Source organism: Cololabis saira, chromosome 11, assembly GCF_033807715.1.
Source record: "Cololabis saira isolate AMF1-May2022 chromosome 11, fColSai1.1, whole genome shotgun sequence".
NCBI lineage: Eukaryota > Metazoa > Chordata > Actinopteri > Beloniformes > Belonidae > Cololabis > Cololabis saira.
The window spans coordinates 19909636-20035916 of NC_084597.1; the positions used below are offsets into that span (position 1 = coordinate 19909636).

At 41.3% G+C, this 126281-nt stretch overlaps 1 protein-coding gene and 1 long non-coding RNA gene across 8 annotated transcripts; both read left to right on the forward strand.

The window, feature by feature from the left end:
- Positions 1–23217: 23217 nt before the first annotated feature.
- On the forward strand, positions 23218–84781 carry LOC133455086 (tenascin-like). 7 transcript variants are annotated; one of them, XM_061733927.1, is made up of 29 exons: positions 23218–23495; positions 36929–37483; positions 37833–39143; positions 39501–39764; positions 39843–39958; positions 45163–45316; positions 47783–48052; positions 51770–51955; positions 52065–52154; positions 52365–52628; positions 56714–57112; positions 57951–58385; positions 61163–61441; positions 64175–64447; positions 64622–64897; positions 64981–65253; positions 67938–68249; positions 70068–70340; positions 70624–70746; positions 72475–72618; positions 72712–72831; positions 72916–73059; positions 73148–73278; positions 73629–73761; positions 75063–75214; positions 76256–76352; positions 76444–76605; positions 80238–80401; positions 84122–84781. In XM_061733927.1, exons 2-29 carry the CDS (start codon positions 37003–37005, stop codon positions 84230–84232), a joined length of 7137 nt encoding a protein of 2378 aa, XP_061589911.1. In that variant the 5' UTR covers positions 23218–23495; positions 36929–37002; the 3' UTR covers positions 84233–84781. The 7 variants fall into 7 exon arrangements, with proteins under 7 accessions (XP_061589911.1, XP_061589912.1, XP_061589913.1 ...); XM_061733928.1 differs by having other exon boundaries at positions 61166–61441; XM_061733929.1 differs by lacking the exon at positions 56714–57112.
- Positions 84782–85069: 288 nt separating this feature from the next.
- LOC133454615 (uncharacterized) lies at positions 85070–95129 on the forward strand. The gene is made up of 3 exons (XR_009783399.1): positions 85070–85124; positions 85234–85293; positions 94264–95129. It is a non-coding gene; the product is annotated as an uncharacterized LOC133454615 (long non-coding RNA).
- The last annotated feature ends 31152 nt before the right edge of the window (positions 95130–126281 follow it).

Here is a 126281-nt window from a genome sequence, read left to right on the forward strand (position 1 = left end):
TAGCGTTCCTTCTTCCAACGAGTGGAGCAGTCTTTGGCTGAAGGAGCTGCTGATGCTCCCACAGTGTCATGTAGGGGGTGAGAGGGGTTGTCCATGATGGAGTTCAGCTTGACCAGCATCCTCCTCTCACCCACCTCCTCAGCAGAGTCCAGAGCACAACAAAGAACCGAGCCAGCCCTCCTGACCAGTCGGTTCAGTCTCTTCCTCTCTCTCTCTCCGAGCTCCCGCAGCTCCAGCAGACCACTGCATAAGATGGCAGACGCTACCACAGAGTCGTAAAAAGTCCTTAACAGCTCTCTGCACACGCCGAAGGACCTCAGTCTCAGCAGGTGGAGTCGACTCTCATCTCATCTCATTATCCCCCAGTTTTACTAATAATTTTGAAAGTTGATCCTACGATCTGTTTTATCCAACAATGGTCCAAACACTGCAGACTCTTAAAGGCCAGGGACAACTTAAAAACTATATAAGGAGGACTTTGCTGCAGTGAAAGTAAAATAGTAGTAGACGGCAGTAAAACAACTGAACACCTCAATAAACTCATCATTAAAGGAGCATGAGGCAAGAATAAGAAATGAGACTCATTAGCGCCACGACGACCGTCGGGGTTCCTGCAGCCAACAGCGAAGCCGGCACTGGAGTGCCGTTCAAATCAAGCTCTAAATATGACAATATTACAATGTCTTACCTGGTCAGTAGGAAATGAGCCATGTCAGCATCTGTTTTAAGTCCCAATTCAAGTTGAAGCTGCCTCCATGACTCAAACGCGTATCCAATGTTTACTCGTGCGCCGCTGAGAACGTGCATGCAGCGTCATTTGACGTCACATCCGCAGGACAGCGCGGGAAATTCCGGTCCGGAATTGCAGCACATTTTGCAGCACACAGCCTGTTCAAGGCAACGGAGAGATACACTAGAGGGCTCATTCTTTTTGGTTTGGAACGCTTCATCTGACATAATGACTAGAAAACTTAAAACGCATACACATTTTTTTCATAAATCCTGCCTCAATCCTGCCTCATGCTCCTTTAAATGTGAACTTTAGTTCCCACATTATCGTAAATTATAACCCACCTGAGTCATGTTAAATTCTACTCTTCTTTGAGTCTGCAGTGGTGTGGGAGGAGAGAATCAGAATCAGCTTTATTGGCCAGGTTCGAACATTGTCCAACAAGGAGGAAACAAGGAGGAAACTGTCTGTCACGATCCAATCAGATATTTTTAGGATGACATTTACAAGATGACACTTGATTTATAAGTACAAGCTTTGAAATGCTTTGCATAGATTTTACTTGTGTGGGCTGCTCAGGTATAGCAGGTGCTTAAATTCATTTGATGATCTGTTTTTGTTTTTCTCTGAATTGTCCTATAAAATGAGAACAATTGTCCTCGTGGTGTCTTAAAGTCTTCCTGAGGTGAGGTGGAAGCTGGTGGATTAAAGTTTCTCTGGTGAAATGGTTGGGCTGTCTCTCTTTGTCTTAGCAGACACTTTATAAAATGAATCAGGAATCTTTCAGGCAGTTCTGGATCAGATTCATGGACGGATGATGGGGAACCATCGATAACAGGTTTTCTGGGATCATGGTTGTTATTGGTCAGTTGTGAGAAGTCTGCAGATCCTAAATGCTTAACAATTTTCTGATAAATTAGCATTCTTATGGAAATGTGTGCTTCCTCAGATTTGTGAACCTTCATTTGACACACATATTTTCTACAGTCTTCTAAGGGCTCAAATGTGATTATTGATCCAAGGGCTGATATTAAATTTTTTGTTTCCTGATTTTAAGTGGGATGATTTGGTCCATGATGATGAAACGATTATCATTATACAATTGCTGTAGTGCCTCTGATCCAAGCAGTCGTTCAAATGGGTTTAGGGGTATATAATTAAAGGTACTGTATGTATTTATTAATTTAAAGCAATAATATCTCTTGGTGCACACAGCAGAGAGATGGACTGAATTAAGTAATATGATCAACCAGTGAATGATGGAGGCTGCAGGCTGGTGTAATAGCTGTATTTTTAACCTCTCAGCCTTTTGGTTTCATTGAAGTGGGCATGCTCTGCAGGGTGGCGCTCTTCTAAATGTTTAAGTTTGTTGTTCATCCACTGGTTGTTTTTATTTGACTGTCTGTAAAAGCTGCTATCTTTGGCCCAACCTGCCCAACCATCCGTGTTGCTACCCAAACAAGGAGGAGTCCGACTGAGCCGCACCAGAGCTATAATGGCCATTGGTTACTGGATGCATGGCTGAGGCTGACCATGGCTCGGCTAGGTGAATGATGCTGCTGGCTTTAGCAGGTCTGGAACTGGATGTGGTCTGTTGGTAGGCCTACCATTAATGGCACAACAAGCTATATCATTTGAAAAAGCAAGAGTAATAATATTCCTTGGCTTTTAATTCACAGCTTAGAGGTCATGTTCATTGAAAAGACTAAAGTTATGTACTGTAGTGTTGAAATTCCTCTTCCCTGATTTATGCATCAATCTGTCATTTTACTCGACAATATCATATCAACAATGCCATAAAGTACAAAATAATGTTCTTTGAGTAATTAGAAAGTTGGAGTGCTAAACATAAAACTAAAATACAGGAAACAAAAATGAATGTTTATTTATCTGCAGTTCAAGTTTGTTTGTTTTTATTTTTTATTTCAGTTAACAGTAATTTTTTCTGTCAGTTTTAGTCTTAGTTTTCGTTAGCTGTAAAGTTATTATAGAGTTATTATAGCTATGAATACCAAAACTTTTTTGGGGAAAAGAAAGCAAGTAAATATGTTTGTTTCTTTAAAGTTGGACACTTTAACTTTGGGCTCGTTGGAGACAGTGGTAATCTGAGGAGCTTCACGTATTACATGACTTACTCATATACTTGTCTTCAGATGACCCCTGAGATGGGATGGTATCCAACATTTGTGGTCCAGCAGGGAAAGTCTTGTTTTGGTCCTGGAAATTACACGAGTGTTATCCCTGGCATGCATGTGTAGTGGAAGCCCCAGTGTTGTTTGTACGTGAGCCCGGAAACAGTTTTCCAAGAATCTTCTCAGCACTTTCTTCTCAGAAATGGATCATCAGGAGAGCATCCTTGTCAGACCTCACCTCTGACCTGTTGATGTGAACAAGAAGACATTTTTTTACTGACCTGAGGGACTGTCATACAAGTATTTTCAGTGCTTTCTTTAGTAACACGCGTACGGCTTGTTTTTAGTTACACTCGTGATGTTAACTGGTGTGTAAAATCTATTTTTCTCTTGGGGTATAATCCTCCTATCCTGCTGGACATAAATCCACTATTGGCCAGTTTATAACTTGTTTTCATGAGTGCGAAGTTATCAATTATTGCCAGCAGCAGTAGTATTTGGCTTTTAGAGGCGTAGCTGCTACTGTTTTAATGGCATGATCTCATCTGTCATGAATCCAAGTTTGGTTAGAGAGAAGAATAACAGGGATTAAAACCATTGTTTTGTTCACAGCAAAGAAATCCTGGTTAAAGTTGTTAAAGGATTTATATTCTATAACTTCATACGTAGCCACTGCTGGAGGTTTCTCTCCAGGGTGGCTGGAGTCTCCTTCACAGAGAAGGTGAGAAGGCTCTGCCCCTTTTGGGAAGGACTCGGAGTAGAGCAGCTGCTGCTTCACTTCAGGAAGAGCAATTTGAGGTGGTTTGGGCATCTGGTTAGGATACCTCTCTGACGTCTCTCAAAGGAGCAAGATTCTGGCATGTTCAACCGGGTGGAGGCCCTGTCACAGACCTAGGCAAAGCTGGAGAGATGACATCTCTTAGTCAACTGGGAAAGCCTCTGTTTCTCCCCAGAAGAGCTGGAAGAGGTGGTCCGGCAGAGGGAGGCCTCTGCCTTTTTGCTTAAGATGCAAATTTAATACACTTTTTAAAAAAATGCAGTGACCATGAATCATTTCCTGCAAGTTTTTAAAAAGTGGCTAATTGGCCATGTTGCATCTATTCCTGGACTAATAACCCCTGATCGACGGACAGATGGACGGATATAAATGTAATCCATAAGAGTTTACCAAAAAAAGGAATAAACTAGCACCATACATACATGCAAGAAATGGCTAATCCAGGGATATGTAGACTCTTCAAATTGCAATAATAAAAGAATGGAGAGCAGTTTCCATATTCAACATGAGTGTGTAATGGCAAATAAAGAACCATCAGTTGTACTTAGAAGTATAAAATCATCTTGGCAACTTCATGAACATGCCAGATTTAGCTCTGTATCAGGATCGCTTTGTCATTTCAGCATGGGTGCAAACTTCAAACGGTGCAAGATCAATAGAAGCTAATAGACATCAATAAAAGCTAATAAATGCATAGAGTGATATTCACATTCTGCTAGAAAAATTCCTCATTACATCCAGTAAATGGAGAAACGCTCCAAGTAAAACTTTCATCCAAGCGTAGGATGTCTGCGTCTGGACCGATGCACGCAGACGAGCACGCCTCTAATCCCTCGCTGTCTGGAGGCGTTGACCTCCTTTGTTCAGTTGATGGCTTATTACCAGTATTGATTTTGGCTTCTTTTTATTGCAGACTTCCTGCAGGGAGGCAGATGACCCGTGCACATATCTGCTCCAGTCTGCCACAGAGAACACCAACAGAAATCACTGCTTTGGATGTTCATGATAAAGTCACTGTTGATGTACGTTTTCTTTAATGGCGTCAAGAAAAGCGTTCAGTTGATGGCAGAGCTGGATTAAATTTATCTTGCGTCATTTGTGGATCGTGTGCTTTTGGATTTTTTTTGCTCATCTTGCTGTCAGAAGCTTCTTGGACTACAGTCGCTGCAGTTTTGAGCTGGCTTTTGTTGTAAGTTCTAAATCTTACCTTTTATACAAGTTACAAGTAAATTAATTAGATTCTACACTTTTTTTTAAACCCTTCTTCTTGATGTGATGGTCTTCTGATGGTTAGATTCTCCAAAAGTCTTGCTACATCAGCCCTTTTCACTCGGCGCATTTAAGATTAGTCTGATGTGGCTTTCATCAGTGTCCATGTATGTACTGTAGGTGCAAAAGTGAAATGTGTTGCTGATATTCCCCTGAACTGGCAACGGAGGCAGTGGTGCAGCTCAGTTAGTGTCTGTTTATGAGTGAGATGACACTGTGGAATCCACTAACTGGAAACTTGGAAAACATGAATGAAGTGCTTTCTCAGAAGTACTTGCAGATACACTGAGGTGGAAAATACATGTGATCCTTGCTGCAAAGTCATAAGCTTCTTCTTTTAAAACCACTGCTGGTGCTCCTCATCATGTGGATGTGTGCAGCTTGGAGAAAATGAACCTGCAAGGAAATCAGCCCTCTGTGATGTTATAGAGAGCTGATGGTAGAAAAAAACGATGTATTTTAAATGTCATCATAACAATGCTGTATATTGGTCAGAACATGGAGGAGGATTGAACGTAGTGCAAACTCAACGCTCTGAATAGTTAAAAATGACAGCTGGCTGAGTTGTCAGTATGTGTTGCTGAGAGTGCTGACATCCTCCATTAAAACTCTCTGGTATCCCTGAACTTTCCCAGATTTCTTTCACTGTTAGAGATGTTTGTGTTTTCCTCACCATGGTTTTTGTGATGGGAGACAGTCTCCTGGAGATGGGTGTCAGTTTGAGATAAACAGAAGCTGATTGGATCAGTGAGGGATTCTCTAAAAAGCGGTCTCCACTACGTCATCAGGAATTTCTTCCCAAGGAGAGAGTGTGTGTGTGTGTGTGTGTGTGTGTGTGTGTGTGTGTGTGTCCTTTTGTAACAGCTGTTCAACCATTTATAGCCTGTCTTATACTAATAAAAGTATACTACATTAGTACAATTAGCCTGGAGGCCACACATTTGAGCTCAAAGCACAAGACTATTGAAGCCACACATTTGAGCCCACGGACAATATAAAGTCAAGTAAGTTTTGATAATATTATGGGGTAAATATATTTGATCTATAATGGTATTAATGTTTAACTTGCAAATATTAAATAAAAATGTATTAACACAGTAGCTAGCTAGCTGGTAAGTTAGGTGCTAATGTTTGGATATGATACAGTTTGTTTAAATTACCCCCAATTTCCAGTTAATTCCCATAAATTCCCATAAATTCCCATAATTCCCATGGAAAGTTTCCAATTTGGAATATTTCCAAAATTCCCCAGCTTAACTTTCCATGGAAAGTTTCCGGAAAGTTTCCGGAAATTTACCGGAAATTTTCCACCCCTTTGCAACCCTAGTTACACCTGGTATTCCTAATGAAGTGGTGTGTATTGGGTGTACCAGGTGTCTAAATAATAAAGTGGCCAGTTCTGATTGTACTCATTCTCCTGGCCGATACAGCTCGAGTGGGTCATGGGTAAAGAAAATTCTTCCACATGGTTTCAGAATCACCAAAGATGTGACTTCACACTTGATGTGAGCTGCACCGGTGTGCATCGGGAGGATGGCCTGTTCTCTGCCTGCCACAGTTTCTGGCATGTTCACTGAGTGTGGCTGACTGTTTTTCCTTTCTTGCAGCCAGGCTTGATTTGGCCTTGACAGTTGCCTAAACTGGAACATCAAGGTTCTGATTCACACCATCTTTTCCAAAACAAAATTCAGGTGTACTATAAAACAACTGGTTGCTGCTGAGCAATGTTTACTTCTCATCAACGATAATAATACTACATTTTAGGTGTGTTAACCATATTCTCCATTTTTATAGCTCATCTCCTGTGGAGTCTCTATTGCTTTTCCTCCCGAAGTAGACACATGTTTAACAAATGTCACGCCAGTCAACTTTATACCAGTATTAAGGGAAAAGTCAGGTGCTCACAAGTGGACCTTGAGGTATTTCATGGGTGTTTTGAAAACTTTGACCTAAAAGATGAAAAATGAGGGGATTACCAAAGTTTTAGGATTTTATACTTTGGGGTACTGGTTATCCAAGTTATTATACAACATTTATCCTGATTCCTCACTATAGAGACACTGTATTCACTATCCCTACTCCTCAGTGTCACCCACCACCACAGCTGTTTGGTGTCGCCCTTCATTAAAAATGGAGCCATAATGAAAACATCCAGAAACATCTACAAGTCCCTTCCTTGTCTTCAGTCCCTCAGCGTGGGGGTTGATGTTTACTTGGCTGATTGGATATGCTGTAGGCAGGAGATGATGTGGTTGCCTTGGGGTACGAGTCGTGTCTTCTCATTCATCACCGCCCCTTCAGTGCAGTCACAGCAAATGGAAATGCAGGAACCATCTAAGCTCCCTTCATGTCAATCATTTTTCATCCATCATCTATAGCATCATTATCTATGCATCTACTGCTGAGTTTTGTTGAAAGACAGGTGTACACCCTGGACACCCTGCCGGTCCGTTACAGGGTCACATATAGACCCCTTTGTTGTTGGTAAACAGTGATGTGTTTGGATGGGCGGTGCAGAGCTGGAGGCGAAACAACTTTAGCAGCTTTAATGGCCTTAAATTCAAAAGTTTCAAAATACTGCTTGTGAAAACTCGCACTGGTGACCTAATGTGAGCGCCTGAGTTTATTTAATCAGACCGTGAGTCTTTTGTGGCTGTCTGTTTAACGGTGGATATGAAGAACCTTCTGACTAAATCACTGAGTTGCGAAGAGGAAAAGTTTGTTTCGCCTGTAACTAAAGTTGTTTCCTTTTTTGTTGATGGGGGGGTTGCGGCCAGTATGCCACAAAATGTTAATTTGGCGCCATTAATGATATTTCAACCATTCTGTCACCCAACAACACAAGAAAACATCTTAAAACTTTTATGTAACAGCTCTAAATGTTGGTATTTTCATTCAGGCTTCCTCTGTTTTGCCTCCAGCTAGTTGCGTTATGTCATCCTGACGTAGTCTATAGATAGAGACGTTTACTCTTACTGGTAGTTGAGAATGATTATTTAGGCTGATTTTTTTTTACTCTGGGAGGAAGCTGGAGTACTTGGAGCAAACCCACACTAGAACAGGGAGAATGTGAGAACTAATGAAACAGAGTGGAGTGGTGGAGAGAGTTACCCCCCCAACCCAGGTAAATTCATATGAAACTGAGCATACTTCAAACAAAAATCAACTGCAACAGTTAGAAAATAAATTGTAAACCATTTTCCAGTTACAGCGATGTGCTTTGATTACATTCCTCTGGCTCTCCACTAATGAATCTTGTTCATGGGCGCTTGCTACTGTGAAGTTTACTTTAACAGTAGCTTGAGCTGAACAAATATTTTCCAAAGCCTATTGAGTATGACATCACTCTGCTCCCAGCTGCGAGGCAGCTGCTCTTTGATGAGATGAGGACAACCCCGCGCTTGAAACAACTTGTCACCATCAGAGGTGGACAGAGAACTCGACCCGAGTACTTGAGTAAGAGTACAAATACTACTGGTCAAAATGTACTCCGTTACAAGTAAAAGTAGCTCAGTCAAAATATTACTCGAGTAAGAGTAGAAAAGTACTTGCTTTTAAAGGTACTTAAGTATCCAAAAGTAAATGCTTTTTAATTTACTTTAAGTAAAAGTAAGAGTAAGAGTAAATTTTTTATTTTCCACATCAGTAAATTACTATATTTTTTCTAAATTAATTTAATGATCTTTTAACTCTTGTTTCTGAGAATTAACTCTTTGAAACCAGCTGCACTGATGTGCTGCTTTTAGAACCACAATGTTATATAAAACCTGCAGAAACACCAAAAACAAATCAAATGAATGGGATCATAAGAGGACAGCAGATGATGCAGAGTTTATTAACAATCATGAACTGAAACCAAATGAACCTGCACCATCCAACTAAGTCTGGATCCCCCTCAAAGACCACTGCTTTACAAACAACTACATCTCTGCTTTCAATAACTCAATGTTGAAGTCACTTAACTTTACAGGAAGGACATGTACCAGTACAATATAGCAATATAAAGCATAACAAACTGTCTCCCCATGTCTGTCTTGGCTGTCTCCCAATATCCGTCTAAAAATAGGATTTTAGGGAAGAGGAAAAAAGAGCAGACCTGAAAGTAACGAGTACTTTTCAGCCTTCCTAGAAATTTACTCGAGTAAAAGTAAAAATATTTGTCTTGGAAATGTATTCAAGTAAGAGTAATAAGTACCAAATAAATCTAATACTCAAGTAAAGTACAAATCCTCTGGATATGTACTTAAGTACAGTACTCAAGTAAATTTACTCCGTTACTGTCCACCACTGGTCACCATTTAGAACATTATGGGTTGAGTCCATTGACATTGATGAGGACAGCAGTAAGTTGGGAACGATGGAGGTGTTTCACTTTGGTATTCGGTGTTCATGAGATGGTTATTCTTCAGAAAGATCTCGCCCACAAAGCAAAAATATGAGCAATCTGATGCTTAAAAGCTTTCAGTGTCACTCTAAATGATGAGATCCGTTCATAAACTTTAAGACAAATGTTTAATCGTTCTTTTCAGTGTTCTTTGTGTCCTCCTGACTGATATTCGGAGCTGGCGTCTCTGAAACACTGCGTGTGGCCATCGTCCTGCTGACTCACTCTTGTAACGGCGTAGACTACACTGCCTAATGTTTCCTACCACATCACTTGCAAAGAATGCTCTCAGCTTTTCATCTGTTGCGCTGAAGTTCACTTGTACAGTCACTTAGAAAACAAAAGAACCCTGTAAAAAAAATGACTTTTTCCATGCGCTGCTAAAGCTCATAATTTGATGGTAACTTGGACCAACCGGTTTCAGCTCCGTCAAGTGGATGTTGACTAAAACTGAACACTTATGCAACTTCTACATTTTGATGGATTTTACTGTGGAATGTTTTATTGATAGCACTGAAATTACAGTAATTTAACTTATTTGTTAGTTATAATAATAAAACATTTTATTTATAATGCACTTTTCATTACTGAAAATCTGAAAGTGCTACAATTTGATAATTAAAAGGAAACAGAAATAATAAAATCAAGATAAGAGATAAAAGGGATAAAAAGTCAAGACATGGCAGAAAAGAGAATAAAACAGAAAAGAGAATAAAACCAAAATTAAAACCAGCAACTACGGAAAAAAAACATGTATTTCTCTTTTTAATGAACATATTTAAACTTAGAATGACAGCAGCTTCAACAACTCCCCATATCCAGTATTTTAACGCCACTCTATGTATTAATACCACCACGATAACGGGGGTGTGGACAAAAGACAAAGCTGCGCCAACGAAGGCTTCCTTTCTAGGACTAAATGAGATGACGATGGAGTTTAAAATTAGCTCATTTGTAAAGGCTACAGTTTACAGCGTTCCTCGTAGCTGATGGCTCCTTCATGAGGAGGAGGAGGAGGAGGAGGAGGAGGAGGAGGAGGAGGGTACATCTTGGACTGGCTTTTAGTCTTTAGTCAAAAGCCAAGAGAATAAATGGTATACAAGACTGATGCTGGACTAATCCCGGTGCTGCTCTTTCCTTTGGAAATCCCCTTTGTGCACCATTGATGAGACGATAAAGTTTTCCCCTGATTCACTTTATGCCCGTTTTAAAGCTGTATCATTCATTTTGACCCACTAGAGAGAGAATGCAATGAAAACTGAAAGAGGGAAGAAAAATGACTCCATACAAACTTTCACATCTGCATTGACTCCCCTTTTTGTGGGCACTTAGAAAACCAGAAGCCCAGAGAGTGAAAATCCTCCATCATTTAAGAGTGTGGTTGCCCCTCTCCCCATGAGAGACTTACTCGGCTCCAACTGGTCTCAGCTGGTGTGAGACCAGTTGGAGCCATTTGCCATAGAGAAATGAGAAAAAAGTAAGTTTTGATTTCATTATGACTTCAAACATCCAATTTATTTCAAGATTTATTGTATTTTATCTTATTGTATAACTGGGAATAGTGTTTGAGAATGAAGTTCCTGCTGATAGTTAGATTACAATTACTGTTTTTTTGCTACTAGGTGTTTAAATTTTACAAGTTGGCAATCCATAAAATTAAAATCCCACATTTCAAGTCTTTCTTGTGCAATGTTGTTATAATAAAAAAAAACAACCGTCCAGCCACCCTGGCCGTAAAGGACGTGACAACAGTGAGAACAATCCTATCCATGCTCCCACACATTTTTCCGTCTATCCCTGTCCAAGTGGAAACCGTGGGGTTCCTGCAGCTGTGCACATAAAAGCGCTGAGTAGCTGCTAACAAAGGCCAGACTGAGTAGCCCCTCTCAAGCCCGGCCCAGCGGAGAGATGTCAGTGGGTTGGAATGGGGCAAGCTTGAAGACCGGGGAGGCCCGGCTCAACAGAGGGAACCAGTGTTTTCGCTTGGCTGGTTCACGCTCGGACTTGTGACTAACAACTTCTACACAATATGACATCTCTTTGAGAAATCTGGTAATGAAAGAACTGAAACCAGATTTTCCATGAATTAGTCTAATTTTATTCATATTTATAATGTAATATTAGATGTGGTTTTATGATTCACTGTGTGGATGTGGTTTCTGTTTTTAAATATTTTTTATCCCCGATTTTTTTCCCCCATTATATCACCCAGTGCTCCTACCTAAGTGACAGTCCTGGGCATTGCCATCCTCTACCAACCCCGGGAGGGCCCTGCACTGAGCTCAGGTCTCCTCCTTAACCTGAGGAGTGAGCAGGCTCAACAGAGACAGGGTGGGGCCTCTCTGGTCGGACGTAGCGCGTGGAATTGATCACGTTATTCTGGCCGGATCCTCCCCACCCCATCTGGCGCCCCGGTTGGCCAGAGGGGGCATATATAGCCCAGGACTGTGTGCATGTTTTTGTGAGAGTAGCCCACATTAGCTACCCAAGGGAACACGGGGAGAACATGCAAACTCCACACAGAAAGGCCCTTTCGCCAACCCCAACCAGGGTGTGGGCGCCAATGTCATGGGGGAGCTAACACGCACTTCAGTGCGGGAATCCAACCCAGGACCTTCTTGCTGTGAGACGGCTGCACTACCAGCTGCGCCACCGTGCCCCGTTAATGTGGTTTCTAACTGGATCCCACAGATCAAATGAGTTTCTGTGTTTAAGTGTTAGATCTGTGAGTGCTAGATTTCCAAGCACTCATTAAGTCTACCAACCACTCAACTGTTTTTTTGTTTTTTTTTGCTACGTTTTATTTGCTTGCATTTATCTAGCCCAGAGGTCGGCAACCCGCGGCTCTAGAGCCGCATGCGGCTCTTTAGCGCCGCCCTAGTGGCTCCTGGAGCTTTTTCAAAAATGTTTGACCTTTTTTCACTTTTTTTCTTCTTTTTTTCCCCTTTTTTCTTTTTTCTCTTTTCTTATTTTCTTTTTTTGTCTTTTTTCTTCTTTTTTTCCTTTTTTCTTCTTTTTTTCTCTTTTTTTCTTCCTTTTTCCTTTCCTTTTTAATCTAGACATTTTGACTTTTTTCCTCGACATTTCAACTTTTTTCTCGAGATTGTACCTCAACATTAATCTCGACATTTCAACTTTTTTCTCGGCATTTCGACTTTTTTCTTGACATTTCTACTTTTTTCTCGAGATTTCGACTTTTCTCGACATTTCAACTTTTTTTTTCGAGATTGTACTTCAACATTAATCCCGACATTTCAACTTTTTTCTCGACATTTCAACTTTTTTCTCGACATTTCAACTTTTTTCTCGACATTTCAACTTTCACCATTTACCTTCATACAAGACTTTTAATTTTTTGCGGCTCCAGACATATTTGTTTTTTGTGTTTTTGGTCCAATATGGCTCTTTTAACATTTTGGGTTGCCGACCCCTGATCTAGCCAAACAATTTCTAGTTAAAGCCCTCCCTGCTTTCCTTTACCAATATTTTGATATTCCAAGTCATAATTTTTGTTGTGTTTTGGAAACAAGTGAGTCATCATATAAAAAAAAGAGTACTAAAGGTTCCAGTAACTTCAGTGTAAGTGTGCAGATGTGTATCGTATGCACTAATGGTGGTGCAAATTACATTATAGGCTCTTTCAGCCGAGATGATTTTAAGCTTGCGGTTGTCGGTTGCAGAGTTGGCAGACGTGTTTGGTTGGCCCGCCGGCTCCAAATCATTATGTGATCAACTCCAAACACCATGCTGGAAATGAAGGACCTTGTAGTTCCTCAGCTGACAACTTGGAGCTGGTTCCACAAGCAAGTCAATCTTCATTTTAGAATGTCCAACTTTACAGATGACGTATCATATTTACAACTTTTATCACTTTTATCACCTCAAATAGCATTAGGACCCTTTTTTTTACTTAAAAAAAAATAAAAATTCACTTGACTGGTAGCCAATCGCATTGGAAACGAGCACCATCATTGTTGAAATTAGGACCATCAGAGCTTTGCTTAGCCCACCGGCCTGCCCCTTGCCGGTAGGCTTGGTTGTCCCTGTCTGTTCGTATCTGTTTCCGCTGTGGCCACACTTGTTTCAGATGTGTTTCAGTGATGTTTGAAATGAGAATATTTGAGGGTTTTCTTCCCTCACCCGTGAGTCTTTCTATAGCACAGACGATCTCTGCCACCAGGGTTCTGCTGATCCATTCCTTTAACAAATATCTTTTCTTTTTTCATCTTTATTCTGAACATGCTTTTCCCCGACCCTCCATCTGTGATCAATCATATAAGTGACCAGTCAAATTATCTCACAACTCCTGACAGGATGGTGTGAATAATCCAAAAAGGCCAACGATCAGCCTGAGTCTAAAAAAGATGTAATCTGAAACTAGCTTTAGCTGATGTTTCAAAACACAATCAAACCAGCACATCATGTGACAAACAGTTCATACCGTCAAGTATGTGGAGGGAATGAGGAGTGTATTGGCAGAAACATTCAATAAACATGTTTTTATCATTAGATGGTTAAAAATATACCCATTTGTGAAAAATGGAGGCACACCATTATTGATCATTATTCTTGGTAACAGGGTTTCCCTTTGGGCTGCGTTCTTTATTGCACTCATTAAAATGAAGTGATTTTCCTGATTGAAAGCAGCGGTTGGGATATAGCGTGGGATTTCCCAAATGACTACAAACTGACCCTGAAAGGCAGAAAGATTAAGAACGGGAAGGAAATAAGAAAAACCATCTGCACAACTTCTTAAACTCTGACCCTTTTTAACTGTTCAGATGAGTTAAATTCCCTTCACGTCAAACACATGAAACCTGAGATAAAGGCCCATGCGTCACAAGCTAAACCTATTCTGAAACAGTAGTGTAATATGTTCAGAGTAATATTATCCTGCAAGTCTTCAAAACAAAGAAGATGATCTGCTGCTATCGTTGTTGCAGAACAGTCATCAGAAGACGACAGCAGTGGATGATCCAATATTTAGGGTTGGCACAGTTCCAGTGGGGGTGGAACTAGCTGGACTATCGTGACATACTTCAGACTCGTACTAGTAGCCATCTAAGATAATAAATCTATTCTTTCAAATTTGCAGTGGCAATTTTCTGTACTTAATGGGATCACTTTTTCTAATTGGATATCTTTTTGTGGGGTCCATGCCAAAGTTGAGATTAGGGGTGGGCAAAAATATCGATATGGCAATATATTGCGATACTTTTCCAGCCGATTCAATATCAATATTCAAAATTTGAATATAGATTTTTTTTGTTTTTTTTTTAAATATTTTTTATCCCCGATTTTTTTCCCATTATATCTCCCAGTGCTCCTACCCAAGTGACAGTCCTGGGCATTGCCACTCTCTACCAGCCCTGGGAGGGCCCTGCACTGAGCTCAGGTTTTATTTCATTTTATAATTTATTTTTTATATAACACAATTGCCTGTCCTTAAAAAATGAAAAATAATGGACAGAGGTTTATTTATTTATGGATTTATATCTATGCTGACTGATCACTGTGCCTGTCCTTGGTTTTAGTACCCATCTTTCTTGTGTTTATTATCATTTGCCACATAATTAAAGCAACCTCATACTAAATTTAATGTTAATTTCATATGATGTAAATAATATGAAAAACATATACAAATAAGTTGTAACTTTAGCTTGTATAGTTATAATAAAACATTGTTTTGACTCAGTTTGTCCCATGAATTGTCACTATAATCTGATGAACGTGCAACTCGGATTTTAAGATCCATCACTATCATCTGATGTACATATATACAACTTGGATTTTAAGATGTGTAATGCATTTTTAAATTTTTCGGTGAACTATGTAGAATATAATAATCGGGATATCGCATAATCGGGATATCGCAATGTGTATCGTATCGTGGCTTAAGTATCGTGATGCGTATTGTATCGTGAGGTCCTTCCCAATACCCACCCCTAGTTGAGATGTTCTTTGTTTTAAAGGAGAAGTCTTGCAGGATGAGATTCGAGGAGAGCGGCATTCACAAAAAAAGAAAAGAAACACGGTTCAATGGAAACACCTGCCCCCGCAGCGCATTGTCGCTACCACAGTTGTTGCTACCACAGTTGTTGCTACCACAGTTGTTGCTTCTGTTTTGTATAACGGTGCAGCTTGCCAGCTCAAGAGGACAAAAGTCCCTTATTTTAAGATGATTAAATGTGCCTTTTTTGTCCTGCTCAGGCCTGGGTTAACATCTTAATCGCCACTCTGTTAACCGCAGAGTTGATTGGCTGACCTTAAGGATCTTAATGATCTCCTTCATCACAGGTCGTTCACCAGTATCGCTCCAATCCTTGAACGGCTTTGAGGCCATAAACATCATCTCAAGAAGAAAAGCTCATTAGGGGTGCTGCACTCAAACGATAACGAGGAGAGATCTGCCTGCGGTCTGTGGTTACTGTTGGAGCTGCCCTCCGTAGTGGTCAGATGCTCTCAGCAGATGTGCTGCTAAGCCTCAGGAATGATCTGAGGTGTATAAGGTGCCTTCAGGGCCTTATTTGTTCATGTTTGGGGGAGCTGTGGCATCCCTGGTCTGCTTAGTGTCAGCTCATGGCCCCTGGCTGACTCAGAGTCTTGCTCCGAAAACACTATGTCACCTATAATATGTGAGTCCATGGAGCCTTCATTTCTATCCAGCAGTTGTCAGTAAGCTGGTTACAGAAGTAGGATGTTTACGAATATTTTGATGTTTGTGAACAGCAGCAGTAATCGCTGCAAATATTTAATTTATTCTCCAGCTGAATTATGTGCTTGTAGCAGTAAATTGTTAATATTTGGAGGATTTTGTCTGGAGCTAGACCAGCTGTAACCAGAGCACAAAGTAATGGCAAGTGTCATGAGTTACAAGACTTATAGTAGGTCATGAAGACTAATGAGGCTGACATAGTCAGCCTCTCTGTGTTTTACAAGATACTAATGGCTTGTTGATAATAAATCTGATGATTCCTCTGGAAAGACCTCCAATTTAACGTCTAAATAAACCATGACTTAATAATGTTTATGACTGTTGACTTTCTTTTTCTTCAAACTTAAATGTCTGAGAGATAAAAAAAAAAAACACAGATTTGAGGCCTGACGGTCCTCTGAGGACCAGAGTTTGTCCTAGCAGATGTATAAAGGATGTATAAGGATAGACAAGCAAGATGGGGAATAAAGCACGTATTATCAGAGGAAGGTTTGACAATCTGATGGCATTTTACTGGTAAATGAGAAAAGTTTGTCCTTTTGTTCTTCCTTCCTCTCATTTAACTCTCTATTATAGTTTAATCTTCCCTCATCTTAATTACTGCAACATATATTAATAAATTATTGATTATTCAAAAAAGGTTTCTCAGAATGATATCACATGCAAACAGATATGAGGCATCTGCTCCCCTTTTCATTAAATATTCATTATTATCAGTCAATAAAATTAACATTTTCAAAACATGTTTATTTATGTTCAAATTTAAAAATTATATACAAGATCTTCCTTCTTCTTTTCATAATTTCTTTTATGTTAATTCCGATATTCATTCTTATGCCACAAGGCACAAAGATGATTTTAATTTACCGTTTTGTAGAACTGGTAAACATCAATCTTTCATCACTTACAGAGGCCTCCACTTGTGGAATTCACTCAATAAATCTCTTAAATCATCACCATCCTTGCCAATATTCAAAAAACATTTAAAGAACTTTCTTATTGTTTCATCTTTGTAATGTTCATTATTTGATCTGAGTTACATTTTCTTGTGTTTTTTTGTTTTTTTTTACTCTCCCTTGTGTAGCTTTGTTTTGTGTTTTATTCATATATGGAAAGGATTCTATATAAGCCACCAGGCTTCTTCCTTTCCTTGCATGTTATTTCATTGTTTTTCATTTTTATCTTATAATAAATAAACTAAACTAAACTAAACTAAACTAAATGGTACAAGCAGTAAGCCTGTTTTATTCATCAGATTATTTATTTATCAATTTAAGGCAAAATGATCAAAAATGCAGTGTTTTGTTCGACAGACATCTGGAACGTGGCCATGGTCATCAGGGGTAGTGGATTAGCAGAGTGGAGTGGTGGTCCACCTTTTTTAAAAAGGGGGACCGAAGGGTGTGTGCTAATTACAAACGAATTACACCCATAAGGCTTACCGCTGGTAAGGCTGAAGAAGTTTTCCAGACTTCTGCATATGTGCGGTGTGGGCCTGGAAAAGGCATTCAGCCATGTTCCTCAGTGGTCCATGGGCTGTTCAATCCCAATTTAAGGGTTTCAAATTGTCCTTGAGGGCGGCTGTCCTGCTTGTTTTAGATGCTCCCCCGCACATCTAATGTGCTCATCATCAGCTCACCGAGGTCTACGCAGGTCTGTCAGTGGTCCACTAATTTGAGTCGTGTGTTGAAGCAGAGAAGCATCTAAAACATGCAGGACAGCCGCCGTCACGCACCAGAATTGGGTTCCTCTGCCCCGCACAAACATAGTGAGTTTGCTCCGCATTGTCAGCGGTAAGTTGATTCTGTTTCAGGTGGGAGTTGGACTTTGCCCGGGCTGCCTTTGTCATCAATGTTGTTTGACTTTTAGTGAGAGAATATTTAGGTACAGCATCGGGGGGGCGGAGGGATCTGGTACAGTGGTGTTGGGATTTCACCGGGTGTCATCGCGCGAGTATCTTCATCTCTCACTTGAGTTTTCACTAGCCACAGGGATGAAAACCAGCAACTTTAAATCTGAGATCATTATTCTCAGTCAGAGAAAAGTTGAATGCTTGAATTGTTCACAGGTGAAGGAAGGAAAGAGCAGGAGATTAGTAGTAGTAAATATTTATTTCGGTCAATCACAAACAAAAATCAACAAACAAGATAACACAGGTTTTTCCCTGGTCAACATTGTGATTATTTTGACCGAAAAGGTCTGGGCTTGAAGCATAAAGCTTATCTTGCCCACCTTTTAACAGAATAGAATATACAAAAAAACAAATGAAGTATCATAAGTCTACACAAAATAATAATAATAATAATAATAATAATAATAATAATAATAATAATAACAATGATGATGATGATGATAATAATAATAGTAATAATAATAATAATAGCAATAATATAATGATAATAATAATGATAGCTCTGAAAACAGAAAGTGAAAAGATGCTAAGGCAAAACTAATTTAAGTAGTCATTTCATCTCATGCATGTGTACATTCTTCTTTGTTTGCTTATTGTGTTTCTATATATGTGTCCATTACCTTTGCTTTGAATAATATATTGTATGCTTTTATTGAATTTGCTAGTTTAAGGTCATTTTCTAATGAGTTCCACAGTTTTACTCCTAAAACAGATATACATCTGCCCTTTGCGTTTGTTCTAACTGTTGTCAAACATTGCTGTTCCCCTGAGGTCATGTTTGAGATTGAAAACAAGATGTGAAACAATATTTTAAAAATGATTGAAATTAATAGTAGTATCAGCATCTGTAATTGTAAATGCCGGCGTAATTAGAAGGGAGGATCTTAAAGTCTTGAGAGTGGAAGAAAAAAAAAGCCTCACCCAACCCTGAATGAAAAGGTTATTGAAAATGGATGGATGGGTTTGAATAATACATGTTTTTCTATCGCTGAAGAGGACACACCTCAAACATCAAAACTATTATAGAACAACCTTTTGACCCATATCTGAAACGTTGGGTTTACTGTATGTTGCGTCTCGTGGTTATAATTGGTGAAACTAAACCGAACTGACCCACTGAGCTCCATGATTAATGTCCCGCTGCCAGTGTCTGTGAGCTGAAATTAAAGAGGACATGACCAATGTTGGACGTCGGCATGACTGTATGAACTCCATATAGCAGCTTTCATTTAGGGGAATGAGCGTCATCAAATATGTGTACTTTTAGGCACATCTTAAAAGTAGGTGAAACTATTTACATTTCCTATGAAGCCCTTTCTTCCAGTTCTTCCAGTTCTGGAGCATCTGAAATGAAATGACTAAAAACATACTTACAGTACCTGTAGTCTGTAGTCTGAAATGCATATAAGTAGGTAAGTAAGTAGTATCAATCGTTGCGCTGAGTCAGTGATTGACTTCCTTGATCGAATGGCTTTTTTCATTGAGTGTAAACAAAGTGTATTCAGGTCTCTTAAACTTCATGAACATAAACTTTATGAAAAACTTGATTTGAATTGAATTATATTGATTAGTATTTAATTAATCCCCAACATGACAATTTATATTTCCACGGTAAATTAATATAAAAATGAAGTCAGAAACGGTCATATATAGATGTTGGTTAAAATCTCCAGAGTTCATCATGAATGCATTGGAGTCTTTATTTGTCGCCTGGCAACAGATGTTCTGATGACATCACGTGCAGCATTGGTAGGTGATACAAGTGAAGCCCCTCGGTCGACGGCATGAATGGAAACTTGCCCCCAGCAAACATCTCGGTTGCAGAAGAGCTCCTTCACAGTTTCATGTTCAGGATTACACCAATGTTAATGTTAATGAGCACCGCAGGCCCTCCTAACACACTTCTGTTGGCATGAAGCCTTTTGGCCAAGCCTTTTGGCCACCTTTTTATAATCTGAAATCCATATAGAGCAGGGGTCGGCAACCCGCGGCTCTAGAGCCGCATGCGGCTCTATAGCGCCGCCCTAGTGGCTCCTGGAGTTTTTTCAAAAATGTTTGACCTTTTTTTCTGTTTTTTCTTCTTTTTTGTTCTTTTTTTTTCCTTTTTTCTGTTTTTTCGTCCTTTTTCCTGTCCTTTTTAATCTCGACATTTCGACTTTTTTCTCAAAAATTTGACTTTTTTCTTGACATCTCGACTTTTTTCACAAATTTTTGACTATTTCCTCGACATTTCGACTTTTTCCCCGAAATCTTGACTTTTGTCTCGACATTTCAACTTTTTTCTCAACATTTTGAGTTTTTTCTCAACATTTCAACTTTTTTTCTCAAGATTGTACTTCAACATTAATTTTGACATTTCGACTTTTCTCTCGTCATTTCGACTTTTTCTTGACATTTTGACTTTTTTCTCGAGAATTTCGACAATTTTCTTGAAGTGCATAATGAAAAAATAAATCTCCCCCCAGTTCTAACTAATATAGAAACATGCAGCATGTGTTGCCTTCATTCTAAGGCTTATACAAGACTTTTCATTTTTTGCGGCTCCAGACATATTTGTTTTTTGTGTTTTTGGTCCAATACGGCTCTTTCAACATTTTGGGTTGCCGACCCCTGGTGTAGAGTTACCAGAGTCCAGAACAGGCTCATTTTGCCACATTCTGAAAACCATAATCCTCCTGTTTTCTCCTTTCAGAGTTACGTCATCCATCCCACCTCCCAGGGATCTCACACTCCCATGATGATCAGGTGGGGGGAAGAAAATGGTCAATAGCTCTTCGATTTGGCTCTCCATGGTTCTCCTCTTCATCCTCAACTCATGTAGCTCACATTTGATTTATTTCTCCAATCATAAGCTGCTCAGTCCACAGTCTCCTAAATAGCTTTCTGTTGCCATGGCTACTCATAACAATCATTAGTAATCCTCCAGGCAAAATAGCACCCAAAGCAGCATAGAAACATTAAATAAATATCATATCTCATATTGATAAAAGCTTAATAAAAAATTCTCAAGCAGACTGAGTAGCACCGTTAAACTTAACTGGTTCTGAATTTCAAGTGTCTTCATCTAAAGCGAGCGGGGGCTTTCGTCAGATTCTGCTGTAGAGTAAATGGACTGTAAGCGTCCAGCTATCCGTTACGTCATCACCAGCTCAGTCCCTATTTAAATAATTGAGCACGTTTACAACAAGAACTTGTAAGATCTGAGAGCAAAAAACTAAAAAAATGTAAAATGTTCAGTTGATGGTGAGATTGGGCTCATATTGCCCTTATTGGTTGATTTGTCTGTTTTGACTTTGAAAGGAGAAGAGTCTGAATCTCCAGCAGGAAGTACATTCAATACGGACTTATATATAAATATATGACTGAGAGCAGAAATCAGACCAATCAGAAGAAATCTGGAAACAATTACAAACCTTTTAGAGGTGCAATATCCATCCAATATCCAGTTTAAATGATTTGAGGGTGTACAGTATAGCTGGCTGAAACTGGAGCAGTCTTGGATTTCGGGGGTCCATGATGGGACCTAATTACTTTTGGTCCACACACGTTTTCTTCTTCGTCCTTCTGGCTCATCTCAAGTCGACAATCTGGCCCAGGGTCTTCTCGGGCTCAGGTGGAGAACTGATTTGATAAATGTTGGCACTTTTTTCATTTCATTTCATTTTCATTTTATTCTTTATTTCATTCAAAAAACAAAACAATTTAATACAAACACAAATACAAATGTTCCTAACTTATGAATGAAAAGGGAGCAGAAAGAAGAAGAATCTTATCTGATCTGCCCCTTTCACAAATAACATAAATTAAAAATAATAATAAAAAAAAACAACTAAGTGAATAAAAACAACTAAAATACAATTAAAATAACATTAAATAAAATTACCACCGCCTACGGGTATCTCAATCAAACTCAACATTTTTCATTATATTTCCTTAACATACAGGCTTTAATTGTTCTTTTGAATGTAATGTTTGATTTGGATTCTTTGTTTTCTTTGTTCAGATTGTTCCATAAATTGATTCCTTTCACAGAAACACAACGTTCCATCAATTTTGTCCTGCATCTTGGTTTTATATAAATATCTGTTCCTTTTAAGTTATACTTGCTTTTTCTTTTTTCAAATCTTTTTAAATGTTATTCTCCATTTCAGAGTATATTTCAGGGTTTAAATTGTATTTACCTGTTGTTCCCTGCATGTTTGTTTAGGGTATTTGTTTACCAGGTTCAGTTGTCCTACAATGAAAAGTGACAAATCTAATCAGCTCTGCCATGAGATTAATCAGGATTTATACTTTTAGTTCAGTGATTTTTTTTTTTTTTGTGGACGCTTTTTTCTCGGGTATTCTCTTCCGACTTTGTATATTATGAAGGTAATGTGTGCGTATTTGAGCAGTTGTTAACGGTTTGCAGGGACAATTTTTGGAAGTGAATTATGTAAATGTTAATACACAAACAATTTTAGGTAATTAAAGGCCATCTTTTAACTAGCCCCATGGACTCAGTTAAGAGACTTATCTGATGCTTCCTTCATCCTCCTCTAATCACATTAAGATTAAACTGCAGGGGCTTCCTCCGTATGGTGGCATATTGCCCGTTTTCCTGACTAACCTTTTAAGTAGTTGTGCAGTTTCGTGTTCAGGTCTGGGGTCGACTACAGCTGATGATATGATGCACGATGTCTTTTGGCGTTCATTTCATGAGACTAGACGGCTGGGAGGTTAAAGACCAACGTTTCTGGCCATCCCTTGTAACTGCGGCCATGTGCTCGTGAGGAAATTCCTGATTTTATTCCTTTAATGGCCAAAAAGAGAACAGTTCAGTGAGGAACTAAGACTTCTTTACCTTGAACTGCTGCGACCGAGCTGGAGAGAGGTTTGGTGCTAACCGTTAAGGTAAGTGAAGGTAAAAAAAGAGCTCACATTTTGCTGCTATTTGGGTAGGTTTAGTGAAGAAAATGCTTCGTTTTTTGCAACGTTAGTCAGGCAAGTGAAAATCATAAACCATTACAGAGAAGACGATCTGTTTGAAGACAAACGTCTGAGGTCTTACCTCACTTTCCTCTCATTGCCCAGCTTTCCCCCCTCTAATTTTCCTGTAAAACCACAAGCACTGCTCTTTTTTGTCGTGATTCCCAGTGAGAGCGGCATTTGATTTAAAGACGGCAGACCAGCTTCGCATCCATTAGTTACAGCAGAGGGATGGCTGACGGGCTGTGAAGGGAGGGAGAATGACGGCTATTTAAGGGCTGGAGTTTAAAGCCACGGATGTCTGACCTAAACACTCCTCACTCTTTATAAGACATTTCCTCCCACACGCTTGCTCCCTCCGTCTCAGCTGTCTGACTCGGTCTCTCTCTCTCTCTGGCAGAGAAAAGGAGCTGAGCCTCAGCGCGAGCTGCGAACGGTCAGGGAAGATAAGGAGGCGGCTGAGGAGAGCTGACAGAGCTGACACCTTGGTGGAGGAGCTGCAGGTCGAAGCAGTGACAGACGAAGCATCCTCTCCTTAGCTTTGACTGAATTCATTTGGAGTTGGAGAAGGACCACGTGTTACCTGCAATAGATTACTCCAACACAGGTACGAATATATTCTTAAGCACGAGAGCAACTTTTCAATGGATTTGTTGCATTTTTTGTTTGTCAGAATTTGCATGCAACACCGTAAATGTTTTTGGCTGTAGTCCATTCGAGGTTTCCTTGGTGAATGCTGCAACTTCTCCCTCAAACGTGTGTAGCAGAGGTGATGACTCACTGCTGAGAAACCGAACATGTGGAAGCGTTATCCTCAGCTTTGATCGCCTCAGTAAAGGAGCCAGCTCACTCTGTGCCAGAGGAGATGCTCTCAGCATTGTCAGGTTGTAGATCAATACTGGAAATGTAGAGATAAAAGCTGCCCATCTGTGTGTATGATCATGCACAGGTCCAAAAAACGCGGAAGCATCCTTTTGTCTGGCCAGGTTTTACAGCTCGCCGATGTGATGCATTGCATTACAATACCTTTTGCCAGTTTCATGATGACTTATTTTTTCCATTGTGAAGTTTTTTTAAATGAAGGATGGAGGAGGAAAGTATTTCACCTACTCCGTGTTTCAGCTCTGCTTAAAATCTCCAGGAGGTCTGGCCGCGCTGCAGCAATTTTAACTTGTGTTTTTATCTTTTGCTTGGAAAGTTTGAGCTGCCGACCTCGCTCCACGTTCTGCAAGGAAATTAGGCCTTCAACACGCTATGACAGTATTCTCAGATTCTAATCATCCTCTTCTTCTGATGCTGTTTTCGCAGCCTCTCCATATTCCTTCAGCTCTGTCATACATCATGTCAGCTGTTTTACAGCAGGATTTTTTACAGCCTCCCTGCTGCAGTCTGTGTTGGTTACCCTGGATGTATGAGATGCTTCTGTCAGATGGACAGCTGGTTTGAGTTCCCTCGGGGCTCGTCCGGCACTGCTTCCCTCTGTACGACCTGCACACGGAGAGCTCGGGGTTGATCGTAACTCGCACATCTCGTTACGTTCCGCTGGAGGTGTCAAATTAGTTCTCCAGTTTCAGCTGGAAGTTTCAGTTGAGCCTGAAAGGGCTAATGGTGAGGGGCGTATGCTGAGCTTAATACCTGTGTTGAGTCACACTTTTACCCTGCAGAAACCTTGTAAAGAATGTATATTCCATAATTACTGGTTCTGCATCAGAATAAGAGGGATTTACCTCTGTAAGCCAACGGAAACGTCAAAAATCAGATGTGTGCCACGAGCAAGGCTGAACACAGATGGTGTTTTGTAGGTGATAGATTTACCACCCTAACCCATATCCTTCAGAAGCATTTTAATCAAAGACTGTTTGGTTAAAAGGTTAGTCGATTTGAAAATAAGACAAATAAAAGGTGACTGTTGTGGAAAAGACTGATAAACCTCTTTAACACGTTCTTTTCAACTAGATGAATCTCCGGACTGAAAACTGAGTATCTAAGTTACCAAGAATAAGATTTGAGAGATGATAGAGATTTTGGTAGATTTAATTAAACAGTTGCATGCAAAAGGGTCTGAACAGGCGTCTCGATGCAGAATGACGATGAAACAGAGGAGCATACTGATATTAAAGCGTAGAGGATGATACAGTCTAGTAAACAAAACATTGGTGTTCTCACCGCTAATCTTTGTTTGGGCAGAGTAATAATCTGTACCTATACTCAGCCTGAGGTTCTAAGCACAGCGACACATTTACTTTCAAAGCAGCCAATCAGCTCCTTAAAGACCACACTGGAGATCTTCTGCCATCCAACAGTTGGGGAATTAGCAGCACATTGATTAAAGGCTGCAGCTTGTATTACTGTATCAGGATTTAGACTAAAAAAACAATGGATACTAAAATGTGTTCACAAAAGAACAAAAAAAGCATGCACACTTGCATTAAGTGGGCTTCAGATTGCCATTTTTTTTTGCCTTATCTAGTACTTCTACAATCAGTTCGCATCCATCACACATCCAAGCAGTTTGTAATTACCTTTAGAATGGTGATGAAAAATATCACAACTTCCTTTCAGAGAAGTATATTGGCTGAAATGTTTTCTGATTAGTTGATTTTTCTGTAGGCTTTCCGTGAGGGGCGGGGCTGGCTCATAAATGTTCATAACTCCTGTTTTTGTTCAGAAACACGCAGCTTAAAACCAAGCCTCCATAAACAAAACCTTAAACATTTTCAAGTCCAGAAACCCAGCCAATAGGAAAACAACCAATCTATAGTTCAGAGACCACTGCAAAAGAATGACAAGGTCCAAGATAGACGTGTCGAGAGTGAGTGAGTGCCGGAAAGTGCGGTTTGATAAATTAGGGAGGTTAGAATAGGAGATGTTCTTTGAAGAGATGCGTCTTCAAGAGTTCCTTGAAAGTAGAGAGAGAATCTGATACCAACTCTGATATCAGCAGGTAACTGGTTCCACCGGCGCTAAACCACAATTGAGAACAGCCTGGATTCTATGTTTATGAATGGCAGTGTTTAAATTGTGAATGATCATCTTCTGTTAGGTCTTTATTCACAGCTCAGAAGTCAGTACAGTGCTAAGTAACCGTAGCGATGACGGCTACCTGACAATGAAAACACCACGTCCCCATGAATTTGTTGCTTTAGGTCATTTATTAGGGCCCGAGCACTGACAGTGCTAAGGACCTATTGTATCTGTAGGATTTTTTCTCGTTCTTGTTTTTTTTTCTTTTTTCCTTCATCCGACGAAATGAGGGACCCCCCTAAACGTGCCCCAAAAGTCACCAAATTTTGCACACAAGCCAGGCCTGGCGAAAAATGTGATATTTAATGGTTTGCATCCTGCGATCCTGCGACGATGGGCATTACTTTTCTCAGTCAAAAGCGTTACCGTAGCAACGATAGACGCCAAAAAGCGCGCCCCCCCCCCCCCCCTTTATCTGGTTGGTCCATATTTGATAGTTCCTACTTTCTGCCATAATTTTTGAATGGTTTGACATAAAGAGTGTCATCGGACTCGGTTTTGAGTCCTTGAACATAATTGGTGCAAATTAGCCCCGCCCCTTCTTCTGATTGGTCGATATGTGATAGTTACTATTTTCTGCAATAACTATTGAATGGTTTGACATAAAGACTGGTGGGTGGTGTCATCGGACATGGTTTGGAGTCCTTGACCATAATTGGTGCAAATTAGCCCCGCCCCTTCTTCTGATTGGTCGATATTTGATAGTTCCTATTTTCTGCCATAACTTTTGAATGGTTTGACTTAGAGAGTCATGGGTGTCATCAGACTTAGTTTTGAGTCCTTGACTTTTATTGGTGAAAATTGCACGTGCAAGGGCCCATTCATCGCTTCTTTAATTATTCTTATTTTTTAAAGCCTATGTGAGGTTTTCTGAACCAAATTGTGAATATGTTAATTTCTGGTGCAAAGTTCGACATTTAAAAACCTGGAGGTCAGTGGAGATTGGCCTGCTTTTGAAGCCCCCAGTGGTCATTCGACGAACTGTAACTTACTTCCGGCCTCAGTGTCAGTTTCAGTGTCTGCAGTTGACTGGGAACATTACACTCTGTTTTACATACATTTTTTCCCTCTTATTTGAGCTCAGAATAACATTTAAGATGAGAACTCATCATTGCAACACTCTAGATGAGTCCATAAACATGGACTAGAATGGCATGTCCACTTGGAGCCGTCAGCAATTGTTTCCGGGTGGGATTGTGTCCAGACCTGCAGCAGTAGCTCCGTCTGCGTTTCATCACCAGGAGCAGATCCCCAGCAGCCTGGTTCCCAGATAGCTGTGATCAGATCTCACATGCAGTCTCATGGACCTGGACCTTTATACTGAGGGTCCAGCCAGACGGCACAGGACGAGTACCTCAGTACATTTTTTTTTCTTTTTTTGACGAAGCAAAACAGATGTCATCAGGCCAGGGCCAACATTCCAAATTTCTCTTTTCCACGTGGGAAAGTTCCCTTCTCGCTGCCAGCGTGGAGGAAGAGTGCAAAAAGTCCAACAAATGGATTATAACTTAGTGAACAGGTTCTATTTACTTCAGTTTTCTCTCTGAATTTTCTGACCACGTCCTGTACACCATTGAGATGTCCCTAGCTAACCCCAGGCTCTGCTCTAAATGATGTATTCCATGCAAAACATCAGTTCATTTGTATAAACAGGGTGTCTGCACATTTTTGAGAAGTACCAGTAGCATAAACATCTCTATCAAGCCTTCAGCAAACTTGGTTGCCACAGCAAATGGAAAGCTGACCATGAAGCATAAGACATTGAAACATTTCTCATACCGTCATAGGACAGTTTGACAGCAGGAAAGTGGGATTCTATGGTTTTAATTGGCAAATGTCATGTTTAATGTAGCTTAGGCAGACGGATGGCTGATGCCTCACATCATCCGTCTGCAGTCACTGTGTCCCTAATAAGAATAAGAATGAGACTTCCTTTTTAGTCCCACGCACGGAAATTCTGGGTTTGCTGCCTTAATTGTAATTAGGAAAAGTAGAGTGGACCAAAACCAAAAACAAGGTTAATAGCAGTTGATACCAGCAAGAAATAGAAAAAGTAGAGAATAGATTTCATATTAAGATGAACATCAGGCTCGGTTCGGCTAAAGTAGTCTGGTCAGAAAAAAAGATCCGTACACTGACCAGGCATATCATTAGGACCACTGATTTAAAAAAAAAACTTTTTTCCTGCTTTAATACTTTTATATTGGTTAAGATGCAAAGGTTTAAAAATAACCAAATGATGCAAAAGTTTAAATTAAGCCTTAATTGACTACACTTTTGATGTATTCAATAAAAAGGCTACTTGATAAGGTTGATAAGCCTGCACCCAGAAGAACATAATTAGGGCCCGAGCACCTTCAGTGCGAAGGCCCTATTGTATCTGTAGGAATTATTCTTCTTCTTAATGTTCTGACAAAAGGAAGGCCTTTTTGCCCCCCTAAACGTGCCCAAAAAGTCACCAAATTTTGCATGCAAGTCAGGCCTGGCGAAAAATTAGATTTTTAATGGTTTGCATTAATGTGCGTGGCAAAATGGCTCAACAGCGCCCCCCGGAAAACTTTGTGCCTCAAGCCCCACGATACGATTTGACGTACATGCACGAAAATCGGTACACACCTGTATTATGTCGCAACCTAAAGAAAAGTCTCTTGGAGTCATGGCCGAAACCCAACAGGAAGTTGGCTATTTTAAACATTCTGAATTAATCACGTAATTTTGGAGCAATATATGCCATTCCTTCGAGAATTAATACGGCCCGAACCGTGACGTGCACCCAGATGTGTTATACATCAAAATGTGCGTCTCTATCTTGCGACTACGCGCATTACTTTTCTCTTTCAAAAGTTTTACCATGACGACGCTAGATGCCAAAAAGCGCGCCTCCCCTTCATCTGTTTGGTCCATATTTGATAGTTCTCCAAAAGTCACCAAATTTTGCATGCAAGCCAGGCCTGGCGATAAATTTGATATTTCATGGTTTGCATTAATGGGCGTGGCCTAACGGCTCAACAGCGCCCCCTAGAATACTTTTTTCTGCCATAACTTTGGAAAGGTTTGACATAAAGAGTCGTGGGTGGTGTCATGGGACTCTGTAATGAGTCCTTGAGCTTCTTTAGCCTTAATTAGCCCCGCCCCTTCTTCTGATTGGTTGTCCCTTTTTTCTGATATAACTTTTGAATGGTTTGACATAGGAAGTCGTGGGTGGTGTCATTTCTGATATGCTTATGGGGGGCGGTGGCCGTGAGAGCGAGGGCCCGTTCATCGCTGCTTGCAGCTTTAATTTGACTTTATTTTGGTAATTATTCCAGTCGAACCCCAGTTTTACCACCATATTACTGCTACTGGAATTGAAACAGTAGAAAAAGTAGGCGGTGGTTTCAGATAAATGGCTGGGAGCTTACCTGCGTTAAAACAACCACAGGTCTATCATTAGACTGTGAACTTTTGATGGGGACGGAAACGAGTTTAATCAAAGCAGCTTAGAATGAGAATTTAATGTCTTTGCAGCAAAATGGCAATTGATATTCCCATTTCGGGGTAAGTTTCTATTTTAATGGACACAAACAGATCTATGACAAAAATAATTTACCAGTGATTCCTGTACAAACTCACAAATTAACTTACCTACACTGTGTCCGAGTTTCATCAGAGGTGTAGATTGACTTATTTTGACTTGGCCCCATTACCACCCCGTGCTAACGTTAATTATCTTTTGCTGCAAACGCAAATTCCTCTCCGGTCTTGGTTTATTCCTCTTAAATTCTACTTTAGCATCTCCCAGGGGGGTGGGCTCAACGGATCTTTATCACTTCATGCACTCCATAATTTTTCATCTTTCTTTAAGGTGAGACCGAGAGAGATTAAAACGACATATGTGACAAATGATATCGCTTCGGCGAGCCGCATGTCGATGTTGTCTCGAGTGTCTTCATCCAAACTCACGCAGGGATTAGCGCTGCTGAATATTTCCAGTGATTCATTCTTACCACAATTTATGCGTATGTTGTCTTGTAAAGCTTTCTGCAGGGGAACAAAAGAAAATATTGGTGGACCTAGTTTTTAGATTTACAACTCCAGTTAGGGCCTACCTTCATCCTACCCCACTTACCAGATGTGCCAGAACTTGTGAAACCCAACTCCTTAGCAGGTGGGATGTATGGTAGCAGGAATGTAGGCGAGTGTTAAGGAGAGGTCGGGTCAAAGGTGGGGCAGTAAAGGAAGGAGAGGCACCCACCCGTCCCCACCTTTTGTACTTTTAGCTCACTTTAGAAGTACTACGGGGACAGTAGAGGCAAGGTTTTGTCATAGTCATCACTGTGATTTAGTGGGGGACAACATGTCTCCTGCCATCCAAACATAATAATAAAAAAAACATCCAGCCGTTGAAGAGTTTTCAGTTTACATGGCGCGGGATGGATTCAAAGACTCTTGGCCCGAAACCCACAGCAGTTCTTCTGTTTTATTGATTTTTCCCTGAATATAAATCTTTGGCATGTCTCACAGGAAAATGGTGCAAAACCTGAACAGTCACTTCATATTTAGAAGAAATAGATTTGTGTTTGACACCCAGGCCCAACTTGTACATCAGCGCTGAAGCAGACTGCAGTCGGAGAGGATCTTGGGCAGTGTTGTGCAAGTTCATACTTCTCATGAACTAGTTCAAAGTTCAGTTCACGTAGTTTAAAAATGAACAGTTCATGTTCTAGTTTACCATTTTCATTTTGAACTAGTTCAAATTCAGTTCATTTCAGTATTTTTAGGTGAGAAGTACGAATGAAACGCCACCCTATCCTAAAACTGTTCAATGTATACAATCATGTACTGTCCTAGTGGCTTTTCAACTTTACAGAGGCTGTAATTCTCCAACAATGTAGTCAATTATCAGTGTGTCTACCTGTTGCTGGGAAATCAAACCCCTGAAGGCTGCAGCAGTGGGACTGGGGTTGTTTGGGGCTCTTCTTGGTCTTTCCTGATGACTTTTTTTGATTGTCAAGGACTTGCAGATATTTATAATGAACAGTTCAAATTCCAGTTCGTGATCTGCAGAATGAACAATGTTCAAGTTCTTTATGTGCAAATATGTTGCGTTCAGTTCCACGTTCTCACAGAAATGAACGCGTTCAATGAACGCGTTCAATGAACGCGTTAATTTCAACTCGTTCATGCACAACACTGATCTTGGGATATACGGTAGAGGGGCATGTTATGTCTCGGTAGGCGTTGGGCTCAAGTGCACGACACAGGATGGCAGAGATTTGGTTTAATGCCCGGGAGGGCCTTTATTGCTGTTTGTGGGGGAAAAGGGTTGAGGCCTGGCGGGCTGGATCCAAGGCAGGCTGGGGTGACAGCAGGGTGAAGGAGTGGAGTAGGTGGGTAAGGGGTCAAGCCGGAGTGCAGCACAACGGTGAGGGTAAAAACTGTGGAGCAAACAAAAAGGAGGCAGTTATCAAAAAAATCACAAAAGGTAGCTTCAGGAGTGTCAACATATAACGAGCAGCTATGTATGCGACAAACACAGACAGGATACTTGCCAGGCCATTCTTAGGGAAGATCTGGCGATGAGTGGCTGGAAAACCGGGGTTTAAGTAGGCAGAGGGATCTGATGAGGAGAGTGGCTACAGCTGTGCTGGACCTGGCTCCTTCCCCAATCACCCACAACTCACATCACCTGCGGCGAAGAGCACGCTGTGCACGAGCTGTGGGGGTGGGGCAGGCTGGTTGTTGTGGAGGGTGAGTGTTAGGTGGAACGAGTGGAGGTGACACCGTAACAGGGCAGCTTAGGATACAGGTGAAGAAGAGTATGCAGGTTATCATTTCCACATGCAGCAAAGATTCAACATCGGCCAAAAAACTGCATGTTGAACTTAAAGAAACATTTTATTGTAAGATTTTGTGGCTTTGCATAGCTGCTAGTGATGCTGTGATTCAAGTCAGACGTGTATATAACATCTTGAAGTTAAGATACAAGTATTGTTTTTTTTTTTTTTTTTCCTCTGTTCAGAGTCATGGTTACGTAAAGGTGCTACAAACACTTTATCAGTATCGTTAAGCATGCTCTCAAATGGTTTCCAGAAGATTTCATAAGAACAAATCCAAGTCTACCACATGTCTTTATTTTGTGTAATTGCAGGTTCTTGCCTCCCTGGAAGCCATTTTTCAATGGTTTTCATCTGCACGGGGGCTACCCCCCCCCCCCCCAAAAAAAAAAAAAATGGAAATTGGACGATGAATTGTTTAACAGGACACAATGCTGGGGGCTAATCTGAAGGTTAAAGGAGATCAAATTAATCCAAATCCGCCAATCCATTTTGATTGGTACTGATATCCCACCCTTGATACTCTGAGAACATGTTTCTGGTTCTTGGGATCAGCGGCTGGTGGCGGTGGGCCTTGTTCTGAAACCCATCATGAATTAATCGGAGGAGGCTTTCCCACTATCAGAAAGAAACTATTCATTTGAGTCACAAAAACATGGCATTTTTAGCATTGAGTTGAGAAAATCAACTGAGGGTGAAGAAGAGTGCAGCAGTTACATGTGTGAATTATGCCTTTTTTTGTATTTTTCCTCCCCCAGTAAATATAACATGCCCTGGAAACCAAAGCAGCTGACAGTTTTTACTGAGCGCACAAATACCGTGAAAAAAGCTGATTTTCCGCTGCAGCTGTGGATTCTTTGCTATTGAGTGTTTACTTTGTTTGACATTACAGTCACAGAAAGGTATGAAAGAAATTTGAAAAAGTGGCACAGCTCTGGTTTGTTTAGATGCTGTTGCGCTACAATTTGGTGGTTTAAGTCCATTAAAGTCAGTTTCACGGGCACTTTTATACATCAACCTAAAAAGCTTCAAATTGAGCTGAAAGGAACCCAGAGGTTTAATTTGGAGACATTTTAGAGCCATGGAAAAAAGTCGCAGCCGCACAGCTGGATTCCTTGAATGGAAACCATCGTTTAATTTGAGGATCAATTGGTTGTTTTGTAAAAAAAAAAAAAAAAAAAAAAAAAGAAAAAGAGAAAAACACATTCTTCTATATTCTGATACATGTATGTGAAAGAGCTCCAAAGACACACTTTTTATGGTGCACATTTAAAAATAACACATACTTTCAGAAACTAAAAATAATCAATATTATTCATATTCGACATAGTGATAAATTGTTTGCTATTTTCATATCTCTTTGTATTTTTAGTTCCGTTAATCAAATTGTTAATAAAATACTGTTTTAACAGTGATGAAGGTGAAAGTGTCCAGTCTCGAGGTGAGTTGTGGCAGTCCTTCAGTGTGTTAGAGATGTTTGACCACGAACGTCCGTTCTCCTCCTGACACAGTTGGCGTTAAATAACCACAATTCTTCTGACCTTCGTGCTGCACAGTTAAACTATGTGAAAGCTTCACAGTGACTCCTTACTTGGCCATTCGGATCAAAGACTTGAGGACGCTTGTCATGACTGTGTGGTTTTCTATTTGCAGGGTTGCAACTGGCTGCACAGCTGCCAAATGCATCCTCAACAAGTTGTTCCCAGAGTGTCTCCATTTTCTAAATCCTTACATGGTGACGGTCTAGCACTACTGTAGAACCTTATAAACCTTTTTTAGTTTCCGCATATCACTTTGAAATATATTTCTCATTTATCCGTTCGCTTGAGACTTTTTCACTTCTGTTATACATCCACTCCACATACAGCAGCACTTTGATTTTACATCTCCTATAAACAACCTGTGGGGCGATGTGGCTCTGTGTCCTCCCCAACGACTCTTTGACAGGTCACGTGTCCATATGTCCTGGGGATTTATTCTTTCAGTTAGATGGCAATCAACCCAACCCACTGATCCACGGCCGCTCCAACATTATCCTGAACCGTCAAAATAAACATCTCGCAGCATCTGCAGTACACCTCATGTACAAGTCCAACACCATCAGCACTTTCATCGGATTCTTAAAGTTATGATATTGGAGAGAGACTGGTCGATTGGTTGGCTGATCATTGCTGAACACTTCATAGCAGGAAGTCAGAATAAAACCACAGAATGTTCAGAAGCAAATGAGAGTACAATATAAAGTCAGTGTCCGTTGTGACCTCCTGCAGACCCGCAGATTTAACTCTTTAAGGAGACTATCCCATACGGAAATTTGAAATATTATTACTGCTCCTGGATTTTCTGTTTTTATCTTAGAGGGGGGGAATAAATGTAGATCTAGATTGTCTTATCACAGACTTGTGCTGCCTAAAACATTTGCACAGTAATGTACCTTGTCAGATACTGGTACAGACATTCACTGTGTGAATTTTTCACCAGGCCTGGCTTGCGTGCAAAATTTGGTGACTTTTGGGGCACGTTTAGGGGGGCAAAAAGGCCCTCCTTTCGTCGGAAGAAAGAAAAAGAAGAAAAAGAAATTAAAGCTGCAAGCAGCGATGAACGGGCCCTTGCACCCTTGTTCACGTTCAGGCGTGCTGCAGTGGAAGCGCTTGTATGACTTGTATGTAGATTCTTCAGGCCGGGACATTTAGCGGTTGACACCAGCCACGACTCTCTATGTCAAACCATTCAAATTATGGCAGGAAATAGGATCTATCAAATATCGAGCAATCAGAAGAAGGGGTGGGGCTAATTGAGGCCAATAAAGGTGAAGGAGTGAAAACCGAGTCCGATGACACCACCCACGACTCTGTATGTCATACCATTCAAAAGTTATGGCAGAAAATAGGATCTATCAAATATCGACCAATTAGAAAAGGGGGGGGGGGGGGGGGGGGGGGGGGGCTAATTCATGCCAATGAAGGTCAAGTACTCAAAACCAAGTCAGATGACACCACCCACGACTCTCTATGTCAAACCATTCAAAAGGTAGGCCAGAAAATAGGGACTATCAAATATTCACCAATCAGAAGAAGGGTCGGGGCTATTTCAGGCCAATGAAGGTCAAGTACTCAATACAGAATCCGATGACACAACCCACATGTCTTTATCACAACCAGTTCAAAAGTTATGGCAGAGAATAGGGACTATCAAATGTTGACCAATCAGAAAAAGGGGCGGGGCTAATTTGCACCAATTATGTTCAAGGACTCAAAACCGAGTCCGATGACACCGCCCACGACTCTTTATATTAAACCATTCAAAAGTTACGGCAGAAAGTAGGAACTATCAAATATGGACCAATCAGATGAAGGGGGGGCGCGCTTTTTGGTGTCTATCGTTGCCAAGGTAATGCTTTTGAATGAGAAAAGTAATGCGCGACGTCGCGGGACGGAGACGCACATTTTGATGTATAACACACCTGGGTGCACGTTACGGTTCGGGCCGTGTTAACTGCCGAAGGAATGGCATAAATTGCGCATAATTACACGATTAATTCAAAATGGCCGACTTCCTGTTCAGTTTCGGCCATGGTGCCAAGAGACTTTTCTTTAAGTTGCGACATGATACAGGCGTGTACTGATTTTTGTGCATGTACGTCAAACCGTATTGTGGGGCTTGAGGCACGAAGTTTTCTATTATTAATGGCATTAATTCAAATACACGGATATGATACCTTAGAACATGATTTTACTGCTTTTTGGTATATATCTATTTTGTAGTCTGGTAGAGTCCTCCCCTAGGGAAAACAACACCAACTGCCACTGGGTTGGTGTGCAGTTTCCTATTGAAATAATATCTCACACTACTCAGGTTAGATGAAAAACATTAATTATATGAAGTTGGTAATTAAAGATTACAATATTTACATATCACTCATCCCACCAGTAAACAGGAGATACCACAATGGTAAATTCTCGCCAAATACAGTAAATTCAAATTGTCCCTGAACGCACCAGTGGATGAAAGACGCAGTGGATGAAGAAATAATCGCCAATTTCAGAATTCCGACTGTCCCTAAATGTATCAATAGCGAAACAACTTTATCCTTAAGAAACGCAAGTGTTATACAGTCTTTTTCTTTCCCCCTTCGGCGTGGCCCGGGGCGTCCATTTAACGCGGAACCGTAATTCAGGCTTAAGGCAGCGCGTTTGCTTTTGCTGAGATCCATCCTCTCATCTCGCTTGGAGCACAGTTGCATACTAGAAGACATGACAGTTCCTGGTGCCAACAGGTGGCGCTACAACCGATCCTGAATATTCCACCATAGATGTCTTCAAGCTCAGTCTACAATCGTGCACATACGTTTTCGACCACATCAAATATTGTATTGCTGAGTTACAGCCAATTGATGTTTCATGGCGAGCGTTAAAAATTACCTCAACATTCGCCGGATCACTACAATCAAGCCTTTTGGTAAAAACTTAAAAGCTTCGCAATTTAGTGTTGGCCATGTGTCTAGATTGTACAAACCAAGTTGTGAGCCAATCCGTATCCAATTGTGAGCCTTCGCACTGTAAGTGCTCGGGCCCTAAATATCTCTAATTGGTGGGAGTCCAGTTGGACACAGGTGCTGCCATGCCAGTGCTTGAGGATTTTTCTTTTGTTCCCTTCCTGCCCTACAACAGTCCCTTCATTCACCAAAACTAGGTCTTAAATTCACCATCATACGATGATCTTGTCATAAGTGCATGCACCTTTCTCAGTGCTGAGTCATGCAAAGAGCTGGACAAATCTTCTAACTAATTTTGATAAGCAGAGAAGTTGAAATTAATTGCCATTAAACTTAAAATACAAAACTTTCTGAGGGGAAATTGCAATTGCTATTGCTTGTTATAGAAGCTCCCAGAAGACACCCAATATTCTTACTGGACTAACACGAACTAGATTAAAGTAAAGTACAAAAAATGTACATAGATAGAACTCAAAAGTAGAACATGTACAGTATACGTATATACTAAATCTACCTATGCATATCAACGTATACACAATGCACAATAATTATCATGAACATTCAATTATTGGTTTCTTTTCTTTTGTGTTTCTTGTTTCCATCAAAGTTTGATTGCATATTGTGTTTTGTGGCCTTAGTTGAGTGAATATAGGAATGCTCTTAAACATCTTGTAAGTTTTTCTTTTTCTTTTTTTGTCTTTCCAGAGCGTTCACCATAACCAGGATCGACCTTCCAACCAGATATTTATATTTCGCTGGTTCCGCTCATCACGTCTAGCATGGGCACGCGAGGCCTTCTGGGCTGCCTTCTTCTGATTGCTCTGTTCAACTTCTCAAATGCTGGACTTGTGAAGAAACTCCTGAGGCATCGACGGCAAACTGTGCTACCCCCTGAAGAAAGCAACCTTACCCTGCCCAGCGCCGGCCATCCTGTGGTTTTCAGTCACGTCTACAACATCAATGTTCCTGGCAGTTCGCTCTGTTCGGTGGACCTAGACAACCCGGACACCACTCAGCTCCAACCCAAAAACACTGCAGCGGTCTCCTCCGGCCACCATGTCACTGAACACACACTTGACGGGGAGAACCAGATAATTTTCACCCACCGCATCAACATACCTCGCCAGGCTTGCCAATGTAAAGAAGACCTGCCCGGCTTGAAGGACCTCATGAGCCGGCTGGAGATGCTGGAAGGAGAAGTTTCAGCTCTACGGGACCAGTGCGGCGGTGGAGAGGCGTGCTGCAGCGCACAAGCGACAGGTAGGTGGGACGTGGTCGTCGTATTTCCACCTTTCAGCCAAGTAATGGAATCCTGTTGAAAAGTGCTTCGCTGAGCGTTTTCCTCATGAGTCTCCCTCAGCATGAGTAACATCTGTTCGAATCATCGTTGAGGAGTTTAGTGTGGGAAAGAACATTTCCTTCAGAAGTCAGATCAGCAGCTCATCAGTTAGCGTTGAATCATACTTGGTAACGTTAATGAAATTATAAATCCCTGTGGTGGTTGTGATGGTTGTGTTTAAGCATGCTGAAAGGAGAAGTTTTGCACAGAGGAGTAAAAAAATCTAAAAAGCCTAAGTCCATTTCTCTCTCCTCTCTTCCTCCTTTTAAGGTGAGTTGGGGATGAGGCCTTACTGCAACAGTCATGGAAACTACAGTTCTGAAACCTGCGGCTGCATTTGTGAGCCTGGCTGGAAAGGACCCAACTGCACCGAGCCTGAATGCCCCGGCGGCTGCCAGGACCGCGGCCGCTGCGTGGACGGAAAATGTGAGTGCTTCAAGGGCTTCGGCGGAGATGACTGTGCACTGGAGGTCTGTCCTGTGGACTGTGCTCATGGCCACTGCGTGGGCGGCGTTTGCATCTGTTTGGATGGTTTCTTTGGGGATGACTGCTCTCAAAGCCAGTGTCTGAACAACTGCCTGGGCCGCGGTCGCTGTGACGATGGAGACTGCGTGTGTGATGAACCCTGGACTGGCTTTGACTGCTCTGAACTCATCTGCCCCAACGACTGCTATGACCGTGGGCGCTGCTTGAATGGCACCTGCTACTGTGACGAGGGCTTCAGTGGGGAGGACTGCGGCGAACAGACCTGCCCCAACAACTGCCGTGGTAACGGTTTATGTGTCGACGGCAAATGTGTCTGCTCTGCCGGGTACACCGGTGAAGACTGCTCTCAGCTCACCTGCCTGAATGACTGCAATGGCAGAGGCACGTGCTTCAATGGGATGTGCATCTGTGACTCAGGCTATCAAGGTGAGGACTGCAGCCAGCTGGCTTGTCTAAACAACTGCAACAACAGAGGCCAGTGCATAAATGGACAGTGTTCATGTGACGTTGGCTTCCAGGGAGAGGATTGCTCCGAGCTTTCCTGTCCAAGTGACTGCCTTCGCAGGGGTCGTTGCATTAACGGACAGTGTGTGTGTAATGAAGGCTTCACTGGTGAGGACTGCAGCATCCGTACCTGCCCTTCAAACTGCTACGGCCGTGGAGACTGTGTCGAGGGACGCTGCGTGTGCCACATAGGCTTTGTCGGGGAGGACTGCAGCGAGCTGAGCTGCCCCAACAACTGCAGGAACCGCGGCCGTTGTGTCGCTGGGCAGTGTGTTTGTGACGAAGGGTTCAGCGGGGAAGACTGCAGCCAGAAAGCTTGTCCCAACGACTGTCTTGGCCAAGGCCAATGTCAGGATGGCAAGTGCTTTTGTCGGGAAGGCTACGCAGGAGATGACTGCTCTGTCCTCACCTGTCCAGATAACTGCAACAACAGGGGGCGCTGCATCAACGGGAGGTGTGCATGTGAGAGTGGATATGAAGGAGACAGCTGTGAAAAGCAGAGCTGTATCAATGACTGCCAAGACAAAGGCCGCTGTGTGGATGGTCAGTGCGTCTGTGACGAGGGCTACATTGGAGAGGACTGCTCGGAGGGTAAGAAGCTCAGTGCTGAATCATGATCAAAAAGTTTTGACAGTTAGCAGTACCTGAATGTTTCCATGTGTTAACTTGAACTGCTGTAAAAGCACAGTCAGATGATGTAATTTCCTTCCATTCTGAAAATTCACTCCCCACTCAGACGGAGAGAAAATATTCTGGTGGACATAAAAGAGGCTTTCGGGTTTCTGTGCTGCCGTTATTTGCACTTTATTGGCAGATCTTCACAACCACATCCAGATGTGGCTATGGCGTTGGTATTAGCGCTACATAGTGGATATTCACTGACTTGATGCATGAGAAACCATCTGAGAAAACAACCTAGACATCCTCTTTTATTTACATTTTTTCCAGTGTCTCCTCCAAAGGACCTAACAGTTGGCGAGGTCACCCCTGAAACCGTGGACCTGTCCTGGAACAACGAAATGCTGGTCACAGAGTACCTGGTCACGTATATTCCCACTAGTCCCGGCGGTCTCCTGCTGGAATTCACCGTACCTGGAGACAAAACTGCTGCCACCGTTAAAGAGCTTGAACCTGGTATTGAGTACCTGATCAGTGTTTACGCCGTCTTGAGCAACAAGAAGAGCATCCCCGTCAGTGCGAGGGTGGCCACAGGTATTAGTTGTGTCTCTGTTTGACTAAATCTTCAGAGAAACAAAGCGTTGACCGTTTGCTTTGTCTCCATTCATGCAGATCTCCCACATCCGGAGGGTATAAAATTCAAATCTGTGAGGGAGACGTCCGTAGAGGTGTTGTGGGACCAGCTGGACATCCCCTTTGATGCATGGGAGATCTACTTCCGTAACACAGTGAGTCTGCACTCTGCACCTCTCTTTTGAAAGCTTTCCCTCCATCTTATTAACCATAAAATGAAAACTGAGAGCTGATAAGAAATGCCATGTATTTGGCATATGGGAAACTTAACGAGGGCACGTCTGGATGTCGCAGTGCTGCCGCTAAATCCGCCGTCTGGAGTCTGAGCCAGAAAGGCTGCGAAAAGAAATGGCTGTTCCAGCTGATATGCACAAGCCTTTTTATATATTTTTCCAGCCTCTGCTGAGTTTTTACTCAGCTGTGAAATTACTGTACATCTTCAAGCAGGCAAACCTTTTTTCCCACAAGTTGACACATTTTTCTGAGGCAAAATGACATGTCTGATATGAATTAATGAAAAAGTTACAAAGCTTCCAAGTTCAACCACAGCTTTACACCTCTGATGGTAGCGGTCCGTTTTACGGGATGGAGTTCACGCTGCCTTCCGGCCAGTGGGGTGTCACCTTTTTTAAGCTCCATCTACAGATTTGCATGACCACACAAAGGCATTTTTCACACAAGATACACTCTGTAAAGCTTATAAAAGTATATGATACGTAGCCCCAGAGGTGACACTAACACACACTAAACTGACAAAACAATACTGGTAATTTTCCTCTCAAGTATTGTATTATTAAATATTTATTAGTGAATATATTCCCTTGTCTGCAGTTTATCAATGGAAACATCATCTTTTTGGCATAATATCGGGTCCGGTTATTAAAACGCTTCACCCCAGGGAGGAGCACTGAAGTAACGCAACGGTCAAATTGAAGTCATAATTCATCCGCCATGTATAATAAACCACAGGATAGAAAAACATGCACGTCCGAGGGACAGCCAAGGTTGGAAGTCTTGGAGACAAAGTATGGCAGGCTAGACTGAGATGGTTGGGAAAGGGAAGACATTGGTGGGAGGATCATAGAGACAGAGCTGCCAGTAAGCAGAGAAAGACTAGGGCCCAAGAGCAGATTTATGGAGGTGGAATTAAGAGCAAAGAGCTGAGCAATACAACTATGAAATAAAAAAACACTTATCAGTATTCCAAAGGCTGCGAGGCAAGTTTGTGTTATCCAGAAGTTATAACTGTCAAGGATGTGCCAATGAAGAGCAGCTGGGTTTGCTTGCTGCATCTGGTTGTGGGGCATGTAGTATCAAAGGAATGAAAAAACTGGAAGGTTTCCAAGGCAGAGCAGTGCAAATGTGTTGCCTAGTGTCATGATAATTACATTTAAAGTAAATATCTAGTGTCTGCCTGGGCAGCAACCCAGGGCACAAATCCAACAACACAAGCGTTGTGGAAAGCTGACCTTTTTTTCTTTTTTTTTTTAATGGCAACAATGAATGTTGATCAAAATTCCACTGTCAAACCCTGAAAAGATAATTCTTGTGAATGTGAAACTTAAACTGACAGCATATTGGCAGAACCTACCTGCAAACGGGTCCAAATAGCTTCGAGATGACTCCAATTGGTTTCATAGTGTCCAAAAACTTGTTTACGTTTTTTACTTCAATTCACCAAATGACAATGACATGACTATATTTAACTGTGAATAACTGTACTAGTAAACTGATCTTTTATGTCTGTAGAGGGGTACACAAGCCGTTTTTTCTTGTTTCCAGTCTTCATAAAGAGCACCCTTGACCCCTCGCTTCATATTTACCGGGAATAAGAGCAACATTAATCTCCTCTCCAGTTGAAATCCAACCAGCATGTTGACCAAGAATGCTAAAACTGGTTTAGAGTTCTTAATAGCAACCCAAGTTTTCACTTGGTTTTAAAAGCAACAGCAGTGAATGCATGCGAACATGCACATTTATTGCATTAATTTTGCTGCCATTTGCGTTTTCCTAACCATAGCCCTAAATGCACAGAGTAAAAACTTGTTCAGCCACTGTAGCACCTTAAGGGCTGTATATACTTGCCGTTCAGAACGCGTACGCGCGACGCAGGATACGTGTGACGTCACGTCACGCGTATCCTGCGTATCCTGCGTACATTTGACGCGTCGACGTGCACGTTCTCAAAAAGACACTGAACGCGTACGCGACCTGCAGTTCTCGCTCTGGCCGCTAGTATCGCTGTTCCCGGTCTGATCCCGGCTGGCACTACTGCTCTCCCCTGGAGAAAGTTCCCCATGCAGGTTCCCCTCAGGGTTTCCGTTGTCCGGTAATTGCCGGACTTTGTCCGGTAAAATATGCCGGAGCCCCCGCCGAGCCCCGAGCCCCGGCCGCCGAGCCCCGGCGGCGGAGCCCCGGCGGAGGTAAGCGCCGAGCCACGGAGCCGGGAGCCAGGAGTCAATTGACGGGACTTATTTTATTTTAAATACTCTGTTTTTCAATAAAAATACTATTGAATGACTTGCAAATGAATGAATGAATGACTTGGAATCATATTAGGAACAATAAATCAGATGGAATGTCTATTTATAAGGAAAGATTGTAACTATTTCAGTTTCAAGACACTATTCATAATATTGAAATCGATCACATTCAACATCATCATAGTTTTTTACCATGTCAATCTTTCTTATATATTGACATCTACTACTCCATATGAACTTAAAATTAACTGGATTTATTGTTTCGTCATTCTTGTTGAGATGGGTAAGGAGAATGCCGGATAAATTAGTCTGGACAGACTATCCATTTTTGATAATAAGCAATAATAATAAGATAAGATAAAATAGTCCTTTATTACTCCCTCAACGGGGAAACTCACGTAGCAGAAGTACACAGACACACACAGGGAAGGGGGTAAAAAAGTAATATAAATAAGTAATACAAATTAATAAAGAGTAATAATAATAATAATAATGCTGTGGTTTTATATAGCTCCTTCAAGGCACCCAGAGCTTTACAGAGATCATTATTCATTCACACACATCCTCCCGGTAGCTCCGTCTGTAGCCGCAGCTCAGCTGCCCTGCAGACTGACGGAAGAGTGGCTGCCATGTCGCGCCAAACGGCCCCTCCGACCACCACCAACATTCATACACACTCAAACACATTCACACGATGTTATAATCTCCTACATCATCCAATATTGTCCTGTAAACTTGTTCGTTTTTCTAATCTGCTACCGCTGCTGCTGCTACTACTTCTGCTACTTAATATAAGTAGCTTTTCCAACTGTTGCTCTGCTTACTGCCCCCTATCGGTCACCACCGGTATGACGGGCTCTACTCGGGTGGTACGCGAGGTACGCAGGGAGACGAACAGACACGTACGCAGAGTACGCAGCCACCTGCGTAGAGTATATTCCCGCCTTTACTCCGCCCCTGCTATGCTGTGTGAATGATGGAGATGGAATGCCATGACATCTTGTTCTGCAGCTGTTTTTCCTCCGTACCACTGTGTGAGGTATTAACTAACGCATAAAAGAGGTGAAATGAGCTGTGTGAACTGGCAGTGCAGAAAAGTGTAAAAGGGTCACCATAATGGCTTTCAACAAGACAGTTGGTGAGCTATCTGACTACAGTGTTTAGGACCTTTATCCAGTTTAAAATGCCAAGCTCAAGACCCTGCAGAAGAAACAAATAAATATCACCGTCTGCTCAGCCAAGGACGTCAGACAGGCTAAGAACTTTGTCCATCGGCGTGGTTCACTCATTTCTGGTTGAACCCTGTTGCTTAGCAACCTGGAGGTGACTCCAGCTGAAGTCAAGCGGTCATCTTCCTCCCGTAATCCCAACGCCAGCAGCAGGGCCGGTTCTAGAAAATGATGACTAGGGCTGAATCTCAGATCAGAGGGGGTGCACATGCCTGGCACATTATTCAACACTAAATTATGCATTTTCCCATAATTTCAAGCAGAAGGATACTAGCAAAACAAGAATATTTAAAGTGTATTTCAAATGCTTTATTGCAGCAATATTGCCGCAGAACAAAGAAAATGCTACATTTAGTCTGGACTACCTCACCCATCAGACAATCTAGCAACAGAAAATAAAACATAACAACAAAAATAAATATAACCATAATTATACAGGACTGTGTCAGAAAATTTGAATATTGTGATAAAGTATTTCATTTTCTGTAATGTAAAAATGTCATACATTCTGGATTCATTAAATATCAACTGAAATATTGCAAGCCTTTTATTATTCTAATATTGCTGATCATGGCTTACAGCTTAAGAAAACTCAAATATCCTATCTCAAAAAATTGGAATATTCTGGGAATCTTAATCTTAAACTGTAAACCATAATCAGCAATATTAAAATATTAAAAGGCTTGCAATATTTCAGTTGATTTGTAATGAATCCAGAATGTATGACATTTTTGTTTTTTTAATTGCATTACAGAAAATAAAGAACTTTATCACAATATTCTAATTTTCTGAGACAGTCCTGTAAACTTGCTTGCGTGGTTGTGCTTGAACCACTTCTGAATATCCATCATTACTTTGTGTTAACGGAGCAGCAGAGAGCAGCGTCTTGCTGGTGCAGGAAACTGCTGGAAGCAGATGAGTGACGGACACTGGCTGATTTATGGTTCCGCGTTGCACCAACGCAGAACTTACGGCGTAGGTTACGCGGGGACGCAAACGTACGGTGCGCGTCACCGCGTAACCTACGCCGTAGGCTACGCCGTCGACTTAACGCAAAACCATAAATCAGGCTTAACAAGCGCGCATTTGTCAGTTTTCTTTTCGTTTTTTCAACGGAGCATGCAAACACATTAACTGAGGGTGCAATGCATGCTTATGCACCCTCGTAGAACCAGGCCTGGCCAGCAGCGATGGGGAAGCAGAGGCCAGCACTAGTACGAGTATCTCACAGGAACAACCAGATACAACTGGGTGATATGGACAAATCCATAAATACTGTTTTTATATACAATGTAAGTCAGTTTTATATGAACTGGGTTGAACAGTAAGCTTTTACTTGGTATGACACATGTAATGCAACACTTGCAGTTAAAGGCTTTTGTTCTCCTACTCAGCACTTAAGTGGTAGCTGTTTTGTTTTTTTTCTTTTTTGTTTATTTAGCACCGACAGAAGAAAAGTGACCAGACAGAGACTTCAGGTTGAGGAACAGTACAATGCTTTGAGAAAAACATGCTTGGTGGGATTGCTGTAAATGCACAGCTGTGGAGTCGGAATAAAGACGGGATCTCCATCTCCAGAGCATCTTTAGACTGCTACCTCTGTCTAAAAGTGACTCATGTTTCCTGTTTTTTTTTTCATCTCTGCAGAAAGAAGAGAATGGAAAAGTCGTGAGCACTCTTCAGCCTTCTCAGAACCAGTTCCTCCAGTCTGGGCTTGGACCAGGACAGGAATATGAGGTCTCTCTCAACATCATCAAAAACAAGACCAGAGGACCACAAACATCTGCAACGATCACTACCAGTGAGTTCCCAGCACGCAGGAGTTCAGTCTTCTGATCACCAGTTTAATATTTTAGAGGAGTTTGTGGTAACAGTTACAAGTATCTTTCACACGGCTAAAGCCTGGATAATAAATCCACTGTAATGTCAGAGCAAAGACAGGATTTGCACCAGGAATTTTCTGCTGGCTCGGAAACACATCTACACAACCGATTTTAGCCGACGAATAACAGCTCTCACAAATTACATCTCTGTCTAGCATGACCATGTCACAGCTGCCATTTTTATTGTCCCTAAATCTGGCTCTTAGCACTTGTCCTCTGCTCGACAAGGCTTTTTATAGCGGTATTACCCAATACATTACTCTGTGAAATGTTTCCAAGTTTATTACACAATAGATGCCCCAAGCTGGGCCAAACGTCTTCCGCCACGTCTGGAAAGATCATTTTAGTAGCAGCTCTGTGCTTGTAGACTCCTGGGGTATTCCCCCCACTTAATTCATGATCTTATTCATTTATGTAAACTGAAATTAGGGATTTTTCTTTCACTTTCACCCCCAGCGGCTCTTTCAGCAAAGATCTCAAACATGGCGGAATTAATTTACTCAAAATGGAAATACAGGAAACAGGTATTAAATACCATGTCGGAGTGAAAAGGAAAAACTGTATTTCATGATGGGATTTCCTGTGCTGATGTGGAGGTGTAAGCACAACTGCTGAGACCACAAGATCACGCGTTACAACTGTTTCAAAGTTACAGTTTGATGCTTCTTGTGAAATATTGGTTAATAATACCCACCACAGCATCATTCAGATCAATGAGTCCTGAGATGTCTGAACAGAATAGGCCAGTGCTTGTTTACTTGTTTGTTTACACCTGGGTTATGGTTAGTGGTCAGACCTGAACTCCACGCTCTTAATTCAATAAATAGAGGTCATTTTTACTCGTAAGCACCATGTGTTATTTCTAAATGCCGAAGGCTGTAAATAAAAAGCTCTGCGGAAAAAAAGCCGGAAATAAGATGATGATCTGCCGCACACTTTATTATTTTACAAAGAAAATGTATTATATAAATCTACAATATGCTCCATAATATAAACGCGGATACCATTTTCCCGATGTTAAAAGCTTCCTGAGAGATCGGACCTGAATCCATGCTGGAACGAGTTCAGACCTCACGTTATTTGATGGCCACGTGTGATCAGACACATGTCCTCAGACGCATTTTAATGCCCGGTCTGAACTGACATTGCTATGAATGCAAAGTCTTGAATCCCCTCTCAGGTCCTCCCTTTACCGTCTTTTAGCTGTTGCACAAAAGAAAACCAGTTTAGTCACTTGTTGGGAGAGAAGAGCTGAAAATACAAAATATTTTAATTAACACATGTATTCAGTCTGGTCTTTGATGAAGATATAATAACAATGCACATATATATGCCTCAGGTTCTTACCAGCATCGTATTAACCATTAATATGTGTGCAGACAAGTAAAAAAAAAAAAAATAAATTAAAAAAAAGATATTTGCAGTCATGTTGATCAGTGATCCAAACATTGCACTGCAACGTCATTGAACTAATTTGTGTATTATGTCATTTTTGTTGTTTAACTCTGAAGTTTAATGTCTCATTGTGTCCTGATCCTGTTTTTCATGACTTTAATGTTTGATTCGCTTTGAAACTTTGTACTTGTGTGTAAGTGAAGCAGTTTTTTCTTCTTCTAGCCCAGGGGTCGGCAACCCAAAATATTGAAAGAGCCATATTGGACCAAAAACACAAAAAACAAATATGTCTGGAGCCGCAAAAAAATAAAAGTCCTGTATCAGCCTTAGAATGAAGGCAACACATGCTGCATGTATCTATATTAGTTATAACTGGGTCCTCGGCTGCAAATGTAGCCGCTAATGTCTTTCCACATGACTCTTTTTGTTGCACGAATCTAGGGAAGAGTATTAGGGCCAGGCAGGAGAAAAATAAAATAATATTTTAGAGGAGGAAGATTTTTTTTTTCATTATGCACTTCAAGAAAAAAAGTCGAAATGTCGAGAAAAAAGTCAAAATGTTGAGAAAAAAGTCAAAATGTCGAGAAAAAAGTTGAAATGTCAAGAAAAAAGTTGAAATGTCAAGATTAATGTTGAAGTACAATCTCGAGAAAAAAGTCAAAACGCTGAGAAAAAAGTCAAAATGTCAAGATTAATGTTGATGTACAATCTCGAGAAAAAAGTCGAAATGTTGAGAAAAATGTCGAGATTATAAGGGAAAGGAAAAGGGAAGAAAAAAAGAAAAAAAGAGAAAAAAATAAGAGAGGAAAAAAGGAAAAAAAGGTCATACATTTTTGAAAAAGCTCCAGGAACCACTAGGGCGGCGCTAAAGAGCCGCATGCGGCTCCAGAGCCGCGGGTTGCCGACCCCTGGTCTAGCCCAACAGTTGTTGCACACCCCTTGAAATTCTTGTCAGTTTTAGGCTTAAAGCACCTTATTTCCCACCTCAGAGATCGATAGCCCCCGGCAGGTGGAGGTGAAGGACGTGACGGACTCTGAGGCTCTCGTCAGCTGGTATCTGCCGGTGGCCCCCGTGGACAAAGTGACTGTGTTTTACAGCTCCACCGCTGACCCTTCAAACGTACACTTAGTCGACGTTTCTCCGAGTGAGAAGCAGCTCAGCGTGGCCAGTCTGAAGCCAGACACAGAGTACACGGTGTCGCTCGTTTCAAAGAGGGGAGACGCCTCCAGTGACCCGGTCACCACCACATTCACTACAGGTGGGCTGATAATGACTAACACATGTGAAATAATAAAGTAGGTGTTTTTGATGAGTCAGGTTTAGGGTTGCAAAGGGGTGGAAAATTTCCGGTAAATTTCCGGAAACTTTCCATGGGAAGTTAAGCTGGGGAATTTTTTCCATGGGAATTATTGGGAATTTATGGGAATTTATGGGAATTAACTGGAAATTGGGGGTAATTTAAACAAACTGTATCATATCCAAACATAAATGTAAATATTTATTTTGTCATAAGCAGATATCCATGCAAGATAATACAAAAACATGACATTTCAACAGATTTATTTGAGTAGAACTTTAGTTTTTATTCTTGTTATTATATTTATATATTTATATTATATATTTATTTATATATATATTTATATTATTTATTATATTTATTCGTGTTAATACATTTTTATTTAATATTTGCAAGTTAAACATTAATACCATTATAGATCAAATATATTTACCCCATAATATTATCAAAACTTACTTGACTTTATATAGTCCGTGGGCTCAAATGTGTGGCTTCAATAGTCTTGTGCTTTGAGCTCAAATGTGTGGCCTCCAGGCTTCAAGAAATCACCTGTGCATGTGATGGAGGAATGCACAGTGCATGTAGGGGGCGTGGCCTCAATAGCCCTGCAGTAAGCAATGTGCTGTGTGCATGTGATTGAGGAGTGTACTTGCATTAAATCTGGTTGTTTTAGCCAAGACTATGCTACAATATATTTCCCCCAACTATATTTAAGTTCCTTGTTAAGGGCCAACCTTCAATTCTGTAAATTTCTTATTTATTCCCGTTAATTCCCATATATTCCCGTTAATTCCCATATATTCCCGTTAATTCCCATGGAAAGTTTCCAACTTTGAAAATTTCCGGAATTTTGCAACCCTAGTCAGGTTCTATAGAGGTGCAGTGGAAGGTGGGGGAGCTAGCTCTTCACATTCGCTTGGTGTTTTCTTTTTTTCTTTTGACATGAGTCAAAGTTGCTTACCCTCCTTTTAACACCTAAGAGAGTCCACTGAATGCACCGACGTCCTGACTTGAGAGAAATATGAACTTCCACACGATGTAAAAAGGTTGTGCAACTCAGGGTCTGAGCTCGTCCATGTCTGATCAAACATGACCAGCGTGAAAAAAACAATGTCTGCGTTGCTAAAAGCCACGAAGCTGAACTCCAGTGTAACCACACCTTTAGTCGTGTTTACTGACCCTGCACTAACCAACTATTTTAGGAAATTACCAGGTCTTTTTGCAAAAAATTAAACTCTGTAATTGTGAACCATTTTACAAAAGATGTGCCTCTTCATTTAGAGTCTGCAAACCCAAGAGTTGACAGGTAACATCAGGTCAGACAAGACAACAAAAGTACAGGCTTGTGCTCTTCAAAGACAATCTGCGCAGGAGGTCCAGTAGCGCCTGCATGCTCGTTGTCATCAAATGCTTGGGCTCCAACCTATATTAAGAGGAGTTACCTTCCTGTTTATGTGAGGACACCAATCAAACACTGCTGCATAGCAGACCAAGGAACAGCAGAGATAACTGATGGGTTTTTTCTGTGGCTGATGTCAGCAGGGTTGTCCTTAGCCAGTATTATGGGCCACTTTTCTTTTCTTTCCTATTTTCTGTCTCCAATTTTTAAATGACAGTTTGGGTCCAGACGTTTTCCCTTGATACACCAGTGTGGCTTTGAAATAAAACGGGTAACATGTGATCAACATGTAGGCTTCCAGCTTTAATTTAAGAGTTTTGACAGAAATGTGCCATTTAGCTTTTAGGAATTACAGCAATTTACAGCAAAGTGCCTCCATTTTCAGGGCCTGAAAGGACAAAGTGACATTTGTAAATGGAAGCATCAAGTTTAATACTTGGATGCAAATGCTTTGCAGTCAATAACTGCGTGAAGGACATGTTTCTTCTCTGGAGATGGTTGAGCTGACCTTCACTGCAGACACCTTCAGTTGCTGTTTGTTTCTGGATCTTTGTCTTTAGTAACTTAAAAGCTTCTCTGTTCGGTTGAGATCAGGTGACTGACTCAGACACTGAAGAATTTTCCATCAAAAAATTATTATTTTTTTGCCTTGAAAAAGTCTCAATTGATTCCTCAGTATTGAGTTAGTTTCTCTGAAGCACTGTCAGTCACAAGTCAGAACTCATCTTTCGTCACATCATCAAAGTTGCACTTGGTAAGTGTACTTACACAAACTAGGATTTGCATTTGAGACGCAAATCCACCCTTTTGGCACCACCTGCAGCTCACAATGCAGTTTACAAGTTTCCACAGCAGCTCCTCCTATCAGAGCCCGGGGGCGTGTTTATATAGTGTCATCAGAATCCTGCACACACCCCCACCCCAGTGCCCCATTTTAAATGTCAATCCCGCTGCTTGAGGAAGACTGGATGTGAAGCTGTTTTTTTTACAAAGTTTATTATTAATACATGTAAAACTCATTCACCTCCATTACTTGTTTATACTCAGGTATCTGTTCTCCGATGCCTCGGGTTTCCATAGTAACGTAACCCACAGCTCAGATTCACTTGCTCAAGAAAAACTGAAAGTCTACACTTTGATCACATTTTGATTGTTTTATTAATAATCTTTTGTTGCTGTGTACAAAGGCCAAATCATAAAAACTCTTTGGGCCTGATTTACTAAAGGTTTGCGTGCGTAAAAACGTGTGCAAACTTGACATCACCCGCAAACCAATGTGCAAGCTGATCTACTAACAGCGTGCAAAGAGGACTGCACCTCTCAAATGAGCAAAATAGCACACGCTATTCATTTAGTACTTTTGCCCTGATGAATAATCAATATGGGGCGTACCCACCAGAAATCGCTAAATACTGGGAGGGGAAAATGCAAATATCTCCATTTACCACCCGCAATGAGATTTACCAAGCCTGAAAGTTTTTGCGGGGATTGTGATTGCGTCTGTATTTAATACGTTCGAAAGGAAGGTGCTAATCTGCCCAGCATTACGCAGGGATGCTTGTTGGTGCCTGATTTGAGAACTGGGGTGGGGATGGCTCAACTTGTGGTGAGGATTCTCCACATGCAAAAGGAGAAATATTTTATTTGAATGTTAAATCGAGTATTATTCAGCAAAAGGTTGCCACAGGAGGCACCTTCATTTCTTTTATTTGTGATAATAAATAAAATCACGTGTTTTCATGGAGAAAAAAGTGTTTCTTATTGTGCGCCTATACTTGTTCTGCAGTTGTCATACCCCGGTGTTGTGCAGTATTCAGCACCCCTGCCGTGAAAAGCACCCCCTCGTATATTCAATGATAAGTAGACCAAGACCAACAATTTGCCTCTTCCAATAATATCTCTAACTCCAACTCGTCAAATTTCATTTTGCGCTCGCAAACCGTAAGACACGCAACACCTCATTTAAATACTGCGGTTTGCACCTGTTATCAATTGCGCACGCAATCTTAGTTGATCACCCGCAAAACACACAACAACAGCACGTGCAAACTTTTTCAGTGCACACGCAATTTAGTACTCTTTATTTAGGATCTTAGTAAATCGGGCCCTTTGTCAATAGTGCTGGACCAAACGGTGACTTTACAATAATGTTCTTGCTTATAAATCAGATATTCTCACATGAGAATGATGACGATTAATTGTTTCTTTTCTAATCTGTAGTTGTATAGATTAGTCAGTTCCTCTTTCCATCTAACTGAAGTGAACCATATTTGCTTCAGCTCTGGATGCTCCCATGGGCCTGCAGGCTGTTTCTCAGACGGACGACAGCATCACTCTGGAGTGGACCAACAGTAAAGCTGATGTTGACAGCTACCGAGTGAAATACAGCCCCATTTCTGGGTCTGCTCACGGAGAGCAAGTGTTCCCACGAAGGCCAGGTCACACCACACAAGCCACCATCACCGGTAAGGGTGAAAGAGCTTTAATTAAGCATGACCGCGCACACACACACACACACACACACAACCACCTGACTTTAGTTGGTCTCTCCACCCCCTCTTCTCTTCACGGCAGGGCTCAAGCCGGGTTCGGAGTATGGGATCGGTGTGACTGGCGTGAAGAATGAGAGGGAGAGTCTCCCCGCCACCGCAAATGCAGCAACTGGTGAGAGATGCTGCTGAGCAGCTGTCCAAACAGCCATCCATCCCTTTGCTTCATGACTATAACAGCTTGTGTTGATACAAACTGAGTGGTGAAATGAAAGTACAGGGGTGGACAATGATTTAACATGTTGTTTTTTAGCAGCTCAAGACTTTTGAGAACAATCTGTCAGAAAAGTGTCACGCGTGTTATTTTAACCACCTTATTTGTCAGATCTCGACCCTCCGAGAGATTTCGAGGTTGTCGCGTCCACGGAGACATCCATCACGTCCAGGTGGAAGAAACCTCAGTCCAAAGTCTCCGGGTACAGGCTGGTGTTTTACTCCAGAGACGGCCGGACCGAGGAGGTGGAGATCCCCGCCAAAGTTACTTCGCACATCCTCCCCAACCTGACTCCTGGAATGAGATACACCCTCACTCTGACAGCAGAGAGAGGACACAGGAGGAGCACGCCCGTCTCCCTGGATGCATCCACAGGTGGGTGGCAACCGTTGGGTCACGCTGTCAATCAATCACAGTAGACGCAAATGCCTTCAGATTTCACCAGATGAGGGGATCCTTTCAGCTCTCAGCTTAGGAGTGTAGAGATCTAAAGTGTTCTGTCATTTTCCTTAGATGCCAACATCCAAGAGCAGAACTGATTTGTGACTCATTTCTGCTAATTTGCTGTGTCTTGTAGTTTGTTAAATGCAGTACTCGAGTTGTAAAAAAAAAATCAGGGGGGATGGTGGATTTTATCATATGGGGACAGATAATTTGTGCTGATTACAAATAATATAATATATTACCGGTACAAATAATAGCACTGACCAAAACACCTGCAGAAATACTGCAGGAATGACATAGCAGCAGTTAAATGCAGCCTTCTGTAAGCTTTAAATATCCACTGGGCTTACATCAAATACATCAAAACACAACAATTAAAAACAGTTTTCTGAACTTATCAATATGACTCTGTCCTTCACAGGATAAGTAAAATGGATCACTGCAAAAACTCAAAATCTTAACAAGAATATTTGTCTTATTTCTAGTTAAAATGTCTCATTTTAGTAAAAAAAATCTCATTACACTTAAAACAAGACTCATCACTGGAAAAAACAACAATTTTCACCAGTTTCAAGTAGATTTTAACTTGAAATAAGTAGAAAAATCTGCCAGTGGAACAAGATTTTTTTGCTTGTAATGAGAAGATAAATCTTGTCCCACTGGCAGATTTTTCTACTTATTTCAAGTGAAAATGTACTTGAAACAGGTGAAAATTGTCAAATAAGTTATTTTTCTGGTGTTATTTTTCTGGTGATGACTCTAAATGTTGAAATAGCAGTAATTCCACATTCATTGATGAAATGACATAAGGGATGGAAAGGGGGGATGGCAGTTTTACAGGGGGGATGATTTGGACCGTTTTTATTTCAGGGGGGGATGCCATCCCCCCTCATCCCCCCTCAACTCGAGTACTGGTTAAATGAGATGTGTCCAGAAACACCCCTTACTCACTCTATAGTGCACTACATTAGGTGGCTGTCATTTGGTAGTGGTAACCGTGTCCCGATAGAGGGCGAGTCTTCTCCAGCTGGTGGGTCTGGGACGGCAGCGACGTGATGAACAGCTAGTAGTGTCCAAACATTCATGCTGCTGATGAGTCCAGTTCATAGTCGCCTACAGAGACTGCTGAGTAGTGCACTACCTGGTGAGTAGGGAGGATTTCAGACACAACCATGTAGTGGTATTAGAGTGCTCATGCTGTCGTCATGGTAACCACAACAAACCAACCCATCTTAAGATTCTCATGTCAGTATCTGAGGATTTACAATTGCTAGTATAGAGATTAAACATCCTAAATTATAACTGTGTTTTAGTGAGATGCTGAACATGGGAACTTTTTTTTTTTCTTTAAAAATATTCTCAGTTCATTTGGTGAAGAAAAAAAAGTTGGGACAGAAGCACATAAAAGATGGTTCGTTTAATGCTAAATAAGTGTGGTCCGCCCGTTTACAAGCTTAAATTCATAGACGTTATTCTTAAATCGGCTTCACAAGGAGTTTAATTACCCGACACCCTTGAAAATATCATTAAATGATCGAACAGTCGGAGAAAATCTGGACTGAGGGACATGGATGAAGACGAGTGCTGAATACGTGGCCCTTAGGTCTGTTAGAAACATAGAAAAATCTACAAATGAAAGTCAAAAGCATTGCGTGTAAAAAAAAAAACAACTCCATCAGCGAGATTCAGAAAAGCTGCCACCTTTTCTGGACCAGATGTTGTTTTAAAACGTACCAAGACATCTGGAAAACATTTATTAGCTTTAATGGGAGACTTCTACACCCAGACTCGAATGCAGGAGAAAAAAGGATTAAACGTTATGAAACAAAGCCTAAAGCAAGTCACTGAAGTCGCAGGGGATTAGAAGAAGAAGAGGAAGAGGAAGAAGAAGAAGAATACCCAACTGTACTGATGTGGTCTCTGGAACAACATCTGTTGTATAAGACGCTATATAAATAAAATTGAATTGAATTGAATCAAATTGAATTGAATGTGGAAAACAGCAGTAATTTGGCACTGAACGGAAACTTGGCAGAGAAATGTGCACAAACAAAGGAACAATCAAACTAAGAAACTTCTTGTTTGTGATGATTCCATCTTTAATAAACCAAAAATATTATTACAGTCTTTAACGAAGGAAAAACTTCATCACCCTGCACAGAATAAAGCCATTCTGTCCCACAATTCCTTGTCACATCAGTCCATAGCCAGCATTCAGGGTGGTGTTGGGGTGTGAGAGCCTCTTCTCATCTCTGCTGAATCATATATTCAGGTTTTTGATCAGGATCCGTGTTTGACGCATGGTTTATGCTTCTGCATTAAACTGAAGACCCTCATACGCCGTAGCCGTGCGCCACGTACGTACTACTGCGCGCACCTCTCCAGATGTGTCAGACCACAACAAATGTGATTGTGGTCTTGATATGTCCTCCTGTGCATCTCCTGCTACTGCTACTTCTTCATCGTTTTCAAGCCAGGTTGAGAGATAGACACAACGTCGGTATAAATTACTGAGGCCAACAATTAGACACGCTTTGTTTGCTCCGTTGCTACGTCTGGGCGACACAACGGAGATGAGCCAGAGGAATCTCAGCGCTGTTGTTGCTCCCCAGATCCATAAATCAAACTTTAGGAGTCCAAATGCTAAAAGTGACCTGGCTGCGGCTCTTACCTCAGAAAATATTCAGGAAAAATGACAAGCCAAAGCAGATGTTTTGCACAAGAATAGGAAAACACTTAACTTTCAAAAGGCGCGACAGCTGAGTTCTTTCACACATGAAATGCGTAACATTAATGGCTTCATCAGAATTCTGATGCTCCTCAAGTGTCACCCAAACCAATGAGAGACTGGACAATACCGCTGGACGGTTTTCTTCAGCATCATGTCCTATCGTCTTGTCAGAGTTGTTAATCACTGTGCAGCAGACAGGAAAGTATGAGTCAGTTTAAGAATATCCAGCAGATCCCACATGCTCACCTTTTGACTCTGTACGGAGGAAAGCTGCTGCTCTGTGCTGCCGCTAAGTAAAGCAGGTAAAACCGTCAAGAAGGAAGGCTTGGACAGCTCGTTTTATTTAATACCATCATCTCTCAGATCCCTTTGATACGACTGATCAGAAGTCGTGTCCGTCAGTCAGTACGTTCACATGCAGCGATTCAACCTGGTTGCAGATCGGTTTGAGACTTTAAACCGACTTTAAAACTGCATGTGAACACCTCAACCTGGTCAAGTCAACCTGGTCAAGCCGGATTCATCAACCAGTTTGGAGCACCTAGATAAGCCAGTCGCAACCAGGTTGTTAATGCCATGTGTACGGGGACATAGATATTGCAGTCTGCGCATGCTCGAGATTTTCCCTCGGGTGGGGTTTTCCCCCAGGGGAGGGGATTCATCCGGAAGTGAAAGGAGACGACGCGTGCTCAGTAGTTGAAAAGGAGGCGGCAGCGTGTTTACCCATTCTTTCATTCTTTCATTCCATTCTTCAAAACATGTCTACAGGAAGAACTAATTTTTGGTCCGACGAGGAGACGCGTTTTCTGCTACGGCAGATGCAAGAGTTAAAAATTTTGAGGTTCATGGATGGGCGGAAAATGGATGGGCGCCACCTAGCGTCACGGAGTCAGCCATGCTCTGGTTACAGTGGCTTATTCAATCTGATTCAGTCTGATCTCAGAACAGCATGTATGATCAGACAAGTGATCCAATCTTCTGCATGTCATTATGTGATAAGATCTGCAACCAGGTTGAATCGCTGCATGTGTACGTACTGAGTGTGACGACATAAATATTACTTCCTCCGACCGAGTCGGATGCTCCTGTCCCAACCTTTTTTATTTTTATTTATTTTTCCCCTCCTCACCAATATATTGTAAATATCTAATCAAAATGAGTATATTTTGTTTCCTTTCACACTTGTTTCGAATGAAACAGACACACACACACACACACACACAACAAACAAAATCCTTTCCTGCTTTCTTTGATTTGTCCCTTCTTTTTTTGTTTTTCTTTGTAGCCTCTTTCACTTTTTATTTAGCCGACTCAGATGGGCACGAGCTAACGACTCCCACAGGCTCGGAGGACAATGTCATTAGCTTCGTGTATTTAGATCTGCCCGAGTCCCAGATTTCTGGGACAGACCCTGAGGATAAGCTTGGAACGCTGACTCTCTCGGGCATCACGCCCGACGGATTTGACCTCTCGTGGAAAGTAAAGCCTCATGATGTCTATGATAATTTTGCAATAGAATATAAAGAGACTCTGCGATTGGGGGATGTGAAGGAGGTCCAAGTTCCTGGAGATGCCAGGAGCTCTAGAGTTCAGGGCCTGAAGGCATCAACAGAGTATCAAATTATTCTTTATGGAGTAAAGAATAGCCAGCAATCTGCACTACTTGAAGCTGTTGCAGTCACAGGTATAAGCTTCCCTTTTAGCGTGAATGCTGTTGTAGTTTCAGAGGAAACCCCTGCTTCGTAGAGTAGTCGTGTAGTGATGATAGGATTTGCATGTTGTACGAGGTTTCCATGCAGAACTTAACTCTGGCATGTTTTTACTTAAAAAAAAAAAACAACAAAAACTCATTTGATCTCATCCTACTTATCATCTGACAAGGCTTTGGTACCGAGGCACGATGTTGCTTCCCAGAACTCAAATACAAGGAGAGATCCGCAGTGGAAACCATTAAAACCTGCACATAAGAGGGTTTTTACTCAATGGAGCCGCCTGAATCTTCTTATTGCATTTGATTTTCTGAGATGCAACCATCCTGCTCTCAGAAAGCTTTTTCTAACTAATCCCATCCACACGATTCATCACCTTCACTCCCATTCACAGAGCTATTGTCTCGCAGTCGGAGAAAAACTAAACCAAATGTCACCCGCATGTGGTTGAAGTGATTCCACGTTGTTTCTTTAGAACGGCGGGAACCGAATGGCTATGCATGGCTTCATCATCAGTTTGAAGACAGCTGTGTACTTCCACTGCGGTGGACTACTCAGAGGCTTCAAGAAGTTAATGGTGCTCAGCCCAGCGCCATTAATGCCTTAGCTTTTGCTTGGTGATTCAACTCTCCCGGGAAAACAAACCCGCAAAGGAAAAAGTTGAATCTTCAGGTAGACCAACGATTGAACTCCACAGATTAATTTCCTAATGTTCTCATTTCAACCCAGATTTTTCTTCGCAGGATCTTTTGCAGCTGCCAGCAGAGCCAGTAAGAAATTCACTTTTTTAACCTGCTTTTATTCACTGTATAGCGCCTAAGCCTACCTCTCCAGATGTACTTGCGCTGAGTGTCAAAGAAGCCCAAACAACCGCAGCATCTGCTCTGGAGAATGAAATCCCTGATCTCCCTCATCTTCTAAACACTGAAGCGCCTCCTGATTCTGGTGGGATGAGCTCTGGGACTGAGCCCGAAAGCTCAGGCATGGATCTGCTGGGCGACCTCGCCGTCAGCATTGCCGCCAACCGCGTGAGCCTGACCTGGTCAGCGCCCGATGAGGCGTTTGACAGCTTTTTGGTGGAGCTCAGTGCTCCGTCAGTAGGAGCCCAGCCTCGAGAGACAGTCCTGCCAGGAAATGTGAGAGAGGCTAAAATAGGGGGTCTGTCCCCCTCTACACAATATGGTATTACATTGCAGGGGCTGGTGGAAGGGAAGCGGTCTTTACCTCTCAGAGTTTTTGCTACTACAGGTACATGGAGCAAACATATCTTCTTTTGCATCATCGCATTCTTTTCTATGTCCTACATAATTCAGGGTGGCTGCATACAAACTTACTTCCACAGAAGGTTAATCTTTTGTTACCAAAGATAAATCTCCTTCATGACACATTCCCTTTGCATTCCCTCTGACCAATTACAGCAGAGTATTAGGGCCAAAATAAAAAAAAATTCTCAAATTTATAACATTATGACAGAGAAAATGAACTGTCGAGAAGTAACCCAGTTGCTGCCAAACAACGGAGACAATAGTCTTGTATATTCATGCCTTTTTACTATTTCAGCATTAAAGTTTAACTCTGAAGGATTTAATCATGTCTTTCCGCCAAGTCTTGATCCACTGCTGGGCCCCCCTCAACAAGAGTCACCACCTGATTTAACTACATAAATATATAAGCCTCGCATTGGGAAGTCACTTAATCAGCTTTGTCCAAAGACACATCCTGTTGTCGCAAGAAAGTTCAAATTATTAGTCTGCATCCAGTAATCAAAACAATTAAGGAGCTATGACTTCCAATCTTGGGTTAAAAACTGTCAAATGTTTTATTAAAAACTGGAAGGAAGCCTTCGTCTTAAAAAGCCACTCCATGTAGTAATATACCACATCTGACCACATGGAGGCAACATATCTCAAAAAAGTTCATCGGCTAATCACAGGGGTAAAACCGAGCACAGACCGTGTCCAACGTCCAACGTCCAACGTCCAAGATTTGTTACAGTTCCTCAACTGACCACTAGAGGCTGGCTGCAAAAGCAACTCAATATCCATTCAGTCAATCAAACTTTATTCATATAGGACTTTTAGCACAATAAAATGCAGCACAAGGTGCTTAACACTGAAAACAAAGTAAATCCCAGCCCCCTTCCCCACCAATCCTAATCCCTATTAATGATGACACAAAATCAAAGATTGTAAGAAATAACATGGAGCCATTGCTGGGCACAGAAGAACCAGCGAGGGAACCCTATCACATGGAGCCGCCTGCATTGGGAGGCGGCTGCTACACCTGGGGGCCAAACTGCATGATAGGGAGCCACAACCCACCCCCAAATGGGATAAGGCATTTTTAAATGGGATCCTGCTATTATCGCTGGATGATGAACGCGTGTTTAATACGCGTTAAGTAATATAAACGCAAGGCGTGTTATTTGCCACCCCGTGCCTGAAGGCGTAACATTTGATTTCACACCCACGACAACTCTGAGGAGGAGGATTTCTTTGCACCATGTCAGGAAAGTTTATTTAAAGCAATACATTTATTTCTATTAGGATTGATTCAGCTCAGCAAATGGCTGCCCTCTATCAACTTCTCATCCGTACCTGTCATGCTGAAGCAACCAGACGTTTTTACAAACCCAGCATCAGCTAAACGCGTTGGTAATTTTTGATTTCACTGCCTCCAGCATGTTAAATGGTTTATTCTGTCATAAACGTCTGCTGGGAGCTCTGGAGATGCTTTTGGCCACTGAAGGAGCTGAGAGCCAAACCTTAACTTTGATTGACATATGGTGAGCGGGCTCCTGTCAGTTTCCAGGGCAACATGGCTGTGCCCTGTAAGAAGAAAATGTCACTCAATGCTTCGTCCATTTTTTTTTATTTTTTTATTTTTACAATGTAAGTTTAAACGCAACAAAATGCACCTCTAGTGAGACAAAACGGTTGTACCAGATGTGCTGGACCGTCCTCGTTCACTGTATTGTCAGTACGGCTGTTCGATTAATCGATTTTAAATCGTAATCGCGATTATGTAATTAGAACGATGTTAAAACGTGAAAAAAGTAAAAATCGATTTTTCACTTTTTTTTTTTTACCTTGTCTGCATACATATTAATGATTGATACCATATAAATGATTGATGGAAATACCTCTCAATACCTGCGACAAGTGCCCCATGGGAGAGGCTCTTTAGTATAGGAGGGGGCGTTGTAACATGCCACCGGGCATCCCTCAAGCCAGATGCGGTAGACCGGCTCGTGTTCCTTGCAAAAAACTTGCAAATGTGAATAGCAAATGTAATGACTGACATTACACACCTGTTGCATTATTATTTAGCATGCAAAGACCCAGTTTAGTTTAATTAGAAAATGTCTTGTTTTATTTAATTGGAAATATAACTTACTGTATGTTTGCAAGTGCTGATTTGCTGATTTTTTTTTTCAGAGATAAAACTTTATATTTTATTATATTTTTTAAAACTTTTTTTCAACTTATTTTACAGAGTTTTGTACTTTATTCATTCATTTTTGGTTTAATAAGAGCAAAGTTTGCACTTAAAGCCCAATGGGGCAAATGTTCAATAAAAAAACAGCATATTTAAAATCATTTCTTTGCCTTTTGTCAATTCACAAAATAATCGTAATCGAAAATCGGATTTTGAGAGAAAAAAATCGAGATTTTATTTTTGGGCAAAATCGAACAGCCCTAATTGTCAGTGATCTATACCCTCCATCTGGTCAGACGTGGTATCTGGATGTGGTTTTACATTCTCAATTTATAGTCATGTGCCACGCCCCAATTAACTTCAACTATTGACAGTGACAGAAATTCTGGCTTCATGTCCCCAAAATGTCCTTAACTTCAGATTCTTTTTCTTACTTTTCTATGTGCTTTCTGAGTTACACATACTCCTGGTCCTAATACTCTGCTGTTGCCCCAAACCCCCACCCCCCATCCCCCATTGAATAATGTGCTTTAAAATAATCTGATCATTTTGCCGCCTTCTTGAACCAGTGTGATCTGTCTGTCTAGCAGCGGAGCTGAAGCCAGCGGTGGTGAACCTCACCATCTCTGACAATACATGGGACAGCTTCACAGCATCCTGGACCCCCACAGGTGGGGACTTTGACAGCTTTGTCATTGAGGTAACAAACATGGAGAATTTCGCAGAGAGCCAGAACCTCACTCTGTCCGGAGACGCTTTGAGCCTGAGCCTCTCTGGGCTGAATCCCAACACCAGCTACATGGTTGGCCTGTATGGGATGTCTCAGGGCTCCTTCCTTGAGCCCCTGTACAGTGAAGCCACCACAGGTACCTGCAACTTGCAGCGTTGCAGCTAAACTTTCTCTATGCATTAATAAGTCTTTTGATTTCAGTCAATCCGCGTGAAGAATACGTGTACATAACTCTGTTGTCCCACTCACAGTGGAGCATCCACACCTTGCTGCATGAAACAAGAACATCAAAATAACCCAGTTTCTGTTTTGACATTTCCATCCAACACCATGGCCTCAGTGCACTGACCTGCTCCATCTTAACCAGCATCAACATTCTTCACCCTCCAGCCACTGTTTCTGTCTCGCTGAGAGAGGGTGGGGCAATGGGCACCCGTGCCGCATCACCGAGCCAAGCAAATGCGGCTCAAACATTCACCCTCATCCCCAACTGCTCTCTCCATTCCAGTTAGAAAAGTGCATGACGCCCCTCCCCCTGCCATCCCTGCATCGTGGTCGGGTCTGACGCTGATGTGCTGCAATGATTGCAAAAGCAAAACCAATAACCTTTCGCCCTCCCCTGCCCGTCATCCCGCAGCAGCGTGACCATCTCATTTCATCCCATCAGCCTTCATTCAGTGTGTAATTGATTAACCTTGAGCGATCATTTGCTTGTTGATGTGAAAGTGCTCACGGCATGCGTGAGTATTCAAGTCAGATGAGATCTGTGAGTTTGTGCAAGTGACATAGTTGTTTGTTTTCACAGAACATCAAAGTAAATGTTTCTTTTGCAACTGCTAGATGGCAAATGATTAAATCTTCTTGTCGTTATCAAGGTAAACGGCTAACCGTATAAACTGAGGTTAACAATAACACAGTAATACCGCCTTTTTGTTTATTCCGTGCATGAAGCTGACTGTCATGGCATGTTATATTACGTGTTTATGAGTTAACCTCACAAGCCGTTTCCTTTGAGATGCTCTGGTGTAGCATTATTTCCTCAAAATTAACCAACGTAAACTGCATGGTCTAATAGTTATCCATAATCCTCCGTCACCTTTATACATATAAAACACTTAAAGGAACATTGCAGAGTTAAAACAATCCCAAGGTCCGTTCTTGCACCGTGCAATTGTGATCGAGAACCAAAACAACATCAAAGCAGTTTTGAGTGAAAAAAAGGAATATGTTTCTGCAGCAAAATGTCAATTAATTGAGTGATCTACATCTAAACAAATGGCTAAAACTCTAAAAGATCATTGTAGTTTAGGGATATTCCTATTCTCAAGGATGAAACACGCCCCAAACATGGAGTATTTCAGCTTCTGCTCTCTGGACCGAGAGTCCCAAAGTGCCGAACAAAATAATATATGTGTATAAATGTTCAGCTGCTTTCGTTGGAACCGATTTTTTTCACTTATTTATGTGTGCTGTTGGTTTGTTTTGTTTTTTTTAATACCGGCAACCAGAGAACCACAACAAAACTTGCAAGAGGCCAGGGTGGTAAAACGGGGTTGGCTGACCTGGGCATTTCTGTCTCATCTCAAAAACTGAAGAGAAGAAGAAGAGTTTACCAGTCAACATGATTTTCAGGAAATCAACCTAACCATATACGTGTCATACGAGACGCTTACAAGATTGTTTTGTGGAAGGCAACCTATTTGATGGCGATCAAGGTGGTAGTGACCGGACCGAGATGAGATCCAAATTGTCTTTTTTGCACCCGTTCTGCATATGTGCACATTTAAAGGTGCCGTCTGTAAGAAATGTCCAAAACTGGTACTGCAGTCACTTTCAAAATATTGTTGAGCGGCGTGTACCCTCCCCCTCCTCCCCCCGACCAGAGGTTGCCAGGTAGGCTGCAGAATGCAGCAGGAACGTAGGCTGCCATGGCTGCGATAATTAGAGCCGAGCTGGCAACCCGGATGCCGAAACAATACTGACTTGGTGATTGGGAGATAGGTGGAGGGTGGAGCTTCAGAAACAATACTGACTTGGTGATTGGGAGATAGGTGGAGGGTGGAGCTTCAGAAACAATACTGACTTGGTGATTGGGAGATAGGTGGAGGGTGGAGCTTCAGGCCAAAACAAAAAATGATAACATAAACATCAGTTGAGGGCTGCAACTCCTCTTTTTAAACTGGAATATCCTGGCTTGAGTTCTGTTGTCAGTGACATAAGTATTTGAAATGAACATGATTTTTAAATGTCTGTTGACATATCGGGGTCATTTTATGATTCATTTTATTATTGCTCTTACATACAGCTCCTTTAAGATGACCCGTGTCTGTAAGGAGCTTATCTTGCCCTAAATGCTAACATTAAATGCCATTTTGCTGCAAAAATATTTTCCTTTTTCGCTCCAAACTGCTTTGACACCTGTCATTTTGGTCCCTGATGAAAGTTTAAACCCATTACCATCTAACATTAGACTAAGGTTTGTTAAAGCGCTGAAATGTTCCTCTAATTCACTTTAACATGCAGGGAAGTACGTTTTGGTCATTAACTCAAAGGTCTTTTTAGAGTTTCTTCTTTTTGGCATTCATTGTTGCTTATTAACATTTTTTTAAAGCAAATAGGGTTTAAATTGAAGCTGCAGCTTAACTTTTGCTGCAGGATGCTCTATTTGCGTTTTCATGTGGATACAAGCATGTTTTCTAATGTTTTGTTAAGGGATTGCTGTCGGTGGCGGTGAGTGTCCTGTAAGCTGCACATATCTTTCATAAAAATACGTTCAGCCAGCTGCCCATAATTACTGCGTACGTTTTTTTTTTGGACATTTGCTCTGAAGAATGGCGTTGAATTTCTAATCATGGGTTTCTTTCTTCAGTGAATCAGCCAGAGGCTGGCAAACTATACGTCTCAAACTTGACGTCAGAGAGCTTTTCAGTCCTCTGGAACCACACTGAGGGACAGTTTGATGGTTTTATCCTGGAAATAATTGACTCTGAGTGGCTGATGGAGCCAAAGGAATATAACATATCCCATAATGTAAGGTCCCATGACGTCACAGGGCTCAGGCCCCGCACTGATTACATAGCCTACCTCTACGGGACATACAAAGGATCTCGAACGAGGGCTGTCAGTATTGTTGCAACAACAGGTATTTTAAACTTTTTGCATTAAATGATTGGTCTTGTACAGTTTGGTTATATATTTCAGCTTTGAGATATTCTTCATTAGCCATTTGTTCAGTAAACATGACTTGAGTTTCTACATATAAAAGACGGAGATGATGTAATAAGTGAACATATTCCATATTTTCTCTCCCCTGTAGCTGAAGAGCCTGATTTGTCCAAGTTAGTTGTTTCTAACGTTACCTCAGACAGATTCTCCCTGGCGTGGCGGACAGTGGAGAAGGAATTTGATACGTTTATAGTAGAAGTCAGGGAGTCTGCTTTGCCCTCGCGGGCGATGGGGCGCGCTTTGGCAGGAGATGTGCGCTCCACAGTAATGAGTGGCCTCAAAGCAAGCACAAACTACAACATAAAGCTTTATGCCACTGACAGTAGCGGCCAGAACACACAGCCGCTGTTTGCCGTAGCAACAACAGGTATCACATTTACATCATTTCTTTACACCCTGTGTCCTTGGGACCATGTAACTGAAAAAATGTGGTTTTTATTTTTTATTTAGAGGACCTCCCTCAGTTGGGGCCCTTAACTGCTTTCTCTGCAAGTCCACATAACCTCAGCTTATCCTGGAGCACTGTGTCGGGCCACTTTGATGGCTTTGTTATCCGGGTCAGTGACTCTGATCAGCAGCTCGATGCGCTGGAGTTCACGCTGTCCGGTGAAGTCCAGAACTTCACCATCTCCGACCTGACGGATGACACAGGCTATGATATTGAGCTGTATGGTATATCTCACGGGCGCCGCACTCCGTCTGTGTTAGCCCATTCTGTGACAGGTACTACGTATTTTACTCATCTTTTACTCATCTTTGAGGTTTCTTTATTGCTTACTTTTAAGCACCAATTTTTGTTCTTAATCAGGATAGTTTTTAAAACCTGAAAGGCACAAGGAGCAAAACTGGCATGCATCATAAGTACCTGTTGTTTAGTTAAATGGTGTTTGGGGTATGACCAGTACTCGAGTTGTAAAAAAAAAATCAGGGGGGATGGTGGATTTTATCATATGGGGACAGATAATTTGTGCTGATTACAAATAATATAATATATTACAAATAATAGCACTGACCAAAACACCTGCAGAAATACTGCAGGAATGACATAGCAGCAGTTAAATGCAGCCTTCTGTAAGCTTTAAATATCCACTGGGCTTACATCAAATACATCAAAACACAAAAATAAAAAACAGTTTTCTGAATTTATCAATATGCCTCTGTCCTTCACAGGATAAGTAAAATGGATCACTGCAAAAACTCAAAATCTTAAGAAGAATATTTGTCTTATTTCTAGTTAAAATGTCTCATTTTAGTAAAAAAAATCTCATTACACTTAAAACAAGACTCATCACTGGAAAAAACAACAATTTTCACCTGTTTCAAGTAGATTTTCACTTGAAATAAGTAGAAAAATCTGCCAGTGGAACAAGATTTTTTTGCTTGTAATAAGAAGATAAATCTTGTCCCACTGGCAGATTTTCCTACTTATTTCAAGTGAAAATTTACTTGAAACAGATGAAAATTGTCAAATAAGTTATTTTTCTGGTGATGACTCTAAATGTTGAAATAGCAGTAAAACCACATTCATTGATGAAACGACAGGGATGGAAAGGGGGGATGGCAGTTTCACAGGGGGGATGATTTTGACCGTTTTTTATTTAAGGGGGGGATGCCATCCCCCCTCGTCCCCCCTCAACTCGAGTACTGGGTATGACACTGCTCAAGCTCAAATGGTTCTGGTGCATCCTGAACATAAACTTGTTGGACGGAGCGCCCTTTAAAAGCGCGCAGGGTTTCATGAAATTTCAACCACAAGGGTCTGAAAACCTATCAGGCCACATGCGGTTAACCGCTGGAGTGCACGTTCTCAGTTGTTACAGAACACTAGGTGCCTTTTGGGGAACTTTTAAAAATATAGCTGCTTAACAGCTAATCTGATTTTCAGAGGCCAGTGTTAACAAATTAGATTGACCAATGATGTTTCAGCTCTGTCAGTTCTCGTCTCAGCCCCGGAGCTTCACAGCCCCGCCAGTCCTCGTTTCAGTCCTCCTTTCTCAAGTTGCTTTGGTAGCCACATCAGCTGTCCTGTGGCTGCTGGGGTTAGGTGGGTGTGTTCCAACCAGTTTCTCAGTTTGTTCTGCTCATTTTTGGATAAACCACGGGTTAGGCAAAGTCTTTCAAAAATATATTTTTTAAAAACCTTAGTCAGCAAACTTCGAGTGTGACGAAGGATAACGTTCTCAGACTAATTCTTAGACGACTTCTCTGTCTGGTGGCCGTCAGAAAATGTATAAAGCGTTTCCACACTGGCTCAGTATTCAGACCCAGAATGTGGACTTGATTTATGGTGCTTTTAAATCCCAAGCTATATTCACTCATCCCACCTTCATACTGGGGTAATGTGAAGTTCATTGTCTAGCCCAAAGACACTTGGACGCAGGCACTGCAGCGGCCAGGAATCGTCAGTGACCCTCCGGTTGACAGACGACTTCTCTGCCTCAGGACCAGCAGCTGTCTCTTTTGTACAAAATCTTTGCTCCATTTGGGAAAGTAAAATGGCTCAGAGGGCCTCAGTGTACGACGGAGTATTAGGGCCAAACAAAAAAACAAAAAAGGAAATTACGAGAATAAAGTCATAATGTAATGAGAATAAAGTCGTAAAATTACGAGAATAAAGTCATAATATTACGAGAATAAAGTCTAAATATATTATAAATATATAAATATAACTTCACAAGATGCTCAATATTCCTCATTTTAACACAGGGAGAAGAAGCTCTTCCTGTTAGAGTTCTCATAAATTATATTCTCATAATATTACGACTTTATTCTCGCAACATTACGACTTTATTCTCGTAATGTTACGACTTTATTCTCGTAATTTTACGACTTTATTCTCGTAATATTACGACTTTATTCTCGTAATGTTACGACTTTATTCTCGTAATATTATGACTTTATTCTCGCAACATTACGACTTTATTCTCGTAATGTTACGACTTTATTCTCATAATATTACGACTTTATTCTATTACGACTTTATTCTCGCAACATTACGACTTTATTCTCGTAATTTTACGACTTTATTCTCATTATATTATGACTTTATTCTCGTAATTTCCAATTTTTTCTGTCTTAGTTTGACCCTAATACTCCGTCGTATCAGTGAGAGTGGTCGCTTGTGTGAATATTTTATTCTTTGAACATGCAATGTAACGGTGTCTATTGTCTCTAGTAAAATTTATTTTGATCTTGAGACTCAAAATATTGCTTGTAGCATCTCAGAGAGCATTTATGATGCATGCCACATCTGCCCCTCGTGTGTTTTGGCCTTTAAATACTTAAAATATTTCACTTAGTGAAATTAGTAACTCTACATTTGCTTTTGCAACCAGTGCACACATTAACCTCCTAATGGACTCTTATTCCCCTCCAACCAAACCCACCCCTCCCTCCCTCCCTCCCAGCTCCTCTGCCTAAAGTAGAAAACATGAACATTTCCAACGTAACTCCCTACGGTTTCCGAGTGTCGTGGGCGGTGAGGCGGCAGCAGGTGGAGCAGGAAGAAATAGCCCCCTCTAGTGGCGGCTTCAGCCACTTTCACTTAGTGGTGACAGACTCGGGCTGGCTGCTGGAGCCTCAGGAGTTCACTGTGCCGGGAAACCAAAGCCACCTGGACATCTGGGGCCTCATCACCGGCATAGGCTATGAGGTCAGGCTGACCGGGGTGTCAGAGTCGGGGCTTCTCTCTCGGCCTCTGACTACAGTGGCTGTGACAGGTACCACTCGCAGTGCACTGCAAGGCCCCTCGTCTTACTAAACCATCCAGTTTCTTATTTTGCTGCAGCTGCTGTATGTCTACATGTGTAATTGTTAAACTTCACACAGGTACCAAGTTTCACTGTCACAACCTGGCACAGTTCCTTGATTTGAACCTTTCGTGCTGGTGGACTTAAATGCCATGTTTTGGTGGTGAAGCTTTGGCAGATCATTCTTATTCTCTGGTTTAAACCCCCTTTTTTCTTGTTTTTTAAAATATTTTCCAGAATGATCTCGCCTTGATTAAAACCTTTTTTACTTGTTATGCAGCTGCGTCAACAAGAAGAGACGTGGAGCTCCTGTCCGTTTCTCCTTTCCTCCAAAATATGAACAAGCAGATTTGTTTGTTTTCATATTTTACAGTGTGTTTTCCTTCACATTCTGAATTGGTCGTGTACAGATATCGGTGGACTAACTCCGCCACGGTGCTGTGGACTCTCGCTGTAGTTGTGGCTAAAGCCACCGAAGGAAATCAAACATTCATTTGTAGGAAAACACTGACGAATCAACTTACATTTTGAGCATGAAATGTCTGTTGATTTTAAAGTTAAGTCCCGAAGTATTTGGACGATGATAGATCTTTGTAATTTTGCCTTTTTATACCATCACGATGGGTTTGAAATGAAAAGAATTAAAACTCAATTGACGTTCAGCTTTGAGAGGTTTAGGAGGGTTCACACCACAATTTTTAGAGGCTCAGAAGTGTTTGGACAAAGTGACACAACTGTAAACAAGACATTATTTTTTAATCTTGAATGAAAATCCTTAACTGTTGAAATGAGCCTGAAGTTTGGAGTTAGTCAACCAGAACTTCTCCGCAGTCTCCTTCTGTCAGCAGTGGCATCATAAATTAAAACTAGCCAGCGATTGTGATTTCATGGGAGGTCGTTTAGATGTCAAATCAGTTTGCACTGATATAATCTTAATCTGCTAATTTGAGCACACTCGGGTTGTTACTATCCTCAATAGAAGATCTTTTAACTGCTTGCTATACTTTATTTTTCCTGCCCTTTTCCTCTTTTCTTCCCAACAATGACGTCCGTTCATCTTGGACGTTACGGTAGCTCAAGTCCGGTGGTTGGTCCCACTCAGAAATGTCCCCCGTTCGATTCCCGGCCTTGTGAGGCTCTCCCTGTTGCACCATGAAACATGTGCCAAATCTGTGGCTCGATCAAGAGAGCTGAAACTGGATAACCTGTGTACGTCGTATCAGCTCCAGACCATTTAACTTGTAGTAGGAGGGAAGCGGACCACGCCTGGGCACTTAACTTGTTTTCGGTTGTCCAAATGCTTTTGAGCTCCTGAAAGTGGTAAATCTCATACGATTGTGAAACCTCCAAAAGCTGAAAGTCCACAGTTTGATCACATCTTCATTGCTGTTTATCCGTGTATAAAGACAACATCTTCAACTTTATTTTCCAAATACTTGTGGACCTAACTGAACTTTCTAATTTCATTTGTTTCGAGGCCATCCTCGAGCACGCATGGGGCGTTCGTTTCATCGGTTCAACTTACTGACATGAATAAACACTTGTACTCGTCCTGTAGTTCTTGGATGCCTCTGTAGTCCGTCCGCTCTGTTGTACACTAACGGATGCCTGAGCATGGCAGAGGGAAGACAGTGGACAACAAGGCTTTCAGGCTGGAATACGATCCTGTCTTCAACTCCACAACCTTCTTGCCTGCGCGCCGACCTCTTCTAAACTGACACCAGTTGTTGAGCTTTGCTGGGACAGCGTCACATCTACTGCTTCGTTAATGTCTCCCTGTCTAACCAGAGGCCGAGCCCGAGGTGGAGCATCTCTTCGTTTCGGATATCACAGCCGACAGTTTCCGTTTATCGTGGGCGGCGGACGAAGACCTGTTTGACAGATTTGTGATCAAAATAAGGGACGGCAAAAGATTATCTCATCCTCAAGAGTACAACACCCGTGGCGACGAGCGAACCAAGGTGGTAACGGGGCTCAAGGGTGGCACTGAGTATGAAATCGAGCTTTACGGTGTCACACTGGACCACCGTTCCCAACCTATTACAGGGGTTGCTCAGACAGGTATATGAAAAGAATTTGCAAAAAAAGTGAGGTTTTATACTAACCACTGACCTTTCTGATGGTTTAGTGAGATGCGCTGAGTCCAGAATCCCACTAATCATCTTTATTCCTCTGGTTTAGGCTCAGCTCTCTCTAAAGGAAACTGCTCTGGTGCAACATACTGTGAATTTGGATTCCCTGAACTGAAAGCTCTCTGTTTCTCTCGGTGTCATAAGACACATTTTATTCACCTCAATTCACCTTTTCCCCTCATCTTCCTGCCTCTGTGTCTGCACCCTGCCAGGCCTGAGCTCTCCAAGAGGACTTCACTTCTCTGAAGTGACTCCATCTACAGCTGTGGTTCACTGGTCCATGCCACGCTCCCCGGTTGATAACTACCGTATCACCTATGTGCCATTTGAAGGAGGTAATGTGTTTTTTTGTTTCTTATTCTGGCAGAGTTGGAATGGATCACCATGTGTTTGTGTGCAGATGCTAATATCCACCTGTCAATGGATGCATAGTTGTAGCTTTGGCTACTCTCTGTCTCTTCATCAGCCAAGCCGGTAGACAGGCGGAGTAGATGGCGCAATTGTAAGCATACCTCTTTCCTGCAACTTCTGAAACTTTGCAACGTCTGCCATGATGAGTTGAAAGGACAAAAGGAGGATATGTTGAGGATGTGAGAAAGAAAGAGAGGACATCAGGGAACTTTTCCGAGCCCCAAAACCTCCCCAAGGGTTTCAGTTGGGATTGCAGGGCTTGTTTTTGTAAAGGAGCGTCTCTACACCCTGGATAGGGACTTGTTGGCTGCGAGTTTTCATCTATGAGAGAGTTTACGAGTTTTACCCTCATCACTTTGTCAGCACATTCATTGCCTGCCTACATAGACAAAACCCAGCAACCTCCTTGCCTCTGTTCCCGCTACACTTTTCAAACGTATGAGTTTATTTAGTTCCATCTTATTTGTTTTACATTAATCTGTTCAGAAGGTATAGGATTGTCAAGTTGTTTGGTGTTTTGTTTGATTTTGCCCTCAGTTTCTACTCCAACTTGAAAGAGTTTGGTCAATGCAAGGAACTCCAGTCTGTTTCCCCTTTTTGTTTTTTATTGAAATTCTTTTTTGAGTGGTGATGAAGGGGTTTCTTGGTTGTAGTAGCAGAGGTAGTGGTAATGGTTAGGTACAGTAGGGTAACAGTAGTAGTAGTAGTAGTAGTAGTAGTAGTAGGTTGAAAACCTTGAACACAAGAGCAGAAAATATACAAAGAAACACATCGTTCCAAGTTTAATTAGTAAATAAAATTACTGATTAATTAAATTACACATGAAATGTAAAGCAAAAGTAGAGATACCTTTGTATCGGTTAATTCATTCCATAAACTACTTTAGGTTAAAGTTTAAATGTCAAATTATGCAGCCAAATCAAGTGTACGTATATTGTAATAACCATTAAACATATGCAGCACAAACTTAAAATGAATCTACCAATCTTAACTGAAACATTCAAGCCAAACAATCAGGAATCAAGTTTCCAAAGTTAATAATAATTTAATTTCCAAATAATTGCCACTAAATTGATCCACTAGATCAAAATACCAACAAAAACAGCATTAGCTCTTCAAACTGAATATTTTAACCAAACTATAAAGTAAAAAAGGTTAAACATTAACTTAAATAATCAACAAGTAACCAAACAAAACCTGAACACACATTGTCCTTTCTCCATTCCATCAACAAGGTAAGTATTTTCAAAGTATCCTACCAGTTGCGTGTTGACCTTTTAACTGAGGGTTTTTTTTTTTTCTTTTATTGTGCAGGTTATTTGGTTCCTTCTCTTAAAGTTCTTATTGCTTAGTTTTCAGCACCAAACTTTTCTGGCTTTGTCTTCTGCTCCACATGTTGCTCTGAAGGCAATGTTGTCTTTAGAAAGTTGGTTTGACCTGACAGGAAGTTGGGTACTGTGGTGCTCACTGAATGTTGGTCTGCCCCCTGCAGGCCTGGATGAAGATGTGGCTGTTGTGTTGAATATGAATTGAGATGTGGATGCTCTTTGCTGTTCAGGCAGTTGGCGTGACAAGGATGAAAGTTGAAATGCAGACGTATAAGTTAATCAGCTAATGCTTTTCTTTCTGTACATTTTGTTTTTCCTTCGCAGGAAACCCGCTGGTCGTGACTGCAGATGGCAGCGTTACTGAGACTCTGCTGATCAATATGATTCCTGGAAAGACCTACCAAGTGACCGTGAGTTCCCTGAAGGGTCTGGAGGAGAGTGAGCCCAGCACTGACGCCGTCACCACAGGTTGGATTTCCCCTGCTCCTCCACAATTATGATGCAATACTGGAAAAAAATCGATGATAATTAATTTGAACCTTTTCTGTGTGTGTCCTGAAGCTTTGGACAGCCCGCAGGGTGTAACTGCGGTCAATGTGACTGACACTTCAGCTCTGTTGCTGTGGCAACCATCTGTAGCAACCGTTGACGGCTATGTTATCACCTTCAGGGCTGAATCAAGTACGTTTTCCCCTAAAATTCAGAAGGACAGCCTCATCGATCGATCCGCGTCGGATGATTTGTACGATTTGTTTCCTGCCTCAGTGTCCCCGGTGGTGGAGGTTGTTTCTGGGAACACGGTGGAGTTTGAGATGAACTCTCTGGTTCCAGCAACCCACTACATGGTTGGAGTTCATGGTGTGAGAGAAACTCTGAAGAGTGCCGCTGCTGTTACTGAGTTCACCACAGGTGGGTGCAGATACATTTGTATCCAGCTACATCATCTGTCCTGAGTGATGACTGACGTGTGATGCTGTACATGTGTGTGCACGTGTAGGCGTGGACCCTCCTCGTGACTTGAAGGCTATTAACGTTCAAACTGAAAGTGCAACTCTGACCTGGAAACCACCTCACGCAGCTGTCACTGGATACACTCTCAGCTTCTCGTCTGCTGACGGTAAAATCAGGGTACGTGCAGGTCAAGATGGTTTTTGCTTGTTTCAACTCAAACAAAGGGGGGCATCTACAACATGCAGGACAGCAGGAGGTGTTTGAGACTTATCAAAGTGGGAGAAGATCCAAAGGACGGGCTGGAGAGACTCAGCTGAGACCTGATTGCACCTGTAACTTGAACCCAGATAGACAGACGTTGAAGGATGGATGGATATTCACATACATTAAAAAATAAAAAAGGACTCAGAATCCACTTAAAACTTGAGTGTCAAGAGTTTCAAAGATTGCTTATGATGCACGTGTTTCTCCAGTACAGCTTAGCACTGTGTGAATGCTTTGCCTTCTGTGCATCTGTGTGGGTCCAGGAGGTGATGCTCAGCCCGACAGCCTCTTCTTACAGCATGTCCCAGCTGACCGGCTCAACAGAGTACGAGGTCCGACTGCAGGCCGCTGCTGGAGCCCAGAGGAGTCGCTACATAACCACCGTCTTCTCCACCAGTAAGGCTCTTTTTTATGTTGCTTTTATTCTTTCTTTAGGAGGGTTGGTGGCACGACAGTCCAGGTGCCATTCTCACGCGGTTCAGTTCATCTGGAACTGTTCTGTAATGGATCACCTGGACTTGTTTTTCCACTTTTTTGAGCTGCTCAGATGGAAAGACTTTCACTCTTCTCATCTTTTCCAGGAGCCATTTTAGAGAGAGAGAGAGAGAGAGAGAGAGAGAGAGAGAGAGAGAGAGAGAGAGAGAGAGAGAGAGAGAGAGAGAGAGAGAGAGAGAGAGAGAGAGAGAGAGAGACTTGTGGTGTATTTCTCTCTGCACGGCAGTGACAATGAATGAATGAATGAATGAATGAATGAATTGTTTATTTCGGTTATTACATTATTTTCAATTCAAACTGTGTGTGTGTGTGTGTGTGTGTGTGTGTAAATGACAAAACACTTTCATACAAGTTTACACTCATCAGTTTCACACAAAAAATAATAATAAACTCTGTAACCGAAAAAGGAATAGGCTGAAGCCAAAGCTTGCCTACCCTGTACTGAACAACCCAGATTATCTGCAATATGAAAAGAAACAAAAAGAGAAATTTCCCTTTAAATTGTTCTGCTTAACCAAATTATACTCCAATCATTTAGCATTGTAATCCTTAATTATTTTACTTTTCAATATTTTTTTAAAATTCAAAAGAGATTTACACAGTTTCACTTCATCACTAAGTTGATTCCATAATTTGACTCCCAAAAATGAAACACATATATATTTAACATTAGTCCTCACACGACATCTTTCAAAGACCCACAGCCTTCTTAAATCATAATTTGTTTCTCTTAATTTAAAGAAATGCTGAAAACAAGCAGGAAGGCTATTATTCTTAACTCGAAACAAAATTTCTAATGTTTTTAAATATACAATATCCATGAATTTTGTAAGTAGTGTCACGATAAGAAACTTTATTTATTATTCTTACAGCTCTTTTCTGGAGTTTAACTATAGGGTCTATATAAGTTCTATACGTATTCCCCCAAACCTCCACACAATATGACATGTATGGCATGATAACAGAGAAATACAGTATGTGCAGATATTTTTTATCCAACAGATCCCTTGTTTTGTAAATTATACCAATAGATTTAGACAATTTCTGCTTAATATAATCTATATGTGGCTTCCAACAAAGTTTATGATCTATAATTACTCCCAAAAATTTAGTTTCATATACTCTTTCAGATGAAGCACCTGTCCTCTGACACCTCGAAGACGACGTGTTTGTAATTTGTGTAATTTGTGTTTTTTCCCCAGTTGGACAGTTGTACAGGCGTCCTCGGGACTGTGCTCAGCTTCTACTGAACGGAGAGACGACCTCGGGTCTGTACACCATCTATATCGGAGGGGAGGACAGCCAGCCCATCCAGGTTTACTGCGACATGACCACAGATGGCGGGGGATGGATGGTGAGGAGACAGTTTCACAACACAGCTCACTCTGAATTGAATATGACCGTGACTATTAATGCAGTGCCTGTTTTTGTGACTGAGGATCAGAGGTGGACAGAGTACTCGACCCCAGTACTTGAGTAAGAGTACAAATACTACTGGTCAAAATTTACTCCGTTACAAGTAAAAGTAGCTCAGTCAAAATATTACTCGAATAAGAGTAGAAAAGTACTTGCTTTTAAAGGTACTTAAGTATCCAAAAGTAAATGTGTTTAAATTTACTTTAAGTAAAAGTAAGAGTAAGAGTAAATTTCTTATTTTCCACATCAGTAAATAACTATATTTTTTCTAAATTAATTTAAGGATCTTTTAACTCTTGTTTCTGAGAATTAACTCTTTGAAACCAGCTGCACTGATGTGCTGCTTTTAGAACCACAATGTTATATAAAACCTGCAGAACCACCAAAAACAAATCAAATGAATGGGATCATAAGAGGACAGCAGATGATGCAGAGTTTATTAACAATCATGAACTGAAACCAAATGAACCTGCACCATCCAACTAAGTCTGGATCCCCCTCAAAGACCACTGCTTTACAAAAAACGACATGTCTGCTTTCAAGACAAACGCAGGCTACTTTGGCGGTATCGTTTTGAGGACGCTTGATGTATTTCCGCTTTACGTACATCCCAGTGGAGAGCGTGCACTGTGATAGGTCTCCTCCTTTGACAAAAACAGCTTGTGTCCAATAGGATTTTAGGAAGAAAAAAGAGCAGACCTGAAAGTAACGAGTACTTTTCAGCCTTCCTAGAAATTTACTCGAGTAAAAGTAAAAATATTTGTCTTGGAAATGTATTCAAGTAAGAGTAATAAGTACCAAAGAAATCTAATACTCAAGTAAAGTACAAATCCTCTGGATATGTACTTAAGTACAGTACTCAAGTAAATTTACTCCGTTACTGTCCACCACTGCTGAGGATAAACGGCACCGCTGAGGCCTCAACTGCTCTGACTGTTGTGAGACTGTTTTAAAGCTCATGAGAATCTGCACTCGTCAGGTTTTCCTCAGACGCCAGAACGGAAATGTGGAATTCTTCAGGAACTGGAAGAACTACACTGCTGGATTCGGTAACATGAACGATGAGTTCTGGCTGGGTAAGAGTGCGCCATTTCTGCAGCGGCATTATTTATTCTCTACGTCAATCAAAACTGCTCCAGACTCTCACACTTTAAACTTGTCCGACAGGACTGTCCAACCTCCATAAAATCACGTCTCTGGGACATTATGAGCTGCGAGTGGACTTGACAGACCAAGGGGAAGCAGCCTACGCTCAGTACGACAAGTTCACAGTTGGAGAGCCACGGTCGCGGTATAAGCTGCACATAGGAGCGTACAGCGGGACTGCAGGTGGGTTTTACTTCACTGGATGGTTCGTAGAAAAGGGACTAAAAGACTTGAAATGTCAGAAAAGGGAACTTAAAGTTACTTTTTCATTTAAATCTGAAATCTGATCATTTGAGTCTGAAACAAATCCAGAAGTTTAAATCTGTGTTTTTGCTTTAAGGTGCGTTTTATACAGGATATCCAGAGGCAGTTACATCTCATTTGTTTTTCTTCCACCATGCTGAGGTTGTCACACAGCCATTTCAGCCTCAAGTATAGACTGGACAGCGTTTTAAATGATGACTTTTAGAGATGCTGCTACAGGTGGATTTTGTTACTGATGTGCAGGTGCAGGCTTGATAAATCTTGGAAAAAGTCGTCCAAGTCTAATTTTTCAGCTCGCTGTGGAGTTTTCCTAAAGGTTTCAGTTCAGACTCCTCTGATATTGGCTGGTTAACCCGTCGGAAAAATGAAAACGGTTGCAGATTGTTGCTTTGGGGCACGTCCTCCTTAACAACAGAGACATATGGCCGTTAGTTGAAAACCTCCCAAGAGCTTCATGCCTTTGCTGCTGCACCTGAGAAAGAGTGCATGAACTCTATGCAGTTGACTACTTTTCCTCTGGCATACTTTCCTCTTGACATCAAATATTATCTGATCTTAATGTAAACCACAGCTTAAAATAATGACACTCAGTTATAGTTTTTCATGTTATATCAAACATGTTCAACAGACACCCACAGTGCTGGAGGAACAGCTCATTGCACATGTGGAGTCCAATTCAATTCAATTCAATTTCATTTTATTATCCCGCGGAGGGGAAATTTGCTTCACAGGGGGGAATAAAACCAAGAAACATAGAACATAAAAGGCACAAAAACACAGAGCACAAAAACACAGCTAGGACACAGCACACAAAGTACACACAAATACCCTGGGAGGGACTGAGGATGTAGTGTGGAGAGTGGGCAGTGAAGTTCACAGCTGTTCATTTTTTGAGTTGTAAATTAAGTTGGGAGATGAGAATTTTTAAGTCTGTTTGATTTGGTCCTGGGCAATCTGAATCTCCTGCCAAAGGGTAAGAGTTCAAATTGGGCATGGAGAGGATGGTCAGGACACTGTAGGATGTCCTGAGCCTTGGATGTTACCCTCCTGCCAAAGACAGTAGGCAAATCAGGGAGGGCAACACCAATGATTTTGCTGGCAACTTTAACTATGTGTTCCAGCCTCTTTTTATCTCCTAGTGAGAGGCTACCAAACCAGGAGATAATGGCAAACGTCAGGACAGACTCAATCACAGAGTGGTAGAATATAGTCATTAATTTGTTGCACACTCCGAACCGGTTAAGCATCCGGAGAAAGTGCAAGCGCTGTTGTGATTTCTTGTACACAGCATCTGTGTTCTCATTAAAAGACAACTTGTTGTCGATGACCACACCCAAGTACTTAAAAGTTGTGACTCGCTCCACACTCTCCCCCTTAATTACAGTTAAGGGTTGAGGGTTTGGGTTCCTCCTAAAATCAATGCACATGTCCTTGGTCTTTGTCACATTTAAGTTTAAAAAGGAATCATCACACCAGTGGATAAAATCGTCCACCACTGGTCCAGGAACTGTGCCCTCCCCCTGCAGCAGACTCACTATGACTGTGTCATCCGCAAATTTAGGGACATGTCTGTTCAGGTGGGAGCTTCTGCAGTCATTGGTGTACAGGATGTATAAAATAGGTGAGAGGACACAGCCTTGTGGAGAACCAGTGGAGGAGAGGAGGACGTCGGACAGAGCACCATTCACTCTGACACACTGTTGTCTGTTTGTTAAAAAATCTAAAATCCAGCCAACGATACTGGGGCACAGATTAAAATTTGATAGCAATTTGGAGGCTAAAATGTGGGGCTGGAGTCCAGTTGATGGGGTGGCTTTGGAAGAGATATTTTTGAGCCACTTTGATTTCAAACATTTTTGTATTCATAAAAACTATATTACAGTAAGGTGGCGGTTCAAGGAGGGGAACCCTCGACCGGAAAAGGGTGGCGTGCCTTCTCCGGGTGGGTGGAGAAGTCCTGCCTCAGGTGGAGGAGTTCAAGTATCTCGGGATCTTGTTCACGAGTGAGGGAACAATGGAGCGTGAGATTGACAGGCGGATCGGTGCAGCGTCCGCAGTTATGCGGTCGATGTACTGGACCGTCGTGGTGAAGAGGGAGCTGAGTCGAAAGGCGAAGCTCTCGATTTACCGGTCAATCTACGCACCTACCCTCACCTATGGTCATGAACTTTGGGTAGTGACCGAAAGGACAAGATCGCGGATACAAGCGGCCGAGATGAGTTTCCTCCGCAGGGTGGCTGGACGCTCACTTAGAGATAGGGTGAGGAGTTCGGTCACCCGGGAGGAGCTCGGAGTCGAGCCGCTGCTCCTCCACATTGAGAGGAGTCAGCTGAGGTGGCTTGGGCATCTGTACCGGATCCTCCTGGACGCCTCCCTAGGGAGGTGTTCCAGGCATGTCCCACCGGGAGGAGACCCCGGGGAAGACCCAGGACACGCTGGAGAGACTATGTCTCTCGGCTGGCCTGGGAACGCCTCGGACTCCCCCCGGAGGAGCTGGAGGAGGTGTCTGGGGTGAGGGAAGTCTGGGCATCCCTGCTGAGGCTGCTGCCCCCGCGACCCAGGAACGGATGAAGCGGGAGAAGATGAGTGAGTGAGTGAGTGAAAAACTATATTGTGATCGTGTCTTGCAAATAAGGAGATCTGTGAAGAGGAATGGTCAAGAGTAGTTGATCCGCTGGAAGTATCAAGGATGTCTTTTTTTTTTCTAGAGGTCTCTTTGTTTCACAGCCTGCACTTTCTCATTCAATTTCAGAAATTTCCAGTGTTTTGTTTTTTTAACATCCTTCCGTCCACAGTTCGATCATCTGTTTTTGTTTGAAAGTGCTCAGGTCTGCGTCCATTAAAAACGCCAAGATATCTTACCTGGGTTTTTTTTTTAAATCTTGAGACTTCTGGACTCGAGCTGGGCAGCAACTTTTATTCTTCCTATTTTGTTACCAAATTGAAATATTTCTGTCCTGTCTTGATTTAATTGGAGGAAACTTTGTATCATTGAGCTATTCACATGCTGCAAGCACTGACAGAATGAGTCTGAAGCGCAAGAATCAAGTAAATCTGGGTGTCTTCTGCATAGCTGTGGTCCAAGGAAATCGACCCTTAAAGGACTCCACAGGGATATATTCTGTGCAATGGAAACACAAAGCTGCTGCCTTCAAGATATTTACCAAATCAACCTAGAACTGGAGCCGATAACCCTGCACATTTTTTTAATCTTTCAAGAACATTTTTGCAACAGAGTTGGACATACAATCTCTTGCTCTTGAGTATTTTGTTACTTTCTTAACATCAGGTAAATGGAGTAAATGGTGCCAGTTTAGTACTGTGGCTCATCTTAGAAATGGATGTCCAGCCATCCCTCCAAAATACAACTCCAATGTGCTCGGGAGTATTCGACACTTCAACACTCATGAAACAAACGTTGAATTATTGGAGAGGAATATTCGGTGGTATTTGCGATGCCAAAAAAATGTGACTTACCAAGATTGGATCATCATGCCAGTTATGAAGTGTGAAGGAGAGACTATTTATTTATCAATCAATCTCCTCTCCAGGCGACTCCATGATCTACCACCAGGGCCGGCCCTTCTCCACCTACGACAACGACAACGACATCGCCGTGACAAACTGCGCCTTGTCCTACAAAGGTGCCTTCTGGTACAAAAACTGTCATCGCGTCAACCTCATGGGGAAATATGGTGACAGCAGTCACAGTAAGGTATGTACACTTTTTAAAATTAGAATTGTTCCCGCTGAAACGGCTGCTTGGAGATTTATTGTTCCTGTTGGTGGATTTACTGGCAGTTCAGCTCTGATGCTGACATCTTATTTAAGGGTCATTTTACATTTTTCTGCCATTGTGTGTTGACAGTCTGGAAATGTCCGGTTTTTCTGCACCTTCTTGGCACAATTTCTTTTTCACTGCACTAAAATATTTAGAAAAATAGATGTAGCTTCCCTTAATAATAGAAAAAAAAGAAGTCACAATCACATACATTTGTCAGAAAGGTTATCCCGTCCCCATCGTCTATTAAGCTTATTGTCAAAATATAATATTTTGCCGCTGTTTGCTAAAACCATATCACAAAAGTCTTTATAAATGTCTCAGTATTTTAGCGGGTGTTTTTCTGCAAACTCAACACACCTAACTACTTTTGATTACTAGACTCATCAGAAATCATGGCGAACAACTGTCACGACTTCAAATTACTTCAAAAGAGTTGAATGTTTGACAGTTAGGTGAGACAAGAGCTGAGAAATAATTGGTCTTTCACAAGTAGAGGATACAAAACGAAACTGCAGCCAGTATCTGATGAGGATAAATGAATGAAAACCATCTTGGAGACTGCAGAAGACTTCCAGAGAGACCTGATTACATTCAGATTTCAGTTACATGCAAGATTTCCAGGACCTGAGAAAACCCCCTCTAATACGCACTTCTAATACAAGTGGGAAGCTGACTAGGACAGTGGAGTAATCAGACTAAACAGGGATGTATGCGGGTTATGTGGGTCAATGGTGCTGCTGAAACGCAAACGCTGTCTACAGTTAAACAGTCACCTCAGTGATGATCTGGAGCTGCTTCGTCTATTCAGGAACTGGAATCCTGCAGCAAGTGGCAGGTTGACATCAGGGAACCAGGAAATCCTGGAGAACAATGTCATGTCTGTGAGAGAACCACAGCTGTGGCTTCATTGGACCTCCCAATAGGACGACGACCCCAAAGGTAGCTCAGATTCTGCCACCACCGAGTCAGAGGTGAAGCGTCACTGCTCCACGGCATTTCACAAATGTCAAAGACCCGGAGGCTTTTTCTCAAGAGAAAGGGACACAGACAGTGGCGTCAATTCAGTCGAAGCTAAGGTATGGCAAGGTTTTGAGTCACAGAACTTAACTAGAGTATCAATCAACACGTCCAGCGAATACTCATCATCACAGAAGTCTGTTATGGAGCTTATCTGTGTGGTCAAGAAAATTGGAACTTTTTCAAATGCAGTCTCACTCACTGCAAAAACTCAAAATCTTACCAGGAATATTTTTCTTATTTCTAGTTAAAATGTCTCATTTTTAGCCAAAAAATCTTTTTACACTTAAAACAAGAGTCATTACCAGAAAAATAACTTGTTATTTGACCATTTTCACCTGTTTCAAGTAAATTTTCACTTGAAATAAGTAGAAAAATCTGCCAGTGGGACAAGATTTATCTTCTCATTACAAGCAAAAAAATATTGTTCCACTGGCAGATTTTTCCACTTATTTTAAGTGAAAATCTACTTGAAACAGGTGAAAATGGTTGTTTTTGAGTCTTGTCTTAAATGTAATGAGATTTTTTTTTTACTAAAAATTAGACATTTTAACTAGAAACAAGACAAATATTCTTAAGATTTTGAGTTTTTACAGTGTAAAATAACTAGTGAAATCGATCATGTTGTTCTGATTTGCATTTGTAGTTATTCTATATGTATTGAGTAATAGAATAATCAATACAAATAGACAGAGTAATTCCATAAATGTATTTAAAAAACAAACATTTACATTTTCCCTTGAAGCCGAGGTGTGGCGGCTGCCATACCTTGGCATACCCAATTGACGCCCCTGGACACAGACTCTTTAGAAATGATCCTGAAGCTGGTATCAGGACGTACGTTACATCTAGAAGGGGTCCAAACCTCAAAGTCCTTATGTTACAGCCTAAGCCGATGCCCCCTAATCCACATGGAGCAGACGTAGACAAACAAAAAAAGGGGAGGTGGTGAACTGGCTTTGTCAGATGGTTTTGTGGAGTGAATGGTACAAGTTACGACAAAGTGCCAGTCGGTGGATTTCTTTCCTTTAGCATCTTTCTACGCGGCTCTTATTTTGGTCTCACCAAGTGTGATGTCAAAACCGCGGGTCAAAACACAGCAAAGGTCTTTATCCTCTGAATCTCACCTTGGTAGACGTAATCGTGGTTCTGGTGGCTTTTGGTCCTTTTTCAAGGCAGTTTGAGATCACTGTTCAGAATTCGACACATCTGTGAAAATCTGATTGGAATCACATTTGAAACTGGCTCTGCAAGGGGGTTAACTCAGATTTGGACAATGCGTGTGGGGGCTTTGGCCATTCAGATGCGTTCTGGGTAAAAACCACCAGGAAAAGAACCAGAGCTGACCGGTTAAAAGTAAAGACGGTTAATGTTCTGGGGTTGACATCTATCTCTGGATAGATTTGCAGTTCTGGCAGAGAGAAAAGGCTTAAAATATCCCTACTAGACAGCGAGTGTAAACGGTCAAGTGGATCTAAAACAACGATGCCGTTTTGAGTGAGAGCAGCGAAATGAATATTGTTGTTGGCACTTTTAAACCTATTTTATGCAAGTTGACTGAATGTTCATGGATCTGCTTCCTCAGAACTGGATCACTGCCGTGAAGACCCGTAACACACACTTCCTGCATCGCATACAGGGACACATTTGCAAAGGCCGTCGCTTTCTCTTCTCTTAGTGCTCCAAGTGATGAAATTGACCTCAAAAGTCAAAACTTCAACGTCAGTCAGATCGAGTTATTCATTCAGCATATCTGTCATTTGCTTAAAGCTGTGTTTTATTTGAATCTGGCAGCAAACTTTAATACCTTTAATACCTGCTTGCAGGGCCGCCGCAAGGGGTGTGCGAACCGTGCGACCGCACGGGGCCTCACGCCCCAAGGGGCCTCGCGCTATGGGCCGTTTTTTTTTAGTTTTTTTTTTAGTTTTTTCCCTTATAAATATCAACAGTCACCTTCCATTACAGACCTAAATGTGTACTAGTCTGTGCATATCAATAAATATATGTGCAATGATGTGCTTGCTGATTGTGTCTGTTGTTCAATACAACTGCGTCAGACCAAGCGCAGACACAAGGTGCTCTGATCCAGACGGGTGGAGTTGGAACAAACTGTCATACAATGTCGAGAGAACGAGACAGAATCAGGAAATTTCCATCAGTGAATGAAAAAAGAAAAAAAACTAAAGAAAATGGAAGAGTTTAATGCCTCTCTGAAAGCCTTGTTTGATAAATTTGTTACAAAAATCACCGATCCGACCGGGTCTCAAGCAGCCGTGGGGACCCGCGTCGAGGCAAGCCCAGATGATGATGATGCAGGGGAAGGTATCCAGTATTTTGCTAATTGGAGAGTTAAAATTGCGCATATAGACACCCGATCCGACCCGAAACACCCAAAAAATTTAGCGCGCGTGAGCATAGCGAGCGTGCGAGGGCCCCCCCCCCGGCCATTTCGCACAGGGCCTCGCAAATCTCCCAGGCGGCTCTGCCTGCTTGGTTTTAAAACTTGAAACTGCAGTTAAACGTACATGAATGCGCCGATATAATCAGGAAAGCAGAAGTCTTGTCGGTGCATGAGCGCTCAAATAAAACTTTTTCTTTTTTTTCTGCTTTCCCATGTTTTTTATTTTTCTGCAGGGGATCAACTGGTTCCACTGGAAGGGTCATGAGCACTCAATCGAGTTTGCAGAGATGAAGATCAGGCCGGCCGACTTCAGAAACTTTGAGAGCAGAAAGAAGCGATCGTAGACTCGTGAGGACCTTACCTCCCTCCCTTCCCTCCCCCTCCCACACCTCATCTCCACTCATGGACATTCCCTCATCTCTGAAACACACGTAACACTGAGGCAGCCCCGCTGAGTGGGAGTCGGCCCTGGCTGTGAGAAATGAACCTGGTAGCCACACACCAAAGAACCAGAGCAGCACCAGTCCTCCGTTTGTAGCTGTCCCAGTGTGGCACCGCCGTGCGTTTGTGTTTCCAAAGAGAGTCGCTGTTGTGTTTTGTGTTTTTGTTTTAAATGGTGTGAATGAACATTTGTGTGTTATTCGGGACCAAACACCTGGATTATTTTGTAAAAGTGTGGATAAGAATCCACTGACTCAGCGACGCCTCACATCCTCTGAAGTTTATCGTTGTATATGAAATTAGAGAGAAACAATTCATCTTAAATGTTTAATGTGCAACCACCCACCGACACGCTTTCTGTTCAGATTTTAAATATGATCTGCTTTTTTTTTTTTGAGACGTCTGGTGCTCTGTAACCTTCAATACAAAATTAAAGATGTTTGATAAAATTGTGTGAGACGTTCTTGGTGTGCAATCTGTGTCTTTCCAGCAGAGGGCAGTGTTTTACTCTCTGCAGTCGCTTCAGTTACTTCAAAGCTCCAGCTGATGGTAAGTTGTTTCTTACTCTGCAGGGCAGCAGATCTTTAGGTGTTTCACTTCAGAATATTCATTGTAGTGCTTTTTAAAGTCTAAAATACTCAAGATATTACATAGTTATAAATGTCCAAGTTTGGATTTAGGTTGTTTTTTTGTTTTTGATTTTTTTAAATAACACAATCCTGGTTGACCGGTCCAGGGTGGACTTACCTGCTGTTCACCTGAGGAAAGGTGGCTGGATGATCCTTGTTACATTAAGTAATTATTGTAGGAATTATTAAGTACTATTGAGTACATTTTCAGCTTTTGTCCTTGAATTCATGTTATCAGACATTTCCAAGTGTGTGGTACAAACTCTGTGTTGCAGGTGGCGCCTCGGTCCTGCTTTGACCAGCTGCAGGTTCTCCTCACCGTTCCAAAGTTTGAAGTAAGTTATTATCTACGAGCTCTTTTGCAACTGGAGCCTGCCCCCCCTTTTTTTCTCTATTCTTTGAAAAGCAATCATAGGCTCCACAATCAATATCTTTTCTCCAGATGTCATCATCTTTTTAGTAACTTGAAGTGAAATGCAGACTTTGGTGTTTGCCAACCTGTTAAAATCAGTCCTAGAGATGCAGTTTGGCTTGAAAATGATGTGTGTTCTTCTTCCTGTCGTAATCAGAGGTCATGTCGATCGTTCAGCAGCAGGTAGATGATGGTGTTCAGACCCTGTCACCTCCTGATCTGCAGAACTGTTGTGTTGCGGGCCCTTTTTAATGGGTACGTTATTGGCCTCTCGCGTCCGATCCTCCAAGAGAAGGCTTTCGAATGTTTTAGTCCGGATCGAAGCGGTGGCTACTGTGCTTTGATGCTGGTCCTCATCCTTCATGTGTTCGGAGAAGCCCAGCACACTCAGCTGTTGAGGGTTTAGATTATTGGAACATAGAGGAACATAGACGCAAGGTGTCTGCCGGCACCAAGCTAGGGGTTTTCCACATTAGGTTCAAGGTGTGGAAATAATGTCTGCCCTGGATTTCTACCAGAGCATACCGTTGAGATCTGATTTCAAACTTAGATGTTTCTAAATAAGGGCCCTGCGAGGTGAGTGTCACCCCCCTGCAGCAGAGAGCAACAGCGATGGGAGTACTCCAGTCAAAACCCGTTCATACATGAATTTCCCAATACTTCCTCCCACTCCACAGATAACAGCTCTGATGAAATCTTTTTTAAAGAGAGTAACATTGGAAATTAGATGCTTGTTGTCATTTGTGCCTAAAGGTTGTTTTTTTTTTGTATATACCGGTATCTGAAATCTCATCCCAGTGGTGAAGCACAGTGAAGGGAGCATCATGATTTGTTCTTCGTTTCATCCCATCATCAAGAGTTTATGCAAATATCCTCCTTGACAACATCAGTGCAGCTGTACTCTGAGTCAGATGGATGTTTGATGGACTGAGATTTATAGGAAAAAGCACGTTGTTCCCTACGCTTGGAATTGTTGGATTGGATTCACTTCAACCTCAGCGATGTGCAGATCTACGGATTTTAAGAAAAAACCGGTGAAGGAAAATGAAGGACCAACTGCAACATACCAATGAAACGGAGTATCCTGTGCCTGTGACTGCCGCCCAGTAGCAGCAAAGGTAGCACGGTGTTGGTTGAACGGATTGGAGACCATCCATCTGCTGAACGTTTGTCTTTGAAGGCCAAGATTAAAGGTTGAGGTCGTGTTGTTGGCGTCTGCGCTCTCACTTCATCGTCTGTCTCTTTGAGGTCCCTGTCCTGAAGCCAGCTGGCTCCTGATTGGTCAGCGTCTAGAAGCCTGCTGAGGGGCAGCACCAGGTGCTCCTGCTTGTGCTTTAGGGGTCTGTTTCTGGAGCAAACATTTAATATAAACACCCAAAACTAACATGTGCTCTTCTTGTCTTTATGACTACACACAGAAGCATAAGTGTCTGCAGGGTTGCAGTTCAACAGGTATGTCCATCAATACATGTGACCCAAAATTAGCAAACAGTTCTCTGAACTGTCATCGAGTTGCTGCACATTGTGATACTGCCAGTATTTGCAGAGTTATATCACTGTTTGCTAAAAGCGTTGCCTCAAATTTACACAGCGACTCGCTCCTGCCGATGCCGTGACCTTAAGTCGGGTTTCTGTTCACATAAATGAAATTGGCACATTATAACGTTGTGTTTTTGTAATATAATGACGGTATAATTGGATCCGGACTTTTTATTCAGAGAACGGCTCTTGAAATGTTTTCTGAGAGCAACACAAGCTTGAACTTCATGAGACCAGAGAAGAAATAATAATGTGATTTCTGAATCTGCCAGTTGACCAAAGGTTACTGTGTTGCCTAAGAAAACCTGTTTGCATTAGTCGCACGGCGCTGCCCCCGACTGAAATGCACCGGACGGCCATTAATCATGCTTTTCAAGGAAACTTTTTCCCGGGAGTCTGTGCTATATTTGAATTGGCTCGGCTCAGCCTGCAAGGTCCCTGGCAGCGTGTGAATATGTATCTAACTCATCCGCTTCGGCCTTGTCACTGCACCCTGCAATCATTTCCACTCCTTCATTGGACATATGCTTCTGAAAAACTCATAATTTTATCCTCTCTTATCTTTGTACGTTCTGGATGTATACCTAATGGACGAGTTTTGGTTTGAAGATTACATTTGTTTTTTTTTTTTTCTTATTTAACTAAATATGATTGTACAATGAATACTTTCTAGCTGGAAAAAGAGAGAAAAGCCTGCAAAGATGTTGCAGTCATTACTGCACATTGATCAGGTCCTCATCCTGGGTTGCTGCATTCAGGCAACACTGCAGAGCAGAACCTCGAGACAGGAGTTATAATCTCAGAAATATCTTAATATTATTGCTGCTCAGGTCATGTAACTGGGAACCAGCCCTAAATGCTGACGCCACCACCCAGTGCCTTCCACCACATTTGTGCATCTAACATGCTCAGTGAGGCCTGCAGGGTCTTTTTTTCCCCATTGCTTATGTCTTTCCCCCTTGACCTTGTGTCAACACAGGCCAAAATACTGCATTTATATCATACCTGCTGACCACACCTGCAGTTCCTGGGTTTTTACGTTGTTCAGACGGCCAGCCCACATTATAAACTGACGTGTGTCCTCACTGAAACTCTCAACGCTGCATGCTGTTACTAATTTGTCTTGTGGTTTTCCTTAAACTCCAATTAGAAACAGGATTTGTGGACATCTTTAAATAATGGCACATTAAAATATTTGGTATTCAAACACAAGAATGAAAAGTGCAATACAATTCAGCTTTAAAAGCCCTTCAGAAATAGAACTCAACGTCAAAGTAGTTCAACTAATATAAAGCCAATAAAAATTACAATAGTAGAAATTGCTTCACCGAGGAAACCAACAGATACAGATTAATTTTATTGTTATTGAGTCAGCGGCCCGACAGTGAAATTTGTATCAGTACAGCCCGTCCAAGAGAACAAAAAAGAGACACAACAAATGACAACGTAGGACATGGGTAGACAGGGGCTGAGGCCGCTGCTTGTCTTTATAACTAGCTGAGAAAGGATAACTCTGGGAAAAAGGAGGAGGAAAAAAAAAAAAATCTTCCCATTGTGTAAAGACACAGTATGAAAGTGCCAAAAAAATTCCTCAGCACATAGAAGCAACATACTCATCGATTAATAATATTATACAAGCAAATGTGGAGGAGGGCAAGGGTGGAGGGGGGATCCCGGTACAGGTCACCTGGGTGATCGCAGCTGCCTCTTGGTGCAGCGTTTCAGCCTGGTTTACTGTGTTGGGAGTAGGGTTGCCACCCGTCCCGTAAAATACGGAATTGTCCTTTATTTGAGAAAAAAATGTTGCGTCCCGTATTGAACTAATACGGGACACGATTTGTACCGTATTTTCATTAACTTTTACACCATAATCTAGTTGAATTATTGAAATAAATGAACCTTTACACCATATTCTAGTTGAATTATTGAAATAAATTAACTTTTACACCATATTCTAGTTGAATTATTGAAATAAATTAACTTTTACACCATATTCTAGTTGAATTATTGAAATAAATTAACTTTTACACCATATTCTAGTTGAATTATTGAAATAAATTAACCTTTACACCATATTCTAGTTGAATTATTGAAATAAATTAACTTTTACACCATATTCTAGTTGAATTATTGAAATAAATTAACTTTTACACCATATTCTAGTTGAATTATTGAAATAAATTAACTTTTACACCATATTCTAGTTGAATTATTGAAATAAATTAACTTTTACACCATATTCTAGTTGAATTATTGAAATAAGTTAACTTTTACACCATATTCTAGTTGAATTATTGAAATAAATTAACTTTTACACCATATTCTAGTTGAATTATTGAAATAAGTTAACTTTTACACCATATTCTAGTTGAATTATTGAAATAAATTAACTTTTACACCATATTCTTCACCTGTATGTATATTATACATCTGGGCTGATGTGGACATACATAGCATAGGAGGCTATTTCAGTTGCTAGTATGGTTGTCTGTCTGTACAGTCATGAAAGTTCAATGCTATTAAAGCATTTTAAACTTTAAATCAAAGCATTTTGTTTTTCATATAAAATAAACACATTTTTATTCAGTTTAGAAGTTTTAGGGCTTTTTTTTTGGCTCCTGCGCTGCTGAAATCAGGGCGTCCCTTATTTCTATTTCTGAAAGGTGGCAACCCTAGTTGGGAGGGATGATACGGAGGGGGCCAAGGACGGCGTGGAATAATGAGGGGGGTGTATTTATCATTATGTGCGTGTATGAGTGGGAAGTCTGTGAACTCTGCCTCAGATCTACTTCTCAGCCAATTGTCTTTGATGTTATCAGGCGGCTCGGTACAGTTCTGATACAGGTCCACAGGTGTCATGAGGGGAAGAGGAGGGCTCGTGGGAGCAGAGCGCTTGTTTTCATTCTTCCAGGGAGATTTTGACGAGATCGGCCTGCCAAGCTGCTCTGTCAAGGTCAGATTGTAGTGTCAACAATTGCATTTGGGTCAGGCCGACTCCAGTAGTTTTCCGTCTGTCTTAAGTCTCTCTGGTTCATCTCAACGGCGACTCCAAACAGATGAATTTGTGGTCAATTCCCACCAGGCCGAGTTTCTAACTTCTCCAAGGTCTTTTCCATCCTGCCAATGAGTTCAAAAACCACAGCTAGCCTGCAATTCTGTTTAAGAATCGCATCCAGCTGGCGATTTTTGGCGAGTGTTGGTCGCACAGCTTATCCCTCCAGTCATGTCAGGCAGCTCTGAAAGGGCTGTCAACGTTTTCCGAATTTGTCGATATGCTAGGTAACCGCCAGCTCCAAAAAGCAGAAATCCTGTTATCAGAACGCAAATTATGAAAGCATCTTCAACAGATTCCATCTAACCTTTTCTTCGACACGAACCCCCGTCCTGAGCAAGCACCAGGTGACTGGAAAGGAAAAAAACAGTTAACACACTGCAAAGACTCATTTCTTAGACAGTTCAAGCATTTTTTCAAGAAAACTAGTCTTTTGGTCTCGTGGTTAAACTTTTTTTTTACTAGCTTTAAAATTCTGAAAAAGAACATCTTTCATATAACTTCAGCAGTTATTGTTGCTAATTATAAGAGAGTTTGACTAGATTAAGGAGTGTTAGACTTATTTCTGGCAGTTGTCAGTACAGTGGGACGTGTGGTCCAGGCAGGTGAGGTGTTGGCTAATAGGCAACTAACGGAGGAAACGGCATCTGAAAATTTGAGCAACTAGAACATTCAGATTAATATTTTTATCCCGATTTTTTCCCCATTTTATCACCCAGTGCTCCTACCTAAGTAACAGTCCTGGACATTGCTCCCTCTACCTACCCCGGGAGGGCCCTGCGTTGGGCTCAGGTCTCCTTCTTAACCTGACGAGTGAACAGGCCCCTTCTTTTCACCAGACAGGGTGGGGCTTCTCCACGCGTTGAAGGATCACGTTATTCCGGCCAGATCCTCCCCACCCCATCTGGCGCTCTGGCTGGCCAGAGGGGGCATGTATATCCCAGGACTGTGTGCATGTTTTTGTGAGGGTAGCTCCCATTAGCTACCCAAGGGAACATGGGGAGAACATGCAAACTCCACACAGAAACCCACACTTTCACCAACCCCACCCAGGGTGTGGGCGCTGAAGTCATGGGGGAACTTAACACACACTCAGCGTCCCCGGCAAGAATTGAACCCAGGACCTTCTTGCTTCTTGTGGCGCAGCTGCACTAACAGCTGCGCCACCGTGCCCCCGAACATTCAGATTAAGACACAAATCCGATTGGAATCACATTTGAAACCACTTCCATATGTGGTTTGGTTGCGATGTGGAAAAGGAAAAAAACATTACTATATTTGTTGTGGTTTTTATCTATTTGGGCTGTTAAAAAAAATGTATCCAGATACAATCTAGATATAATCTTAGTATCACCCACATATTGATTTAATTTCCATTCACCGATCTTCCTCCGCTTATACGAGATCGGGTGCCGTGGCCGCTAGGCTCAGCTCACCTGGGCGTATCCCAAGGTGTTTTCAGGCTATCCAGGAGACAACTTTTTGGTGCAGATCTTCTCTGATGTTGATGTATTAAATATGCACATCACAGCTTGAGCTTCTTTGCTGGAAACATCACGAAGGGACACCTGGGGCCCGTTTCACAAAGCAGGTTTAGTGAAAACTCTGAGTCTGTTAACCCTGAAATGAGGGAAACTCTGAGTTTTCCGTTTCACAAAGGGAGGTAACTCAAACCAGAGAAAGAGAGGTAACTCTAGCCTGTTTCACAAAGAGAGGTAACTTAAGCTCTCGGTCAGGATTGCAGGTGAATGATGTAGAGATCTGTTAAATTAATTTTATATTATTCTGTGCTGCGGTGTTACTCTTTTTTCGAAAAACATGTTCAAATTCACCGTATGCGCGCATTAAAATCTCTAATTCCTATCGGGTGAAAAAGGACACGGCGTGAAGTATGTGGATCTTCAGATGCAAACTAATGTTTCCTCAAAGGGATTTTGTAAATTGAAATGTTAAATAAAGTTTAAAATAAAAAAAAATAAAAAGTATGTCGCTCTTTTGTGTCGCCGGTTGCCATGGTGAATCCTTGTATCAGCGCTCTAGTGATGATGGCTTTTTATTTCCCTCACGCACGAGCTTAACTCCAGGTGAAACTACTTAGAGTTGAGTAAATTACCTCAAATCCGCTGTTCTGGAACCGAAAACTCAGAGTTTCCGATCTCAGAGTAGATCAACTAAGAGTTCAGGATTAGACGCAGAGTTTGTTGAACCTGCTTTGTGAAACGGACCCCTGGTTGAGTGTCGGGAGGGAAGGACATGAACTGGAAATAGTTTTGTTTACGGCACATCAAGGAATCGGGATATTATTGGAGACTGCAGATACCAACGTTACCAATATGTTACCAACATCTGCAGTTTCTTGCTGCCCTCAGTCTAGAGTCTGCAGAGCTTAAAGTGTGTGTGAAAAGTCAGCGATTATTATTTCATATTATATATTTATAACTAGTAAAAATATTTTCAGATTTAGGTGGGACTCCGTTGTGCAACAAAAATTAAAACTAATTATATCCATTGAGTCTCAATCTGACATCAGTTTAGAGGAATTTTCAGCTCTAACTCTGAGACTCCAGGCTATCTTCCTTCATGTTCCCCCACAACATTTCTGTTGAAGCCAGGACTTTGATCTGGTCATTTTAAAACATTAACTTGGATCGTCTTTAACCATTTTCTGGCAGAAAAGCTCGAGTGCTTAGAGCTGCAGTCTCATCCATGACCCACTTTCTCCTGAGATTCAGTTCGCGGACGCTCTGACATTTTTATTAAAGTATTCACTGTGTTGGGCAGAGTCACATTGTAACCGGCTTATCCCGGGGGAAATAAGAATTGAGAGAGTATTTCTTTCTTTTTTCTTTTCATGACGAGACACAAATGAACAACTACAGGCTGATCTCAAATCTACCTTTTTTAAGTAAGAAAAAAAAGCATCTAAATATTACTAAATATTTTTTTAACACAAAATACCTGCTATGATGCCTTCCAGTCCGGTTTTAGACAGCACCACAGCACTGAGACTGTGGTGCATTTGATACAGTTGACCACAATATTTTACTCAAACGACTGGAGAACTGGGATGGTCTTTCCTGAACTGTACTAAACTGGTTCAAAAATATACTTGGAGAACAGGAAGTATTTTGTGTCAGTTGGAAACTTTACATCTGAGCAGACAAGATTGATATGTGGAGTTCCCCAAAGTTGCATCCTGGGACCTCTTCTGTTTAACATCTACATGCTCCATTTTCATTGCTATGCTGATGATACGCATTTGTATTTGTCAATGAAGCCAGATGAAACAGAACTGTTAACTAAACTTCAGGCAGGTGTTAGGGACATCAAGGACTGTATGTCTGCAAATGTTTTGCTTCTAAATTCCGATAAAACAAAGATTTATTAGTTTTATTAGGAGGGATTAGATGGTGTTTGCGATGGCTTCCAGTGCACCTGTGAGAAAACTTGGTGTTATTTTCGATCAGGATTTTTTCATTTAAACCGTAAATTAATCAGGTTTGTAAAACAATGTTTTTCCATCTCCGTAATATCACAAAGATTAGGAACATCTTCTCGAAGAGTGATGCAGGCAACTAATTCACACGTTTATATCTTCTAGACTCGATTACTGTAATGTGTTATTAGCAGGATGTCCAAGTAATTTGCTGAATAGGCTCCAGCTGATCCAAAATGCAGCAGCACGAGTGCTGACAGGAATCAACAAGAGAGACCACGTCTCTCCAGTGTTAGCCTTCCTCCATTGGCTCCTTGTAAACATTTTATTACTTGCATATAAAACGCAAAACGGCCTAGTTGCGCGATATTTGCAAGACCTGATAGTACCTTATGTTACCAAAAGAGCTGTCTGTTCTCAGAGGGCAGGTTTCCTTGTAGTTTCTAGAGTGTCCAAATGTAGATTTGGAGGACGGGCCTTCTGCCGTCAGGCACCATTACTATGGAACCAACTTCCAATCTGGGTTAAAGAGGCTGACACCACCTCTACCTTTATATCCAAACTTAAAAAGTTTCTGTTTAGCAAAGCCTATAGTTAGTGTAAACTCTAGTGTGTTAGGGCCAGAAGTCATAGACGCAGCTATAGGACAAGACTAAAATAGTTAGTCTCAGACATAGCTTTGTTGTAGATATGCTGCTATAGGCCTTCACTGCAGGGGGACACCAACATGATCCACTGAGTGGTACTCATCAGGCCTTCTTCATTTTCCTTTCTCAGTTATTAATTATAAGTATCTCATAACCATCGTTCTTGTAGTTTGTTTTACTGGTCTGCCTCCTCTTTTTCCCTTCTGTGCATGTTTGCAGGCCAGAGCTTCAGGAGCTGCATGCTGACCTGCAGTCCCCCCCTCTGATCATCCCACTGCTTGCTTCCACCTGTCTGTATGGGAGTCTGGAAGCCTGCTGACATCCTGACCTGCAGTCCCACCCTCCGACCACCTCAGTGTCTGCTGTCTATCTGCTTATATAGTCATCCCTGTAGTGCACCAGCTAGCCATTATGTCTGTGTCTCTCCTTTTCTCTATTCTTCATTCTCTCTTTGATCTCTCTCGTCCTGCTCTGCCCAGTCTGGCCTCCGGCAGGAGGGTCCCCCCTTATGATCCAGGTCCTGCTCAAGGTTTCTTCCCTCCAAAAGGGCAGTTTTTCCTTACCACTATTTGTTATGTTTATATAATAATTGCTCGGGGGTCATGTTCTGGGACTCTGAGCACCTAGAGAAAATTTCCTTTGTAATAAACGCTATATAAATAAAATTGAATTGAATATAACAATGTCACCAGGAGACTGAGGCCCTGTACAGGCTCTTGGTAAATGCATCCAGAACATTAATGACTGGATGTGCCACAACGTTCTTAAACAAAAGCAAAACTGAGGAAATTGTCTTTGGAGCCGAAGAGAAACGATTACAGGTCACCACAGAGTTCCAATACAAACACCTAAAAACTACCAACCAGGCCATAAATCTGGGTGCAATGATGGATTCGCACCTAAATTTGGAAAAACACATGAAGACAATAACAAAGTCAGCCTACTACCACCTTAAGAATATATCAAGGTTAAAAGATCAGATGTCTCAGCAGGACCTGGACAAACCAGTTATTAGATTATTGTAACAGCATATTTACAGGTCCATCTTAAAAGATGAGTTAGATCTCTGCTGCTCAAGTCCTCACTAAGACCAAAAAAATGAACCACTTCAGTCCAGCTCTGAGGTCTTTACACTGGCTGCCTATCCATCAGAGGATAGACTTTAAAGTTCTGATGCTGGTCTATAAAGATCTGAATGGTCCAGGACCAAAATACACCAGTGACTTCCTGACCCAGTATGAACCGTCCAGACTCTTCAGGTCACCTGGATCTGGTTTTTTATCAGTTCCCAGAGTCAGAACCAGACATGGAGAATCTGCATTCAGCTTCTATGTTCCACATGTCTGAAACAAACTCCCAGAAAGCCTCAGATCAGCTGAAACAATGTATTTAAATCCAGGTTGAAGACGCATATTTTCAGCTGCATCTGAATAAAGCTCCAAATCTGCAGTTCCAAAACTTAATCATATTTAGCTATTGTTTTGTTATTCCTTTCTTTTTTGTTTAAATTTATTTTCTGCTGTGATGTTTTAAGGTCTCTGTAAAGCACCACGAATCCCCTTGTTGAATTGTGCTATACATTTAACTTTTCTTACCTTACATATGTAGACCTCTCTGTGTATTTGTAAGTGTGCGGAAGTGTTTAAAAAAGAGTTTGGTTTATTACACACACACACACACACACACACACACACACACACACACACACACACACACACACACACACACACACACACACACACACACACACACACACACACACACACATATAGCCACTCAGTCACATACAAATACACACACATACACAGCCACACAAACATATACATATACACACACATAGCCACAAAGACATGTACACACACACGTACGCATACACACACACACACACACGCATGATCATATACATACACGCATACACACACATAGACATACACACTGGCTTGTTCACCTGCATGCTTGCTCTGTAGTTTTTGGGGTTAGGTAGCGGTAGCTTAGCTCAGACTGCGATCAGATCTCAAGATTTGGGTCGATTGCTGTTTGTGTTTTGGTCGGCTCCGTGCCGGTTTCGTGTTTTGTTTGTGGTTTTTTGTTGCAGATTTCCAGTGCTTGACGTGTGTTTCCGTGTGTTCCTGCTTCCTGGATTGGCAGTGGATGTTGTCACCCCCCCCCCAAAAAAAACAAAAAAAAAATCACTGGGTTTGTATGTGTATATTTAAGTATGTGTATGCATATGTATGCGTATATATATGTATATATATTAAATATAGTAATAATGCACATATATATACCTTTGGTTTCTACCTTCATGGTATCAATCATTAATATGTGTGCAGACAAGGTTAAAAAAAAAAAAAAGAGAGGAGGCATCTTTGTTTCTGTTGTATCTCACAGATGTTTCTATGCAGAAAAAATGCGGAAAACTATAAGAATCATTAATCATTTTGATAAGCTCCTAAGGGTTCAACAATGGAGGCAGTAATCCAGAGTCTCATCAAAATTAAAGCATGTAAGATGACAGTGTTATTGCCCGAGTGTCAGTGAATTCCTCTACACATGGACATGATACTGCTGGTTGATTCATAACCCGTCAAGCCGCTGTGTCGCCCCCTTTAATGGATCCCTGGTTCATCAAGAGTACATGATCATCATGGATTCAATTCCATTGTTTAGTCTATAAAAGCTCAGAGGACAGCTGTCTGACCTCTGATTAAAAGTCAAGAAATCTGGCGGCTATATCAGACTCAGCTGTTTACTCAGAGGTCATATGACCGTCAATCTCTCTCGTTCTGGTTGCAGTGGCCGTCCCTCAGCCTGGCCTAAATGAAGGAGCTCGTAATCCTTGCGTTACCAGTCATCTCTCTTCTCTACATGGAGAGCTTTAAATGCAAAGCACATTTCATTAGATCCGTGCAGCTGCATGTCATGTTGGACCTGGGCGTAAGAGGATTGTGCTCAGAGCATGCATGTTGAACCTCTCTCATGAGCTGCTCGAGCTGTTTTTACTGGAGGCCAAAACACTGCACGGATCAACAACCTCCGCTTCTGTATCCCACCAAGTTCACATCTGGACTTTGAGACGTCTTGGTTTTGGAGGGCATTAAAACAACTTTCACTCTTCATTAATGTATCCATTACAGTAAGAATCATTTCTAGGGGGGAAACAAAGAAAGCAGTTGTTACCATTGCCCCCTGGGTGCAAAACTCCCCAAGACCAGTAAAGTGCATCCATATTAGTTCATTTTCGTTATAAAAGGTAAAACTTTTGCTGTGCCCTGCAGAATGTAGCTTGCAGTCCTCTTCAACACAGTAAGTCTGGTTCTTTTGGTTCCAACTTTGATTTTCAGGCGTTGGTGGTGGTATCCGCCCGGACAAACAGCAAATCACTTCGCTACAAATTATAACCACATAAATACAACGTTTTTGGAGATCTGAGATGCTGCTGCTGTCTGGGAGGGGACCGATCATCATCAGACCCCAAGGTTCAGTCTTCACCAATCCACAGCTGGCACTGGAGGCACTGGAACACCAATCTGGAGCTCCTCCGACATGGGTGGGTTGAAAGAGCTGGTATCTACAGCTAACTTTGATCGACATCCTATCGGCTTCTTGAGCAATATGGGTAACCTTTTTTGTGTGGGACAGGTAGCCGATGCTGTATACATCTGAATAGCTGCTCTTTGTGGCTCCTTTATGAGTTATCACGTAAAGCCCGCCCCCGTCATAAAGCCTGCCATTGGTCCGTTACGTTTTGATCTGCAACAAATGGCTGTGGGGAGGGGTTTCAGAACCATTCGTGAAAGAGATTTGGTTCAAGTTTAAACCCTCTTTTTACCACACATCTCCAATCCACCGCCGACTTTATTATCTTAAGTATTAGCTGTTGTACGAGCAAAATTGGCTTTTACTTTATTAATGATGCAACAAACTGCAAATGCGAGGAAAGCCACTCCCACACGCTGGAAGCATCAACAGCGTTGCTGTCCACTGACTTCAAACGGGGAGGGATGGAGATCTTTCCTGGCACACAGCTGAAATGCTGATAAGTTTCTTGGTTTTAAAAATGTCCTTTTAAAGATGACATAATTCTAATGTTAGCACAACGGACATGGTTTGGTCAAAATACGAAAGATATACCGTATTTTCTGGACTATAAGCCGCTACTTTTTTCATAGGTTTTGAACAATGCGGCTTATACAAAGGTCCGGCTATTCTGTGGATTTTTCTTCCACCGCTAGGGGGAGCGCTAACCGGAATTAGAATCAAAACTAAGACAAAATAAATGCAAAGAAGAATACGCTACTTCTTCTTTAGCAGATAGAAGTAGGTAGAAGCAGATTTCAAACAGATAGATAAATAAATACCGGTTATTTTCTCTTGGTTCTGTCCCGTTTTAATCAGCAAAGTTGCTGCCGTGTTAAAAGAAACTGTTAGGAAAGGATCTATTTAGGTACAAACATGTACATCATTTACAGTTCAAAATCCTTCTGTACATGTAGTAAATATCTAATCTAACAACATAAATATCTGCGGCCTGCATATCTTTTTTTTTTTTTTTAAATAGAGCGGATGCGGCTTATATACAGGTGCGGCTTATAGTCCAGAAAATACGGTAACAGGAAAACTGCATTTCAACCCCATCATTACAGCTCCGTTGATGATGATGAGATGATGATGCTTGACTCCCCTATAATTTGTACCTTTTTTGTAAAATTGTTTTTCATTGAATTTTTAATTGTGAGAGTGTTGTATCGCTAGCATCAAAGGTAACGACATATAGAGGTGAAGGTGGGCAAAGATAAAGATGATTAAAGATTGAATTTAGCCTAATACTTCAGATGCTTTGCTCTTGGTTACCTGTAACCTGCAAGAATTTAAAGTTGCGTCTTTGGTAAAACTAAATATTTTATGCAGACTTGCAGAGAAAACATGCCTTTCAGCCTCTATCTCAACCTCAGCTCAGAGAGGAATATAAACCTGTATTTATGGCCAGGTTGTGTTGAAATACTCTTTACATTGCACACATGTTAAAGGAGGTTGATCCTTCACATCATCCTTTGTTTGAACAGCACATTCACTTCAATTCCTGTGTGTTTGCCTACAGGGACTTTGTACTGAGTACAATAGCAACAACCGGGCCTTTTCTTTTTTTGCCCTCCTGTTTTATCAATTTTTTAAATATTTCAAATCAACCCTGAAAATCTCTTTCTGATATCCAATGCGACTGCTCGTGCTCCCCTCCCATCTGATGTGATGATGGTTTTAGCTCCGCAGCCCTAGCCGCGGTGACATAACACCCTGGCTCAGAACGGGAGCGTTATAGGCCTGTTGATGGGGATTACGGCTTATTCTTCAGAGCGCTGGGTTTATTTTAAGGTCTGACTGGATAAAACAGGATTAGCATCACAATGAATCTGCTAACATTCGAACCCAGAGGTCAGTTCCTCCGTGACCTTTGACGTTTGAAATGTTTGTAAATCCCCGTCTGTGTTCTGATGGCTAAACATGGATCTAATGAGCTGTCATTCCAGAGACGTGCCCATTTTTGACAAGCGCTGTGTTATTTCTTGTAGAGGAGACATGCGGTGGTGATTGGGGCTTTTTCTACCCATGCAACACTTAGCGGTCCATAATTAGAAGTGTGGTGGCTGCTGTTTAACTTTGCTTTGTTTCTGTTATAATCTTTCTCCAGGTCTACGAGGACACGATACAGCTCCCTCTGACCTTCTCAGCAACGTCCTCAAAGCAAATATTGCATGTGTAGTACTCAACTTTTTTTTCTGCATGAAAACCAAAAAGTCCAACTTGGCAGCAGAAAAAATATATACAACCGAGTTTAAAAAAAAACAAAAAAAAACAACAGTTTTGGTCTCGTAGCTTAATTTCACATCTGTAATAGCTGTACTTGCAGTGAATCTGTCTTTTTGTACCTCATAAGGTCAGGTAGTTTATACCATAGTTTATACATAATTGGCAGTGGGGTCTTCTGAGTGACGACTTGCTGTCATCACTACAGCAACTTGGCGTTTTGCTCTTTTTTGTGTTTTGAGTGTGATCGGTTACACGTTGTTGCGTTGGCTAGGCTACTAGATTTGCTGGCTCATTCCTGCCAACATGGCACCATGCAGAAAGACAAAAATGAGGCTCCAGAAGCACTCTTCATAAAACCTTTTTCCACTTTCTTTTTGAAAGGCTGTGCTCCTTCTTGTCTTCTGCATCTTCTTCTGTCACACCAACCAACTGCATGTCCTCAGAATCTGCTCTTTTCTACCTTTTCTCCTCTGGCAGCTCCAGCATCAACATCCGTCTGCCGTTCACTATCCCCATCAATCTGGCCTCTCTTTACTTTATTTCCAAGATAGATAGATAGATAGATAGATAGATAGATAGATAGATAGATAGATAGATAGATAGATAGATAGATAGATAGATAGATAGATAGATAGATAGATAGATAGATAGATAGATAGATAGATAGATAGATAGATAGATAGATAGATAGATAGATAGATAGATAGATAGATAGAGAGATAGATAGATAGAGAGATAGATAGATAGATAGATAGATAGATAGATAGATAGATAGATAGATAGATAGATAGATAGATAGATAGATAGATAGATAGATAGATAGATAGATAGATAGATAGATAGATAGATAGATAGATAGATAGATAGATAGATAGATAGATAGATAGATAGATTACGACGGAGTATTAGGGCCAAACAAAAAAACAAAAAAAGGAAATTACGAGAATAAAGTCATAATGTAATGAGAATAAAGTCGTAAAATTACGAGAATAAAGTCATAATATTACGAGAATAAAGTCGTAAAATTACGAGAATAAAGTCATAATATTACGATAATAAAGTCGTAAAATTACGAGAATAAAGTCGTAAAATTACGAGAATAAAGTCATAATATTACGAGAATAAAGTCGTAATATATTATAAATATATAAATATAACTTCACAGATGCTCAATATTCCTCACAACACAGGGAGAAGAAGCTCTTCCTGTTAGAGTTCTCATAAATTATATTCTCAAAATATTACAACTTTATTCTCGCAATATTACGACTTTATTCTCGTAATGTTACGACTTTATTCTCGTAATTTTACGACTTTATTCTCGTAATATTACGACTTTATTCTCATAATATTACGACTTTATTCTATTACGACTTTATTCTCGCAACATTACGACTTTATTCTCGTAATTTTACGACTTTATTCTCATTATATTATGACTTTATTCTCGTAATTTCCAATTTTCTTTGTCTTAGTTTGGCCCTAATACTCCGTCGTAATAGATAGATAGATAGATAGATAGATAGATAGATAGATAGATAGATAGATAGATAGATAGATAGATAGATAGATAGATAGATAGATAGATAGATAGATAGATAGATAGATAGATAGATAGATAGATAGATAGATAGATAGATAGATAGATAGATAGATAGTTCAAGCATACTAATGTTTACTTCATGTTGGTATTAAAGAATACATATAACATATGTTAGGGTGCCTCTGCTGGGAATCATGGATATTTTAATGGTTTTTAGTCTGTCACCGGTGTAAAAAGTCCAAATTTTTCCCTCTCTGGAGAGCGTGACTGTACCCATCGTTTGAGTTATGCTAGGCGGACAGGCAAAATGTTCCACTGATGCGATTATTCATTTCCTTTGTCTTGCGTGTCACGTACACAGCTTTATGAAAAGGTAGGCCCGAAGACAAAAGATCTTGATTTGTAAGCTGATAACGTTGAGCCGAGCTTGGAGATGAGAAAACTGAAACCTTATCAGCTCACCAGCTCTCTGTCAGTGTAACCCAGTAGATAATTGGGACTAGAAATATATATATGAAATCCAGTAGAAAATCGGAACTGGTAATATTATTGTTTCTTTGAAAATTTTTATTTTATTTATTACCTCTCATTGGGTTATTATTCTGTTAATTTATTTTTATTATTTTATTTATTTATTTTGCACACAATCTTTTAATATTATTTGTGAAAGAAAGTAGTTCTAACCTATTATCGAGGTAATTCCACCCTATTCTCGCGAGAGTTCCGCCGATTCTCGCGAGAGTTAGCGCGAGAGAGAGAAATGCGCAGAAAAGCTGAGTCATGGCATAGATAACGAGCAGATGACATTACAGAAGAAAGTCACAACTATTAAACAAAAAAAACGGTTGTTAACTCACTTAGGAGCACAGAAGAACTCTGAAAAATATACCTACCGGAAGCGGAGCAGTGTTGAAGATCTGTTAGTTGTTTTCGGCAAGGGACCTGGCTAGGTTTTTGAGAACCCTCAGAACTTTCTGTGGATCTGGATCTGGATTCTCCTCGTGGACGGAGATGGCGAGCCACTGGAAACATTCCTAACCCAAGGAGCAGAGAACCCGCACCTGAGCCGAGGAGGACGGCCAGCCTTCCAGCCTTATTTGAGTGTGTTGTGGTAGGACCACTGCACATACCCTTGACTATTGAGCCCTGACTGTTTACAAATCCCCTGACTTGACTTGACTCTGAACTATCGCGTGCTGCAGTTTTTTTTTTCCACCCCAAAGGAACATTTTTTGATTTAAAGGAACATTTCAAAGGACATTACTGTACAATTATTTGTACGGACAATTTCTGTTTTATATTTGAAGATCAGTTGAATATTACTGAATTTGTTATTTTATTTTGATACAACCTTTTCACTTTAATACAGTTCATTTTCAATTTAAACTACCTTGTGGCTCCATTTATTCATTGTGGTTGTCGTTTTCCTTCAAACCCTCCTCTACGAACCTAGTACTAGCCCATTCATTATTAACCCTGTTGCACCTAGCGGGTTACATCAGCATCATCCTCCATGTTCACACAGTTCCCAATGCCATCTGAGCTGAAATCATCTGAGAGCTGCCGTTTTCTTTGAAAACTGTTTCACTAAAAGAGGTTTCCGACTAAAGGCAAACTGCTATGAAGGCTGATGAAGCCCCTGAGTCATTTATCTGTGTAAATATAGCAGTGCATAATCTCTGTGGTGAACTGGTTTACCTCTGAAAACAAGATCCTCCTCTTCCCTGCAACTGACTTACCGGTAACCTACTTTTTGTTCAGAGCAGTTTTGTTTTTTTCTTCTTTTACCTGATCCACAATTATTTATCTTTTATATACTATGGGTAAGAAAAGGAAAAGTGTTTTTTGAAAAACTGTCCCTTATCCAGCATCTCTTAGAATTGTTGGTATAGAATTTAGGGGTGTTTGAGGTATTCATACTTTCCAGGAGACACATCATCATTTCCTTCCAATGACAATGTAAACCATGGATGGATGGATGGATGGATGGATGGATGGATGGATGGATGGATGGATGGATGGTCTAGTATTAAATCTTTAGTCGACATTCACCGTTTTCACAGGATAAGTCCTGCTGGCTTTGTTAATCCTCGGTGCGTCCCTGCAGCTCCACTAGCAGATCCAGAGTTCCACATTTCATCAGGATATGTGGAAGGATTGACACAGATTTGTAAAGAGATTCACGGTTCCCTGTGGAGACTGTTAAAGCTTGCATAACATGCTGGTTTTAGTGGTACGTATCTGTCGATTTAGGCACTTTGAATGCCTCAGCATCTATTTAATAAGTTGGTGGCATTAATTGTTCCCAAAAGTTGTTCATTCCATTATATATTACCTGTACTCAAGTGCCATGTAGTCTGTTCAAAGGCCATTTGAAAAGACTGCATGGCTTTTGTATTGATATGCTTCAGACACATTAGACCAAAATGCAGATGTGTTTAACCATCATCCATAGTGCAATGCTCGGTGAAAACCAAATACAACATCTCAGGGCAAGGGTCCCCCACCATCTGTCAAGCACAGTGGAGGAGGGGTCATGGTTTGGGTTTGTTTTGAAGCCACAGTGCCTGGACAATGAACTCATCCAAGTACTGTAGTTAACATCTGTCCGATGTGGGTCATGCAGCAGTGAACCGAAGCACAGCGGCTGAAAAAGAAAAGGATAGAGGCACTCCAGTGGGCCAATCAAAATCCAGACCTCCGCAGCGAGACCTTGAGAGAGCCATGTGCAAACAAAAGCTTGGAAACTTCAATGAACTGTAGCAGCGTTGTCAAGAAAAATGGATGGACTGATAACCAGAAAACTATTCAAGTTATGTCTGATCATGTTGGTTCTGAAAGTTGTTGAGTCACGGGATGTACTTGCAGTCATTTTTCACACACTACTTCTGCTTAGTTTCCTTCAAGCGAAAACACTGTGAAGCATCACATTTGGACATCTGAGTCTTTTGTCTTTGTTACAAAATTCACAGGTGAACCAGTCAGGTATGTTTCATCGACTGAGCTGGAACACATTTAAAGGCTATTATGGCATTTAATGTATATTTTAAACAGGCCTTGAATGTCTTAAAAACAATCAAAAGCTTGTTTTTTCTACATAAATTAGAAATTCAGCCTCTGGGCCATGTCTTTATTTTTACCGCTTCTAACCTCCTTCTCTATGCTGGATTCTGAGGGGAGGGGAAGCTATGATGATGAGGCTCTGTACTGATTGGCTGCCTGAATGACGTGTAGCAGGGGAGGGCACAAAGCCTCTCCGGGCAGAAGAGCCGGCTCCGTACACTATTAAAGCGTGTCCGATGCAATGCGAGCAAGCGTCAGCGACAAAATCAATTCCATTGCTTTATTTTTTTTGTATTGGACTGTCCTAACTGGCCACGAGTTTAACGGTTTCAGTGTGGACAGAGAGTGTCCGATGTCACGCAGCTCGACGCGATAGTCGGACGCTCGTTTGTAGTTATGACACAGTGTAAACGACTCCCTGGGATCTTAAAGCATGAATTACGGTTCTGCGTTAAATCAACGCGTACCCTACGCCGTAGGCTCTGCGTTGGTGTAACGCGGAACCATAAATCAGCCTTTAGTTCCCTGAAGAGGGATCCGGGTCACCTCGTCTTTACATTAATTCACACAGGAAGATTTAAGTGAATTCTAAACACCACAGTTATTTACTCCGATTCCTCATCATTTCATTTCTTATGTTACAAGACAAATGAATCATATTAACGGTAAAGAAATCACAACACTGATATTCACAAATGGCAACTTTATTGTTAAAAAAAATTAAATAACATTTATGCACTATTGCTGGCTCAAGGAAGGACCGTGCATTTCTTCTGAAGGTGTCGTTGAACAGCCTCAGGTGCATTGCTTGGAAGATCTGAAACCATAAACAGAAAAAAAGTATTACTAATAGACCTCCAGTGTTACCTAACGGGTAACACCGGAGCTAAGCTAAATACTTAGCCCATGCAAAAATCATACTTGTAAACAAATATAAATAACGTAAAAAATTTACGTCACTTACCGCTGAGTCGTGTGCAGTTGCCGGGTCCGTGCTGTTGGTACTGATCCTTTTTATGAGGGTAAGTGTCGATGCAAAACCTAATTTTTACTGTCACTCGTTGTTGAAACAGCCACACAATACGCTTCGGAACAATGGCGGACGCTCTGGCCGCCAGAGTTAGTTGTGCCTAAGCCGACCAAGGCGTGGTTTGCATTTTGGTTACGTAACGAAAATGCGCAAATCTGAACGGCTCATAGAAGTCACATGACACTGGATGGCTCATCTGGGCGGGCTGTACAGACCCTGCAGAATTTGGTTGCTTTACTCCTTCTCAGGCTATGGGGAGACCACTTTATATATGTTAAAGCAAGAAAAAACTTGTTTTTCATAATAGGTCCCCTTTAAGATGCCTTAACATTTCTGCATGAAATAATGTAGAACTTGCCACTGACGCCCGTGCTTTGTTATACTGTTGATTTCTATCTATTCAAGCCAAAATTAGAGCCAATTAGAAACATTAGGCTAATTAAAAAAGGAAGGAAAAAAACCCTAAATTCAAGTGTAAGCGTTTTTTTTTTCTGTAAGATTTTGCTGCTTTAATTCTTTGTGCCTTAGACAGACAGGCTTGTTGGGAAATTAATAATTTCATCTGTGAAAGAGTCATAAATTCTGGAGTGGCCTGCTCAGATGTGGCGGGAATATTTTGACTTCCATCAGCACACTTTCACTAACCAGAGCTGATGTAATCACAGCTGGGTGAACCTGGCCGTGTTAATAATTGAGAGACCCACATTTCACATTAGCAATTTATTTTAACACCCCCAACCGTTACTTTTAAACGCAGCCCAGAAACGGCTTTTTAAAAAATGCATTTTGCTGTGTCTGGCTCCTCTGTGTTTAAACACTCCTTAAAACGTTCCTCTTAAGACCTGCGGGTGACTGAAAAACAGAGATGTTGCTGTCATGGACTATAGAAAGAGAACCAGATGAACCCTCGGTGGCGGATGTTGCTCCAAGTCTGAGAGAGGCATTCGTGCAACAATGTTATATTGAGTCTTAATAGATTAATACATTTTTTATATCCACATAAAGATAAGAGAAATAACCATTTTCTTGCGATTGTACCTGGTTTAGAAGAGGGTTTCAAACTTAAATATTGTAAACAGCATTATTGATATGTTCCCTATCTTGAAAGTTTTCCAAAAGGTTTAGGGTTGAACGTACAGGAGGTACACATACAAACATCATGAGAACATCGGGGTCTCTGGATCCCCTACATCTGCGTGTGTAGGCTCCAGACCCTGAATACTGGTTAAAGCGACACTACGTAACTTTTCCACCTTAATATCATATTTCCAGAGTCATTGTGATGGTACATCAACTTCCAACAGGTTTAATGACACCTCTGTCATGGTCTGGGGGGGTCTGTTTCACATTCACTGGCACTATGTAACTTTGAGGAGCATGGTAGGAACCCTGCCACACTAAAAAACTACAAATCGTTACGACTTTGACTGCTTTACGGCATACGTCACTTCCCCCTCCTTCCCGATTCGCAGTCGAGACGAAAATGGGCGGGGCTTGGAGCACAGAGCTCCGCAGAACCTGTTGCTGCGTTGTGGCTGCAGCAGCTCCACACAACAGACGTGGAGAAAAGATCCTAATGGTTTAACTTTTCACCGGTTTCCTGCTCGGAGGCAGAACCACGGAGGCCAAGTATCTTATATAACAGAGTAAAAGAGTAAAAGAGTGAAAGAGTCGTTGGCTCGCTTTGGATCGCGGCTGTAACGACCAAACACCGGCTTCCACACAGTAAGCCTGAATTATGGTTCTGCGTTAAATCGACGCACACCTACGGCGTAGGGTACGTGGCGACGCGCAACGTACGGTGCGTCTCGCCGTGTACCCTACGCCGTAGGCTCTGCGTCGATTTAACGCAGAACCATAAATCAGCCTTAAACCACAAACACTCACACAGACGGGTCGGATCATTCATACAGGTTTTATTCCCCACTTCGCCAGCTAAACGCAGTTGCTGGCCAGCTCTCTGCGGTGCAATTAACCCCAATCTTCAGATAAAACTAGTTTGTTGAGGAAAAAATATTAACTCTTATTTGTAGCTGCAGAGGAAAAAAATAATCTCACGAGGAAAACAAAAATAATCACACCTCGGAGCCTCTTCAGCATAATAAAGCGGTCAAAAAAAAGAAAAGAGAAATAAGAGGGATACAAAACATGTACTGTATGTTGTACTATTATACAAATTTATTGAAACACATGGGTCTTCAGTAATGATTTCATATGGATCCAGACCGTTAATAATCATTATTTTCTCCATATACCGCTCCCTGGCTTCCTTGTTTAAGGTATCCCGGTAAATTCCAGTTCCTTTCCAGCAGTTTAACATCTTTTTTTTCTGTTCACTTGGTGAAACAGAAAAGCGTCCCGTCCTCTCATCAAAACAAATGCAGCAACGGGACAGGAGTTTTCCGGCAGTACGCGCTGGTGCTCATGGGAAACGTAGTGTTCTTTCTGGTAAAACAATACCGCTTTTGTCCAAAAGATGCCGCCAAACTCAGAAAAGCTGAAAGTTACGTTGTGCTGCTTTAAATGGTCAGTGTTTAAATTACAGAGACTTAAATATGTTATTGGCATTAAAGGTAATGCTTTAGACCGGTTTAATTGATATTTCTGATTGACTCTATAGAATAGAGTCTTTCTCATGTACCAGACTTAACCACGGAGTCCCGCAGGGTTCAGTGCTTGGATCCATTCTCCCTGTATTTTTGCTTCCACTGGGTGATGATATTAGACAGCATGCCCTAAATGTCCATGCTATGCTGATGCTACTCAGGTATACATGTCCATGAAACCAGGAGAAAATAATCAGTTGGTCAGACTACACACATGTCTTAAAGACATAAAGATCTGGATGACTCAAAACGGTCTCAAACTAAATTCAGATAAAACAGGTCAAAATTAGTGCTTTCAAGCAATTAAAAAAATTTAGAGATGAATTAATTAGAGGAGCTTGACGCTCCTTTTAAGAAATGAGACTCTCTAGCGCCACCCTTCACCACGACGGCCGTTGGGGGTACTGCAGCCAACAGTGAAGCCGGCACGGGAGAACAGGGAGAACGCACATGCAGCGTCATGTGACGTCACATCCGCAGCCCAGCGTGGGAAATTCGGGACCGAATTGCAGCACATTTTGCAGCACACAGCCTGTTCAAGGCAACGGAGAGATACACTAGAGGGCTCATTCTTTTGGGTTTGGAACGCTTCATCTGACATTATTACTAGAAAACTTAAAATGTATACGGATTTTTTTCATAAATCTTGCCACAGTCCGGCCTCAAGCTCCTTTAAGATCTGTAATTAATAATCTTAAACCTAAAATCTAAATCTAAATCTTAAATCTAAACTTGAGCTGGTGAGCAAAGTCCTTTCCACAAAGAACACATATCACTCTACCTTTATCAATGGTGCCATCGGGGCATTTTAGAAATGTAAATTCCTCATTCACTGGACCGACAACTTTCACATGCTCCTCCATTCTCACTTCTCTTCTCCTCTACTCACCGTTCCTCCCCCCAGGCCTGTCCAGCTACAGTGGGAACCTACCAACATCTGCTAAACAAGCCCAAACACAGTGACAGCCAATGTCCACTTCAAGATGTGACAGACCATTGTTTTCCACCCCTAACAACCCAAGCACAAGAAGCCCACACAGATTTCATGATAAAGGCAACACGCAAACAGAAAAAGTTAGATAATCAAAAATAGATTAAGCGAGTAAAAAACATAATGAGCTAAATATGCCTATAATTAATTAATCGCAATTAACGCACTAATTTGACACCCCTAGTCAAAATACAACAACTTGGAAGTGCTTCACACATTGTTTAGCTATATAGCTACTCTAAATTGTATTACCTTGGACAATACTACTACTACTAAAGTTAGGAACCTAGGAGTGGTTTTTGACCAAAATCTGCTCTTCAATTTACATATTAGACAGGTTTGTAGGGCTGCCTTTTTTCACCTTTGTAGTAATACTAAAATAAGGAACATTCTGTTCATGAATATTGTACGTCTTTATTATTGGGTTGTCCTAAAAACTAGCAGGAGAGATCATGCTTCCCAATTTTTAGCATCTCTTCATTGGTTACCTATAAAATCCAGAATAGAGTTTAAAATCCTTCTCACGTATGAATCTCTTAGCTCCATCATATCTTAAGACAAGTTTATTTCTATAGCACAATTCAACAACAAGGTCATTCAAAGTTCATTACAGAGACATTAAAACATCACATAGTAGTAAAATTTAAGAACAAAAAAAGAAAGAAAGAAGAACTATAAGTACAATCAGTAGTCAACATATGATTAAGTGTTGAAACTCAAGCATAACCGTACCAGTGCAGATTTGGATCTTTATTCAAATGCAGCTGAGAACAGGTGAGTTTTCGAACCTGGACTTGCATAAACTGAGTGTTTCAGCTGATCTGAGGCTTTTTGGGAGTTTGTTCCGGACATGTGGAGCATAGAAGCTGAATGTAGATTCTCCATGTCTGGTTCTGACTTTGGGAACTGATAAAAAAAAAGAAAAACAGATCCAGATGACCTGAAGAGTCTGGACGGTTCATACTGGGTCAGGAGGTCACTGATGTATTCTGGTCCTGGACCATGCAGATCTTTATAGACCAGCATCAGAACTTTAAAGTCTATCCTCTGAAGGACAGGCAGCAAGTATAAAGACATCAGAGCTGGACTGATGTGGTCCACTTTTTTGGTCTTAGTGAGGTCTCGAGTTGCAGAGTTCTGAATGAGCTGCAGTTGTCTAACTGATTTTTTAGGCAGACCTGTAAAGATGATGTTACAATGATCAAGCTACTAAAGATGAATGCATGGACTAGTTTTTCCAGGTCCTACTGAGAAGATCTTTTAACCTTGATATATTCTTAAGGTGGTAGTAGGCTGACTTTGTTATTGCCTTGATGTGTTTTTCCAAATTTAGGTGCGAGTCCATCACCACACCCAGATGTATGGCCTGGTTGGTAGTTTTTAGGTGTTTAGATGTATTGGAACTCTGTGGTGACCTGTAACCGTTTCTCTTTAGCTCCAAAGACAATTTCCTCAGTTTTGTTTTTGTTTAACTGCAGAAAGTTTTAGTGCATCCAGTCATTAATCTCCTTGATGCATTTACGTAGACCCTGTACAGGGCCTTGGTCCCCTGGTGACACTAATATATATCTGCGTGTCATCTGCATAGCTTTGGTAGTTTACTTTGTCGTTCTTTATAATCTGTGCCAGTGGGAGCATGTGCATGTTAAAGAGTTCCCAGGATGGAACCTTGGGGAACTCAACATGTACTGTAATTCTTGTCTTCTCAGATGTAAAGTTACCTGCTCACAAAAAGAACTTCCTGTTCTCCAAGTATGTTTTGAACTAGTTTAGTATAGTTCAGGAAAGACCCTCGTCCCTCCCAGTTCTCCAGTAGTTTGTGTAAAACATTGTGGTCAACTGTATCAAACACCGAGTTCCAGTAAAACAAAACCTTACATTTTTCCAGATTTCCCTGTGGTGTTCATTTGTACAGTTTGGAGCTCATAGCTCCATATTTTCCAAGCAGAGCACTTGTCTCTCAGACGGCAGGTTTACTTGTGGTTCTTAGAGTTTCTAAAAGTAGAATGGGAGGAAGAACCTTCAGCTATCAGATATCCTCTGGAATCAGCTGCCAGTTTGTGTTCAGGAAGCAGAGACCCTCTCTACCTTTAAGATTAAGCTTAATTCCTTACTTTTTGATATAGTTTATAGTCATGGATGGCTCAAGTGACCTGTAACATCCCTTGGTTATGCTGCTATAGGACCTCCCATGATGAACATCTCCTCACTCCAAATCTTTTAATGACATCATTGTTGTCGTTATTAACCTGTGTTCCTTGTTCCCAGAGGGCTGTTTCACAAAACCATGATAATGGGTGACGCTGGGATTCAGTTTCACAAAAGCATTAGTACTAGGCTTGCCACCCGTCCCTTAAAATACGGAATTGTTCCGTAATTGGGAATTAAAAGTTGCATTCCGTATTGAACCAATACGGACACATATTATGCTCTTATTTATTGATGTGATAATATACAGGTGAATGTCGGAAAATGTGAATATATTGCAAAACTTAATTCTTAGTAAATTCAACTAAAGGTGAAACAAATATATTATTTCCCACTACATTCAAAGTGAGATATTTCAAGCCTTTATTTGTTATAATTTTGGTGATTATGGCTCACAGTTTATGAAAACCCCAAATAAAAAAATCTCTATATTATGAAATCAATAAACAATTCAATCATCAAAATAATAACAAATAAAGGTTTAACATATCTTGCTTTGCATGTAATGACACTATGTAATATATTAGTTTCACCTTTAAGTTGAATTATTGAAATAAATTAACTTTTACACCATATTCTAATGTTCCGACCTTCACCTGTAGGTTATATTCTACATCTGGGCTGCTGGACGTACACATCATGGGAGGATATTTCAGTTGCTAGTATGGTTGGATGTCTGTACAGTCATGCAAGTTAAATGCTATTAAAGCACTTTAAACTTTAAATCAAAGCATTTAGTTTTTTCATATAAAATAAATACATATCTATGCAGTTTAGAAGTTTTGGGGATGTCCCTTTTTTTGGGGTCTGCATTGCTGAAATTGGAGCGTCCCTTATTTCTATTTCTGAAAGGTGGCAACCCTAATTAGTACATAACTTACCATGGTGATATAGCCTGTGCAGCTAGCCTGCCCCAAACTAGGCTAACAGCCAGGCTTAGTTAAACCTGGTGCCTCATCTGTTCAGTCAGCGGTCATGCAGATAAGAAATCATATGAATTTTGTCAGTTTTTCCATTTTCTTATCTGTTTGTTTTGGACTTTTTTTTAAAAAGACACATTTTTGCCCATTTTTGAATGACGTTGTCAATGATGAAACATTTATATTGAGGAGGGCTTTCAGACAAAAAAGTGTGTTTCGGGACAGGTCCGACCTGTTGGCTTTTCCGGAGAATTACCTTCAGCTACCGCTTTTCTGGGGATGCCACACGCTACCTGTGCAGAGGGTAGCAGTCTGAAAAATGTTATTATATTTAATCAGGACCAGTTACCAAGTCTTTTTGGTCCAGTCGTGTTTGTACTGTGTGCATATTGATAAGATGTGTAACATAAATTTATTTTTTTTCTTTAGAGGTGGTAGGGTAGGTGGGTATAGAGAGGGGAGGAAGACACAGGAAAAAGCGTCAGGCCAGAATTTGAACCTGACCTGCCTCCACGAGGGCAACAGCCTCTGTAAGCAGCACCTGCTCTGCCCACTGAGCGCTCCAGGGTCCAGAGTAACATGAATTAATCTGTCAGATAATCTGTCAGATTCACACAATACATTATTGACTTCCAGTGTTCATTTTTAAGTTTAAAGTTGTTAATCTGAGCAAATATCAGGCAAATCCTTGAATTACATGATTATAATGTTTTGTGAAGTGAAATCTACTTCACATGCACTTATTGATTTAATAGAAGAAATAACCACACATTTAGATAAAGGGAGGTTCGCCATTGGAGTTTTTATCGATTTGAAAAAGGCTTTTGACACCATAGATCATGATATTTGGTTAAAAAAGATGGAGAGATATGGCACTAGGGGGACTGTTTTGAACTGGCTGAGAAGCTATCCAGGTAACAGGAAACGGTCTGTCCAAATCGGCAATTATATTTCCACAGAAAGAAATCACTTGTGGTGTGCCTCAAGGGTCAATATTGGGGCCATTACTCTTTATTTTGTATATCAATGACATCTGTAAAGTATCAAAAATTATGAAATTTGTACTTTTCGCCGATGATACAAACATGATTTGTTCTGGTGAGGACTTGCAGCAGCTTTTAAAAGAAATCATGCAGGAAATGAATACATTGAAAAACTGGTTTGATTATAACAAATTGTCACTTAATCTGGAAAAAACAAAACTCATTTTATTTGGCAGATGTAAAGTTGACATTCAAGTGCAAATAATAATAGATAATGTAAGTATTGAAAGAGTGGATCATATCACATTTCTTGGCGTGATAATTGATAAAAAAATTTGCTCAAAAACTCACATTGGCTATGTATGTTCCAAGATTGCAAAGAGTGTGGGTGTTATGAGGCGATCTAGGTTCATACTTTACCGACAGTCTCTACTTATTTTATATTATTATTTTGTTTTGCCATATTTGAGTTACTGTGTGAAGTCTGGGGTAATGCGTATAAAACCAACCTGTTGCCTCTATACATATTACAAAAAAGAGCCATACGAACAGTTTTCAATGTCAGGTTCAATGATCACACTAATCTACTTTTTCTTAAGGCCTCTGCGTTCAAATTTTTTGACTTGGTAAAATTGAAAACTGCACTAATCATGTATAAAGCGAAAAACTATATTCTTCCAAGTATAATTCAAAAATTATTTCATGACAGGGAAGGTTGTAAAAGGTATGACTTAAGAGGAAAACTTAAATTGCAACAACAAAGTGTAAGATCAACTCTTAAAAGTATGTGTGTTTCTGTTGGAGAGGTTATTCTGTGGAACAGCTTAGAAGATGAAATTAAACTTAGTCAAAGTGTCAGTCAATTTAAAAGTAAGTACAGAAAAGCAGTCTTTGAAATGTATAAAAGGGAAGAGGAGATAAATTGATGTAAAGAAATGAAATGATTGAGGGGAAGAGGGGTTTAAGGGAGTAACTTTGTGTTATGGTTGTCTTTGTTATATGTGTGTTGGCGGGGGATGGAAACTAATAAGCTTTGCTTCTGCCATCCCCTTTTCAAACAGTGTTTGTTTTTGTTTTGTTATAGTGTCTGTTGTTGGTATTGTTGTTTGTTCTGTTCAATGGTGTCCTGTAACTCTCTGTTCTTGTTTTGTAGTACGAGAGTTGTGGTTATGTTGGTTTGAAATAAAAAAAATTATTGATCGATAATGTTTTCAATTAAGAGCAGTGGTTAGAATATGTGTATTTTGGGCTATTTAGGCATTCAGGTGATTCGCAATTGTCTGCCATGCCCTTTGTCGCTCCTTTATAAGTGTTTCCTTGTATGTTAATTTCTTCATAAGTTTCCATCAAAAGATGTTGCTCATTTGGTGAGAAGTATGGCACATGCAGTTTATCTCTTGTAGAATCAGTGAATCTGTGATCGATCTCATGGTCTGTGGATGGCATTTAACTGGATTACAAAGTCGCACCTCCTCAGAATCAGAATCAGAATCAGAATCATCTTTATTGGCCAGGTTCGAACATTGTCCAACAAGGAATTTGACTCCGGTAGTTTCGCTCTCTATCTTAAAGGTAAACAATAAACAAATAAACAATAGATAATGTGGAATTTCTATGTACAAAAATTATAAACATTATAAGGTGCAGCAGTTTGAGGTAGTGAGAATAATTATGACCTATTTACAATTTCTACGGACAAGAATTATGCAAAAGTACAAGATAAAAAATAAAAAATTTTACAAGAGAAATAAACCTGAGCCTGGTTTGGATTTTTTGAAATTGGTGAAGCCAGGAACAACTGATTGCACTATGTCAGGCCTCTTATCCTGGGTTTCTTAATCCTACTTTTGTGAAACATGTGATTGGAGAAAAGTATTTCCCATACTTGATGAAACCGAAACTGGTTAGAGCAGCAGAATATAGCTTTGGCCGCTTACAGGTGCAGTCTAGTACTCCGCCCAAATAAAGATTAACAGTGGGAACATCAATGTTTTGTCTACTAGAATGTATCATCCTCTACACTTTAATATCAGTATGCTCCTCTTTTTCATCATCATTGTTCATCGAGACGCCTGATGTAGGTTCTGACCCTTTTGCAGGCAACTGTTTAATTAAATCTACTGAAATCTGAATCATCCCTCAAGTCTTATTCTTGGTAATCTCAGTTTTCAGTCCAGTTATTCACCTAGTTGGAAAGAACGTGTTAAAGAGGTTTGGCAGGTTTTTCCACTTCATATTTCTCAAAGAACAGACATTCAGAAATGACATTTGTTGAATATCTGTATCAAAAATCACTTTATTACATTTAAAGGAGCTTGAGGCCGGATTGTGGCAAGATTTATGAAAAAAATCCGTATACATTTTAAGTTTTATAGTAATAATGTCAGATGAAGCGTTCCAAACCCAAAAGAATGAGCCCTCTAGTGTATCTCTCCGTTGCCTTGAACAGGCTGTGTGCTGCAAAATGTGCTGCAATTCGGTCCCGAATTTCCCGCGCTGTCCTGCGGATGTGACGTCACATGACGCTGCATGCACATTCTCCCCGTTCTCCCGTGCCGGTGTTGTGCCAAAAAGTGATTGCCTGCCAGAATCTGATTTCTTCTGATTTCTGGCCGCGGGAGCGCGCACAGCAGCCCGTTGAGCGATAGCGCTAAAACGTCAGATTTTCAGATTATGACGTTTAAGAATGAGATCAAGTCATATTTAGGCAGAAACAACTTTTCATTAACTGTATTAGGCCTTCAATCAATTTTTGGCAGGTGAAAATGCCTATTTTGTGTTGTAATGGTCCTTTAAAAGAGTTAAAAGCAATCATGTTAGCTCTAGTATTTATATTATGAAGCCCAAGAATGAAATCAAATCATATTTAGGCAGAAACAACCTTTCATTAACTGTATTTGGCCTTCAATCAATTTTTGGCAGGTAAAAAAAGAGCAATTTTCAGGGGAGAAATCAGAATCTGGCAGGCAATCACTTTTTGGCACAACACCGGCTTCACTGTTGGCTGCAGTACCCCCAACGGCCGTCGTGGTGAAGGGTGGCGCTAGAGAGTTTCATTTCTTAAAAGGAGCCTCATGCTCCTTTAAATAAACTTTGATAAACCTTTATCCTTATGAGGTCTGACCGGTTTCCTGAAGTTGAAGTAACTCTAATCTTCACATCTGCCAGACACGACGTACTGCTCTGAGTCACATACTCGGGATCATGCCCTTGATTATTGATTAACGATCTTCAGTGTTTACAGTGTGCTCACTTGTGCAAGGAACTCAAACTGTGTGATGCTTCAGCGGCGTGTGATCAACTTTGAAAGTGCTCAGAGTATGGAAACGGAGCTGACTGGGGTCAGACGCTCACATGATGGTTCCCAGGAGGTCTGCTGCTTGTCCCGTCCACAGGAAGTGGCGTGTGTCAGAGTGAGTCATGCAGAGTGCACCCCTGGGGACAGATGTGAAAGTGAGGAGCAGCGTGACCGTCCCCAGATCATTGTCTCCGTAACCGTCCTCAGTCGAAGCTAAAGTCTTTATGTGAAGGTCAGCTGCCTCATTCTGGGAATAGTTCTGTCTAGGTTATCTTTACTGGGTAGGAACTCACAATGAGGTCCATGTTTAAGGTTTCTGGAAGATCCCATTCGATGAAGCTTCTTGGAACAGCCGTGGATTCACACACCTGTGATTGTATCTTATCTGAAAAACTTGACAGTGCAGCTCTTTTTGTTCTCGGCTGCGACACGCGAGTGAAACATTAAAGCTAATTGATTGATTGGTTGGGTGGGGGGGGGCTGTTTGGATTCATTTGGATGGAAATTAAGCTGCAGCACAGAAGCTGAAGCAGATGAGATGGGAATCCTTCAGCAGACTCAGTTGAGTGTGAAATGTGTGCCACCGATCATGACAAGCTTGTTAATCTTTTGTAGGGGGATCGATTGATGGACTTTGGTCCCCAATTACTTCCCTCTTTCTAAGAGCTGCCCATCAATGGTCCAGATACGAGCGTTAATGGTTAACGGCGTGCAGGGCAATGCAGCAGCCTCTGCTCCCTCTATCAGGGCTTTAAAGATAAGCCGTCTGAACCCGCTGCCTTATCTTTAGCTTCATCCTTTTTAGCTCTGTAACTGGTGGGGCTGCATTACAGTCCGTGCGCTTGACCTAAAAGACAAGGAAGAGCTAAAAAAAGATTCAGAAGTTATTATAACCTTATTATACCTCAGACTGCATTTGACATGAACAAGAACATAGCTGGTTTTTGTCTTGTAACTATAATTACTCCAGACGGGGATGATGGCGGGGGTTATGTAAGCTGGACTTGATCATTTTCCACATTTATGATTCATGTTACCTTAACTCATGTGTATGCGTCCTCATATAAACTCTGAGCTTCTGCAGATTGCTGTCATTAAATATTTTCTGCAGATTATGACGTTAATCACAGATGTCCACTTGTATGTCACAATCCCATGATTCCAGAGGAGCATGTAATGAAGGTATGAGAACAGAAATGCTGCTTATAGAATATCATAACATAAAAATAAATAAAATAAAAATTCTGAAATGTTTTAGAGGTAACTGAGTCACTTTGGATCAATGAGTTCAAACCAAAGCTTATCCAGAGAACACAGCAGCTCTTACACAACCCGTATTGCTTCATCCATCCGAGGGGGGGTGGGGGGGGTTGTTGCAAAGTACCCGGGAATGTGATTTTAGACTAAAGATGTGTTTGTAGTGCACGTCAGACATCTCCATCTCCAGCTGGTTTTGTCTCATCTTGAGTACGTCTACGTCTGCTTCACACCTCTCTCAGCTCTGAACAGATCATAACTACATTTTTAAATGGAATGATATCATCTTAGGTGTTTTTGATTAGACGTCTGGAGGCTCTGAAAAGTCTTCTGATTAGCTGAATTTCTGTAGCTCTCCATGACTCGGAGATGGGGGATGTTTTCCAGGATCCCGTTTGCCATGTCAGTCCTAGGCAGAGGTGGAAAAAGTACTGAAAAATTGTAATTGAGTAAAAGTATCTTTACTTTGCTTAAATTCTACTCAAAGTAAAAGTAAAAGTACTCATCTAAAAATGTACTTGAGTAAAAGTACAAAAGTACTTCATTTAAAATGTAATTTGAGTAAAAGTTACTTTCAGTTATTTAATGCAAAAAAAGGATGAGTCACGAATCAAATCCAGCACAAGTTGTTTTAATCAATGATGCTCTGGGACCTCCCATCATGCCCCGGGGCAATGCCGCGAGTATTAATATAATATGTATTAATATAATATATGAATTAATGTATATTATTACATGTATAGTATTACATACATTATTAATGTATTAATATAATGTAATTTTATAATATATATTAATATAATACATCCGTGGAGTGCACGGACACAGCTGTGACGTCACGCCCAGAAAGAGACTTTTCTTTGACTTTTCTGGCCGTTATAAAACATTTTTGACGGATATAAAGTCCATGACTTAAAAATATAGAATACAAAGATTAGTAATTGCCGGTGATTACAGCTGGAGGTGTCCTGTGAACAGTTTTAGAGGCTTCTCTTTTACTATTGCGGTCTATGGGAAAAAAGCTTCCTGGGCTCCATGGGATTTATTGTTGCAGTACCGCGGCTGGACACTGGGAAAAATCGGCGTGCCTTGTACTCAGTAACGTGAGGGGGTTCAAATGTAGCGAAGTAAAATACTTGGGTCAAAATGTACTCGAGTAAAAGTAAAAATTACATATTTCAAAAACTACTTAGAAAATTACAAATTACTCGTAAAAAGTACTCAATTATAGTAACGTGAGTAAATGTAATTCGTTACTTTCCACCCCTGGTCCTAGGCTGCAGAGTTTGAACCTTTATGGGGCAAACCGCTGAATTATAGCAACAGTTTCAGTTTGCGATGAATTCATATTTGATCGTTTTTAGTCTCCTGTACCTACTGTTGGTTAAAAAACAAACTAGATAAGGTAATTTTGGACTTCTGTCCAGTCATCTTTACTCACAGAGCTGCAGTGGACACCATGGCAGAGGCCAGAGACATTGGCTCATCCATCAGACTAATTATGTATTGTTGAAGTACCTTCAGATGAAGTTGTGATTTAAATACAGCTGAAGTGGACTGAAAATTGAAGAAACTGAACAAGAGCAAGTATCAGACAGTGTAGTAAAATGTACTTAATATCCTCCCCTACAATAAGACCATAAAAACGGCCACGTCCAGAAGTCAGAAAAGCTGCAATTCCTTGACTGACCACCGGAGGCAAGTGAAGACAACCTCCCCTAAAGGCGGTTAATGTACCCAGCACTACTGCAGAAATACACATATTTACAGCCTGCTGTCCTTATCCATGACAACTGGACAATATTTTGTACCACACCAGATAAAATTATAGAAAGTGCAGCGTACAGTCCTTTGATTGGATGCCGACACAGCGAATAGTTTTTTACTGCTTAGCCTTGGATTGACTTCTCACCTTTGAACAAAGACCTAACAGAATATAAATTATGCTGCATAATCAATCATACCTTAAAGAGAACATATTTTGTTTTCCTGTTAATTTCACAAACAGCCTGCTGTGGGAGGTCTGGAAGCATCCAAGGATGAAGTTTAGCGTTAAGAGCCTCTGCAAAAACAGTCATTTCCGATTTCATCACTGAAATGACATTTGAAGCAGGATGTCTTGTTTCAAATATTTTGCTTTTGGTCCCTCCAGTTAAAATTTCAGACCAGGTATTAGGATTTCACGACTTCCAAGAAAAAACGGAATCCACAGCTAGCTAATGTTTAGTCCCAGACTTAATGTGTAAACCTGAACTGAGTCAGTAACAGTGCAAACGACCAAATTTGACCAAATTGATAGAAATTACCTGCTTTTTTTCATTCACGGGACATTTGAAAAATCTTTTGTGTGTGTATTTTAATATGTGTTGCTGAAGTTAATTATAAAGCAGTATCATAGTGTTTTAGTACATCAGCTGTCTGCAGAGCCTTACTCTCATTTTTATACAGTATGCATCATGTGTACATTTACAGCTTTGCTTTACCTGCAGCGCCATAAACGTATAGAGTACCAGCAGCGTAATGAAAACTCGAACCGTCAAAAGTAAGTGATGAAAGTCAAATATTTTGCGGTAATGTGATGCAGCTGTACTCACTGTCTTTGGTAACTTTCCACCACTGAAGATGATGCCGAGTCCGGTGCACAGAATCAGATGAAAGAATCTGAAAGCTGACACCGCGTTCTAGTTTTGTGCTTCACGTTTCCAGCCTGACACCGTGTTCTCGTTCTGGTGCCAGTGAGGTATGTCAGCCACGTCCCCCCCATTTGTATCTGCAACACATCAAAGGTCTTTCGCAACCGAGAGGCTTCCAGCCGCCTGTCACGAAACCGGTTTGAACACAAGCGAATGTTTGTAAAACTCCACTGAGACGGTAGCAGACATTGAACTTGATGGGGATTCTTCAGGAATCGAATCATATCAGGCTTTTTTTGGGGCTTGAAAATACAATAAAAAGGCGATTTATTTTGGTTTTGGTGCTCAAGCTAAACCAAAGCTAAGACACGCTAATTTACCATGTTTAAGTTGCCCTTTAGCATGCTAAATGCTTCTGGAGCTTGTTTTTTCTTTTTTATTGTGACTGAAAGTGGACGGATGAAATTATTTTTTACTGCAAGAAATGTTAACATTAGCTTGCAGATTGTGGAGCTAAGACAAGTTAGGTGATTAATTCAGTGTTTTATTTTTAACTTAAAACATTCAGCACTTGCTTCCTTGTTTCAACACTCCCCACTTTCTGGCATCAAGGAAAAGTATCAGGTGGAATTTAGTCTTGCTGTTTCTCGAGAACGCATCTTTAGGTACTACATCACGGCTCGAGCAACAGGAACTGACAAACAACATAAGCTTAATGTAAGAAAACGTGAGGTACTTGAGGTTTATACTGTGGTTTCTGTCTCTGTTCTTCAGACCCAACTCTCTCTGGGGTTTGTACATTTGTTGGGTTGAAGTTGCGACTGAGCGTTACAGTGGTGTTTTGAGCTGAACTGCTTTAGAAAAATAAATGTATTTTTAACCAAGAACGAATAAACATATTGAATTAAAGCTCCTCCTAAAGATCCTTGTCGTGCTTTCAGAAGGGCTTCAACCTGGTGGCATCATCCAATGGCGTCTTATACGCTCGGCTCTGCGAGTTTTGGGGTCTTTGCAGATTGTTCAGATTCTGTCAGATTGATATTGGTTTGGACACTGTTCTGTGAGCCTTTCCTGAGCAGTTTTGGTTCTTCTGGGTGACGTTGCCACATGGGAGGTGATCTGTTTGCGGGTTTGTTTCGGTAGCTCATCGGCATCCGAGACTTGGCCAGAGGTTTCGGCTGTGAAGGTAACTTTTTTTTCTGCCGACTTTGATGTTGCGATTTTTCCACACATTTATATGGCGAGCTGGAAAACATCTTAAAGGCTTTTATTGGCAAAAACATCAGACTTATTCAAAGATATGAGTCCTTCTACAGAAGTTCTGTAATCCTTGTTTGTCCTCAAAGACTTGGACTTCCTTCCAAGGGTTCTTGGATACATTTCAGCTTTAATAGGCTTTGTTTTGACAGAGCTCTCTAGAAGGAAGATGAAGCATCTTCAAGAGAAAAAAGTCCAGTTGTCTTGATTCAAGCCCTTGAAAGTAACCCTGACCTAGATGACCCGGAGCATAGGCACCGGCGTAATCCTCTTTGGCACGTTGGACATCGGTCCACTTCCACGAGTAAAGGATGGCTTAAAAATGTCAAGTGAGGAAAATAATTAGGATGGCTACCTGATCCCAACAACCCAGGAGCGATTCAGTGATCCGCGCATGTTCTATTGTGATGGATTGACTTCGAGATTACGGCACATGTGGTCAGGAAACCCTCCAGCTATTGATACAGCCAAGAACCAATGATCACTGATCGAAGCAGGTGGACAAGGAGAAAAATACAGGTCACAATCAATTCAGGTCACCAATACAGCAGGAGTAGATCCCCATCAGTCAGGATTCAATCGATATCCAGTGTAGCAGAGAATTGATCGAGTTCTGAAACTGTAAATATCAACTGCATTTGTAATAAAAGCCTTTGTAACTTGGGAAAAGTTACTATGGAAGCCAAACTTGCATGGCTGCATAAACTTTTTGGACACGACTGCAGAGGGAGTTTGATGCTGTGGCTGGTTATTGATTGGTTATTGAACTGCTGGTTAAGGGAAACAGAATATGGCATCGACTTGCTTTCTGTACTCAATCCATGAATAAGCTTTGAAATATTCAGAGCTAAAAGCTCTGGTCTGTTTACCAAATTCGGTTTTGGGATACTCTGGTAAAATCGGTTGCGCAGGACCACTATACTTAGTCCCCAAATCTGATGGGCAGCATGTATCTGGAGGGAGGCCGGAGACTGTAGAGCGGTAGACGGTATGCGGAGATGAACAGGCGGCGTCAAGAGGGAGGCTGAGGCCAGGACTGGAGGGAGGCAGCAGGTGTTTGCAGGTAAACCGGTGACTGGGAGATGGCGGTTGTTACCTGGAGAGAGGGGGTCGTCGTCGGGAGGTAGGCTAGTGACTGGAGGATCGGAGTGTAAAGAGAGGCTGTAGTTACATGGGGGGCGGGGGATGGAGGCGGGAAGGCGGCAGGTCGTGGAAGCATTTTTGTCTGCTTCAGTGCTGGTGCAGCTCACATCATCCTCCTGGATGGGACTCTCTGACTCCTTCATTTTGACATTGAAAAAATGTCTAATGTCCGTTGTACTAGGCTGTTTTTGTTTCATTGTTGTGACAAGCTAGTAGTGAGGCAAAGCGTTAGCTCCCACGCTGCTTTGTTGCTATGGCAACAAGTACGTAATGACGCAGTCGCAGTAGGCTAACCACCAAAATATCAATATAAAAAAATATTTATGCTTAGTAAATAATATTTATTTTAATGCCTTTCTTACATATTTTAAAATGACAATAATAATAATAATAATAATAAAATAATAATAATAATAAAATAATAATAATAATAATAATAATAATAATAATTAAAGCTGCAAGCAGCGATGAACAGGCCCTCGCACCCTTGTGCACGTTCAGGCGTGCTGCAGTGGAAGCGCTTGTATGGCTTGCATGTAGATTCTTCAGGCATGGACATTTAGCGGATGACACCACCCACGACTCTCTATATCAAACCATTCAAAAGTTATGGCAGAAAGTAGGAACTAGGGCTGTTCGATTTTGCCCAAAAATAAAATCTCGATTTTTTTCTCTCAAAATCCGATTTTCGATTACGATTACGATTATTTTGTGAATTGACAAAAGGCAAAGAAATGATTTCAAATATGCTGTTTTTTTATTGAACATTTGCCCCATTGGGCTTTAAGTGCAAGCTTTGCTCTTATTAAACCAAAAATGAATGAATAAAGTGCAAAACTCTGTAAAATAAGTTGAAAAAAAGTTTTAAAAAATATAATAAAATATAAAGTTTTATCTCTGAAAATAAAATCAGCAAATCAGCACTTGCAAACATACAGTAAGTTATATTTCCAATTAAATAAAACAAGACATTTTCTAATTAAACTAAACTGGGTCTTTGCATGCTAAATAATAATGCAACCCATGAAGGAGGTAGGTGTGTAATGTCAGTCATTACATTTGCTATTCACATTTGCAAGTTTTTTGCAAGGAACACGAGCCGGTCTACCGCATCTGGCTTGAGGGATGCCCGGTGGCATGTTACAACCCCTCCTACACTAAAGAGCCTCTCCCATGGGGCACTTGTCGCAGGTATTGAGGTATTTCCATCAATCATTAATATGTGTGCAGACAAGGTTAAAAAAAAAAGTGAAAAATCGATTTTACGATTTTCACGTTTTAACATCGTTCTAATTACATAATCGCGATTACGATTTAAAATCGATTAATCGAACAGCCCTAGTAGGAACTATCAGATATCGACCAATCAGATGAAGGGGCGGGGCTAATTTGCAGCAATTATGTTCAAGGACTCAAAACCGAGTCCGATGACACCACCCACGAGTCTTTATGTCAAACCATTCAAACAGGGGTGGCCAACCCTGGTCCTCGAGAGCCACACTCCAGCATGTTTTAGATGTTACCCTGCTTCAATACACCATGATACAAGTACCTGTGTCATCAACAGAATTGTGCAGACCTTGATGACAAGCTAATTAGGACCATTAATTAGAATCAGGTTTGCTGAAGCAGGGTAACATCTAAAACATGCAGGAGTGTGCAGGGGCGGGGCTTCAGGAGGGGCTGGAGGGGCGGCTGCCCCCGGGCCCGAGTCTCTAGGGGCCCGGGCTGGCTGTTGATTTTTTTTTTTAATTTATTTTTATTTCATTTCATTTAGATGTGACGGTCGGGCCCTATCATATTTACAAGGGCCCAGTGATAAATAAGTAAATTAAAAAATGTATTTAAAAAAAAGTATCACAGTAAGTCGCGGCTAAACTCATCAACAGCCACCAATGTCATCATCGCTCACTTGTAAACAGAGCTCAAGCAAGGTGCACGGCAGGCATAACTATGAGTGGAAGTGCCTATAAGCATAAAATTGGAGCGACAAAACGCAAAGAAAAGGGAAAAAGGGAGCAGGAAAGAGCTAAACTGCCCAAGTTACATTCATTCTTTGCTCGTCCTAATCCTCCGGTCAGAGATGAAGCTGACCTTGTTGGCAGCGGCCCGCCAAAAACCTCTTCTGCATCGGAGTCAGGGAGCCAAATTAACAGGTACAGTACTGGCAGTCACTGACACTTTCACCAAGGAAATGTGAGAGAAAAGTAGCCTAAATTGTTGATTCTCATGCGGTAGCCGCCTAGCTGATTTAATTGTATGCCTCTCACAGCTGTAGTGATGAGGATAGAGACCCAGCAGCAGCAAGCTGCTCCAAAGGAGAGAAACCAGACCCGAGTGATGAGGATAGGAACCCAAGCTGCTCCAAAGAGGCGCCAGACCCAACACTTGAACGGCAGCAGCCCCCCTCCTCACCCGCGCTACAAGTGGATGTATCGGGCACTGAAAGCAGCAGGTCTCCTCATCACGGCACGGGTGAATCTCAGACCATAAATGCTGAAAACCTTCCTCTGCACTGCACTGGCCATGTTGTCCATAGAAAATGATCGAGTGAGGAAATTGGATATACAGCACATATGAGTTCGCCCTTCAAATAGTGGTGAGTAAGCCTGGGACATTAAACTGCATTAATACAGAATTAAGGCGAGTGGGTTTCCAAATTATGTCAGGGTCCGACGTTATATAGCCTATATATATATATCACTGACAGGTGATCACAGGTGTCACTGACACTGACAGCGCACGTCTCCACCTGTGACAGCCTGTCACAGGTGGAGACGGCTCAGTGATAATAAGGTTATAATCAGACACATAGCCGCACGTCTTCTCAGGAGGAAGTGCTGAGAAAAAAAACGCACACAAAACTGACAATCTTCATTGGGTTTAAAGGGCCCGGTCCTTTGCCCCGCCCCCCGGCCCGCCTCTGACGCGTTCCGCTACTGGAACTATCAGATATCGACCAATCAGAAGAAGGCGCGTTGCTAATTTGCACCAATTATGTTCAAGGACTCAAAACAGAGTCAGATGACACCACCCACGACTCTCTATGTGAAACCATTCAAAAGTTATGGCAGAAAGTAGGAACTATCACATATGGACCAGATGAAGTGGGGGCGCGCTTTTTGGCGTCTAGCGTCGCCACGGTAACGCTTTTGACTGAGAAAAGTAATGTGCGTCGTCGCATTGATGTATAACACACCTGGGTGCACGTTACGGTTCGGGCCGTATTAACTGCCGAAGGAATGGCATAAATTGCGCCAAAATTACACGATTAATTAAAAATGGCCAACTTCCTGTTCGGTTTCGGCCATGGCGCCAAGAGACTTTTCTTTAAGTTGCGACATCATACAGGTGTGTAGCGATTTTCGTGCATGTACGTCAAACCGCATTGTGGGGCTTGAGGCACAAAGTTTTCTAGGGGGGGCCATTTTGCCACGCCCATTAATGAAAACCATTAAATATCAAATCGGGGCACGTTTAGGGGGGCAAAAAGGCCC

What these genes read in the sequence shown, in the direction of transcription:
- LOC133455086 (XM_061733927.1), top strand. Translation starts at nt 37,003, where the DNA reads ATGGGCACGCGAGGCCTTCTGGGCTGCCTTCTTCTGATTGCTCTGTTC. An exon ending in CTCCCTGGATGCATCCACAG is followed by an intron (nt 52,629 to 56,713) that starts GTGGGTGGCAAC and finishes TTTTCTTTGTAG; the next exon opens with CCTCTTTCACTTTTTATTTA. An exon ending in CACTGACGCCGTCACCACAG is followed by an intron (nt 72,619 to 72,711) that starts GTTGGATTTCCC and finishes TGTGTCCTGAAG; the next exon opens with CTTTGGACAGCCCGCAGGGT.